Raw genomic sequence first — 120,907 nt, forward strand, 5'->3', positions numbered from 1 at the left:
AGTGCAGAGTGACCTGGCTTCACTTGGTGTTTCCAGTTGGCGCCAAAAAGCAAATAGCAGGAATGAGTGGCGCGCTCTGGTGGATTCGGCTATAATCGCTTAAAGCGGTTCATACGCCAAATATATATATATATATAGATGTCCCGATTTTAACCATTTTCCTGCCATATTGTCCGTAAAATTTAGTGTTTCTGACTTTTTTTTAGTGAGTTAACGCACTTTTAGTAATTTTCAACATAACCTATGTGTGCGAGGTGAACGTGGTTATTATCTGATTTCACCTATTTTAATGATGAGGCACTTAAGCAAAATGACTACAGAAAGTTTGGTTTAAATAGATTTAGTGGTTTGTAAGATATATACTAAAAACCTATTTGAGGGCGGGGCCTTACTCACTCTTAAAAAAATACATTCCCTGGCGTGATCCTCTGTGCCAAATACTACTTTCATATCTTTATTTATTGCTTAGTTATGACGCTTTATATATTTTCGGTTTTCGCCATCTTGTGGGCGTGTCAATGGTTCGCTTTCGCCCATTTTCAATAGCAACCCTGTCAACACATCTTAATTTTTACTCAAGTTATCAGTTGCGGGGACAGACGGACGGACAGACAGACATCCTGATCCAAATCTATAACACTCTCTTATAGTATGTTTACACATAACGAGATTATCTTCATTTACGAGCTAAACTTGATAATCTGTAAATGTAAGACGAAATAGGGAACAGTGATAAAAAATGTGGATAGTGTGGTTTCGAACATATACCGATATAGATATATTGTATATAGATATGTTACAAATAAAGTTTGCTTCCAAAATGTATTGTATTTTTTCAGGTCCGTTTATTTATCAGAAAAGTGTTTTATGCCATTAAAAACGACATTTAGTTCAACAAGTAGTTTAATTCTCTCAACGAGACACTCAATGGATGGGTATCTTCCAAAAACGAGAGTAGAAATCTTTGCATTGAACTGACCAAAACCAATCAATCCTAATTTGTACTGAAACATTAAAGTCAGAGAAACTAACACGCATTCTTATGGCGGATTCAGTAACAAAAGAAGCTAATTAAGACAGGTAGGACTGGACTAGTAATCAGTACCTTAATAAACTACGAGCAAGAAATTGAAGTTCATAGTTGAATGCGGTAGAACTGAAGACTTTAAAATAACTTAGCTGGTGCACATGTCAATAATAGTTTGAGTAGCTATAGTCTTTATTACACTTTTATAAAACATACATATACGGCTACTCAATTTATGCAAATGCTTTACAAAACATATGTAAAAGTCTCCAAGTCGAAAACTGCTGATAAATATGTATATATATGAGGCCATTGTATATGAAAAGAAGTAAATTCGTACTTTTATCTTACCCTCCGTCTTTACCCACGAATTTAATTTTTACCTGTTGGAACCGCTGCGTGGCTCCTTGAAGTTTCTTTTAAACCGCGTTCTGCCATCTCTGACAGCAATATATTCACTTGCGAAATGTAAATGCGTTTCAACGTGAAATGAATGAATGAGCGCCACACCGTTGAATAATGCCAACCTCATTATCCTTACCTTTTAAGCAACGATTTCCATTTAAATTGTATTCGCTTGAGCAAACAAAAGTAAAACAAGCGTTTCTAAAGACGAGCGAAAAAAAAAGAATTGTAAAGAAAATATGAAAGAAATCAAACGAATATGGGAATATGGGAAAACTACGCCATGGCGGACCTTCAAAGGCGAATCGACGACGGACGGACTCATACGTTCGATAATATGTAGTGTACGAGCAGGAGGAGGTGAAACAGGCGCTGTGGAGAGAGGGGAGAATCGAATGTGTGGCGCTGTCCAAGCGCTGCAATTTGGTAACGGTGAACAGCAATTCAAAGTGGGTATGGGCTCACTGTTTGAACACTTTAACGCTAACTTGTACGCTCTTCATACCGATACATAAACACACACACATACTCACTCAGTCGAAGCCATTATATTTCATTTACTCACATTAAGTAAATACGAACATTGCGAAATGAATGAAGCGATTTTACAAGCAAATGAAATGAACTGCACTGGACCGAATCGAAATAAAACAAAATGAAATGAAGAATGAAAAACGAAAATAAAATAATAATAAAGTGGGTTCAAATGAATGCGGCATTGATGCATTGAAATTCGTAAGGACCGCACGGCATGACTGTCTGTGTGTGTGTGCATTGAGCAGGAGAAGTCCTAAAAGATTACGACGCTGTGGAATAGGTAATCGGGTGGCTAGGGGATGGGGGAATGCTGCACGTAAGTACAACATAAAGAGTAAAAACATTAAAATAAAACATGAATACCGAAAAGTTACCAATAACATTTAACTTTCAATTGTAATTTTCGAACGAATTGGCCGCAGGGCAAAGGATTTCAAGCATCTACACACGCACTCACACACACGTAGGAATAAGAATATGTAAAATACATGCAAGTCAGCAAATAGCATACGGTTATTGCACAGAAAAGTGAAAAATTCATTTTCTTTAAGTCAATCTGCAGTGCATATTGCACGGAGGACTACATGCAAGGATTTTCGCAATATTTAAATCATAATGTATGCCCACATGTACACACTTACTTGTGGTATTGTATGTTGGTGCATATCCTTTGAAGAGTGCTAAGTCAGTATGTCATATAGAAGTACAGACAAATGCATTAGTTTTCGTTTTGTGTGGCTCCAGTGATTTTAAAATCATTACATGGGGAACACTGTGTTTCTCGACAATTTATGAGATGTGGCGAACAATCCGATTTTTATTATTTGGGTTCACGAACAAAAAATATTATATCACATTGAGAGATTTAAGTTTGTGGAGACCGCCGCTGTAGGCCTGTCCGTAAATTTTATAAACATGGAAGAATGAAAAATATCTGTTGCTGATTTAATCCTTTTTCTTATTTTTGAAAGGAAATGTCGCAGTGAAATCAAAAATCTCTTGGATGCTGTATACGATGACTATTCATCCTCGCTGACGACATTCAAAACTTGGTTTAAAAAGGCTTGGTTTGTGAAAGGTATACTATTAAGATATTTTGACTGCAGTCTTGGGAACATTGGACAGGTGCTGGTTGCAAACCAACACTTACCGAACTCGTAAGAGGTCCATTGATCCAGCGCTAGAACGCAAGAGAACAACGGAGTCCCGACTCATTTCCCACCTGATGAAATAGGGACTCGTGTATCCCTTCTGACGAGTTCATCCGCTCCGCACTTCGCATCTATTCCGCTGAGTAAAGACTGTCTTATCGGCCGGAAAAGTTATTGCCTCACATTTTTCAGATTCGCAAGGAATGATTATATTTGGACCTATGGGATATGAGATAATCGTTATAACAGCAACAACAATCTTCTGATACATTTGCTATCCGTGCTATTTTCCATTTCATAATACAGGTACAAATTTTCTGGTTATTTCTGAGCTGGTATGTTTGTGGTTCAGTCTAGTTACATTACATGTATTTTATAACCAATGGGGTTGTTACTAGTTACCATTTTAAGTCCACCGACAAAGATTTTACATGAACTCCAATGCAACGACTGCAATAGTTTCAGTTTACTTTTTGTTATATAAACAACTGCGTACACTTACGTATGCACTCACGTTGTACAAAGTCTATCATTAGCAAGTATTTTTCCACACATATGTTATTCAAATGACTTTTTACATTCAAATGAATTTATTTAGACAAATGCTTCGAAGCAAATACCTTCACATACACAGACACACACACGAAGGTTTATTAGTGGCAAATGGAATTAAATACATTTGCAAGATTCGTTGCTTACATATGTATGTCAAATGTAGCAGATTTCATTAAAATTCTCCTTTTTGTACTTTAATTATTTTATATAACGTCTGCTTCGACTATTTAGGTCCTTGGGTGACTTATGAGATTGCCGCTTTCATTTCAATTGTAGCTTTCGCATGTGAGCATGTTTGGGAGTGTGTGTGTGTTTGTGGATAGTTACGAAACAAACAAAAATAAATAAATCTGTTGTGTAATTGATATTGAAATATTTTTCATTTATTGAATAATAATATTTATTAATTTAGTTAGGCTTAGTTGCATCTCCTTAAGTAAAAATATAAGCAAAAGCTTTTTTTTGTTTAATATTTCGAATTTATTAAGAATAATTTATTTTTTATATTTCAAACGTTTTAATTAATATTTAGTACAACAAAAAATATTTTAGTGCATCTAAATTTGGTCATTGACGTTGCCGAAACATACATACATTAATTTCCATTCTCGAAAGCCCAACAATTTTTTTTGTTAAGCATTTTATTTGTGAAATTCCGCAATTAACTGAAATTCACCCAAATTGTTTGTGGCTGTTGATAAATGTTTGCACTAATCAGAACTGGCAGCAATTCATAAATGCTTCGGCGGCGTCAACACCAGGATAAAGGGAAGTAACATTTAAGTACCTATGTGGCCACTTGAAAAAAATATATATTTTTTTACAGTTACACTTTGTATCTTACATACCAATTTGATGTGGCATCGGATCTGAGAACACCGCACAACAATAAACAAGCATATTTCTTTTCCAAAAATCATATTGAAGCCATATAACAATAACAAAAAAATTGTATAACAAATTTTACCCTTTGGCTGTAATTTATTTTTGTTCAGAGAAGAATCCCACACATGCATAGCCCACACCGAACGGTATTGCCCGCAACGTTGTATATGTGTAGTTGTTATTTCATTATTTATAAAAGCATTTTTTCCATAGAAATGTCCTCATAATTGCATTAATTAATATTAAAAAGTAATTTTTTCGCATCATTACAATTTCATTGCACTATTGTATTTGCGGAAAGTTGTATTTGCCGCACAAAGAGTTGTTATTCCAACAAAAAACATGTGCTCAGTGCAACATTCAAAAAAAGTGGGATATTGAAATATGAATTTTAATAAATAATTAAAATAGTTATAACAAACATGGAGGAAGTTTCATATATGCATGGCTTCATGTATGCATTTAACATTAATAATAATATTAATAAATCTAAAAAATAATAACTGCGTTTGAGCCGAGCGAAATGTGCCACAAACATTTGCGTATATGTGCGAGCGAACTATCGACAGTTAATCCCGTGTTCACCACATCTTGCGACCAAACAATATCAGAAACAAAGACGAAAATGGTTGAAGTTAATGTTTGATATTTAAAGAAATTAAAAATTTTTATAAAACCATTCATTAATATTCAAGCATACTTCAGGTAGAAGCAGAATTAGTCCGATGTTCATACTGTATAACTTAAAAAGTGCTTCAATCGGAAATCTCTCAATCAAAGCACTCGATGCCATCCGTGGTCACCAAGTATTTTGAAACAAGTAGCATTATTTGGACGAATTGGTTTGGTAAGATGAGTTTTTATTATCCCGCAACATTTTGTTCGGAATAAATAACTTTTTTGACCTTACCTAGAACTAATGGAAATAGATACGGGGATAAATGCTTCAAAATGCTCTTAATAACGACGAATTAAAGGCAAATAAGATGAATATCAGTAGTCCATCCAAGACGTAAGTAATGGGAAATAGTTCATTACTTCCTAATCTCGAAATATCCAATAACTACTTTCTACAGAGCGAAATTCTGATTACTTCTTTTTATAATCATAAACATAAACTTTAGTAAATGTATCAAAATAAAGTTCTGCGCAACATATAGCAAATGATTGAAAAGTGCGTATTTTCGGTACCTGATTATTGTGAAGTATTGCCAAAAATGGATGAAATTTATTCGAAATATGATTAAGGGATATTCTGTCACATAAAATAGGGGTTACTAGGGGCGATATCTCAAAACAATTGAACGGGAATCTTATTATTGCTATAATGTATTTAAAACAAGTAAGGAAAGGGGGCAGCCGAACATTTTATATTCTCGCAGTTTATCGATGAAATATTATTAAGATAACACAATTTGACCCATATATTCGACATAAAGTCCAATAGAATAACGACAATCATCATAAATGGTACGATTATAACTATTTTGGTACAGGGACACACTATTAGAAGAAAAAAATTGCCTCTGAATTAAATTAAAATATCAGTATTTTTGTAAGGCTTTATTCCGTCATCATCATTGGTTTCTAATGTATACATTATAAAGTGAAGGAATCAGATGAAATCCATATTCCGTCCGTGTTATTAGGATGCCAAGAAAATATTATATACCGAATTTCATTGAAATCGGTCAAGTAGTTTCTGAGATAAGGTTTTTGACCCATGCATTTTATATTAATAACTTTATTTATGGCTCAGTTATGACACTTTATGTGTTTTCGCTATTCGCCATTTCGTGGGCATGGCAATGATACAATTTCGCTCATTTTCAATTCCAACCGTCTCATGGTGCCAAAGATTATGTGTACCAATTTCCAATAAGATATCTCTTACTGAAGTTATTGCTTGCACATACGGACTGACGGACGGACAGACATGGGGATTTCAAATGTACTCGTCACCCTGATCACTTTGGTATATATAACCCTTTATTACAACCGTTACAAACAACCTCTGTTACAAACAACCGTTATGTGAAGAAAACTTTTATACTCTATTAGCAACTTTTGTTGGAGAGTATAAATATTACTAATTCTTAAATATGTATATTCTTCATCCAAAGTAAGTCGAAATGGTTCTCCAACACTTTGATATCATCGAAGCGTCGATTAATATACTTTTATTTCCCTCTCGAAATACTAATTTAAGTGAAATATTTTCTACCACCATTTTTGTCTGGGAAAGCGGCTGGGAGCTAAATTTGGAGGATATGGTGGGTGGGAGTATAGTTTTCAACGTAGTTCCTTAAGGGGTTATATACAGTTAGGCGGCCGAAAAAAAGTGAATTTTCCAGAATTTTTTCTGAGAAAACTTTTTAATTTATTGATCCAAAAATTTATACACATATTATGGTATCTTTTAACTGTATTTTAAGACTTAGTACTAGTAAAAATATTTATTTGAAAAAGAGCTATAGCTGATCTGATGGCGGTTTCTAAAAAAAAAAAATAGATTCTTCACCGAAATTTCGGCCTTAAATTGTTTATAAAAAAAAATATTTATCGGAGAGAAAAAATCTTCGATTAATTACTAAAAAATATATTTAAGAAGGTCAAAGAAGGTTAAAGTGCCATAACTAAGCCATAAATAAAGCTATGGAAATAAAATTTGGCATGAAGGATCGCACTATGAAGGGGCATATGTGGATGTAATTTTTTTGGGGAAGTGGGCGTGACCCCGTCCTCTACTAAGTTTTTTGTACATATCTCGCAAACTACTAAAGCTATATCAAGGAAACTTTCTGGAGTCGTTTTTTTAGGTACTACCTTATACCGTCCAAAAATGGAAAAAATCGGATGATAACTACGCCTACCTCCCATATAAAGTTTATGTTGAAAACTACTAAAAGTGGGTTAACTCACTAACGAAAAACGCTAGAAATACTAAATTCCACATAAGAAATGGCAGATGGAAGCTGCACTCAGATTTTTTTACAAAATGGAAAATGGGCGTGGCATGCCCACTTATAGGTCAAAAACCATATCTCAAGAACTACTCGACCGATTTCAATGAAACTTGGTTTGTAAAAGTTTCCTTACCCTAATGATATGTTGTGAAAATAGGCCAAATCGCTTCACAACCACGCCTACTTCCTATATACCAGAACTTTGAAGACGATCTGACGATAGGTTTTCAAGGCCCCATATATCGAACATGAAGACCTCAGTGCTTCTAACCTATAGCTGATCTGATGGCGGTTTCTAAAAAAAAAAAATAGATTCTTCACCGAAATTTCGGCCTTAAATTGTTTATAAAAAAAAATATTTATCGGAGAGAAAAAATCTTCGATTAATTACTAAAAAATATATTTAAGAAGGTCAAAGAAGGTTAAAGTGCCATAACTAAGCCATAAATAAAGCTATGGAAATAAAATTTGGCATGAAGGATCGCACTATGAAGGGGCATATGTGGATGTAATTTTTTTGGGGAAGTGGGCGTGACCCCGTCCTCTACTAAGTTTTTTGTACATATCTCGCAAACTACTAAAGCTATATCAAGGAAACTTTCTGGAGTCGTTTTTTTAGGTACTACCTTATACCGTCCAAAAATGGAAAAAATCGGATGATAACTACGCCTACCTCCCATATAAAGTTTATGTTGAAAACTACTAAAAGTGGGTTAACTCACTAACGAAAAACGCTAGAAATACTAAATTCCACATAAGAAATGGCAGATGGAAGCTGCACTCAGATTTTTTTACAAAATGGAAAATGGGCGTGGCATGCCCACTTATAGGTCAAAAACCATATCTCAAGAACTACTCGACCGATTTCAATGAAACTTGGTTTGTAAAAGTTTCCTTACCCTAATGATATGTTGTGAAAATAGGCCAAATCGCTTCACAACCACGCCTACTTCCTATATACCAGAACTTTGAAGACGATCTGACGATAGGTTTTCAAGGCCCCATATATCGAACATGAAGACCTCAGTGCTTCTAACCTAATATTAGGGTTTCCAACTTTCAATGGACTTTATACAATATATATGACGAATATGTGCGTCAAATTGTGGATTATATAATATTAATAAAGTTAAATAAATAAATTGCGAGAGTATAAAATGTTCGGTTACACCCAAACTTAGCCCTTCCTTACTTGTTTTTATTTAAAACAGTCGTGAATGTCGATCTTTGAAGATGTCACCGACCCAATCAATTTCGCTTTGCGTACATCCAACACAACTTCACCAATTTTCGAGATGGTTTCAGTGGTTTATTGCCTATTATGAATTTTTCGTTGCTGCTGTAACCCGTATGAAACCATTGCTTTGTATAAAAATTTGTTTTCAATCTAGCATTTCTTTAGAAAATAGTAACGAAATAATCAACCTATCACACATATATGAAAATATAAAGAGAAAAATAAAATAAATAAACTGAAAAAGGAAATAGCAGAAATCAGGCCTTAATACTTTGCAAAATGATACAGAGTCATGGTTTTTACTAATTTAATTATGTTACAATTTGATTGAACTAAAAGAATCGTGGTTAGCAAATACAATATTTAGATACGTGTTTTAAACTGTACACATCTTCATGAAAATATGAAAAATCCAGCAGTAACATGAAAAAATGTAAGCGAGTGCATATAATTTGAATTAATTTTTAATTAAGTTGCACTGAAATCATTTATAATTTAATAATATAAATGTTGAGTTATTATTACTATTTCATTATGTGACGATTTTATTTAAATATGTATATATATAACTGCGGTCTAAATGCTAAAAGTACAATAACTGCAACCCTGTAACACATTAGTGAATGGTTTGATTTATTTATTGTAATGGAAGCCGCTCAAGATGGAACTGAGCTGTTAACAAAAATGCACCATTAATTCGCAGATGTTAAAATTCATTATAGGTAGGTAGGAGTGCTGCCCTGTTATAGTTCGGGCTCAATTAGCACTATCTGTGCCAATTTGATGCACTAGTCGTTGACCTTTTTATTTGCTATCAAGTTTAAGCTTCTCGTTAAAACCATTTTGTGGTTTCGATGAAGCTCTAATATCCATTATGTTTTTTGTAGACATCCATTCAAGGTTTGATGTTTGATGGATTCCCAGTGTTCTGTATCAGATCTGCGATAGGGCTGGGCATTCACAGAGAAAGTGGAAAATTATTTCCTTGATCCCTGTTAGTTCGCAGCTTCGGCATATGTTATTATAGGGCATACCCATTTTCGACGCATGTTCTCCAAATGGCCAATGCCCTGTTATGGTCGCAGTTAGTCTGAAGATACTGTTCCTTGACTTATTTAACTCTCTAGTTCTCTTCATGTCGTATTTTGGCCATATCTGTTTGGTTATTTTGCATTTAGTCGGATTTGGTAAACGGATAGAGAGAGAAATGTCCAGATCATCGGAAAATACTCACGTGCCTACTCCGCAGTCCATTTTAGACCCGTCGCTATAGACTGAGATGGTATCTCCCTCCCTTATTCTTCCCCTTCTCCATACTCGTCTAGAGGGTATCCTCACCTCGAAGTTACTATTGAAATCCAGCTTTGGGAGAATATATGTAGTCTGATTTATTGACTTGTTTTTGAGTTGGTTTAGAATATCACTATGTCCATAGTTCGTCTGATTCCAACCACCTAATTCCTTTATTCTTATTGCAGAGCATGCTGCTTTTTGTGAATATATATGTCTATGGGTAGTTGATGCAGGATCACATTAAGCGCATCAGTCGGACATGACTTGATTGCTCCAGTTACTCCTGCACATGCAGTCCTTTGTATTCCATTTAGTTTTCTGATGTTATATTGTTTCTTTAGCGCTGGCCACCATACCAGCGCTTCATATGTAAGTATTGGTTTAATGACATCCGTATACATCCACATGATTATACGAAGCTTAAGGCCCCAATTCCTGCAAACAATTCTCTTGCAAGTGTAGTAGGCCATATAGGCTTTTTTGTTCTTTTTTCAATGTGCATTTTCCAGTTCAGTTTGGTGTCAATCTCCACCTTTAAGTATTTAGCTGTGGGAGACAATGAGACTGTTTTGGTTCTGCTTGTGAAAAGCATCAGTTCTATTTTATTAGGGTTAACACCTAGTTCATTGTTCGTAGCCCATAGGTTTAGCCTGCGTAGTGCTCTTTCCATAATCTCACTGACTGTTGAAGGAGACATGCCTGATACCAACAACACTATATCGTCTGCATATGCTACTGCTTTCACCCCTCCGCCGTTAAGTTGGAGTAGTATTTCGTTCCGCGATACAACCCATAGAAGCGGGGAGAGGACCCCTCCTTGATTTATTATACAATCTCAGGCTGGAAACAGTCATTATACATAATATATTCTATCAAACGAATGCCTGGACTGATTCCATTCATACTAAACCCTGAAAAATATTGTGGCGAAGAAAACATATTCGTTTTATTGAGTCGTTCACTAAATAATTTCGTTTCGATAACATCTGATCATATTGAATTTTTTTCCAACCAGCTTCACACTTAAAGGCTTAAATCAAACAGATTTATAATTTATATTTTTTTATATTTTTTCAAAAGAAACGAATGAGTTTTCCCAAAGAAAGTATTTACAGAACTTTTAAATTTAACTTTACTGAAATATGTAGTTGTTTTTGAAAACGTCGTTCTCAACTTTATATATTCGAGACAAAAAACTGAAAAGAAAATATAATTGTTTCACAGTTGACTGGTAGTTTCAACCGGCCCAATGAATATTAACTGAACAGCCTCTACTAACGAGGAAAGAATGAAACATGAACCGCCGAATACCAAATAACAGTATGAATATCTCTGCATGAATGCAACAACAAAGTATTTAAATACGATATTATACAGCGATGGGTGCACAATTAAAACAAAAAAGATGGTATGGCTCATTCTGCAATGCCAACTGGACAAGTGAGCATCAATTGCTATGCGCAAAAGTTGAGTCGCATATCTTTTTAAGCACCAATCACAACCAATGACCGTAGAGGGACGAAAGAGTTGAAAAAAAAAATGTTCGCAGCGCACTTATTAAGTGCAGTTTGGCATAAAAGTGTGGTTGCACTCGTTGCAGCAGTGGGTAAGAGCGACATGCAAGCGAACTGGACTCCGCTACCGTTGAATGGTGGATGCGCTGCAGAATATTGCGATTATGCGTCCCAGTTGTAACATTCCGAATTTAAACATATACAATAAAATATAAAATATTATTATTCATATTGGCGATATTCGTGCACCAGCATGAGCTTTGATGAAATCCCAGCAAACCAAAGGATTTGAATGCGTTCCTAACTGACTAACATGGCCTTCGTTTTAAAAATACGATATTTTTTAGAAGTACTATTTCTATTATTAGAGGATGGGATCATGTGTAGAAGTTCACGCAAGTGAGGAAAGTTTTTGATTGTCATTCACTTGGGAGTGGCCAGAAACGATTCTTCTCCACATGGTTCAAGCAGCTCACGGCTTCCGGTTTTAGACCAAGTATCCTCTGGGTAGCCAACAGACATCCGTTTGAAGGCGAGCTAAAGTGAGAAGGCGAAGCCCGCTTATGCGGTTGTGCGTAGGGCTTGGGACCCACCACATAAAAAAATCTCCCCAATGAAAAATCTACGAAAGCCTCGGATGAGACACCCCCCTTTTGATGACGACCCCTGCAAACGTTTTAAGTATAATGATATAAGGGCATGCACCTGGAATGTCCGGACCCTTAATTGGGAAGGTGCCTCTGCCCAGCTGGTTGATGTCCTCATACGACTCAAGGCTGACATCACCGCTATCCAAGAAGTGCGATGGACGGGACAAGGACGGAAGAAGGTGGGTCCTTGTGACATCTACTACAGCGGCCATATAAAGGAGCGCAAATTTGGTGTTGGATTTGTGGTGGGAGAGAGACTCCGTCGCAGAGTCCTGGCATTCACCCCGGTGGATGAACGTCTTGCCACAATCCGCATCAAAGCGAGGTTCTTCAACATATCGCTGATTTGCGCCCACGCCCCAACGGAAGAGAAGGACGATGTGACCAAAGATGCTTTCTATGAGCGCCTAGAACGCACCTATGAGCGCTGCCCCCGCCACGATGTAAAAGTCGTGCTTGGCGATTTTAACGCCAGGGTGGGTAAAGAAGGTGTCTTTGGCACAACAGTCGGAAAATTCAGCCTCCATGACGAAACATTGCCAAACGGTCTGAGGCTGATCGACTTCGCTGGGGCCCGAAATATGGTCGTTTGTAGTACCAGATTCCAGCATAAGAAAATACATCAAGCTACCTGGCTGTCTCCTGATCGAAACACGCGGAACCAAATCGATCACGTTGTGATAGACGGAAGACATGTCTCCTGTGTTTTAGACGTGCGTACGCTCCGAGGACCAAATATAGACTCGGACCATTATCTGGTCGCAGCGAAGATACGCACCCGCCTCTGTGCAGCAAAGAATGCCCGTCAACAAACACAAGGAAGGTTCGACGTCGAAAAGCTGCAATCGCAACCGACAGCCACGAAATACTCTACTCGACTTGCACTCCTGCTCTCTGAGAGCACTCATCAGCATCTCGGTATAAGGGAACTGTGGAACGGCATCTCAAACTCACTGCGTACCGCTGCAGCCGAAACAATTGGTTTTCGGCAACGACAAAAAACAAGCTGGTACGATGAGGAGTGCCGTCTCGCAGCGGAGAGAAAACAGACTGCCTACCTCGCAACGTTGCAAAGGACCACAACACGTGCGGGATGGGATAGATACCGAGAGCTGAAGAGGGAAGCGAGACGCATCTGCAGACAAAAAAAGAAAGAGGCCGAAATGCGTGAGTACGAAGAGCTTGAGAAGCTGGCAGACAGAGGGAATGCTCGAAAATTTTATGAAAAAATGAAGCGACTTAACGAAGGTTTCAAGACCGGAGCATCCTCATGTAGAGACCAAGGTGGTAATCTGGTAACCGATGTCCAGGGCATACTGGGATTATGGAGGGAACACTTCTCCGACCTGCTGAATGGCAGTGAGAGTACAACACCAGGAGATGGCGAACCCGATCCCCCAATCGATGACGATGGAACAGATGTTCCATTACCCGACCATGAAGAAATTCGAATAGCAATTACCCGCTTGAAGAACAACAAAGCAGCGGGGCCGATAGATTGCCGGCAGAACTATTCAAATACGGCGGCGAAGAACTGATAAGGTGCATGCATCAGCTTCTTTGCAGAATATGGTCGGAAGAAAGCATGCCTGACGATTGGAATCTCAGTGTGCTCTGCCCAATCCATAAAAAGGGAGATCCCACAATCTGCGTCAATTACCGTGGGATCAGCCTCCTAAATATCGCATACAAGGTTCTATCGAGCGTACTGTGTGAAAGACTAAAGCCCACCGTCAACGAACTGATTGGACCTTATCAGTGTGGCTTTAGACCTGGAAAATCGACAACTGACCAGATATTCACCATGCGCCAAATCTTGGAGAAGACCCGTGAAAAGAGGATCGACACACACCACCTTTTTGTCGATTTTAAAGCTGCTTTCGACAGCACGAAAAGGAGTTGCCTGTACGCCGCGATGTCTGAATTTGGTATCCCCGCAAAACTAATACGGCTGTGTAAATTGACGTTGAGCAACACCAAAAGCTCCGTCATGATTGGGAAGGACCTCTCCGAGCCGTTCGATACCAAACGAGGTTTCAGACAAGGTGACTCACTATCGTGCCACTTCTTTAACCTGATGCTGGAAAAAATTATAAGAGCTGCAGAGCTAAACCGAGAAGGTACAATCTTCTACAAGAGTGTACAGCTCCTGGCTGTGAGTGTGTACAGCTCCTGGATATTGATATCATCGGAAGCAACAACCGCGCCGTTTATTCTGCTTTTTCCCGCATGGATAAGGAGGCGAAGCGAATGGGTCTGGAGGTGAATGATGACAAGACGAAATATCTCCTGTCATCAAACAAACAGTCGGCGCATTCGCGTCTTGGCTCCCACGTCACTGTTGACAGTCATAACTTCGAGGTCGTAGATAATTTCGTATACCTGGGAACCAGCATCAACAACACGAACAATGTCAGCCTCGAAATCCAGCGCAGAATAACTCTTTCCAACAGGTGCTACTTTGGACTGAGTAGGCAATTGAACAGTAAAGTCCTCTCTCGACGAACCAAAATCAAGCTCTACAAGTCGCTTATCATTCCCGTCCTGCTTTACGGTGCAGAAGCTTGGACGATGTCAACATCAGATGAGACGACACTAGGAGTTTTCGAGAGGAAGATTTTGCGCAAGATTTATGGTCCTAAGAACATTGGCAACGGCGAATACCGCAGACGATGGAACGATGAGCTGTACGAGTTATACGACGACATTGACATAGTTCAGCGAATAAAAAGACAGCGGCTACGCTGGCTAGGTCATGTTGTCCGAATGGACGAAAACACTCCAGCCCTGAAAGTGTTCGATGCAGTACCCGCCGGAGGAAGCCGAGGAAGGGGAAGGCCTCCACTCCGTTGGAGGGACCAGGTGGAGAGCGACCTGGTTACACTTGGGATCTCCAACTGTCGCCGAACTGCAAAGGAGAGAGAGAGGTGGCGCACTATCGTCGATTCGGCTATAACCGGCTAAACGGTTGCAACGCCAATCACATACATACATACTATTTCTAAAGCATGATTAAGTGTATATAGTTCGAGAAGTTACGAACTTTTAAACAAAAAATGCATATACAAGTCGAGTTGAAAATGGAATGTTTAGTGATAAAATAGTAGTAATTCAACTCTAAGTTAGTTGTCTATGCCGATCAATCAGCTGATGAAACACACCAACTTCTTATGAACAGCAAAAACAAAAATGTATAAAAGCTGATCGTGTAGCCGGCAGTGCGAAAGCCAAAAACAGGTTTCTCAATTATAATCTTTATGTGTTAAATTAATTTGGCTGTGCGATAAGGCTGTAAGCAACCCATCCAAAACGGATATAAAGTTAGCCTTAGAGAAGCTGGTGCTAAGTGTTCGTTGGCATATGGATGCTTTGGTCAGTGACATATCGCTCAATATTTACATTGACATTTCCGATTTTTATTAAGTTCTGTAACTATTTTTTTACCTCGGTGCTTGTCACACAAACTGACACACACATAAACAAACCGGTCTGTATAAACCTACATAAATATATACACATAACTAGTAAGGAAAGGCTAAGTTCGGGTGCAACCGAACATTTTATACTCTCGCAATTTATTGAAGAAATTTAACCAATACATATATGCGGAATAAAGCTCACCGTATTTTTGAAAAACCTATAATTAGGTATATGGGAGCTAGGAGAAGATACTTTTGAAAAACCTACAATGAGGCATATGGAAATGTTATGACCCGATTTTAATAATTTTTGGAACAGAGACACACTATTAGAAGAAAACAATTTCCTCTGAATTAAATTGAGATATCTGAGAGATTTACCCATATTTTCGGTTAAAATTTATCCTTAGGCGCTGAGTTCAACATGTTCGATATCTGGGCCTTGAAAAGTTATGGTCCGTTTTCGACAATTTTTTCACAAGTGAAGCCAGAGATGATATGCACTAATTGTGTAAAGTTTTATTCCGTTATCTTTATTGGTTCCTTATGTTTACATTGTAAAGTGAAGGAATATGATGAATTTCAAAATTGAGTTATAAGGAAAGTAGTAGTGGTTGTGAACCGATTTCGCCCATTTTTTGCCCGTGTTATCAGGGTGTCAAGCAACTATTATTTACCGAATTTCATTCGAATCGGTCGAGTAGTTCCTGAGATATGGTTTTTGACCCTTAAGTGGGCGACGCCACGCCCATTTTCCATTTTGTAAAAAAATCTGAGTACAGCTCCCTTCTGCTATTTCTTCTGCAAAATTTAGTGTTTCTGACGTTTTTCGTTAGTTAGTTAACCCACTTTTAGTAATTTTCAACCTAACCTTTGTATGGGAGGTGGGCGTGGTTATTATCCGATTTCAACTATCCGAACCGACTGCAGAAAGTTTGGTTTATATAGCTTTATTAGTTTGCGAGTTAAATACAAATAACCGATTTGTGGGCGGGGCCACGCCCACTTCCCCAAAAAAATTGCATCCAAATATGCCCCCACCTAGTGCGATCCTTTATTCCAAATTTGACTTTTATATCTTCATTTATGGCTTAGTTATGACGCTTTATGTGTTTGTGGTTTTCGCCATTTTGTGGGCGTGGCAATGGTCCGATTCTGCCCATTTTCGAACTTGATTTTCTTATGGTGCCAAGGAATATTTGTGCCAAGTTTCGTCAAGATATCTTAATTTTTACTCAAGTTACAGCTTGCACAGACGGACAGACGGACAGACGGACGGACGGACAGACATCCGGATTTCAAATCTACTCGTCACCCTGATCACTTTGGTATATATGACTCTATATCTAACACTTTTAGTTTTAGGTGTTACAAACAACCGTTATGTGAACAAAACTATAATACTCTCTTTAGCAACTTTTGTTGCGAGAGTATAAAAACGTATAGCGGTTTTTGAAATAGGCTTGCTTTCTGATGACGCCTTATACACACATACACACGATATGAGCGAATGTAAATGCACTTTTTACAATTTTACATATTTTTACTTTTATGTTTTCCATGCATTTTTTCAAGCGTCCGCAAAAAAAATTAATATTGCAAATAAAAACATTTGGAAAACATGAAATTATTTATTATAAATCGCAGGCAATTTGTCATCTCTCATTGCACTGCTGTGATTTATAAAATTTCGTTGGGCATATCTCTTGGAAATTTTGCGCGTTTATATTTTTCGGTTCCTTGTTTACTATATATAATTTGCTGAAGCCCTTTGTGTGCCAGCGATTTACTACATGACTGCCTATTATGGCAACAAGCTTTTCCAAATGCACGTGTGTGTGTGTTTCTTACTCATTCCAATGCCAGTGCGTATAAGTAACATTGAATTTTTCATTGACAGGAGAATTTTTTAAATTTGTAAACTCGACATTGTGACATTCGTGGATATTTGCAGTCAACCGCTTACGGCTTTTTACTAGGTTTTGCATAAAATATTAATATATCAGATTTTTGGTTTTTATATGTTGGTTATGTCAATATTTGAACAAGTTTTTTCTACAATTTACCAATCGGTGAGTGTAATGGAAAAACGAACAAGCAACTGTATTTAAGAATTTATAAAAATTTAATATTGTAAAATAGAGTATCGTCTAGGTATTGTATATACAAATAAATAATATGTAAATTATTAAAAATTCAGAACATTTTATATCCTAGCACTCTACAAGGACCAAGGGCTGGGAAATGTCTTAACTTATTTCCAAACATATCGTAAATGAATTCAGTATTCCTGAATCACAGTGGAAAACATTTATATATTATCACATTGTGGCAAAAGAGGAACGGAATTTTTTTCACAATCACATATAGACTAATTTAAGATCCGGACATACATACTTAATTTTGTTTGGCATTAAATTGCAGTATGCTCTCGAAAATATTTCCTCTTAATTGTATCACATAGAATAATGGGGAATGGGGTCATATGTAGAAGTTCACGCAAGTGAGGAAAGTTTCTGATTGTCATTCACTTGGTAGTGGCCAGGAACGATTCTTCTGCATATGACTCAAGCAGCTCACGACTTCCGGTTTTAGACCAAGTATCCCCTGGGTAGCTAACAGACATCCGTTTGGAGGCGAGCTAAAGTGAGAAGGCGAAGCCCGCTTGTGCGGTTGTGCGTAGGGCTTGGGACCCACCACATAAAAAAATCTCCCCAATGAAAACAAACACCGAGCCTCGGATGAGAAACCCCCCTTTTGATGACGACCCCTGCAAACGTACTAAGGATCATGATTTGAGGGCATGCACCTGGAATGTCCGGACTCTTAATTGGGAAGGTGCCTCTGCCCAGCTGGTTGATGTCTTCATACAACTAAAGACTGACATCACCGCCGTACAAGAAGTGCGATGGACGGGACAAGGACGGAAGAAGGTGGGTCCTTGTGACATCTACTACAGCGGCCATATAAAGGAGCGCAAATTCGGTGTTGGATTTGTGGTGGGAGAGAGACTACGTCGCCGAGTCCTGGCATTCACCCCGGTGGATGAACGTCTTGCCACAATCCGCATCAAAGCGAGGTTCTTCAACATATCGCTGATTTGCGCCCACGCCCCAACGGAAGAGAAGGACGATGTGACCAAAGATGCTTTCTATGAGCGCCTAGAACGCACCTATGAGCGCTGCCCCCGCCACGATGTCAAAATCGTGCTTGGCGATTTTAACGCCAGGGTGGGTAAAGAAGGTGTCTTTGGCACAACTGTCGGAAAATTCAGCCTCCATGACGAAACATCGCCAAACGGCCTGAGGCTGATCGACTTCGCTGGCGCCCGAAATATGGTTGTCTGTAGTACCAGATTCCAGCATAAAAAAATTCATCAAGCAACGTGGCTGTCCCCTGATCGAAACACGCGCAATCAAATCGATCACGTTGTGATAGACGGAAGACATGTCTCCAGTGTTTTAGACGTGCGTACGCTCCCAGGACCAAACATTGACTCGGACCATTATCTAGTAGCAGCAAAGATACGCACTCGCCTCTGTGCAGCAAAGAATGCCCGTCAACAAACACAAGGAAGGTTCGACGTCGAAAAGCTGCAATCACATCCGACAGCCGAACGATTTTCTACTCGACTTGCACTCCTGCTCTCTGAGAGCACTCATCAGCATCTCGATATAAGGGAGCTGTGGAACGGCATCTCAAACTCATTGCATACCGCTGCAGCCGAAACAATTGGTCTCCGGCAACGCCAAAAAACCAGTTGGTACGATGAGAATTGTCGTTCCGCAGTGGAGAGAAAACAGACTGCCTACCTCGCAACGTTGTGATCGACCACAACACGTTCGGGGTGGGATAGATATCGAGAACTGAAGAGGGAAGCGAGACGCATTTGCAGACATAAAAAGAAAGAGGCCGAAATGCGTGAGTATGAAAAGCTTGAAAAGCTGGCCGACATGGGTAATGCTCGATAATTTTATGAAAAGATGAGGCGATTAACAGAAGGTTTCAAGACCGGAGCATTATCATGTAGGGACCGAGAACGTAATCTGGTAACGGATGTCCAGAGCACACTGGGATTATGGAGGGAACACTTCCCCGACCTGCTCAATGGCAGTGAAAGTACAACACCAGGAGATGGCGAACCCGATTCCCCAATCGATGACGATGGAATAGATGATCCATTACCCGACCATGAAGAAATTCGAATAGCAATTACCCGCTTGAAGAACAACAAAGCGGCGGGGGCCGATGGATTACCGGCCGAGCTATTCAAATACGGCGGCGAAGAACTGATAAGGTGCATGCATCAGCTTCTTGACGATTGGAATCTTAGTGTGCTCTGCCCAATCCATAAGAAGGGAGACCCCACAATCTGCGCCAACTACCGTGGTATAAGTCTCCTCAATATCGCATATAAGGTTTTGTCGAGCGTATTGTGTGAAAGACTAAAGCCCACCGTCAACGAACTGATTGGACCTTATCTGTGTGGTTTTAGACCTGGAAAATCGACAACTGGCCAGATATTCACAATGCGCCAAATCTTGGAAAAGACCCGAGAGAGAAGAATCGATACTCACCATCTTTTTATCGATTTTAAAGCTGCCTTCGATAGCACGAAAAGGAGCTGCCTTTATGCCGCGATGTCTGAATTTGGTATCCCTGCAAAACTTATACGGCTATGTAAGCTGACGTTGAGCAACACCAAAAGCTCCGTCAGGATCGGGAAGGACCTCTCCGAGCCGTTCGATACCAAACGAGGCTTCAGACAGGGTGACTCATTATCGTGCGACTTCTTCAATCTTTTGCTGGAAAAAATAATACGAGCTGCAGAACTAAATAGAGAGGGTACAATCTTCTACAGCGAATAAAAAGACAGCGGCTACGCTGGCTAGGTCATGTTGTACGGATGGAAGAAAACACTCCAGCTCTGAAAGTATTCGATGCAGTACCCGCTGAAGGAAGCCGCGGAAGAGGACGACCTCCACTCCGGTGGAAAGACCAAGTGCAAAGTGACCTGGCTTCACTTGGTGTTTCCAGTTGGCGCCAAAAAGCAAAAAGGAGGAATGAGTGGCGCGCTCTGGTGGATTCGGCTATAATCGCTTAAAGCGGTTCCTACGCCAAATATATATATATATATAATGTTAAGTAAATTAACGGCAACCATTATATTTAGTATATGGGGCACGGATCACTCATATAATACAGTACATAGAAACAATGCTAAGATATCTTACACATTGACCCATATAATTTGAATAAAGTCAGCGCGAATAACTAATACTATTATACTTTATCATTACACTATTATACGCTACCCAATACGACACCTAATATCGAAGCTTGAGGTTGTGACTGTAGTCTGATATATGTAGTTCGTCCGAGAATTTTTGTATTGCAAATAGTCTTTGCCATTCATTCCATTTAAATAGGCCACTGGTAAGTTATATTTAGTTTGAATTTCTCCATAATTTTCCCTTAGAACTACTACCTAGAGGTTTTATAAACAAACTAAAACATTATTTAGAAAGAGAATGCATTTATACTCGTACGTTCTCGGAGCAGAAATCAAAGCTTAAACGTATTCTTGAAACTTTTTAATTCGACACGGCAAGAGGTACAATTTGCTACTTATACTTTATAGAATGATTTTTTTTTATTATTTAATTTTCGAAATTTTTTTATTCAAAATTAAAAAAAAATCAGAGTCAAAGCCGTCGCGAAGCTCTACAATGGCGGTAACTGTCAAAACATTTAATTAACATTGATGGCATGATCGATAATAATGATAGTAAAACATTTCACACCATCATCGATAGTTTCAAGAACTATTTATATATTGTCTGACAGCTCAGAAGTCGCAAGATAGTAGTAGGCAATTTATTTTCGAAAGTCGACCCGTATCCAGGATCTGGACAATTCTAGGAGCGAACTTTAAAAATAAACGGCTCAAATGGCTTAGATCGCGCTCCTATGTCGATCAAGCATCCAAACATTTAGAAGAAGAAAAAGTTACGGTACTGAGAGATGCATCAACATTTGCAGATATACTATATATGTCAATGTCATCAAAATCATCCACTTTTAAAGTTTCTTAAAATAATTGAAGAAAAGGTCAAATCAACCAGCGAAGAAGCCTTTATTGGTATATGTTACCACAAATATGTTTATAGTAACAAATAAAATTTACAGAACACCGAAATTCGTGCTTGTGAAAATATGCGGAATAAAAAAGACTCTTTCGTACAGATTCGAGAAAAAGATCAGCATTGAAGCAAAAAAAAGTTTACAAGCTTCTCTGTTTAAACAAAGCAAATTCCTACAGTGTATCTGTAACTTAAAAGAGTCTTTGACTTCAATAATATTCCTTTTTTAATACGCTTTTATTAGCTTCACTTGTATGTATGTTTGTTTGTTTGTAACTTTTTCCAGTGGTAGTTAGCAAACAGATACGCTTAAAAGTATGCAACATATGTATATACTCAAAAACATATTCTTAAAGAAAGCATACTTTTATAGAAAAGCTATGCATTAGGGTGGAGCGAGTTCTATTTATTTTTAATTTTTGCTTCGACATACCTGTAGAGAGTTGCTTTTTTAGGTAAAAATTAAACACAAGAAAAATTAGTAAGCTCATGCTATGTTAACAACGGGAAGGGGTATTACTTTCTTTACACCCAGTTCACTTGTTCGCGTTCATTTATGTGTTACAGCTGAGATCGGGATATTTACTGTAAGCAGTATGATGCTTGTGGCTTAGTTTATAATTGTAATTAGTTCTTCTTACTGGTATTAATCGAATATGTCATATGTTCAATATGTCATATGTTCAAACACGATAAACGACGAACTATCCTGTCTTTTGTTGCCAGAGAAGTTACCTGTTTCTAAATTACCTACATGAAAATTTATCGGTCAATAAAACATTAATTAAAGCCCGATAAAACAACAAATGAGCTGACAGTTCTTGAAATATCTGAAATATTAGGAATTGTAGCTGTTAAAGGGTGTGGTGTTCTCAAAGAGGAAGTAAATTTCTTACTCGACCAAAGATCAATCAGAAAAATGGTGGTAGACGGTGTCGATATAGTTGTAACTGTGCGGAATAAGAAAAATAAGATTGAAAAGAAAAGTTTGTCGCGGAACACAGAGGTACATTATTTTGACAAGCTCTGTAGTTCTTGTTCTTTGGCTGATGACTTTTCAGTTGAAAGCAGCAGCTCATGTGATAGTTTTCTCAGACCATTTAGTCCTATCATTATCCCTTGCCGTCATTATCCCTTGCATGTGATCGTACTGAAGTCTCCAACAAACCCGCTGCCATTATAGCATCTTCTGTCTTAAAAGACGTTGGTATTATTTCATCGAACGATCCAAGTTGTGTCATTGATCGTTCAAAGTTGCGCTGTGAAAGAACTAAGGTCAGATCAACTTTACAAGAAGCGGACTGCAATAAAATACTTATTGGTTTGAATTTTGACGGAAGTAAGGATAGAAGATCATTATATGATTTTTTCGGATCAAAGAAGCAACTAGTATTTTGGCCATGTCACCTGTGAGTCGGAGACACAACAAAAATATTAAAAACACTATATTATTCCATTTGAAATCTAAGTCGGTAAAGCTGACTGAATAAGCTGTTGTTGGGTGCGATGAAAATATAATGAACACAGGTTTCAATATGCCATCACAGTGGTTTATCTGTCGATTGGAAAAACTACAGGACCTAAATGCTTTTCGGGCGCCATCGGATCTCAATTACAAATTTTTCAAATTGCCGATACAACGAATTTACCGTTGTATCTACAATCCAACGAAATGGATGTTTTTGTCACCCAGAAAACCTTCTCATTGCCAGAAAAGGAACTTGCGTATCGAAGAATTGTAGAAGCAAGATCAGAGATGACTTCGAAAGTTTAAAGTACATGAATTAACTTCGATACCAAAGGTTACACTGAGCCACCTCTAACTTTAAATATATCGGGTGAGACCATGAAAGAAATTGCCAAAAACGGTCTTGGTACATGGTACAACCAAGCGTGGAGCGCTGCTTCAAGTTGGTCCAGAAGCATCACGTGTAGTTTGTGGGAAAAATAAACGAGATGATTTTATTAAGTCAAGGCTGCTATCGCGTCAACGAATGCTTTATTTCAAAACAAAAAACAGTTTGATGTGTAAATAGTACTTTAAGTTTTGCAAGAGAATTATTTTCTTAATAAATGTTTAAATTGTCAATTTTTTGAATTTTCGACTGTACTGTAATATAAAAATAACAGCACACCAAGAGAATTAATATGAAATTATTTAAAATACATGGCTATCAGGTAATAAAATTTAGTTTTGTAATTGCAAAGCTAGGCTTATAATAGGAAGAACTTTTGGCTAAAATTCAGATTCATATCATCAAAACAAGGCCTATATTAAACACTTGCAAAAAGCAACTTCAATTGAAAACTTGGTTTGATACGCTTTTCCACCTGTATCTTTAAATGGTTGTAACCTTTTTAGTGGTACTGAAACTTAAAATATTTGAGCGGCATTGTAAGGAAGTGCCTTAAAAGTATGTAACGCCTACCTATAAGTTTCAACCATCAATGGTGTTACTTGAATACATATGTACATATGTTCATATGTTTCAAAACTTCTCTATAAAAGCCAATTAGTAACAGGAAAAAATTAAAAAAAAATTATGTGCTGACAAAAATAATTAACGAAACATATTTGTATTTTTGGTTAAGCGTGGGTGCTTTATATCAACTCACAATTTTTTAGTTTGATGTGGTTTAAAATCTTGTTTTTTAGTTTTTTAAACTATCCACTGCATAATTACAAAAATATCGATAATTTTCCTATACTTTCGAAACTATAGAATGGTAGTAGGTAGGTACTATCGATAGTTTTGCAGCTCTACTAAACAGTATTTTCAATCTCTGCTTGTTTTCCGAAAAAAATTAATTTTGGAATTGGTAGTTTTGTCGACTATATTTATATACAAATTAAAAAGCGAAAAATAAAGCCTCGGATGAGACACCCCCCTTTTGATGACGACCCTTCCAAACGATTTAAGGATAATGATATAAGGGCATGCACGTGGAATGTCCGGACCCTTAATTGGGAAGGTGCCTCTGCCCAGCTGGTTGATGTCCTCATACGACTAAAGGCTGACATCACCGCCATCCAAGAAGTGCGATGGACGGGACAAGGACGGACGAAGGTGGGTCCTTGTGACATCTACTACAGCGGCCATATAAAGGAGCGCAAATTTGGTGTTGGATTTGTGGTGGCAGAGAGACTACGTCGCCGAGTCCTGGCATTCACCGCGATGGATGAACGTCTAGCCACAATCCGGATAAAAGCGAGGTTCTTCAACATATCTCTTATTTGCGCCCACGCCCCAACGGAAGAGAAGCCTGAAACGCACCTATGAGCGCTGCCCCCGCCACGATGTCAAAATCGTGCTTGGCGATTTTAACGCCAGGGTGGGTAAAGAAGGTGTCTTTGGCACAACAGTCGGAAAATTCAGCCTCCATGACGAAACATCGCCAAACGGCCTGAGGCTGATCGACTTCGCTGGCGCCCGAAATATGGTCGTCTGTAGTACCAGATTCCAGCATAAGAAAATACATCAAGCTACTTGGTTGTCTCCTGATCGAAACACGCGTAACCAAATCGATCACGTTGTGATAGACGGAAGACATGTATCCAGTGTTTTAGACGTGCGTACGCTCCGAGGACCAAATATAGACTAGGATCATTATCTGGTTGCAGCGAAGATACGCACCCGCCTCTGTGCAGCAAAGAACGCCCGTCAACAAACACAAGGAAGGTTCGACGTCGAAAAGCTGCAAACACAACAGACAGCCACGAAATACTCTACTCGACTTGCACTCCTGCTCTCTGAGAGCACTCATCAGCATCTCGGTATAAGGTAGTGGTCGGCACGAGAGGAATTGTGAGTGTATAGGTGAGCACGAAATAATGAATACCCAGTGAGAACTCTGTAGCCTAACATTTTAAGAATGTTTTTAATTTTTCATAAAACATGAATTTTTGTGCTCATTTATTCATTTTAGTTATTTTATTATTTAAACAAATATATTAGAACACAAAAGCATTAACTTTTCTGTATTTAAATAGCTTAAAACCATATATATAATACATAACATAAAACGACATTCATAAAAATAGGCATTTTGCGCAGGGCACTTAAGCAAAGTGCCATAGCTATGCGCGATGTTTACTCGTTGCTGGTTCGACAACGACTGAATGATAAAGCGTAAGCGTACGTGTGACTTGACTCGGCACAATTGTGGTATGGAGTGCCGACCACTGGTGTAAGGGAATTGTGGGACGGCATCTCAAACTCACTGCGTACCACTGCATCCGAAACCATTGGCTTTCGGAAAAGTCATAAAACAGCTGGTACGATGAGGAATGCCGTCTCGCAGCGGAGAGAAAACAGACTGCCTACCTCGCAACGTTGCAAACGATCACAACACGTGCGGGATGGGATAGATACCAAGAGCTGAAGAGGGAAGCGAGACGCATCTGCAGACAAAAAAAGAAAGAGGCGAAATGCGTGAATACGAAGAGCTTGAGAAGCTGGCAGACAGAGGGACTGCTCGAAAATTTTATGAAAAAAGAATCGACTTAAACGAAGGTTTCAAGACCGGAGCATCCTCATGTAGAGACCAAGGTGGTAATCTGGTAACCGATGTCCAGGGCATACTGGGATTATGGAGGGAACACTTCTCCGACCTGCGGAATGGCAGTGAAAGTACAACACCAGGAGTTGGCGAACCCGATTCCACAATCGATCACGATGGAATTGATGTTCCATTACCCGACCATGAAGAAATTCGAATAGCAATTACCCGCCTGAAGAACAACAAAGCGGCAGGGGCTGATAGATTACTGGCTGAGCTATTTGTGCTCTGCCCAATCCATAAAAAGGGAGATCCCACAAACTGTGCCAACTACCGTGGGATACATATATTTGGCGTAGGAACCGCTTTAAGCGATTATAGCCGAATCCACCAGAGCGCGCCACTCATTCCTCCTTTTTGCTTTTTGGCGCCAACTGGAAACACCAAGTGAAGCCAGATCACTTTACACTTGGTCTTTCCACCGGAGTGGAGGTCGTCCTCTTCCGCGGCTTCCTCCAGCGGGTACTGCATCGAATACTTTCAGAGCTGGAGTGTTTTCTTCCATCCGTACAACATGACCTAGCCAGCGTAGCCGCTGTCTTTTTATTCGCTGAACTATGTCAATGTCGTCGTATAAATCGTACAGCTCATCGTTCCATCGTCTGCGGTATTCGCCGTTGCCAATGTTTAGAGGACCATAAATCTTGCGCAAAACCTTTCTCTCGAAAACCCCAAGAGTCGTCTCATCGGATGTTGTCATCGTCCACGCTTCAGCGCCATACATCAGGACGGGAATAATGAGCGACTTATAGAGTTTGATTTTGGTTCGTCGAGAGAGGACTTTACTTTTCAATTGCCTACTCAGTGCAAAGTGGCACCTGTTGGCAAGAGTGATTCTGCGTTGGATTTCAAGGCTGACATTGTTGGTGTTGTTAATGCTGGTTCCCAGATAAACGAAATTATCTACAACTTCAAAGTTATGACTGTCAACAGTAACGTGGGAGCCAAGACGCGAGTGCGCTGACTGTTTGTTTGATGACAGGAGATATTTCGTCTTGTCCTCATTTACCACCAGACCCATACGCTTCGCTTCTTTATCTTGTCTGGAAAACGCAGAACAAACGGCGCGGTTGTTGCTTCCGATGATATCAATATCATCGGCATACGCCAGGAGCTGTACACTCTAGTAGAAGATTGTACCCTCTCTATTTAGTTCTGCAGCTCGTATTATTTTTTCCAGCAATAGATTGAAGAAGTCGCACGATAGTGAGTCACCCTGTCTGAAGCCTCGTTTGGTATCGAACGGCTCGGAGAGGTCCTTCCCGATCCTGACGGAGCTTTTGGTGTTGCTCAACGTCAGCTTACATAGCCGTATTAGTTTTCAGGGATACCAAATTCAGACATCGCGGCATAAAGGCAGCTCCTTTTCGTGCTATCGAAGGCAGCTTTAAAATCGATAAAAAGATGGTGAATATCGATTCTTCTCTCTCGGGTCTTTTCCAAGATTTGGCGCATTGTGAATATCTGGCCAGTTGTCGATTTTCCAGGTCTAAAGCCACACTGATAAGGTCCAATCAGTTCGTTGACGGTGGGCTTTAGTCTTTCACACAATACGCTCGACAAAACCTTATATGCGATATTGAGGAGACTTATACCACGGTAGTTGGCGCAGATTGTGGGGTCTCCCTTCTTATGGATATGGCAGAGCACACTAAGATTCCAATCGTCAGGCATGCTTTCTTCCGACCATATTCTACAAAGAAGCTGATGCATGCACATTATCAGTTCTTTGCCGCCGTATTTGAATAGCTCGGCCGGTAATCCATCGGCCCCCGCCGCTTTGTTGTTCTTCAAGCGGGTAATTGCTATTCGAATTTCTTCATGGTCGGGTAATGGAACATCTATTCCATCGTCATCGATTGGAGAATCGGGTTCGCCATCTCCTGGTGTTGTACTTTCACTGCCATTGAGCAGGTCGGAAAAGTGTTCCCTCCATAATCCCAGTGTGCTCTGGACATCCGTTACCAGATTACCTCCTCGGTCCCTACATGATAATGCTCCGGTCTTGAAACCTTCTGTAAATCGCCTCATCTTTTCATAAAATTTTCGAGCATTACCCATGTCGGCCAGCTTTTCACGCTTTTCATACTCACGCATTTCGGCCTCTTTCTTTTTATGTCTGCAAATGCATCTCGCTTCCCTCTTCAGTTCTCGATATCTATCCCACCCCGAACGTGTTGTGGTCGATCGCAACGTTGCGAGGTAGGCAGTCTGTTTTCTCTCCATTGCGGAACGACAATTCTCATCGTACCAACTGGTTTTTTGGCGTTGCCGGAGACCAATTGTTTCGGCTGCAGCGGTATGCAATGAGTTTGAGATGCCGTTCCACAGCTCCCTTATATCGAGATGCTGATGAGTGCTCTCAGAGAGCAGGAGTGCAAGTCGAGTAGAAAATCGTTCGGCTGTCGGTTGTGATTGCAGCTTTTCGACGTCGAACCTTCCTTGTGTTTGTTGACGGGCGTTCTTTGCTGCACAGAGGCGAGTGCGTATCTTTGCTGCTACTAGATAATGGTCCGAGTCAATGTTTGGTCCTCGGAGCGTACGCACGTCTAAAGCACTGGAGACATGTCTTCCGTCTATCACAACGTGATCGATTTGATTGCGCGTGTTTCGATCAGAGGACAGCCACGTTGCTTGATGATTTTTTTTATGCTGGAATCTGGTACTACAGACAACCATATTTCGGGCCTCAGCGAAGTCGATCAGCCTCAGGCCGTTTGGCGATGTTTCGTCATGGAGGCTGAATTTTCCGACTGTTGTGCCAAAGACACCTTCTTTACCCACCCTGGCGTTAAAATCGCCAAGCACGATTTTGACATCGTGGCGGGGGCAGCGCTCATAGGTGCGTTTCAGGCTTCTCTTCCGTTGGGGCGTGGGCGCAAATAAGAGATATGTTGAAGAACCTCGCTTTGATGCGGATTGTGGCAAGACGTTCATCCACCGGGGTGAATGCCAGGACTCGGCGACGTAGTCTCTCTCCCACCACAAATCCAACACCGAATTTGCGCTCCTTTATATGGCCGCTGTAGTAGATGTCACAAGGACCCACCTTCTTCCGTCCTTGTCCCGTCCATCCTCATTTGTATGAGGACATCAACCAGCTGGGCAGAGGCACCTTCCCAATTAAGAGTCCGGACATTTCAGGTGCATGCCCTCAAATCATGATCCTTAGTACGTTTGCAGGGGTCGTCATCAAAAGGGGGGTTTCTCATTCGAGGCTCGGTGGTTGTTTTCATTGGGGAGATTTTTTTTATGTGGTGGGCCCCAAGCCCTACGCACAACCGCAGAAGCGGACTTCGCCTTCTCACTTTAGCTCGCCTCCTAACGGATGTCTGTTAGCTACCCAGAGGATACTTGGTCTAAAACCGGAAGTCGTGAGCTGTTTGAGTCATATGCAAAAGAATCGTTCCTGGCCACTCCCAAGTGAATGGCAATCAGAAACTTTCCTCACTTACGTGAACTTCTACATATGACCCCATCCCCCAGGGGATACCGTGGGATAAGCCTCCTAAATATCGCCTATAAGGTTCTATCGAGCGCACTGTGTGAAAGACTTAAGCCCACCGTCAACAAACTGATTGGACCTTATCAGTGTGGCTTTAGACCTGGAAAGTCCAACATGGACCAGATATTCACCATGCGCCAAATCTTGGAGAAGACCCGTGAAAAGAGGATCGACACACACCACCACTATCATCGGAAGCAATAACCGCGCCGTTGGTTCTGCTTTTTCCCGCATGGATAAGGAGGCGAAGCGAATGGGTCTGGAGGTGAATGAGGACTAGACGAAATATCTCCTGTCATCAAGCAAACAGTCAGCGCACTCGCTTGGCTCCCACGTCACTGTTGACAGTCATAACTTTGAAGTTGTAGATAATTTCGTATACCTGGGAACCAGTATCAACAACACCAACAATGTCAGCCTCGAAATCGAGCGCAGAATCACTCTTGCCAACAGGTGCTACTTTGGGCTGAGTAGGCAATTGAACAGTAAAGTCCTCTCTCGACGAACCAAAATGAAACTCTACAAGTCGCTTATCATTCCCGTCCTGCTTTATGGTGCAGAAGCTTGGACGATGTCAACATCAGATGAGACGACACTAGGAGTTTTCGAAAATATCTGACTTTGGCCTAATTTGCTTCTCCATTACTTGTTCTTTTGTTAAACTGTTCGATGCGGTGTTAACACTGATTGCACTGCTTAAATTTGCGCGAAATGAATTATAGGACCATAACTGTATTCAACCACAGACATACATGCATACGTATAGCACGAAAAAATATATATATATATATATATATTTGGCGTAGGAACCGCTTTAAGCGATTATAGCCGAATCCACCAGAGCGCGCCACTCATTCCTCCTTTTTGCTTTTTGGCGCCAATTGGAAACACCAAGTGAAGCCAGGTCACTTTGCACTTGGTCTTTCCACCGGAGTGGAGGTCGTCCTCTTCCGCGGCTTCCTCCAGCGGGTACTGCATCGAATACTTTCAGAGCTGGAGTGTTGTCTTCCATCCGTACAACATGACCTAGCCAGCGTAGCCGCTGTCTTTTTATTCGCTGAACTATGTCAATGTCGTCGTATAAATCGTACAGCTCATCGTTCCATCGCCTGCGGTATTCGCCGTTGCCAATGTTTAGAAGACCAAAAATCTTGCGCAAAACCTTTCTCTCGAAAACCCCAAGAGTCGTCTCATCGGATGTTGTCATCGTCCACGCTTCAGCGCCATACATCAGGACGGGAATAATGAGCGACTTATAGAGTTTGATTTTGGTTCGTCGAGAGAGGACTTTACTTTTCAATTGCCTACTCAGTCCAAAGTAGCACCTGTTGGCAAGAGTGATTCTGCGTTGGATTTCAAGGCTGACATTGTTGGTGTTGTTAATGCTGGTTCCCAGATAAACGAAATTATCTACAACTTCAAAGTTATGACTGTCAACAGTGACGTGGGAGCCAAGACGCGAGTGCGCCGACTGTTTGTTTGATGACAGGAGATATTTCGTCTTGTCCTCATTCACCACCAGACCCATACGCTTCGCTTCTTTATCTAGTCTGGAAAACGCAGAACAAACGGCGCGGTTGTTGCTTCCGATGATATCAATATCATCGGCATACGCCAGGAGCTGTACACTCTTGTAGAAGATTGTACCCTCTCTATTTAGTTCTGCAGCTCGTATTATTTTTTCCAGCAATAGATTGAAGAAGTCGCACGATAGTGAGTCACCCTGTCTGAAGCCTCGTTTGGTATCGAACGGCTCGGAGAGGTCCTTCCCGATCCTGACGGAGCTTTTGGTGTTGCTCAACGTCAGCTTACATAGCCGTATTAGTTTTGCAGGGATACCAAATTCAGACATCGCGGCATAAAGGCAGCTCCTTTTCGTGCTATCGAAGGCAGCTTTAAAATCGATAAAAAGATGGTGAGTATCGATTCTTCTCTCTCGGGTCTTTTCCAAGATTTGGCGCATGGTGAATATCTGGTCCATTGTGGATTTTCCAGGTCTAAAGCCACACTGATAAGGTCCAATCAGTTCGTTGACGGTGGGCTTTAGTCTTTCACACAATACGCTCGACAAAACCTTATATGCGATATTGAGGAGACTTATACCACGGTAGTTGGCGCAGATTGTGGGGTCTCCCTTCTTATGGATTGGGCAGAGCACACTAAGATTCCAATCGTCAGGCATGCTTTCTTCCGACCATATTCTACAAAGAAGCTGATGCATGCACCTTATATGCACGAAAAAATATACAATAAAGTAATCACAACAAAACGACTGAACAAATGCGAATAGAAAAAGTAGAAGAAATAAGAATGCGATGAATATAGTCAGCAAGCCCCGCAGCGTGCGATGAATGTGGCAGAACGAAGCAGGGTTACAGAGTGAAGGGAATGAGAGCAAAACATGAAATTTTTATTCATAATCAGCACTTGTGCTGCCTGAGGTCAGCTATCATAGCGCCCGCGGCCACCAGAGCGGCGGCGAACTGTGCGCCGAACAATGCCACACTCACACCCAAACACACGGACCCACCAACAACAACTGCCAAACGCTGTCAACATATTTATGCACACATATACATACATACACAACATATAATATATATAAACACATTCGCGCTGGCGTTCGCTGTGGCACTGATGGCTGGCAGTGGCTCCGTGTATTATTTTCAAAAGTTGAAATCCATCATTGGTGCAGCGCCGGCGGTCACATTTGGGATGAAATATTATAATTACGAGCGAAATGCCCGCGGGCGTCACAAGGCGAGGCGAGGCGACAGCGCTGGGGATGGCGATGGCGATGGCCGGCTCTGTGAGAGGAAGGTGCGAGCGGATTTGGCGCAGGCAGCCAAGCAACCAAACGCCGGCGATGGCATAGTTAAAGCGTTGGGGCGCTGGTGCGCCGAGTCGAAATCTGCGGCCACGTCTGAGATTGGGTCCGCTGCGGTTTGCTGTGTGCTGTGCGATAAGATGTGGTGAGGCACGCCGAGTTACGTCAGCGCAGCGTTGAGCTGCTGTGCCGGTTACGTTGGGGTGTGGTGTCACAGCTTAGTTGCTTGTTTGTTTGTTTATGCTGGCGCACAACTAACTCAACTTCCGGGGAGGGGGAGGCTGGTGAGTTGAGTTGGGTATTACCAGTGCCGTGTGCGGCGACGCAGGCGATCTGCTGCATGCAACTGACCGATGATTCCGTAGAAGTTGTGGTAGTATGTTGTTAACATTGCTGCTCTTATGTGGTTGTTTATGTGTGTGTGTGTCTAGCGTTGGTGTTGTGCTGCTGATTGTGGCCGATTTATTGCTGATGGGGATTCTCTATTTTCTATGTAAATTTTTACAAGTGCCAATATTAGTGTGGCTGTATGTATGTTTGAGTGTTTGTGTGTGCATATCCCCTGCTGTTTGTTGATTCTGGCAAATGTGGCAAGCAAATCGACAGTTACTGCTTTGATGCTTATGGCATTTTGTTGTTGTTGTTTTTGTTTTTCACAGCATTGCCGCTTCGTCTTAGATGTAATCATTAGAGTTGGAATGCGAAAATGTTGCCACACTTGCAGCAGTGCAACAATTTGTTGCAGTAGTCTTTGCCTAAACCACCTATGTATGTTTGTATGTGTGTGCTTGTTTGTTTGTGAATGTAAGTTGCTGCTGCAATTATGATGTTGCACCAGGCGAAATTGCTGCGTTGTTGCCGTTAGTGGTGATAATTCAGATTTTGTCATTTTGATAAGCGCTCAACATCGTACCGTTCGAATTAATGTACCGATATTTATACAAACATATTTACCCAACTATGCAACTGGCTTTCTTACATGCAAAATTCTTGCACGATTGTTGACTTCAGAAATAGTCTAAACTAATTTTAAAGAAGTTAAGGTATACAATTGGTAATAAGAATTTATTAGAAAGGACAAAATTAAAATTAAAATTAAAATTAAAATTAAAATTAAAATTAAAATTAAAATTAAAATTAAAATTAAAATTAAAATTAAAATTAAAATTAAAACTAAAATTAAAATTAAAATTAAAATTAAAATTAAAATTAAAATTAAAATTAAAATTAAAATTAAAATTAAAATTAAAATTAAAATTAAAATTAAAATTAAAATTAAAATTAAAATTAAAATTAAAATTAAAATTAAAATTAAAATTAAAATTAAAATTAAAATTAAAATTAAAATTAAAATTAAAATTAAAATTAAAATTAAAATTAAAATTAAAATTAAAATTAAAATTAAAATTAAAATTAAAATTAAAATTAAAATTAAAATTAAAATTAAAATTAAAATTAAAATTAAAATTAAAATTAAAATTAAAATTAAAATTAAAATTAAAATTAAAATTAAAATTAAAATTAAAATTAAAATTAAAATTAAAATTAAAATTAAAATTAAAATTAAAATTAAAATTAAAATTAAAATTAAAATTAAAATTAAAATTAAAATTAAAATTAAAATTAAAATTAAAATTAATTATTGTTGTTCTATTTATGCTTAAAGGCTGATCAAAAGATCGTTCTGAAGACAGCCTGGTTAAAGTACTCGGAACGGAGTCACATTTTTAATCCATATATGGCCAATCAACATTGGCAGCATTCCTTAAACAAATATTTGGAGAATGTATTCTGTCGTTTTCTTTCACCTCTTATAGTTCTAAGTTTCATAACTTCATTAGCTTAACATATAGATATTTATTAATTGTGTTCTCATAAGTATACTACTTGTCAAAATAGTGATGTTCATACATACATACATTTGTATGTCGTTTGCGAAATCTTTTCACCAAAATCTACATTTTAATGAAACAAGTTTCAAAGCAACATTTTTCGCCTACAGTCAGCCCGCAAGACCTTCTGCCCTCATCCCCGTGGCTCACGCATACTTCCCACTTAGTGTTTATATTGTATATAGACTTCTATATAAATATATTTGTATGTGTGTATGTATGGGTTTGTAGCTAAATGTATTTGTATTAAAATTCCATTCAACGCATAACCCGAGGCAATGCAGAACGCCCGGAGCGAGGACTCTTTTCTAACATCCCAAGCGCACGCAAAGGCAAAACACACGCGCACACACACACAACCAAAGGCGTTCCAGCTGCTATATGCAAATGCCGGCGTGAACCTGTTTGAACCAACTAAACGCCGGAAGCGGTTACTGACGCGCCATACGCTACCTCGCCACCACCACCACCAGCAACCGGACCTCTAGCAACAGCGCCGCATTTCCTGTGCTTAGACACGCTCTCTGCTGTGGTGGTCGATGTTCGCTTGCAACCTGTTGGGCGAATCGGTTGCATGGATTGGTTGTGGTGGTTGTTGTTTATTTGTGCGCTTTGTTGTCAGTCGTTGCCTGATTTTCATACCGTTTGCTTTGGATTGTGGTGAGCGTATAAAAGTGGCTCAAATTGTGTGAGAAAGCGAAAAAACATTTTATTAAACATTACTTTTAGTGAACGAGTGTAGTGCTTTAGAGAATTGTGACTTGGCAGAACAGTGTAAGTTGTTAAAATATTTTATTCCATGGAACATTATTAATGGTGGAATAACCCCATGTTGCTGCTGAAATATTAGCAACACGGCTTTGAGTTGTTTCAGAAAAAAAAAACTAAATTTGTGTTTGCAGCCCTAAGCATATTTAATATCCATTAGAATGCGCTGCCGAAGTTTAGATTGAAAAAAAGTGCGTCAAGCTCTCCATATTTGCACATGAAACAAAAGAATGTCAGCTCATACATACAGAAGTAGCAAAAGCGGCAACTTGTTGCACCCTTGTGTGTCAAGCGAAGCAAGTCACGTGCTGTAAAACTATTATCTGGTTCACACATATACAATACATACAAACACACATACGTATAAGTGTACGGAAATGGACGAATGTTTACATTGTTACACCTTTTGCTAAAATCAGTACACAAAGCCTCTTTTGACCCTAACAATGACACTTTATCGAACATAATGTGCTAATTATTAAGATATGTATTTTAATAGTTTTTTTAAACTTTAGGTTATTTTAGATTCATATTATATGTCACAGGTAAAACTTAAGAGATACTTCAATAAAACAAGCAAGATAAGGTTACGCTAAGAGGAACTGAACGCTAAATATTATGACAAAAATTTAGTGTCAAGATGTCTTACTTTATTGGGAAGTGTACTTAATATCCGACATCAGTATGTTCCGAATGTGCCCAATTACGGAACTAGCCTACCTTGTGAGAAGAGCGATATATACATTGAGTTTCTTAAAGTTAACTCTCTAGATATTTGAGAAAGTAAAATTGAAGTTCTCGTTGACTTAAAGAACGAATATCGGGGTACTCGTTCTATTAAGTATAAAGACTTAGGTCATACCATACATTTTCGGTGTCAAATGAATTACTCTATGTGTTTAAGCGAAAATTGGCAACATATTCCCTAATTAGTTCTTATAAATCGCACGAATATCTAATATAAGTCTGAACCAAAGTGTCCATATTGATAAACGCTTTATCATTTTTCAAAGATGTATGTATCGACTGTGTCCAATTTATTAAACCAATTAAATCTTTTCGATGAACGCAGTATTGGAAGTAGAAGGAGCGTAAGATATGTATGTATGTCTGCGGTATTCGTCAATGTTTAGAGGACCATAAATCTTGCTCAAAACCGTCTCGTCCACGTTTCTGCACCATAAAACAGGACAGGACTTGTAGAGTTTGGTTTTGGTTCGTCGAGAGGGGACTTTACTTTTCAATTGCCTATTCAGTCCAAATTTTATGGTATTTATTTTCTCAACAGAATTTGGTACAATTTCTGTTTTACGCAAAGATAACACTCATTATTGACACCAACCACTTTTTGAAGTAATTGGGGCCGTATGTCAGCAATAAACGTTTCCAGAAGGATTAAGTCGGTTCATTATGAAATGACAAATCCAACTGAGTATAAATCAAGAAACAGCAAACAAAAAGACCATCTCCGGAAAAAGCATTGTCTCATTGAATACCTCACGTCTGTTATATGATATAAAGAGAACAGGAAAAATTAGGTTGGATTGCGATTAATTTTTTTCTGAGCTGCCTTTATTCTAGCAGTCTTCAAATATATATCGTATTTGTCGCTTTCGGTCTTTATTAGGCATACATTTGAGTGTAGTAGGTTATTTTTTTACTGAAAAAATGAACAATAAATTTTATTTAGTTTTTATTTAAAAATTGCAATAATGACAAAAAAACCATATGCAGTTTAATAAATAATGTTTTATCGAGCTGCAATAAAATTTTAAATAGAAAGGTCCGCTGGTCTCTCAATACCATCGTCGGCCGATTTGAAAGATGTAGTTTCGAGGAAATGATTACGAGCTAAGCTGACAGACCCGAGCGATTTTACACTTCAGCGAAATTAGATATTTTTTTTATATTAACCAAGATATCTTAATCAAGTCTTTTTCTTCAGTACAAATTGATTCCATAAAATATTACAATCGGAATTTTTTGTTAGATAACATAAGATCCATTTTATAGGTTTAAGGATATATATTAAGTTTCCTTAATCATTTAATTAACATTGAGTTGTCGTCACAGCTGCTTTCAAAATTATAATTATTTCTGGGATATGGCTTTCAATGGACCGAAATTAAATCTGATATTTCACTATAATTCGCTGCTTTAACAATATGTACTTGTTGCAACTAATGTGAAAACAAATCTCAGCGCCTCGAGAACAATTCAGTACAATATTACTTTTGGAGCGAAATATATACAGATACATTTGTATGTATTTGCCACTAGGTGCCACATGATTTGTACATGAACATCTAAAATAGTCACGAATTCATGTTTGTGGTAATGTGCTAATACATATATATTTATATGTATATGTATATATTCGAACAACCACATGCACATGTGTAGACTTATTTATGCTCATGCACAAGTGAACATATTTGCGTGAGTGTATTTATTAAAGTTTGAAATGACAATACAGCCTCGAACGAATTTCAATTCGACAATGAGAAAACGCAGTGTGTGCGTGCATTTAAGCTGAAACAGGTAAATTCTACAAATTAGCTAAAGGCGTTAATTTCAAATCAAATATAAAATCAGCAGAAATAAATACAATGATGACGGCGGCAGCGATGACACAAAAAACCAGCCAAAGCACAATTTACGGCAGAAGCAGCGACAGCGACAGCGGCAGCAGAAGCAGCAGCTGCAGCATTGCCGGCGGCAACGATGGCAACAGCTGGCAAATGGAGCGGAGATGTGGCGGCGGCCGGCAGAAAACACAGACACAGCAATACAGGCAATAATTTTGTGCTAAAGCATTATGTTAAAGTCGCTTTGAATGGCTGCGAGGCGAACCGGTGTTACCAAAGTTAAAATGCCGCCAGCGATTAGGCCAAAGTAACAAAAACTCAGCAAGGCTCGCATCCAGTGAAGTAGTTAAATAAGTGAAAGACAGAGGTGGAGCTGTTAGGTAGCCACAAATAAACAAAATAACGCAAGAGCCATCAATGGAGTCCGAAAGCAGAGGGACAAAGGGGAGGTATCAGCGCATGCAAATTAAAAATTATAATATCCACAGCCCGCATATTACATATGGACACTGATGCGCAAGAAACACGAAATACAGAGGAATGTAAGAGAGATGCCTTTCCAATGTAGAAGAGAAGAACTACCACACGACAGCATCAGCCGCTGTTTGGGTATCATAGAAATTACGTTTTGGAAAGTTATGGAAGTATATATAACCTAATCCAGAAATAATACCACGAACTAATACTCTAATTACTATTAAATTTCGATTACCATAAGCCATTATACGAATTTAAGCTGACTGATAAAGTTAATGAAACTATTTTTACTTGATACACTGCATACATGGTTGACACCAAATATTATGCATAGTATTTGTGTTTTTGGAATCTGGTACTACAGACGACCATATTTCGGGCCCCAGTGAAGTCGATCAGCCTCAGGCCGTTTGGCGATGTTTCGTCATGGAGGCTGAATTTTCCGACTGTTGTGCCAAAGACACCTTCTTTACCCACCCTGGCGTTAAAATCGCCAAGCACGATTTTGACATCGTGGCGGGGGCAGCGCTCATAGGTGCGTTCTAGGCGCTCATAGAAAGCATCATTGGTCACATCGTCCTTCTCTTCCGTTGGGGCGTGGGGGCAAATCAGCGATATGTTGAAGAACCTCGCTTTGATGCGGATTCTGGCTAGACGTTCATCCACCGTAGTGAATGCCAGGACTCGACGAATTTGCGCTCCTTTATATGGCCGCTGAAGTAGATGTCACAAGGACCCACCTTCTTCCGTCCTGTCCCGTCCATCGCACTTCTTGGATGGCGGTGATGTCAGCCTTGAGTCGTATGAGGACATCAACCAGCTGGGCAGAGGCACCTTCCCAATTAAGAGTCCGGACATTCCAGGTGCATGCCCTTATATCATTATCCTTAAAACGTTTGCAGGGGTCGTCATCAAAAGGGGGGTGTCTCATCCGAGGCTTTCGTAGAGTTTTCATTGGGGGGTGTTTTTATGTGGTGGGTCCCAAACCCTACGCACAACCGCATAAGCGGGCTTCGCCTTCTCACTTTAGCTCGCCTTCAAACGGATGTCTGTTGGCTACCCAGAGGATACTTGGTCTAAAACCGGAAGTCGTGAGCTGCTTGAACCATGTGGAGAAGAATCGTTTCTGGCCACTCCCAAGTGAATGACAATCAAACTCTCCTCACTTGCGTGAACTTCTACACATGATCCCATCCTCCCACGGGAGGAGACGGCACGGGCGTGCTCGCAGCGGAGAGAAAACAGACTGCCTACCTCGCAACGTTGCAAACGACCACAACACGTGCGGGATGGGATAGATACCGAGAGCTGAAGAGGGAAGCGAGACGCATCTGCAGACAAAAAAAGAAAGAGGCCGAAATGCGTGAGTACGAAGAGCTTGAGAAGCTGGCAGACAGAGGGAATGCTCGAAAGTTTTATGAAAAAATTAAGCGACTTAACGAAGGTTTCAAGACCGGAGCATCCTCATGTAGAGACCAAGGTGGTAATCTGGTAACCGATGTCCAGGGCATACTGGGATTATGAAGGGAACACTTCTCCGACCTGCTGAATGGCAGTGAGAGTACAACACCAGGAGGTGGCGAGCCCGATCCCCCAATCGATGACGATGGAGCAGATGTTCCATTACCCGACCATGAAGAAATTCGAATAACAATTACCCACTTGAAGAACAACAAAGCAGCGGGGGCCGATAGATTACCGGCAGAACTATTCAAATACGGCGGCGAAGAACTGATAAGGTGCATGCATCAGCTTCTTTGCAGAATATGGTCGGAAGAAAGCATGCCTGACGATTGGAATCTCAGTGTGCTCTGCCCAATCCATAAAAAGGGAGATCCCACAATCTGCGTCAATTACCGTGGGATCAGCCTCCTAAATATCGCATACAAGGTTCTATCGAGCGTACTGTGTGAAAGACTAAAGCCCACCGTCAACAAACTGATTGGACCTTATCAGTGTGGCTTTAGACCTGGAAAATCGACAACTGACCAGATATTCACCATGCGCCAAATTTTGGAGAAGACCCGTGAAAAAAGACACACCACCTTTTTGTCGATTTTAAAGCTGCTTTCGACAGCACGAAAAGGAGCTGCCTTTACGCCGCGATGTCTGAATTTGGTATCCCCGCAAAACTAATACGGCTGTGTAAGTTGACGTTGAGCGACACCAAAAGCTCCGGCATGATTGGGAAGGACCTCTCCGAGCCGTTCGATACCAAACGAGGTTTCAGACAAGGTGACTCACTATCGTGCGACTTCTTTAACCTGATGCTGGAAAAAATTATAAGAGCTGCAGAGCTAAACCGAGAAGGTACAATCTTCTACAAGAGTGTACAGCTCCTGGCGTACGCCGATTATATTGATATCATCGGAAGCAAGGAGGCGAAGCGAATGGGTCTGGAGGTGAATGAGGACAAGACGAAATATCTCCTGTCATCAAGCAAACAGTCGGCGCATTCGCGTCTTGGCTCCCACGTCACTGTTGACAGTCATAACTTCGAGGTCGTAGATAATTTCGTATACCTGAGAACCAGCATCAACAACACGAACAATGTCAGCCTCGAAATCCAGCGCAGAATAACTCTTGCCAACAGGTGCTACTTTGGACTGAGTAGGCAATTGAACAGTAAAGTCCTCTCTCGACGAACCAAAATCAAGCTCTACAAGTCGCTTATCATTCCCGTCCTGCTTTACGGTGCAGAAGCTTGGACGATGTCAACATCAGATGAGACGACACTAGGAGTTTTCGAGAGGAAAATTTTGCGCAAGATTTATGGTCCTAAGAACATTGGCAACGGCGAATACCGCAGACGATGGAACGATGAGCTGTACGAGTTATACGACGACATTGACATAGTTCAGCGAATAAAAAGACAGCGGCTACGCTGGCTAGGTCATGTTGTCCGAATGGACGAAAACACTCCAGCCCTGAAAGTGTTCGATGCAGTACCCGCCGGAGGAAGCCGATGAAGGGGAAGGCCTCCACTCCGTTGGAGGAACCAGGTGGAGAGCGACCTGGTTACACTTGGGATCTCCAACTGGCGCCGAACTGCGAAGGAGAGAGAGAGAGATGGCGCACTATCGTCGATTCGGCTATAACCGGCTAAACGGTTGCAACGCCAATCAGATGCATTTGTGTTAGAGCTACAAAATGGGTGGTGTCACCTGGGTAGAGAACCCTATAGTTTTTAATAAAATCTAGTGTAATGGTTGACCAAACAAGTCTTATGTCGTCGATTAGTTCCTTTTTGTGGACTATCATACCATCTATAATATTTAGGTATAGTAGTAGTATGGCGGCCACTCAAGAAGATATACATTTTGGCTTTGTAATCATGTTTTTACAGACCGGACAAGCTGAATTTGGACATTGTCGTTCTGTAAATCATTTAAGATTGCCAAATATATTTTTTTCAAATTTATTTGCATTCATATTTGGCGTTAAAACTCGCAGGTACCAAAATAATGGTCTGGCCCATCCGAAAATATGATATAAAGGTTAGACGTATTCAAACAATATTTCTTTGATTATTCCTCCATAGATAAAAAGTGATTGTGGTATGCTTCCCCAAGAATCCTTCAATCTATCTAAAATGTCTCTATTATTGCGACGACAAGAATATCGGTCGAGCTTATCATCCAAATATTGCTATAAATTATTAATAGGATTAAAGTCAGAGGTTTGGGCAGGTCATAGTATTAGCTCTTTCGAGTTTTGATCGAAACATTCTTTCTTAACCCGACTTGTATGTTTGGGCTCATTGTACTGCTGGTATATAAAGATACTAAGTCCATTTTTTGTGTTGAGGGCTCCAAATTTTTACTCAGCACCACTCCGTAGGACTCTTCGGTCATTTGCCTTCGATTCATTTGCCAGATTTGATAAACAACTGTAGCTACAGCAACCCCAAACTAAAACATTTCCACCTTCGAACTTAATGGTCCCTTGGATGTACTTAATTTGGAGCCTCTGATGATTATTTTGTCAAACTTTTTGACTGCCTTTCATATTTTTTTAATTCAAATTTGTTCATTACTCAAATTCAAATTTCTTTAAAACATAAACATAACAAGCAAAGAAAAAATATATAGGCACTCTATTTTACTACTGATGATGGGAAGCTACGGTGAAGATTTTCTCGTCACTAAATAGAATTTGTCGGTGATATTTCGATTTTTTTTCGCTGTCAATGCAGCCGTGAACAGGTATTCCCTCTTTTATTCCCTAAGTCCTAAATCTTCGTTGAAAATACGAGATTTGGATTTTTGGAAAATGTGTACCTCCCGCGACAAGGTTATATCTTTTCGCTCGATTCGATGGTTCACGGCTTTGATCGCTTTCTTAGTTAGTTCTGACAGTGCGTAGACAATCGGATATTTCAAGGTCTTATACTTCCCAAGTATCCTCGAATAACTTCACGTGATTTTCGATATCCCCCTCGAATAACTTCACGTAATAATGGGTTTTATCCTAAAGGAAGTGTAATTATAAAGGAAGATGGTATACATATGTTTACCTATTCTCGCCATCACTGCAACACTGGGCTCATCTGATTCTTATTGATTCGGATTTGACAGAGGACATTTATGCTTCACTGAGACGTACAAAGTTTTTGACATTGATTGTTTACAATCTAGGAAACCACAAACATTTTAGATCAAGGCTGCCAATATGCAGTAATGATCGGTTCAAGAGTTCATTTAGGTGAGTCAGCAAAGCTACTCTTTAGATGCTTACTTGTGACTAATATGTCTGAGACCCTACAAAATCTACATAAATTCGAAATATATATATATTATCTAATGAAATAGGTTGAACTCCGGATATAAAGTATATATATATTTTTTATACTCTCGCAACAAAGTTTCTAAGAGAGAATAATAGTTTTGTTCAAATAACGGTTGTTTGTAACACCTAAAACTGAAAGAGTTAGATATAGAGTCATATATACCAAAGTGATCAGGGTGACGAGACGAGTCTGTCCGTTTGTCCGTCTACCCAAGCTGTAACTTGAGTAAAAATTAAGATATCTAGACGAAACTTGGTACAAATATTCCCTGGGACCGTGAGAGAGTTACTTTCGAAGATAGGCGAAATCGGTCCATTGCCACGCCTACAAAAAGGCGAAAGCCGAAAACACATTAAGTGTCATAACTAAGCTATAAATAAAGTTATAAAAGTAAAATTTGATACAAAGGATCGCACTAGGAGTGGCATATTTGGATGTATTTTTTGGGGGAAGGGGCCGGGGCTACACAAACTAAACAAGGGCGTGGCGTCGTCCACTTATGGGTCAAACCCCATATCTCAGGAACTACTCGGCCGATTCCGATTCATCCTAATGGCACGGGCGGGATATGGATGAAATCGGTTCACAACAACGACAACTTTCCAATTTCAATTTTGAACTCCATCTCATTCCTTCCCTTTATAATATATACATAACGAACCAATGAAGATAGTGTAATAAAGCTTTACACAACTACTGTATGTGATCAGTATCAGATCATAACTTATGAAAAAAATGTTGAAATCGGACTATTACTTTTCGATGCCCGGATATCGAATTTGAAGAATTCAGTGCCTTAGGGTAATTTGTCACTGAACATATCGGTAGATTTCTCAGACATCGTAATTGATGATGATTCTCGTTATTCTATTGGACTTTATGCCGAATATATGGGTCCAATTGTGTGATATCTTAATATATATACTATATCAATAAATTGCGAGAGTATAAAATGTTCGATCGCACCCGAACTTAGCCTGTCCTTACTTGTTACTAATTGTATTTAGATTATAACTTAGCTTTTGTAGTAAGAATTTAAGGGAGATGCAGATGGAAGCATGTGTCTAGGATCAAGGTTCCGTGTTATCAAGATGTTCGCTAACATTCGAGTATCTGCCGATTTGGACCGTTTATGAATTTGTCCCGATCACAATTTATTAATAACTACCCCAACATACCGTTACTGTTATTATTACCGTTATAAAGCACAAATTACCGTTTTTAATTCAAGGCAAATTAAATTCGTTCTCCAAAGTTGTACTCATTAATCGTGGTAAAAGTGGTTTTAAAAGCAAGACAGTGAAAGAGGGTGGGCAGTTAGCGGTAGAGCGGGAACCAAAACGGTGATGATTACAACGATTGCGCTTTGCACGCAATGGCAAAGATGTCTGCGCCATTTGACAACCAATCGCTGCAGTGACACAGGGAATGTTGTATATATTTGAGATAATGTGCTTATGGGCACTAACACGAGGATCCACCGATTCAACTGAAGAATTATATGCTCAAGTAGAATGCTGGCCGCGAGACATTTCAGAGTTGACTTAATTTATGTTGTTGTTTTGTTATTGTTTTTTGGACTGCGGCGTTACCAAGTACTGTTGGTGTTGTTAGTGCAGTCATATACTCGTCTATACATACGAACACACCGTTTTGCGCTGAGGTCCTTTTCAAGAAATCACATTACAGCGGTGGAAAGCAAGCGAAGAAACAACAATAATTGTAAATAACGCTAAAGACTAACTGCCATTGTTGACTGCGAGGAACAGGTCCCAATAGCCCCGAGCAATATTCTGTATATTTTTAATTCTCATCCTTTTCGCATGTCGCTAGGTTACTTATAGAGTAGAGGGGCGCGGCGTGCGAGTGGAAGTGTGTGCAACATCAGAAAGTATCAAACTGTCAGTTTTCGAAAAATTAAGCTTCGGGCATTTTCATACATTAAAAATTAATTCACACATACAAATGTGAGGGAAACCACATTACACATGTGTCGGTGAATGCCAGCAGCAGGAGTGGTGAATGCAAAACAAAAGCAACAAAACCAAACACAAGGGGCAACGTTACACTTAGTTTATGAGGTAAATGTGAAATGTCACGCATTGACAGGTTTTTGAGATGTGTTTAAATATTTCTGACCCCAAACAAATTGCAACAATAACAATAACAGGCTATAACAACAACAGCAATAAAAATGCGCCATTGCAGCGCAGCCAAAGCGAAGGTTGTCCGAGTGGTTAATGGCTACGAATGCGTTGCTTGCATGTAGCAACAACGGTAAAGTAGAGGTGTATGACAAAATTACAACAAAAATAACAATAACAATAACAGTAACATAAACATTGCCTGAGTGTCTGGAAAACGTCAAAGCAATACAAAACTGTGTAAACCTTCGTGACTTGAACAAAATATGATTATCAATTCGGCCCGAAGGTGAATTCCTGCATTTCCATACAAAATGCACTCTCAGATATTATTGTAAAATATGGGCGAGCAAGCGCACACACAAACAAATATTCACACTTCTCCTTACACATATTAACATATTTATATACAAAATGCACCGAAATGCGAAATGCGACAAATATTAACCAATGATCGAGCCGCCTAATAACCGAGTAACTGAGTGACTGAGTGAGTGAGTGAATAGGTGATTGAGTGAGAACCAGCAATGAGTGCACTCACATGTTTCTATGTATGTTGGCATACAGGTTTCTCGTAGAAAGAAACAAAAAAAAAACAAAAACAAGAAATTTTTGTAATTATTTCATGGTTGTGTGGTTGGTTAACAGTTTTGTTTTTGGCTCTCCGATTTTAATTGTTTTTGTATTTTGTTTTATATTGCTGCCCATATACTATTGATAACGTTGTTTTCGTTGTTTGAAAATTTTCAAGGCGTGTAAATATTTAAAGTTGATATGCAAAGTGGCCGGCGGACATATTGTGTGGCATTTAAATGACCAAAATATGGCAAAAGGCGAATGTAAAAATAAATGCAAACATAGTTGTATATAGACCTATACATGCATGATTGTTTGTACTCCCTACAGTTGTACACACGCTTTTTTTGTGTAAAGGTAAACGCTGAGGTTTAGTTTTGTTGCAACATATGGAGGAAAAATGCACCAGTGGCATAGTCGAGTGAAAAATTACGATGCAAACTCCTTTCTCATACCAATAATGAATTGATTGGTAATTAATACAGGATTTAAAGAGTCACGTCACATGGTTCCTACCAGTCACATGTCACATGGTTCCTTGAGGGGTTACGTGGGTTTTGTTTGGCCTATTTTGAATATTTTTTTAAAGAAAATTTTAAACTTTTTATTTTCTTAAAGATACACATGTTATCATAAATTAAAGAAGTTTTTATAGAAAAATTTTAAAAGCTCTGCCATTGTGAAGTCATTCACAGTCATTCAGTCAGTCCGTGGTAACAGCATAACTCCTAGCAGATTATCTGAAGTGAAAATAAAATATACATGTTTAGTTAAGAATTTTAACCAGAACTTGAACGATTGAAAAAAGTACAATTTGGATTTTTGACAGGCTTTTACCAAAAATGGCTAAAAGTTTAGTGGCAGTTGAAAACGCTCTGTCTTCAAAGTTCTTGTAAAAGGTATTTCGTCTAAAATTCTTCAAAACTATTCTTCGAATCGACTTGAAATTCTAACATAAATAATATTGTAGAGATTTTGTAGTATATAATAAACTAATACTTAACTGGGAACTAAAGAGGGAAGCGAGACGCATTTGCAGACGTAAAAAGAAAGAGGCCGAAATGCGTGAGTATGAAAAGCTTGAAAAGCTGGCCGACATGGGTAATTCTCGAAAATTTTATGAAAAGATCAGGCGATTTACAGAAGGTTTCAAGACCGGAGCATTATCATGTAGGGACCGAGGAGGTAATCTGATAACGGATGTCCAAAGCATACTGGGATTATGGAGGGAACACTTCTCCGACCTGCTGAATGGCAGTGAAAGTACAACACCAGCAGATGGCGAACCCGATTCCCCTATCGATGACGATGTAATAGATAAGCAACAACCGTGCCGTTTGTTCTGCTTTTTCCAGACTAGATAAAGAAGCGAAGCGTATGGGTCTGGTGGTGAATGAGGACAAGACGAAATATCTCCTGTCATCAAACACACAGTCATCGCACTCGCGTCTTGGCTCCCACGTCACTGTTGACAGTCATAACTTTAAAGTTGTAGATAATTTCGTCTATCTGGGAACTAGCATTAACAGCAATAACAATGTCAGCCTGGAAATCCAACGCAGAATCACTCTTGCCAACAGGTGCTACTATGGACTGAGTAGGCAATTGAAAAGTAGAGTACAAAAACTAAAAACTACAAGTCCCTCGTCATTCCCGTCCTACTTTACGGTGGAGAAGCGTGGACGATGTCAACATCCGATGAGACGGCACTAGGAGTTTTCGAGAGAAAGGTTTTGCGCAGATTCAAGGGGGGACCTGGCTGCGCTTGGTATAACCAATTTGCGCCAAACTGCTAGAAGGAGAGAAGCGTGGCGCGCTGTTTTGGACTCCAACTACTATATAACCGCATAATCGGTGTCTACGCCAGCCAAGAAGAATATGCCGAATATGTGAGTCAAATTGTTTGTTATATTAATAAATTTAAATAAATAAATTGCGAGAATATAAAATGTTCGATGACACCCGAACTTAGCCCTTTTTGGACACGTCATGGGAGATGTGGTGTCAACGGCAGAGTTTTAGGGTTTTTTAAATAAAAATTTAGCAAAATACTGTTTAAACATTTGTCTTTGATACGCTGAATTCCTGAAATGAAATATGAAATATGAAATAAGTTTAATAGAATATCGAAAATCGTCATATATAGTATATGAGGGCTGTTGTAATTCCTAAATCGATTTCACTAATTTTCCCCACCAAGCTACACTATATAGAAGACTATATACTCACTTAATTTTGCTAAGATATCTCACATATTAACCAATACATATATGCGGAATAAAGCCCGTAATTTTTGAAAAACCTATAATTAGGTATTTGGGAGCTAGGAGATGTTAATTTTTGGAACAGAACACTATTAGAAGTAAACCATTTCCTCTGAATAACATTAAATTATCTAAGAGATTTATCCATATTTTCGGTAAAAATTTACCCTTAGACGCTGAGTTCAACATGTTCGATATCTGGTGCTTTGAAAAGTTATAGTCCGTTTTAGACAATTTACCAAATTTCATTTCGAATCGGTCGAGTAGTTCCTGAGATATGGTTTTTGACCCATGAGTAGGCGATGCCACGCCCATGTAAAAATTCTTCTGCCATCTCTTCTGTAAAATTTAGTGTTTCTGACGTTTTTCGTTAGTGAGTTAACCCACTTTTAGTGGGCGTGGATATTATCGCAAGTAAGAGAACCGACTGCAGAAAGTTTGGTTTATATAGCTTTATTCCAAATTTTACTTTTATAACTTAGGTTAATATTCAAAAAGGACTAAATTTAGTTGGAAACTGTGTTATAAAGGCTGTTAAACAGCGCGCTCAGAGAGAACGAGAAATATAATCAATTAAAGAAAGAGCATCGCAGAATCATTTTAGAGAAGTCTAGTAGTGTCAGTAAATTAGTAAGTAATATAATTTTTAATAGTAATACAATTTACAATTTTAAAACAATTAAGAGTAGGAGAAATATTAAATTTATTTCCACTTTATTATATATATTTACATAGAGATATGTGCTCTGAAAATACTTCACCAGCCAGTTTTTATACCATTTTCATAATTTCATGAAAACATAAATTTCTCGTTCTGGGAGAATGCTTCTCTAAAACTTATTGAGCCAACGTCAACAGCAAAAATTTTAAAATATGCCCGACGGACGGTCGGTGGCTTTCGCTATTACTTTTGTGCTGCAATTAAAAAAAGAATATTTTTAATTCTGATTACATCAAAAAGGCCCTACAGCCGAACGAGCGCCTAAAAAATTCCAATAATAATGTTTAGCAAGTTTCGTTTTCCGCATATGCGCATGCAGGCGACAGTTTGTACATGCATACATATGGTATATACGGCATGTGTGTGTTTGTGTATATTTATGGCAACGTCATCATGTCAATATTGTAAGGACCAAAGGCGAATTGCATGCCAAAGTGCATATGATTATGTGTGTGCACAAGCTGACTGACCCACTGCATGCCGGGCCTCGAACGGTGCTGGGACGGCGCAGTCGAACGGTTTGGCGCCGCGGGTGAAAAGTCGACCAAAAAGCCTGTAATTCGTAAAATCAAAATGTCAAAATTTGCGAGCAATGTCAGAGCGTAATAACAATTGCGAAGTTATATATGTATATTAGTAAGTCCACACACACCCATGTATGCATGCTGCACGTGAATACTTTTAGTTGTGTAGTCGCGTGTAAAAGAGGGCGTGCAAATGTATTAGTGAGTTGGCAGAATCGACACTGCAGGCGTTAAATGTACTCTACTCATATCTATATGTATATGTATATAGCGTATTATATGCATTATGTGTAGTTGTTGGTTTGTGCGCAATTAAAATATCCTAGCCGCGAGGCTGACGCATCAACGGCGATAGCACCAACAGCTATAATAATACAATAACAAGAACAATAGCAACAGTCAGAAGTAACAATGACAAAATATAAGCATTTGTGCTCATTTGCATATAAACACACGTACATATGTATACATATATCTACGAATATATTGAAGCTAAAGCTATCTGTCAGTGCACATATGTGGGTAAGTCCAATTTAAATGGCAGGAAAGTTGATTCGAGCGTTGAAATGTGGCTGATAATGCTGAAACAACCACAATAATTAAGAACGCATCATCACGCCATTACTTCCATACATACTACATATGCACAGAACAATAGTGGCTGAGTTGGCATGACAAATTACATATCATGTGTCCACTCATTACCCCACTCAATAAATGAAGCTAAAATAAATTCTTGATCCACCTGTGACCTGTGAAGAAAAAGGTTTGAAAAACCTAGACGTTATATCGTATATGATATCGTTTAACTATATGTATGGCCCCTTTCGCACTCATTACATATGTATGGAGGCTAATTTTGAACCGACTTCAAAGACCGATGGTTTTTTTATTCTTCCACGAGAGTTCTGAACGAAACCGAATTTTTTCCATACACATGATTGTCTACTCGCAGCATTCTTCTAAATTATTTTAGGAACATTTGCTCCCACTATAAAAATAATAGATAAAGGACCGTTTGCAGTTACTATGCCGATTTTTGTGATTTTATCTGTAACAAATGTGATTTCTCCCCAAATTATTCTTAATAAACTTTGTGAATTTATAATCGAAAAGAAAAACATACGATACTTTGACATTTGGAGCTGCGACATGTCCAACTATAAATAAAAAATAATATTTGCAGATGGATAAATTTATACACGTGAGGATATGCATATGTGTGAGTTGGTGCCATGTGAGAAGACAAACTGTATGAATTTGAAAACTGTATTTTTAGCCTCTTACAAATATCACTATTGGAATTTATGAATTTGGTTTGATTGGAAAAATATGTGATGGATTTTGAAATATTTTTATAGTATATTTTCAATGGTCTATATGTATGTTTTAAGATATATATGTATATGTATAAGGTTATATGTAAAAAGGAGGCATTTGACTACACGAGAACATTTTAACTTTTTTCTCAGAAACCAATTAAAATTAAAAATCAATACTAAACCTACTAAACATGTTCAACATATATACATAGATGCATAGTTATACTCGTACAGAATATATATGATCAGCTACGATTCGGTTGTGGGTGTCAGCCAGCAAAGTGTCACCAATCTGTGTTACTCAGATGCCAAATAGTTACTAATAAAAACCAACAACATTTGTAACTCACTCTCAATATCCCTGAGTACAGCTGAAGCAAAAAAACCTTCATTCAAGCCTTTGTAAATTGAATCTCAAAGACCTGTCTAAAATTTCATCTAGTACTTCTCGAGAAATAATGACTATATCCATCTTCTAACCTTTAACGAAACTCATTCCTCCTTCTTGCTATTTGGCGCCAATGGGAAATACCAAGTGAAATCAGGTCGCTTTCCACCTGGTCTTTCCAATGGAGTGGAGGTCTTCCTCTTCTTCCATCAGCAGAGTTTGATTTTGGTTCGTCGAGAGAGGACTTTACTTTTCAATTGCCTATTCAGTCTAAAGTAACACCTGATGGCAAGAGTGATCCCGGGTTGGATTTCAAAGCTGACATTGTTGGTGTTGTTGATGTTGAATATCTAATAAATATTTTAAACAATACAAAGGGAAGGAAATCCGAAATTCAAATATGTTTGAAGGAATATTTTATAAGCTTCAACTTGAGGGCCAAAATTTTCAATGTAAACCATATTTTATCAAAATACAGTGTTAATTCAGCTATTTTATAAATGAAAATTACTTTTAACAAATAGTTTCTAAGTTCTAAAAATAAATTGAATATCGTGCGATTTAAAAAATGTGCTTTGAGACATAATGCGATAAACTAGACTTTTCACCCCAGCACTTCTTCTAAGCACTATGTTTTGTACCATACATACATATATGGTACTTAATAGTACACATAATGTTTAATTCACTGTTCATCATCGTTGACATTTAGCAAAAGGGCCAATAAACTGTAGGCGTTATTCATGGCCTGAAAAGATTCAGATTTTAAATTAAATTATCACACAATTTTTAAAATAATGAAAAATTTGCCTTTGCAAAGATTGGTATGCCTATTTCGAAAAAGCTCCCAGCATGTAACACCAACGGTTTCTTCAAAGACTCCATATAGTGGAAAATAAAACGTCGATTGTACGCAGACATACCAGTCCAATCAGAGCTGTAGAGATTAATACTCAATTTCTCGGATTCCAAAGTTAGTTCATTACCATAGTAACATGGTAGAAACATTTGCAAGGATACAATCAGTGCATATTGGAGCATGGCTAAGCAATGAACCGGATCCTCCCTGAAGTTGGCCTGAGAATAACAAATTAGTATCTCAAGTAATGAATTCTGTTGTATAATGCTATTTAAGTGTTTACATTTGCCAGATTATAGATGATGAAACAAATGATCAGAAAAGTGAGCGTTATCTGTGTTAACATACTCAGCGATATGATGTGCTCACAGCTTATAGCCATTCTGAAATAAAATTTTCGAAAATCATGAATATGATTTTGAGTAAGTGACAAGTATTCGTTGACTTACTCTTTCACACGCTGATGCATTTTAATGTCGTTCATGAGTTCTGCGGTTATAGCGCCATCCGCTCCGGCGTTCGCCAAGCGCTCCAAGCGCATGCTGATTACCCGGAAACAAAGTGTTAAATGCAGTAGTAAATAAGCTTGGAACACGTCATTCGTAACGTTGCTGAAACAAATGAATGGCATCGAGAGACACTGATAGATGTACATTTGCCAATAATATTTATCACGCCAATTTGTGGGCATCCATAGTGCATATGGCTGTTCAGTGGCCCCCATTAATAGAACCCCAAGCAAAGCACACATTGCGGAATTGAATCCTAAACCGAAAGAGGTCATTCCCAATTTGCGGAAAGTTTTTTGTGTTTTTGCCCACATCTGCTTTTCGTCGTCGTTACGTAATACAAATAATTCACTGTTCTCCCATTCATACATCACTTCCGTTATTTGTCGTGTGTAGTACCAGGCATTGAGCACTTTGATGCCAAGCGCCATTACAACGAGCAAGTATTTTAGCACATCGATGGCGTGATCCAAACCGTCACTGTAGATGATCTCTAAGCTCAAGAGCAATATAAAACCGAAAGTAACTATAAAATGCATGAACAGTTGATAATATCGAGAATATCGCTCAAACCGTGAACCTTTCATGCCTCGCCACAAACCCGAAAGTGTGAGTATGCGAACTATAGTGCGAAAATTCACCATAGTATCGATAGCCATTCTTGAGTGTCTAATAAGTCCTGGTGTCTCTTTCAGTAACTGCACTTAATTGAACAGAATTGAGGCATTTTATAGGCGCGTTTAAGTATTCCGGAAGCTTTCTAATATTGGGGGTGTGTAGCAAAAAACAAATTGAATATGATTTAATGACTTAATCGTTTGGGTTATGAAGAGACTTTCAATTAAAATGCGATTACGGAAAGTGCTTCATAATTACAGCCAATCATATTTGTAACAAACCGGTGTCTTATCTTGCACTTATTTACTAGCAAAACGACACACCACACCGCGCCCACAAATTACCGTTAATCGAAAAATTATGAAGGGGTAAAACTGTGGTATAAAATAAGTTAACTTAAACTTGACACACAGGATCACAGTAAGGAGGAGCATATGTGATATAAATTTATTTTAAAACAAGTAAGGAAGGGCTAAGTTCGGTTGTGACCGAACATTTTATACTCTCGCAATTTGTTTATTTAACCCATATATTCGTCATATATCTATACTTCTATACTAATATTATAAAGAGGAAAGGTTTGTCTTTTGTTTGTTTGACTCGAATAGGCTCCGAAACTACTGAAAGGTTTGAAAAATTCTTCCACCGTTGGAAAGCTATACTATCCCTGAGTGACATAGGCTATATTTAGTTAAAAAATAGGGTTCCTTACCAAAACTCCGATAATGTAAAAAAATACAAAAAAAACTTTCTTTAATCGCGAATGCTGCGAAAACGATTGAAGATATAACAAAGTGATGTACTACAATTTTGTAGAACTTATCATTATGATATCTCTAACTATTATAGTTTTGTCACAATAAGCGATTTTATATCAAAAAATTAATTAAAATACCACTACTTGAAAAGCCTCTTTATTTGTACCTTAATGATTTATTATTTAAGATCGCTTCAAAACCTTTATATAACTTTTTGAATTATTAGAATCTGACATTCCATTCAAAAGATATAGCGAGTTAAAAATTTTGAAAAGCCGCTCGGCGGCTAACTATGTGTTGTAGAGTTATAGGCGTCACTCGGCCTCGGGGGTACGGGAGGGGGGTTAAGATCACTCGCGCGGTCGGCTCCCTACTGAATGGTCGTGTGCGGAATTATTAAAAATTGTCGCTTGATAATAATATATCACTACATAGTATAAAATAAAGTCGCATTTTCTGTCCCTATTTGATGCGGTTTTTTCCAATAGATAGAGTGATTCAAGAGGAAGGTTTATATGTATAATACATGCTTCATATACTAAGGCAACATTGCTAATTTTAGAGGTTTCTAACATGATGTCGTAAATTAACGTATTTTTTTGTGCTTATTTAGCAATTTAGAAAAACGCTGCCTAAACCCTACGAGTTAGATCAAATTAATAATGTACTACAGTATTGTATACCATAAAAAGGTCTACAAAAAAGTCCGTGATGATATATGTTTATCTTTTAGGGATAACCCACATTAACCATTTTTATACTCTCGCAACAAATGTTGCTAAAGAGAGTATTATAGTTTTGTTCACATAACGGTTGTTTGTAACATCCAAAACTAAACGAGTTAGATATAGGGTTATATATACCAAAGTGATGGCACCATAGGAAGGTTGTTTACGAAAACGAGCAAAATCGGACCACTGCCACGCCCACAAAATGGCGAAAACCGAAAACACATAAAGTGCCATAACTAAGCCATAAATAAAGCTATGGAAGTAAAATGTGGTATGAAGGATCGCATTATGAAGGGGCATAAATTTTTTTTTTGGGGGGGGGGGGGGCTTTGTAATTTTTTTGGGGAAGTGGGAGTAGCCCCGCCCCCTACTAAGTTTTTTGTACATATCTCGCAAACCAATAGAGCTATATAACCCAACTTTCTGCAGTCGTTTTTTTAGCTACTTCCTAATACAGTACAAAATTGAATGAAATCGGATTATAACCACGCCCACCTCCCATACAAAAGTTAAGTTGAAAATTACTAAAAGTGGGTTAACTCACTAGAGAAAAACGTCAGAAACACAAAATTTCACATAAGAAATGGCAGATGAAAGCTGCACTCAGATTTTTTTACAAAATGGAAAATGGGCGTGGCGTCGCCCACTTATGGGTGAAAAACCATATCTCAGGAACTACTCGACCGATTTCAAGGAAACTTGGTTTATAATAGTTTCCTTCCATCCCAAAGATATGTTGTGAAAATAGGCCAAATCGCTTCACAACCACGCCTACTTCCTATATACCAGAACTTTGAAGACGATCTGAATCGTTTACTTTACAATATATAAAGTAAGCACTAGTGAAGATATCGATGCAGAACTTTGCACAAATACTACGTTTATAGAGTGGTAGCCCCATTCTAAAAATCGCAAAATCGGACCATATGTTTCCAAGGCACCATATATCGAACATGAGGACCTCGGTGCTTCTAATCTAATATTAGAGTTTCCAACTTTCAATGGACTTCATATAATATATATGACGAATATGTGGGGCAAATTGTGTATTACATAATATTAATTAAGTTAAATAAATAAATTGCGAGAGTATAAAATGTTCGGTTATACCTTAGCCCTTTCTTACTTGTTATTGTTTACTTTTTACGTGAAAAAATGGCTTACTTATACCCGAGACACACATGTAGTAACAATACTATTGTTCGTACGAATACAAGATGTGTGTCACCAAATACCAGCACTTTACTATTACTACGTTTATGCTTCTTTTCTACTCGGTTATATTATACACGGGTAAGTTCAACCCACATGCATAAACACTTTTTCACTATGAGTTAAATGACCTACGCGGATAGAATATACACATTTTCTTTACGTATGTAGACGAGTTACCTCGGATGCATAAACGGATTTAGAGTTAAGTTGAAGGTCAAATCAGTTGATTATTGCGCCGGTGTATATGGTTTTGACGTATTGCCAATTTTTCGCTAAAAACCCCTACCCCACTTACTACCCCATTTTTGCGGCAAACGCCTGGTACTGTGTAGTACTACAGTAACCGGTAATTGGTTACTTTTTGGCACCGGTTTTTTTGTGGCACACCTGTGGCACTGTGGGTAGTCGGATGGTGTAGCGAAAACCGGTTATTTGCAAAAACTTCGACGAGTGGGTAGTCGGTTTTCGTAGAAAACCCGGTTTTTTGGGGTCGGTCAGTTTTCGGTTTTGCTCGTGCATTTCTGCCCGAACACTTCTCAACAGATTTATGCCGCACACCCCGTATATATGGAAAATACGGACATATTTATAAAACGTGGCAGCCCTCAATTTAATTCAATTCAGAATTTACCTCGAGTAGAGTATTTTCCGTTTATGCTTATAGACTTTACCCATGTAGAATATAACCGTGTAGACATAAAGCATAAACGTAGTATATGTGAGCAATGTAGTATTTTGCTGGCAACAATATCAGCATTTTTTTTTTTTATGGTATTTCACAGCTGAAAATAGACAAATGACTTATCAAAAATAAATAAAAATAAAGAAAAATAAGAAATTTGTCAGAATTTATTTTTTCAAGGTAATGTACCGCTTTGGTTTGTTACACGATTCGGAGATATAATTTAATAATTTAACGACTTCTGTGTTTTGTGGAGAAAATACGTGTTTTTGAAATATCGAATGTCAATGAAACAAATACTATTATTTGGGCTTACTACAAATCGATGTGTGTCAAATAATTTGTGTCTAAATGGTAAGTATTTAGATGTTTTTCACTGCGGCACATAGGTACCAATAATATGGCAATTTGTTCATAGGCAGATAATCATACATAAGTCTAGAACTGAGTCAACTTTGTTCAGAAATTATAAAGTCATGTCTGCAAGACGTCGTCGTTTGAACATTGGTCGTTCAGTGAATGCAAAAAGAGTACGTTAACAAAGAGATGAAGAATCGACCCGATGATCACAAATTTCTGCAAATATATTTTATTGCAGATCCAGACACACAAGCATCTACGCGGTGTTCAAGTGTTGCACAACCAATTGATAGAGATTTAATTAGATCTCTGCAAGATATGATACATTCTCATAATTACTATATACAGTCTTTCAAAACTGCGATTGAGAGTATTCCAGCAGATACTCCTGACTTCAATGTCGTAATCCATGCAAATAAAGTTCCTGTTGGAGAACACAGAGGACGATATAACGCGCCTTCTACGAGTGAGGTAGCAGTGGTGATAGCTGGACAGCAATTTGACAAAAGAGATATTGTATTGCATAATCGTGATGATAATTTGCAAAAAATTTCAGAGATACACAGATCTTATGACAGCTTACAATATCCTTTGATGCTATGTCGTGGAGAAAATGGTTATGCCATTAATATTTCTCAAGTTGATCCAATCGGTGGTACACCTCTGCGTAAAACAGTGTCATGTATGAACTACTATTGCTACCGTATAATGACAAGACGTAACAATTTCAACACTTTACTTAGATATGGAATGTTAACAAACCAATACTTGGTCGATCAATATGTAAGTAAGGGAAAGAGGAATTGTTTTACTCCAAATTTAATGCGTGCAGGCATTAATGAATGAATCAAAAATACTAGATCGATTTTAATCATGTTTTCATTGAGTAACATAGGCATATATATTTTATGCCCGTGCAAAGTCGGAGCGGGCCGCTATGTTTTCATATACAACGTTCATAGTTTTTCTGTTGTGTATTTAATTTAGTATCAGCATTGCATCCGTGCGAAACTAGGGCGGGTCGCTAGTGTAATATAAAAATGAATTGCTGTTCATTTGTCCCGCAAAAAAACGAGAACGGCCAAACCGATTTGGCTAAATTTAGTCTTGAAATATTCGTGGAAGGCCAGAAAAAGATTAGAAAGTGAGTAAATATGAAAAAATTGCGAGGAAGATAATAATAAGAAAATTTTATTATTTTATTTTTAGTTGACAAGTAAAATTTAAAAAGAGAAAACAAAAAAATAATATTTTGAAGGTTATCATTGTTGCTTTGTTAAAATATTTTTGTTATTGTTCAATTGTATAAGGTTGTGTCGATAGCCCAAAACAATTTGTAACAAATAAGGAAAGGCTAAGTTCGGGTCCAACCGAACATTTTATACTCTCGCAATTTATTGATGTAATTTTATTAAGATAACACACAATTTGGCCTATATATTCGGCATAAAGTCCAATAGAAAATCATCATATATATTATATGAGGGCTGATGTAATTCCAGAACCAATTTCACTCATTTTCACCACCAAGATTCGCCCTTGAAATTACTCCTAAATTGCAAATGAATGAAACACCAGTCGGCAAAATCGCCAACAATAGCGCTATAACGAAGATTTTCCAAATATTCAAGCAGTCGCTGGAGGTACTGCACATTAAAAGGTACTGGACTTTAAAAGATCTTGATTGCCGATTAACGTTTTTGTTGGAGCCAGGATTCTGTTAGCAGGTGATTTACGCCAGACTCTTCCAATTATTCCTGGATCAAGTGTTACTGACGGGCTAATCGCATGCCTAAAATCATTTAATTTGTGGCGATACATAAAGAATCGCCAATTAACAACTAACATATGAGTGTTTTTGCAACAATACCAAATTGCGATTGTAGAAATAGTTGGCAGTTGACACCTCGATGGATTAATAGCATTTCCAACAGATTTGTTTCACTTCATTGACTCGAAAGAGAAGTTTTCCTGCCATGAAACCTCAATATGATAACCATAAATGACTGATTGAATGACCAATATTGGTGGTAAAAAAAAGATATCGATGATCTTAATGCGACAATTTAGAATTTTGGTCCAAGAGAGTTGACACAGCTACAAACCAGGATTACGTAGTCAATTATCCCAAACTATTTAAAATTGCCTGTACTATCACCACTCACTTTGCAATTAAAAGTAGTGTGAGTTATCACACTCAAGTAATCAATATCGTCGCCGAAGCCAAGTTGGACCAACTTAATTAAATGTAAACCTTAGCCATAAAAACGTGTGGCCGGGTCTGCTAGTATGGTATAAAGTCCATTGAGAGTTGGAAATCTAATATTATGTTAGAAGCACCAAAGTCCTCATGTACGATATATACGCCTTGAAAACCTATGGTCCGATTTCGGCGATTATTAGAAAGGGGCTGCCACACTATAAATGCTGTATTTATGCAAAGTTCTATTCCGATATCTTCACTAGGGCTTACTTTATATATTGTAAAGTAAACTAAGCAGATCGACTTCAAAGTTCTGGTATATAGTAGGAAGCAGGCGTGGTTGTGAACCGATTTGGCGTATTTTCACAACATATCATTGAGATGCAAAGAAAATATTACAAACTAAATTGCATTGATATTGGTCGAGTAGTTTAGGAGATATGGTTTTTGACCCATAAGTGGGCGAAGCCACAGGCACTTAAAATTTTGTATACCAATTTGGGTGGAGCCCTTCTGGACCTTCTTTTTAATTAAATTTAATGTTTTTGGTGTTTTTCTTACCGAATTAAAGCATTTTTAGTAGTTTTCAACATAACCTTTGTATGGGAACAAGGCGTGGTTATAATCCCATTTCCTCCATTTTTTTTTACTGTATACGGTAATACCTAAACGAAACGACTCTAGAAAGTTTGGTTCTCCAAAAAAATTACATCCAAATATATCCCTTCATAGTGCGATCCTTTGTACCAAATTTTATTTCCATAACTTTATTTATGGCTTAGTTAAGACACTTTATGTGTTTTCGGTTTTCGCAATTTTGTGGGCGTGGCAGTGGTCCGATATTGCCCATCTTCAAAAGCAACCTTCCTATGGGCCTTTCCCGGGCCGAATCGCGATGGATTTTCGTTATACTTGTTGACTATATCGGTTAATATAGGAGATATGATAATGAAATAGGAATCATTCAGTAATGTTTGGATTTATTTCATTTTTTTAATTTAATGTGATTAAGAAACAATACATAAAGTAATCGGCTTATTCTTGGCCGGAATATACTAATTGAATTGATTTTTATTTCAGTTGACTGTAAAGTGTATTTTTGGTATATTTGGCGCGATCCTAAGGTCGTATACATGTATGCTTAGTTAGACTAATACATATATGTGAATTGCATTAATATTAGGAGATTTATATTAAAGGATAGGCGTAGTTGTGGTCCGATTTCGTCAATCAGATGAACGGGATTCAATTCGCTGAGCAGCGGATCTATGCAAGGTGTAAGAGTAATATACACAACATAACAAACATCAATGAGGCGAGAGCGTATAGAGGTGATGTACATATGTATATACGATCATAATGAATATCCCATTGGCTTTTGAGCCGACTGCTAACTGCAGGCCACTTTGTTGGGTACGATTTGAAAATAATTGCTTGGTTGATGACGTTTGTCTGGATAATAATGCTTGTGTTTGTTTGCGTTACTTCTTTCATACAGCAATACAATCGGTATGATAATGACGTTGGTGCCGGGTGCAGTTGATGACGAAAAAGAATAGAATTAAAGCCCAGCGGCTAACAAATTTTAATATGAACGTGTACTTAGACAAGCGGGCGCTGAGCGATAAGCGGACAGGGCGGCCAGGTAACGGCGGCAACGGGCAACGATAACGCGCGTCAGGGATGATCACAATTTCACAGCTGTACAAAACGACAACACCGCAAGCTATGTATAATAACAACAAGAGCGTTGCAACGGCATTGATAGAAATAACCAGCGCAATGACAAAATAGCAACAACACAAATAGAAGCTGAAACACACAGCTTTGGCAGGCAGCAAAAGCAATAGCTATAACAAAGGCATTGGCAACATTTTTCAGCCGCCGGCGATTCAAAGAAAAACTTGTGATAAATTAACCGCGAGCCATATTTCGAAACAAATATGCTTGCGGCAAATCAGCTGTAATTAGTGTAGCGTCTCAATCGGCTGTAGGGCTGGCGCCGGAATGGGCGGGTCTCGGCAAGGCGTCGCGTGCAGGGTGCGTATGTGGCACGGTGTGAGAGTGTGAGGGCAGCGGAAGAAGCGGGCTTTCATTGAGATAGCAGTACCGCTTTGAGGTAAACGAGAGCATCGATGCTATAGCGCGACTGTAGAGAGTTGCCATTTGCTGACGTCGTCGCCATTAAGCCCGCAAGAGATACGAGCCTGCTACATGCAAATTTGCCACTCTCGCAGCAGTTTGGTGGCAGCAATCTTGACGCCGGGCGACTGAAGGAATGCATGCAGACACACGACATCGAAGCCCGAGGATATGCTAAGGCGGCGAGCTTACAAAACTCGCAAGGAATCCGGTGAGCGGCGGCAGCGAAGCAATGGAAAAGGAAGCAGAGCAAAGCCCAAGGGCGAAATGAGTACAGACGCATATACACAGAAAACTTAGACTGTGTATGCAACAGCGCGTTGAGACACGGGAGGGATGGCGCGCAAAGCATTGATATACGTGGCGTTTATTGTTGTTATTGATGGCGACAGCGACGGCGTCTGTGTGGAGAAATTAATGCCGACGGTTATAATTTCATTCGCATTTAAAACCATCTCAGAGCTCATTTTATAAGTAAAATTGCATGCGCACAAGCACACTCACACACACAGGCGTGAGTTCTCATTGAAAATACTTTCCATATCGATGTGTTTGCATGTGAATGAGTGTGTGTGTGTATATCAGTACGGATGTGTTTGTAATAAGTTAAAGTTAAGCTTGACACATTTAAGCGGTGACATTAATTGTTTCACAGAAACACATATGTGAAATTAAAAGCGCGTTATGGCTGGTGCATCCACTCGAATATTCGAATTTTCAAAACCGGCTTGTTTGAAATGATCTCTGATAGCTCAGTATATAGTGGTAATGAAGAAAGAAATGGTAATTTTGCATCGATCATTTTATAATGCTGACTGAAAATGTTCATTATTTGCCCAAAACTAGTTAATGTGGAGACAATTATTATAGGGAATGTCAATTTGATAAGAATCTCACTGCTTATGTAGCTATCATCATTGTGTAGCATCATTAAAATGTTCTCTTAAAAACCATTAGAAAGATCATGTAAGGGAGGGTTAAATTCGAGTGAACCAAACAAGGTTTGGTTTGAAAGGTTTAAAAACTGGGATATTTTTTTAAACAATGGGCGTGGCATCACACACCTTTGGGTCAAATTTCATATCTCATTACTCGACTGTTTTAAATCAAATTAAGTACGTAGCATTACCTTGATATTCTGATGTTACAGTTTTAAAATGATGATAATTGTAATCGTTCAAATCCAACCTATTATTTTACTTTACAATAAATATATTTATAATTAATATATCGGAACAAATAATGCACAGATAAAGCTTTCAAGGTACTGAACCTTCTATTTTACTGGCGTAGACACGACACTCTTACGCGGTTATAGCCGAGTTAACAATAGCGCGCCATTCGTTCTTCCTTCTCGCCGTTTGGCACCAATTGGTGCAGTCAGGTCCTTCTCCACCAGGTCTTTCCAACGGAGTGGAGGTCTTCACACTTCTTTGATTTCCATAAGCGGGTACTGCATCGAACACTTTCCAAGCTGAAATGCTTTCGCCCATTCGACCAACATGACTTAGCTAGCGCAGCCGCTGCCTTTCAATTCGCTGGGCTATGTCAATGTCTCCATATAGCTCATACCATTCCATCGTATGAGGTATTCGCCGTTGCCAATCTGCAAAGGACCATATATCTTCCGCAAATCATTTCCCTCGGAAACTTCAGCACCGGAGCTTTTGGTGAATGGGTCAAGGCGAAATCATTTGACTTCCATTCACTTGGGAGGGACCAGGAACGATTCTTTTAATATGACTCAAGCAGCTCACGAATTCCGATCTATTCCGATCTTATGCACAAATAAAAAATAAAAACCCTATGAAAATAGAATCAAGATACTGCCCCAGAGACATATTTTGATGATTTCAGTGTGCATGAAAAACCATATTTCAAAAATATTGGTCAATCTGTAAACTGTGTTAGTGAAATAACGTGGGCAACTTTCCCTGATAATAACGTGACATCGTGAGAATAAATGTGAAATTGGTTTGAGAAACAATTTTATGACGACAGGTTGGAAATAGATATTTCTGAAACTGCAGAGCTCGTAAAAAATCAAGAATTTCGGTAAATATGAAACCAATATTGTATAATGCCGAATCATTAGCGACACCCAGTTTCGGGAGCAAGTAGTCTGAGACTTTGCGTGTGTATTAGTCCGCTAACGTTAGTGCATTGGGTAATTACGCCACTGGAAAACTGCTCATTTTATTATAGCATACAGTAAGGCGTATGTAATTGCTAAAATACGCCAACGGCGGAATTTAAATATTATTCACTAAAGCCTACTGTTGCTACTGCCTGACACCCCACCGGTGGCTGATGCAGCTGCGCAACTACACACACACTCCCACATACAAACAGCTCACTGTCACCGCTGTTTGACAATTAAGTGCATAGGAAGAGTTGCAGCTGTTGTAGAAACCAATATGTGGGTTGTTGTTGTTGTTGCGCCATTTGCTATTATTTATCGTTATGAAGATTTTTGTTATTGTAAGTACTTTCGTCGCTGTGTGCAAAAGTGAATTTGCATATGTGTTGGTGCGTCTACACATATCAGTTGTCACATTGTGGCAACGCTGAATTGAAAATAGTATTTTAATCAACTACAACAAAAGCGACAGGAGCGCACAAGTATGTATGTATATAAATAAGGCACAAAAGCATTTGCAACAACAACATTTGTAGTGGTATGCTGGTAGTGCCTCAACAATGGTAGGAAATGCTAGCTGAAATAATAACGAGAATCGTTGGCGGCAAAACGCAGCACAAACACCTATTGAGAGCGAGCATATTGAGATATTTTTGAAGTACATATCTCTTATATGCGCATATGTGTATAAATATAACTGTATATTGTGTGGCACAGCTCCAATTCGTACAACTACAACGTGAAATCAAAAATTGCAACAACACAACTAAAAAAGGCATTACAAGCCAATTTGAAGCACTTGTGCCGGCGGCCAACGGTCGGCAACAACACACACGAACACAAACTCATTTCAAAGCGAATAAAGAAATAATATGCGCGAAATTCGTCAGAAATCGCAATGCAATGAAATGAAACGAATGCCACAAACGCACAACACAAATACACGGACAACATACTTGTATAGAAGAGCATACAAGGAGCACATGGCGTATAAGTGTGGCATCAATGGAAAAGTTTTAGTTGCATGAGAAAAATTGGCGCCACATGTAATCAACAACCCAGTCTGGCAAATGAAAAACAGAGAAATAAGTTGCAATGCATTGTTTTTTATTCATATCAAAAGCGTGGAAATGTTAAAATCACTTACAAACTCTTACGGACGAGTATATACAGATCCTTTGGAAATGCTTGAATTCTATTTTCAGCATTACTGTCCAATAAAGCTGGAAGTGCTTAAAGCCAGAAATGTTCTCCCAAAAAAAATTACCATACATTTTTTTCAATTTCAAGCAAAATTGACTCCAATTCGTGGGGAATCCAGAAATCATATTATTCATTTACTATACTATAGCTTTCTCGAATTGTCTTCGTTTGTTACAAATACCATTTTATGATTCCCCGAAAAATTGGCGGCGACATAATTTGTAAAATTTTTAGTTTCCATACTAAAATTTTAGTAAATTATTATTTTTTATCCAGGCAAACTCGCTTGAAGAGATATTTTCAACCGCAAATTTTTTTAAATTTCTTCAATTGACAACCCTGTGATAATGCATCATATTTTTTACAAATTTTCAAATCGGTGGCAACCTTCTAACTTATCTTACGTGTATGTTTAATAAGGGAAATGATATACATAAATTCCAGTTCGATCAGAAATAACTATGTAATTTATTTTATTCTCTTTAAATATCTAATTAACATCCCTTTAATGTACATAAGTATGTATAAATATTGTTACACTGTACAGGTAGGTAGGTAGGTGGGAGTGCAGCCATATAATTTTTTAATATATCTAGCACTAGATGTGCCATTTTGATACACTATTCGCAGACCTTTTAATTTACTGTTATCCCACTTCATCTTTCCGTTCAAACCACTTTGGGTTTTCGATGAAGCTTTTTATGTCCGATATGCTTTAGGTGGACATCCATTCAAGGCTTGATGCCTGATGGATTCCAAATGTCCTGTGTCGGATCTGCGATAGGGCTGGACATTCACAGAGAAAGTGGAATATTGTTTCCTTATTCCCCTCTAGTTCACAGCCTCGACAAATATTATTATACGGTATGCCCATTGTTATTGTATGTTCTCCAAATGGCCAATGACCCGTTAGAGTAGCTGTCAGTCTGAAAATACTTTTCCTGGACCTAATAGATCTAGTCTTATCATATTTTGGCCATATCTGTTTAGTTATTTTATATTTTGTTGTATTCTTTCATCTGTTCTCTGTTAATTGTTCAAATTGTATGTTGAGCTCTCTTATGATCGTTCCTAGCGGGAATGGGCATGGCTCAGCAACGGATTCGTCTAGAACGGCTCCTGCTTTTGCCAACTCGTTTGCCCTTTCGTTACCGAAGATGTTCCTGTGGCCGGGAACCCAGATCAAGTCTAATTGTACTTTGTCTTCCAGAGTGCTCAATGCCTTCTTGCAGTTATGGACTACGCTGGAGTTAGTCAGTGGCGTCGACAAGGTCAGAAGCGCCGCCTGACTATCTGTATATATTATTGCTTTTGTATCCTTTGGTAGTTAGCCAATAGAGCTTCACAGGCCTTCTCTATGCCCAGTACTTCCGCTTGGAAGATGCTGACCATGTTCGGTAGACGGAAGGAGCGAGAAATGTTAAGATCATCGGAGTATACACCTGTGTCTACTCCGCAGTCCATTTTGGACCCGTCGGTATAGACTGATATTCATGGTCCATAGTTTTAACCTTCCCAAGGCTCTTTCCATAATCTGTCTGACTGTTGAAGGAAACATGCCTGATACCATCAGCACTATGTGGTCCGCGTATGCTACTGGTTTTAGTCCTCCTTCGTTGAGTTGGAATAGTACTTCGATGACCCCTCCTTGAGGTGTCCCCCAGCTTATATAACTCTTTCGTGTTGCAGCGTCGTTTGAAGCTATTATCCTTCTGTTAATAAGCATCGACTGGACGTAAAACCGTAAGTTTATTCATCAATATCCCCATTGTGTGAATTATTTGGTTTCCCTCTTAGTTCGTAAAACGCCACGACAAAGCGACCAACGCAAGAGGAGACACACTGTACAATACTTAGCTGGAGGCTACCTTCAAAACCGAAGATATACTTATTTTACTTATGACTCAACCTCCCGGAAAAAAATCTTTTAGTCCAATATTCAGAAAAAAGTCGATTTTGCCGTAGAGTGTTATAAAGTTCACTGATAAAAAACAAGAGTTTTTATAACCGATTTTGCGACGTTTTTGTGAATTACTGAAAACACTGATGTTTTGACTGAATATATGTCTACCATGATCTTTTTAGGAGATTTTGTTTAATTTTAACGTCTTCACAGACAAATTGTATACACTTATTAATGTTAAAGAAAATAAGAAACAAATAAATTTAGATTATATCTCTTTTTTGATCTTTCAGTAACTATATCCTATGATTAATAATTATTATTTAACAAGTAAGGAAGGGCTAAGTTCGGGTGTAACCGAACATTTTATACTCTCGCAATTTATTTATTTAACTTTAATTATATTATATAATACACAATTTGACCCACATATTCGTCATATATATTGTATAAAGTCCATTGAAAGTTGGAAACCATAATATTAGGCTAGAAGCACCGAGGTCCTCGTGTTCGATATATGGGGCCTTAAAAACCTATGGTCCGATTTTGGCGATTTTTAGAATAGGGCTGCCACACTATTAACATAGTATTTGTGCAGAGTTCTGCATCGTCAGATCGTCTTCAAAGTTCTGGTATATAGGAAGTAGGCGTTGTTGTGATGCGATTTGGTCACAAAATATCATTGGGATGTAAGGAAACTATTACAAACCAAGTTTCATTGAAATCGGTCGAGTAGTTCCTGAGATATGGTTTTTGACCCATAAGTGGGCGATGCCACGCCCATTTTCCATTTTGTAAAAAAATCTGAGTGCAGCTTTCATCTGCCATTTCTTATGTGAAATTTTGTGTTTCTGACGTTTTTCGCTAGTGAGTTAACCCACTTTTAGTAATTTTCAACTTAACTTTTGTATGGGAGGTGGGCGTGGTTATAATCCGATTTCTTTCAATTTTGTACTGTATTAGTAAGTAGCTAAAAAAACGACTGCAGAAAGTTGGGTTATATAGCTCTATTGGTTTCCGAGATATGTACAAAAAACTTAGTAGGGGGCGGGGCCACGCCCACTTCCCCAAAAAAATTACAACCAAATATGCCCCTTCTTAGTGCGATCCTTCATACCAAATTTTATTTCCATAGCTTTATTTATGGCTTAGTTTTGACACTTTATATGTTTTCGGTTTTCGCCATTTTGTGGGCGTGGCAGTGGTCCGATTTTGCTCATTTTCGAAAGCAACCTTCTTATGGTGCCAAGAAATAAGTGTGCCAAGTTTCATCAAGATATCTTAATTTTTACTCAAGTTACGACTTGCACAGACGGACGGACGGACGGACGAACAGACAGACATTCGGATTTGAAATCCACTCTTCACCCTGATCACTTTGGTATATATAACCCTATATCTAACTCGTTTAGTTTTGGGTGTTACAAACAACCGTTATGTGAACAAAACTATAATACTCTCTTTAGCAACATTTGTTGCGAGAGTATAAAAACAGCCTTATTTCGAACTTCGAAACCAAATACAGTTGAATTTTCCTAACTCGAATCACCATAATCCACAAAGAACTTCGAGTTAGAGAAAAAGGAAGGAAATTCGTATGAAATTTGACTTCTATTGGATATTAAAGTTCAACTGTATTTCGATTTTGGAGGCAAACTTCGAAATCGGAAGATGCTATTTCTTGACTTATGTCTCAATCTCCCGGAAAAATCAGTTTGTTCCAATACCCAGAAAGAAGTACAGTGTAACCTCTTCAGAAACTAAGTTCACTATTTTATTTTGTTTAAGAAATCATGAGTTCACAAGCCTGTAAGAGAGAAAGTTAGGCGATTGGTTAGGGTTTTAAATTTGTTTAACCCCTCAAGCTGTTGTTGTATTAACTGGAACAAAGTAATTGAAATCTTGGCTTATTGAATATTAGTAAACAGTATAATTAGATATTGCACACTTTTGAGTTGAAGGAGGGCGGCATGTGTCGGCGGAGACATTCCCAGTAAATTGCCGCCTTTTAGCATACTAAGTGGTACAGCAGTTTGCTAATCTTGTGTGCATTTTAATTACTTACAGAAATGCACTGAAAAAGCCGAACAACTACACCGATTTGAATACACAGATGCGAGACGAACAACTTGCCATGCAGTAATCAATAAAAACGCTAACAACAACATCATACCAGAAGCTATTAGGAAAGCCAAAGCAACGGCAGCAACAGCGGAATAACCGCTTGTAAACGACCACATACGAACAGATAATAGCGGCAATCGACACACATAGCGGCGCACATTCGAACCGGAAATAGATAAGTCAACGAGAAAAAAGTGAACGAACGCAGGGCGTCGTGGAGCGCAGCGGTGTGCCCGAAAGATATTGTGTGGGGGGAAGGAATTAGCGACCGAAAAGAGAAGAGAAAAAACGTCGCCGCCACAAACCAAAACAATCGCATTCGAACAACAACATTGCGCACCGCAACCGCAGTAAACAACAGAAGGAAACATTTGAAAAGCGCGCCACAGCGCCAACAATAACAACAATAGCAACAATACGGCGAGAAGAAAGCCAACAAAGCAAGCGGTGGATTCTGCGCCACATCAAGGTCGTCTAGGAATAAGGTGGTGGTGCAGCTGTGTGTGTGCTTGTGCGCCTAAGCGAGAGCGATAGATGTTGGAGATTGAGAGAGTGTGAGCGGTAAGGAAATAAGTGAAAACAGTTGCGACAACAACAATAACAACAGCAAAGCATAAACAAGTTCTCCGCCAGTTGGTTGGTGTAAGGGCGGGTGCAGCAAGTGGCAAGTCTAAGAGCGCGTGTGCAGCAAACGAACAAGTTGCCGAAGACAAGTTGGCAATCAACCGTTGCAACGAACATCACAAAGCGGCGCCATCGAACCAGCTGCAAGAGCACAGTACACATACATTTACGCTCAGCGGAGTAAGCGGTTTTGCAGAGCAACTGAACTACCACCGCCAACACGCGCCGCAGCAACACCAACAACAGCAATCAGAGCAGCAGCAGCAGCAATAGCGCCGACAATCAACAGTCAGCCGATATCAGCAGTAAGCGTGGTCTCGACGGCGGGTCGCGTGCATTTGTGACTTCAGTTCGAAGCGGACATTCGGCGCGAATGCAAGTCAGGTAAAATTTAGTGCTCTTCGATAAAGTGTGAACGTAAACACAAGTTGTTGACAAAGTCATAAATCGAGTAATCAAAACACAAGTTATTGCGGCGCTGAGCACAAAGCGAGTGATTCTACAGTACTTAGACAGGCTTTGTTTTCGAAGAATTTTTATTCGAAGTTAAATCTTTTGCTTGGCAAAAATAAGTGTGAACTGTGAACTTTTGTGAGATTTTGAAATTTAAACAGTTGCTCTTGAATACGTGAAAGTGCATTTCCTCAATCTGAAGAATATTTTGTGAGTAATATTTCAAAAACAAAAAGGAAAATTATTAAATTTGTTTTTACAATTGGCTGGAACCTATGTTATGATTCTTTATTTTCCAAAATTATAGTGCTGTACATTAATTTTAAAAACGTTTTGAAATACTTGGATTAATAACCGTATCCCATTACTGCACAATAGGCACAGTCATTATTTATAACATTTCCACAGATTAATTAAACCGAAATGTTAGAGACAAAGAAACGGTATTTAGCAATCTTTTCAAAACCAGCGCCCGAGTGACAAAATCAAATGTGAGAATTTTCAAAATTAAATTACAAGTTCAAATATCCATATTTTCTGGATATAATAAAATTGGTTTAGTTATATGTTTGTGTTCTCGTACAAGAGATAGCTCATTGGTATAAACTAACTTTTTTGTAGGAGACAAATAGATTTCGGGGGCTCTGTTAGTATGTACGTCTATTAGTGCAATTAGAAGACATAGCGACACCTTCTTTTAGACTTAATTTCCAAATTTCTCACGGTATTTGAGTGGATAGCTTAAATACTATATGAAAGTCGAGGTACGAAATAGCTCCATTCATCTTGCAAATACCGATATTTTTAAAAGGTACCGGAAGGAAATTCTCTGTTAAAGGAGAACTCGGTTTGTTAAAAAAAATAGTAATTTGCGGGACACCACATAAATTCCACCAGCCATTTTTCCAAAATTAATTGAATTTACTATAGAACCGTTCTTAGATATGTTTGCAAATGGGCACAAACGCGCTTACTCTCCATTTTCTTTCAGCTAATATGATAATACAATGACTGAGTTCTCCATCCATCAGTAAAGATAATGTAATACAAGCTCTCAAATAGAATTTTATGCGGCAACTCTCTACCAAAAATATCCATAACAGGTACTTAACCTCTCTTTTCGCTCACAAAATGCTTGTCCTCCCGATTTACTTTATATTTTACTTATGGATTTGGTTTAAAAAAGAAAATTCCTGGTGCAACGAGTATTCAGATTATTGTTTATTAAAATAACCATTTCCTCTTATTTTCTTTCAAGAAAGAGGAAAATATCGGCATATAGCTTCGCATAATATGTGTGATTCCCAAAAGAAAGAGATCTCGAATCTATTTTTGCGAATTTTGCCAAGTCACTGTATCTTCTAAATATATAAAGTGACACGATTACAATTGTTCCGTATTGTTAATATTAAACAACAATTAGTAATAAGCATCAAATATGAACCAGACTTACTTACTTTCTTTAGAATATTTAATATAATGACGAAATATATTATTTCATCGAAATGAACACAATAAGCAGGCAGACTCAATGAAAAATGCTATTTAGTCCATATATTGTGATTTGGCTTCCTTTGTTCTACGAATTTAATTTAGTTATGCTCTATATGCTATTGAGAGAGCTCGATCTGTAAAAGAAACCAACTTATAACTTTTTCTTTGGTCATGAAACGCCTGTAAATATTTGAGGATTTTGAATACTATCTGCTTCTCAGAAGATCATAGTTTTTGGTTCCAGTATCCATACTATGTACCATACTATGTAACTGAACTACACTGACTCTGGCCAAAACTTAGGTAGAAGTACAGAACAGATCGCCGTTGACCGAAAGCTGCTTTGGTGATCTTACTGCCTATGAGTCATACTAGGCAAACTAAAAAGTTCGAATGGTTTCTATGTGAAGGCGCTAGTAGACATAGATGCTTACAATTCATAAGATAAAGAATTTTGATTACTAGACTTTTCGACATAATAATTATAGATAGATATAATAAGAATATAAGTGGATCAAAAAGTTAATTGGCCCGATTAGTGTTGTCAAAAGAATAATTTATATAGATAATTCATGAATAATAGAGTATATGAAATCTCTGTGCAATATGGGTGCGTCAATTAAAGAAAACGATTGCAAAATATGGTGAATTGAGCTTCGAATTGTTTTCACAATCACCATATTCTCATGCTACCTTTTTCGGTTAGAAGAATTTAGAGGAATTGCTTTTAGAAAGAAAACATCGATATTGAGAACTTTTTTTGAAAGATATATTGTACCAATTGGCATTGAATTATAAAACTGCGGTTTAAGACAAATGTGTTTTTCTTTAAAATATTTCAAACCGTTCATTTCGCCTATTATTTCATCGATATTTTTTTTTTTTTGTTTATTTTACATTGCAACTAGTTCTAAAATATTTATAAGAAAGACTAACAAGCAACTTGAGTATGATATAAAATATTACAAAATTACAAAAATACTCTGAGAGTATTGGCTAGTTTAAAAGATCGCTGGGTTTTATGCGTTTGAGTCGTCTTGGTGATCCATCTCTAGAAGTTAACATGACTACTTCTTCGTTACAATGCATTAGCAACCTGGCTTCATGTGTTGCTGCAATTTTTAATATTTCAGCGTTAACTGAGTTTACGTTTAGATCACTCTCTATGTCAGCACATCTGCAATACCAAGGCGCTTTGACAATAACTCTTAGTATTTTGTTTTGGAATTGTTGGATGACTTTCTTATTATTTGCGTTAGTACATCCCCAGAGTTGTGCACCATAGCTCCATATCGGTCTGAGTACTTGTTTATAGATAAGTAACTTATTTTCGATGGATAACACTGGATAACTCATCGATATGGATCACTAAATATACTCGTATAAATTTTTAGTTACATGAGCGAATTGAGTGTATTTTGAAACTATAAAAAATACATAATATTCCGATTTTGACTATTATTATTCGGTTTGCCTTAAACAAATTAAATTTTAATTTTCCTCCTAGGACTTCTTTCGTGGCATTGGAACAAAGGTCAGCTTTGACAGTGGATTCCTCTTGCCCCAAAAGGTGAGTGGTTACCTTTTAACCATATTATAAATTATATAATTATGTGAGAAGTCCGGTCTTTAGTTAAATATGAAGAATCAATTATCAATCAATCAATTCAATCAATTTATTGAGATGCTAACAATTTTGTTGAAAGTAAAAACTATAATTACTCATACGACACGTTGTTCTCATATATATTATTTATTTGTAGAATTTCCCCTGCATATTAAAGAAAAGCTTAAAAATTAGTTATTCGTCAGACTAAATTTTTCAAAGTAGAATAAGCAAAACATTTATTTAGACCTTATAAATGTTTTGCTTATTATGCTCTTGCAAATTCACTACAAACGAAGTTTAAAAACATTGTTGGAACTAATCTAAAACTCCACAAAATCTGAAGGGAAGAAAATATTCCACATACTGAGTAACTTAAAACTTTAATTCTAAAATATGTTAATTTTGTATGACAATTATTTATTCTGATTCTAAATAATTTTATATTATTTTTTTTTAAATACCTTTCATATTTTTACACTGATTCCAAAACGAATAAACATTATTTTATATGCTTTTAATGTAGTTTATAAATTGCATAGTATTAGACTAAATTAATAAAAAAGACTAGATTATTCGGATAACGACCAAATTTTTGAAATCGTCTATAACTCGAAGACTCTCTAATTCGAAGATTTTTTGTGGATTATGGTCATTCGAGTTAGGGAAGTTCTACTGTATTTCATATAGGAGAAAGGCAACTGTATACTTTTTTCTCGAGCAAACCCGACCATATAAATGAACATCGTATCATAAAAAACTACTTGCGTCAATATGTACATATGTAAAAGCGACCAGTTTGTGTGTGTGGCAAATTGAAAACACCACAAAATGCGAACGTGTAACCGTTGTGGTGAAGTGATTCTCAGACAATTTCCATCGGCGGAAATTGTCTCCATTGCGACGGCGTTGATACATTGACAGGCAAATATCAACAGAATTACAACAATCACATCGCAGCGGTGCATCAATGCAGGCAAACATCTGTATAAGTATGTAATTCATGTTTGTGTCATTACATGAATGAACGGCTGCAACAACAACGACAACATGTAGAAGATGGAGTGACGTTAAGTTTGTTGTTGTGTCAACGCCAGCGTCAGCGGCGACCGTCTGTTTGTGTCTAACAAAGTGGTCATGTTGTTGTTTACAACCTGGTTGACTTCATCCGCTTGGTTAGGGAAACCGCGAAATTCTCACCCAGCACCGAATGTGCGCATGGCTTTTGCCTAACAGCGAAATGGTCGCTGATTTTGACCGAGGCGGCAAAGCGTTGTGGGCATAGTCGTCGGTCGTTTGTGCCTTTGCCTTTAGATATGATTGTATTCACAGTCTTTACAATTGAAATTCTCGTATTGCAGCATTTTGTATTTTGTATCGCTTTCTACATCACCCCTCTCTCTCTCCCCAACTTGTAGCAATGTTGCAAGTCAATATGTTGCAGATGTTGCACATATAGTCAACAACTATTGTTGGTGATGCAGTTGTAGCATATTATCCCAGATTGCGGCAAATAAATGCCAGCACATCGCCTGGAGGCCTGTGAAACACTATACTGTGCATATACTTAACGTGACACACGTTCACTCATAACTGCATATACTCAACACACGCACATATAATCAACCAACCAATAGAAGTCACTGTTCCCATTTCCGATGTTGATAGCCGACGACAAATAAGCGGTTAAATTGATATTCGTTATGTTGTTATTGTTATTATTATAATTGCTGTTAATAAACTCATCATTACACACCAATTGGAACATTCATCAGCCAGGCAGTGTAAACTAAGATTGATTTATTTCCTTTGTCGCTGAATGCGGTATGTTGGAAGAGCCAGATATGGACCGGGGCTTAGAGTTTGAATCTTGTTGTGAAAGTTGCAGATTTAGATTTAGATGTCTGTTGCGAATGGTGAGAATACTAATTGATTGAGCTGAGCTACTGTATGTCAATCAAATTGGTTTATTTCAGAGCTGGAACCCATACAGAACACAAAATTACGGTGATATAGTGTGGTTGATGAACTGACAAAAAGAATATTACCTAATCAAAAGTCTTACTCTTGTAGAAACGGGATATATTCCACAGACCAGAATCGGTTAAACTAAGAGAAATTGGACCCCGATTAATTTATAAAATATATATATATATCTTTATAGTCTACTTGAGTCATAACAAAAAATCTTTGTCTTACTCAATACGAAATATTCAACAACTACAACATTCACATTTACCGTTACATACTGAACACAAACTGTCCCCAACATATCAGAAACAAATTTGTAAAAGGAATAAAATAATAGCTGTAATCGATTGGTCACTTCTCTGCTCGCTAACTTCGGGCGCTGCTCGCCTGTCAAAAACTTTATATGTGAAAGCAACAACAAAGTCATCTAGTTGAATTCGTGCAGGAGAGTATGCGGATACCTCATTAAGAATTCTATCGCCGCTTGCTGAGTGCTGCCAAATTTTTTTTTTACATGTGTAGACCAATCACAATGGTAAAAACGACTCAATGGACAAATTGTATTGAAATATATCTTAATTGATTAAATAAAACGTAAGGCATAGACGCAGCTCGAAACAAAGGGTTAAAATAAGTTTTTTTTTTTTTTTTGCAGATTTAAGTATTTCTCCACCTAAGGAAATGGTGCAGCACCATTGGCATTTTAGCGCAAGCTTGCACCATAAGTGCTGCCTGTCTGTTTGAATTACAGGATAGTGCGTTCTATTGGCTTCTCTATAACGCTTAGCCAATCGATGACAGCTAATTTTGATCTAATTTTGTTGTGATTCGTCGCTAAGCCATATTCACACGAAACAATAACCACAACGACAACACAAACGCCCGAAAACACATCGTATAAAATGACGAGCGGACGTGCGCTATTTACTGGCCAACAGGAACACACTAAGCGGTACTTCGCAACAGCATGTAGCCCTTTGTGGTTATTTTTTTTAAATTGTGTGCCTGTTGTTGTTGTCTGCATTGTTTTTGTTTTTGCAAATACCATATATATGTGTGGGATTTGTGGCTTTCGTGGCAACGCTTCGTCGTGCATTGCCGAAATCCACAGTTCAGCGCAACCAACATATTGCCTTTCGGTGGCAACAATTCAGGCGTTGCAGCGCTCACTCACCGCCGGGCAGGTCCAACAATTCGACGGCTGTTTGTCCATTTATCCGTTTGGTTATCTAGCTGCCCACACACTCAGAAACTACAGAGTCGCAACAGCCGATGCGACGCCTGCGGTTTCAGCGCATTCGTGGACATAAGACAATCGGCAACGGCCTCGGTCGCGGTCGCGGTCTCGGCAACGGCCAGCAAGCCAACCAAAGCTTACCGCAAGCCAATTCGCCAACTCGACGGCCCAGCGATGGAGCCACTAGGCAGCAGACGGCCAGACAAATTGCGCTGGGCACATCTTCAGTTTGTCTCGCTACAGTTGAATCGTTTCGGTCGGCTCTTATTGACCGACGTTGCCTGTGCTGTTGAATATGTTGTATAGCCGGCGGACAAATCGCGAGATTTTCGCACGAAAATCACGCTGATTTAGTTGTCGTTGTTGTTGTTGTTGTCGCTGTTGTTGTTCTGCTTTGTTTTGCCGTCAATAATCTTATGGGTATTATTGTTGTTGTGATTGACACTAAATACACAGCCGCGTCCACCATAACACAGCGACAGGCAGAGCAAGAGCATGATAATAAGCGATAGCCAAAATCGTCGTAGCTGTAACGCAACACTGAAGATGAGTCGCCTTTAGCCGGTGAAATATGGGTAATTATTTCAATGTAATCCCATGCACACATCGCCACATACATAAACGGTCACATGCATGGGAGTAAGTGCAATAAACGCCGGCTTGCGATGTGCATATGTCTTTTACATAAATTCTTGTGCGTTTATCACTGTACGACTGAGCGACTCTGGGACTGTGTGTGCGTTGTTTATACCCCGCAGAGCTTTGGGGAATGCGCGGTTGTTGGGAACCAATAACATTTCCTTTCACATACCGATCAACCTCATTTCATGCATTTCTCACAACCGCCGCTGTACATCTATACATACATATGTTTGTATGTATGCACGAGACTACATTGAGGCTCTAGAGATGACTGCACGCTTTACTGTGTTTTTCTGGTTTTTCTTGTGAATACTCGCATTAATGCAGCATTAACGAATTTAGCGCGAGAATAATATTTTGTATTTATTTGTAAGCATGTACATATATGTATGTATTTACATATATTATTTGTGGGAGGGCAGTTAATGAGGTGGGAACTAGGTTGTGTTTGAGTGTTGAGGAAACTAATAAGTGGTTAAGATGTACCAACTTGCATAATATTATTATATATTTTCTTGTTTAAATTGCTTTCTATATGAAGTATTAATATATGAAAATATAAAGTTATAAAATATTACAAAAAGATGTTTTGCTTGAGAATCCTGCCAGAGAAATAGGTATGTGTATGTCATATTATAAGTATGTTTCTTAATTGCTAATAGCTCTTATATATAAGGAATATTTAACGAAACTCTTAGTTGCAATGATTCTCACAATGAACCAATCATACCAATCAATATAAAAAACAATTATTTCGCCAAAATTAGCAAGGAAACATCTTGGTAATGTGTTTGGCAATTCATTATATCAGCGCTTAAAAAATATTTATCATTTAACAAACTTTATAGCTAGTGCAATCGAATTATTTAATAAATGACATCCTTCTAATGTTTACAAACACTTACATCCCGTATCTTCATTATTATTTTATGATTATCAGATCTTTATTTAAACATTTCAAACTTATTAACCTATAAACCAGTAGAATCAACTGGCTAACCATCCATAGTTAAAAAAACAGATCTATAATCCCCGAAAATTCGAATAATTCGAAAAATACTAAGCTTGTCGGAGAAAATGGCACAGACATAACATCTTCCTTTCATAGTTTGGTATTATGTGAATCTTGATAATGTGGCACTAGATAGGAGTTGTCCGAGAAACGAAATCTTTATAAACGTTATTGTTTTATTTGAAGATAATTGAAAATAATTTATAAAATTATAAATTATATGAACACATTTAACTAGACCGTCGGAAAAAATAAAAATGGGTTCCCTTCTAATTCTATAATTTCTGAAAATATTTCAATAAGCAGCTGTAGTATTTATTTTATATTCGAACGACATGCGAAAGAATTAGCTGTTTCTTCTCCGACATAGCAGAGCATAATATACGGATACGAACGTGAAAACTCTGCTAATTTGCCATGTTTGCGCCTTGCAGAGGCCCTAAAATATACATATGGATGAGAATTCGTATTTAAATGTAACACCCTCACAATAGACCTAGGGTACTTACGCCTTTAGTCGCATTACCCAATAAGCAAAATACAGGCAGAAATGCAACAATTATACCATTCATTAGAGATATAAGGATCTAGCTCAGTTACTCAAAAACTTGAAACCGAAAAATGTATCTGTCGTATAAAATTGGTTTTTCACGTTCGTATTGCTTGTTGGGGGAATATCAAGAAGATAAATTTTAGTGAAAATAATTAATTATTTTAAGATTTTTCAATGGGCACAAAATCGCAAGGTTTTGTTTATTAAGTTTGGCTGCCTCAATCAAAATTAAGATCAGCCACATATCTACATGCACCCGCTTATGATATCAAGTAACAATAATATCTAAATTTCATTCTCACATGCACTAAATATGGCCAGAAGAATACAGAAGGAAAAGAGGGAGGGTCATTCGCACTAGAGTTGTAAGTGTAAGATTAGAGGAAAGACTGGATGAATGTCCGAATGGAGTTGATGTATAGATGTTCTACACTTTGGCTCGTTGATTTCTTGACTGCAAATGTAATTCAACCAAATGTTGCGTTTGATAATCGGAGTGCTCTCCTTATTGCGCCAACACCAACATCTAGTGGCGAAGGCTGGCAACCGGCTCTGCCTACTTGATAGCTCGCAACTTACTTGACATCAGAGCGCTTCAGGCGTTTCTCACAAACAATTGTATACAGCAATTGTATATGAATGTGTTTGTGTGTGTTTATGGGCACGAAATTAAGAGACATAGTCCAATAGAATATATTCGAGACCAAATGGTTAAGAGTCGAGTAGCAAATCGCAGTACAATTGGTTAGACATATGCGCTTACATATACATACATATTGAGCAGCTTGTTGCATTTTCATTGACAAGCAAATATGTTGAGCTGATTACTTGGCTGCCGTTTGTGCTTCTGTGTTATTGGCATCTTGTCTTACGTAACTGATTGAAAAGGTGTTACAGTTGAAGTATCATACGAATATTGTTATTATTATTCAGACTTAATTCTTATAAGTAACTCTTACTCATATATTCAGTGTAAAATAAACACTGAGAGCGTTAATTTTGATTCGAAGAAGGATAACGATATAGACAATTTCACTATCGAAATTCTCTTAAACATAATAATGGAATTCTTGATTTTGGATCATTCATGAAGAATGGAGAATGAATCATGTGGTTGTTGTTGTTATAGCGGTAGAGAACATTCACCAAATAATCGTGCGCAAGCCTGTTGACAGCCGTTGATCGGAGAGTTCCGAATCGGTCTGGTTACAAAGACTAAACTGTCGTGGGAAAGGCTTAGAGAACATACTTTGGCGGTGATGGTTTATATTTTATATTATTATTTTTTATTATTTTATATATTTTATCTTATTTTCTAAAAAGTTGCTACCAACGCATAAAAATCAATTCCAAACAAGTAATCTTGGATAATAGATTGTAACGCAGGTGATCGTTCTATCGTTTCCCCTATAACGAAATTTCGCTTACTTTGCATGCGATCTTTAGCATTGAGTTCCGATTGGATAAAAACAAGACATTTGATGCCCTTTCTTTGCTTTAAGAATTGTTATGATTAGCTTTTCATAGTCAAATCTACAGTCTGAGGGATATAAGCTCCATCTAAGAGCAAAGCTTTAGCACATCTTAAGCCTTGCATAAAAATTAGGATCGAAAACAGAAACAACCAATATTTTGGAATATTTCTAGCATAATATTTTTAAATAAATAAATATTTGCTGAGATTCTTTAAAAAATATTTACGTTGTGTTTCTTCTCCGAAATAAGGGATATTTTACAAAACCAGTGCTGTAGGCAAAAGAAACATCTTCGTAGAAATATCAGCATGTATGAATATCTTCGTACATACAATAGTGACATAAACACAAATCCTTAAATAATCTTAATACCTATGTAATTGAAGAATGGACCCACACTATCAGAAGTATTCATTAGCTTTCGTATGGCCAATGTGGTGGTCAATTTGTCTTGCTACATTTGCAACCGGTTGTGTCATGACGATGATGCTTTGTCCACTTGGCCGCCGGCAATTGCGCTCCACCTACCGCACCAACACCTTTGACCAGCTTTAACAGCCTGTCATATCGGTATCTAAATGCATACAAACATACATACATATGTACATATATACAAGTATTTTATTGCTAATTTTTTATTTAAGTCATATTGTTTTCATTTCAATGTTTTGTTTAAATTTTTGCCTCCACAAGCACACATACACACATTGGCGCTGATATGAGTATTAGAAGAAAAAGAACACACAAAAAGTTGCTTGCCCCACAGCTGTGCTAATGTGCATTTGCCAATCGCAAGGCAGTACACGAGTGTTCGACGTTGTTCGTCGTCAAAATATGGCTGCAGGTAGAATTCTATAAATCTGTATGTGTTCACCTACTATATTTTTGCACACACAATATGCATACATATGTACTCAGCTTTATATACATATGTATGTGTGCGCCTGAGTACTTATATTTACTAAACAAGTTTGCTTTTAAAATGTTTTCGATGCCCGCGGCAATATTTCTGGTAATTACGATTTGATTAACTTTAACTACATAAAACACATGTGCGCGGCGGTGTCGGTACACTAGGGTGGTCAGCCGATCGTTGGAGGGTCGCAGGTTTAGTGTGACCACAGAGGCGGCTTATGCATCGCTCCATTTTGAAGGGAAGGAGTTGTGGAGGGCACAAGATGCGAAAGAAGGGGCAGGCGGGCGGTCGATTGAATGCTTTGTGAAGCACGGCTTACTCTGGCCACAAGCGCATTTGTGTGTTAGTGAGGCGTGTTGCGAAAAATTTTATAAATCACTGTAGCTATGTATACCTTTGTATTATATACATATACATATATATATCGTATATTATATACACGTTAGTGCAGTTGTTTGTCAGCTTTTATGTGTGCTTAAATGCGAGATCGCCAAAGGCGTTCTCATGGATTTTATATTATTTTTATATTTTTATTTCCCTTTATTTCATTACTTTTATAATATTTTTTATTACGTATACTTTTTTTGCTCTATCTGTCGTTTGCTTTGTGCTGTTTGTAGGCGCTTTTGTAGCCAGTAATTTGCTTTGAGAGGTCAGCGTTTTTGTATTGACTTTGCTTTGACATGGATATTTAGTTGCTCAGTTCAGAGTATTTTTAATTTGTTAATTGTGATAAGTTTGTCAAATAGAAAAATTAATTAAGGACTATTGCAACAAATATTGTATGTAGAAAACCACTAGTTGTCGTAAACACTTCTTCAATATATTATATTCTGCAGTCTTTTTATGAAGTTATCTTCAAACTCCACATAGAGGGCTATCTTCCAAATATTTAAACCATTTTTGTGTTCCGAATTTGAAATTTGCTTCAAAATATGTTTCAATTTCGGCGATGTCTTCTTCCTTGCCGTTAAATTTCTCCCCTGGAAGTATATTTCTTAAGGTTTGAGGAACAGAAAAATTCCCTTAGAAATCGACTGGATATGGACGCACTGTGCCTTCTATGCACTTTTTTCTCTATGTTTCCTCTTTCTGTGAATCCGTACTTCAATTGTTCCCGAAACGTTATGCCTGAGAACAAGATAACAGCTGGGGTCTTTGCTCGTGTTTGTGAATTGTAATAGCTTTACACAGTACTGCGTTTAAAGAGTTGCTCTTAGAAAAATGTTTGGCTTAACTAAAGGTTTGCATACAATTGAGGCAATATTGTTTCATCTCTAAGTTATGGAGAACTGTGAAAAGGTCCACTAAATGTTAAAGAACATCAGTCGCTACAAAAGCGCCTACAAACATGGAAATATAGAAACCATAACACTGAAAGCTGACTGTTTACAGATGTCTATCGAATGAACTAGGAAAGAAGTGGTGGGACCAGAATCATCTACTCGTTGTTATTTTTGGCCAAATATGAGCACACAGGGCAACCAGTTTGCCTACAACTTACTCATATCGAAATATATTTATGAACCATTAATACAACACGTTCATTTAATATGTTTAGAGTACCGGCTTTCTCAATCGCTTTATTTTCCCGCTATCCAAAATCATTTAAACTCTTTTGGTTCAAATAGCCGACGACAGTTGTGGTAAAACTCATTTCGATCGTAAATTTTGTGGATTATTCAATACTAATCATGGAAATAAAATTTCAGCACTTATTCCATGATGCTATTAAAGCTTAGTACTTTCTGCGCAATTACGATACTAGTTACCTATCTGTCAAGTCATTCGTTGCGAAAGAGCTGTCAGTGTCAAAAGAACTTACAATTAGAGAAACACTGTATCAACCAACACTTACATTATAACAAGTTCTCGTTGTCTACTATTACCACATCCGTGTTGTCGATATGAAATGAAAATATTTTTCTGTTTTCGACCAATAAACATAGCAGAATAGTGATAGCGTTTTTTCTCTCCGCATTGCAAATTGAAAAATGACGTTGCACATTAAGAAGAAAAAAGAAAACGGCAAGATACTCATTCATCATGCCATATGCAGCTTTGGAGCCAGTTGAAGTTTACATACTCTGCTCACAGACTGACACACAACATGGTTTGAACTGGTGCAATTATGTATATTTGAAGACCATTACGGCGGCTCAAGTCGCTGCTGCTACAGCTACTGCTGAAGATGATGGTGATGAAGGCATCAGTCAAAGGTGGAAATTGTAAAACAACATTTTTCGCCAAACAGTAGCAAACACAGCTGTCCGCACAACGGAAACCAGGAGTCAGCATGAGCAATAGCAATTTATGTGCCCATGGTAGTTTTGTGAATGAACGGATGAAGGCTGTAGCTCTGCAACTCTGTGGCCGTAGCGATAGTCGTAAATAATAACAAAAGCAATGTGTATTGCATGCAACCATGATACACTTGCCCATATGGATGTGTATATTCTAAGCAGAAGACAGCGTAGATCAATCTAACTTCGAGAATGTAGCCGCAAATGAAGCTGCTTGTGGAAGCAAATGAGTGTGTGCAAATCTTCTTCAATTCTATCTCGTGTTAGAAGCTTTCCGTCATGGATCTATTTGATTAAGTGCTGAAGAAGTCCAAACAGTTATAGGGAACAAAGACCAGAAATACTCGTTTTTATGAATTATTTGTTCGAAATCTTCTGAAATGAGAGATCTTCCGAGATTTAATTTAATTTATATTTTTAAGTTTTCGGCATCAAAGATTTTTCCTCCAGGGTTGGGTCGGTTTCTCACAAACATTGTTCATGAGAAAGTTGTCGCCGCAGTGGACCCAGTCAATGCAATGAACTTTACCAGATGCAACTGTTCCAAATGAGACGAAGACCGTCCTATCGAAACTCTATCCTAAACATTTGCCATATCCAAAAATACCTCTTAATCTGTCTGTACAGCGTCCAAGTCTCCTAAATCGATTATGTACCATCGTCAATGAAATTGCATGTAGGTTCATTGAATACAACCATTGCCTAAATAAGTCTATGTAACATTACAACATAAAAAGTTAAAGAAAAAAACTATTCCAACAAATAGTGTAAGCATGGTGGTAGTAATGTCTAGGTACACCACCCACACCAACTTCACGCAACCATACACACCTTACCACATTTGTGTGTTCATCCGCCTTTCGTGTCTATTCTAGTCCATTTTCGCCTAAGGTGCTATCTTTTCTATGCCAGTTAAGTGTTGTTCGCAGTGCCCGCAGCCAATCTTTTGGATGAAAATTTTGAAGAGTTGTCTTCTACGTAAATTTGTGAGCAAACTGTTTGACTATGACTATACATAATATACTCTAAGCATATACAAATATATATATGTACACAACAGCTTGGTTGACAGTTGGTTGATTTTGCCTGGACTTTTGTTAGGCGTTTGCTTAACTCGTAATATGGGGAAATTGTTCGGTTCACAATGTGCGAGTCGTAAACTAAATACATATTAACATAGAGCGACCATACTAGAAGCCAACAGCACGTGGACATATCGCTCCTATGTGCTCCTTCATATTTGTGTGTGTTGATTGTGTGGTAGCACACTTTTCGTGCCGGTCAACCGAAATTAGAACTACAAAAGTTAGCCATTAATTGTTGGTTCCATTTTTTGGAGTTTGTCATTTTTACAGATTTTTTTATCAGCAATCCGTTAGTTATCCTAGTACCATGGACGTGTGTTGTGTGTGATGGTGTCTGTCGTTGTAGGTGTTGAAACTGACTGCTGTTGGTATCTTCTCAAAGTGTTTATGTTTACATCTGTTTCGTTTGATTTTGGTTTTCATTCGTTTTTTGTTGTGCAATTTAAAATTCCAATTGCTTCTATTGGCGATGTTTGAAACAATTTAAAATTTAATAAAATGTTTAATTATATAGAATGATAATACGAAAAGGCCAGATTATGCACTGGAGTACTTTTAATAGTGTTACTGAGATGCCGGCTCAGCTAAAAGTTCCTTAACTCTCAATGATACTAACGGAATTATTACCTTAACCTAAAATTCCTTTAATCACGTGTCGCGGAAATCTTAAAAGTCTTATCTAATCCCCGTACTTCTATAACACTCTACTCTCAAAACACTATGTTTATAGCAGGAAATTGAAAAGTAAGCAAATGTATGTGAGGTGTATATGTTTATCCCCTAAACTTTGCATTTTCTTTGAACACAAAAACCCGATCATCCTTTATGTTCTGTTTTTTCTCTCTCTTCAATAATGATTCGGAGCAGTCACTGCATCACAGACGCACAAACGAAATGTTTGCCAACGGGTATAATTTGTGTAGAAAAACAAAAATACTTGCAACATTGCCACAGGCATATTGAATCCCACACCTTTGCCCCCGGTCTCAGAGTTCTGTATGTTCCCAAATATATGTGTACATAAATATTAAATTGTTTTAACTCTCTAGGGAAAACTTAAGGTGGTTTAGAAAAATACCGGTAAAAATTAGAATATCCAGAAAAAAACTCATTGAGAAGAGCATAAGATATAAAGAAAGATGATTCAAAAATAAAGCTTAGTTACATCGGTGAATTAATATTTGGTCAAAAATAACTTGAAGAAGCTGAAGAAAACCATATAACTATTATATATTTTTCACCAAATTTGACAAATTACTTTTTTTCTAGGCGGCATCTCAGAAAAATATAGTATCCATGGAAAAGCGAGTCGACTGACTAGTTAGACCTGCGGTTCATACCAGCTGCAAAGTAATTGTTACTAGTTACTTTCACTGCTGGGTTGCTGTAAACTTACAAATCCAAATGCATGAGAATATGTGAAAATTTCGCGTGCGCTGTAGTTGACGCTGCGGGTATAAATGTCTGAACTTATGTGTGCATCCCTCGATAATACATACATATTTACAAGTATTGCACGTAACTTGGGGCCATTACAATTTCATTATAGAAAACTTAGGGAAAATTCGAATGCAACCAGCAATGAAGAACTGATACACTAACAAATATTACAACATTACAAAAAAATATAAATGACAAGTTCTACTTCTAAATACCACATATATTTAAGAAATAGAAATGAAAATGTTGTTGGTTATACATATTTAATTCGAGATTATTCGAAAGAAAGATCGAAATTTTTGAGACAGAAATTTAATAGTGCAGTTTGAGATAAAAGCGGTGTTTTCAACAACTCTGTTTCGGGGACAGTTTGAAATTTTGAGATCCCACGATTGTGAATATCATAAGAATTGTAAAAAATAGAGGCGTTTGACCAAAGATTGTCTCCAATTATTGTTATGCCAAAGTCGCATTTCTTGGTCTACACATTTTTGCCAACAACGTTGGCTATTTCACCATTTAAAATACAAAATATGACAAAATCGGTTCTTAAATTCCCCAGCGCTCAAGATTCCACATTCATCCTACACACACACATACATTCAAATGTTTCACGTAATTGTGTAAGTGAGATTTTCTGGGTGGCTAGCTTTCGAGCTAAATTTTCGTGTTTCTTTTATCCCTTTGCGGTTTGTTCCCTACAAGCACTGTTGTGTGCGCTTCATTCGTCTTTTATCATGCCACAAGCGTTATCCTTCAACCAACCAACCCTACCTCCAATTTACCTGTCTGTCGTCAATCTTCATTTGCTTACATTCCTGCAAAAGTTTGGTTGAGAAGTGACTCCCCCGGCAGTCTACAGCAATACCACCAACAAACACACATATTACTTTTTTCACATACGACCACTCTTGGCATGCCACACATTGCCTATAGGAAATATTATATTTTCAAAGGGCTAAACGTTAACTCTTATAAGTCGTTTTCGATTCGCTACTTCTCTGCTCGCTATGCTGGAGCTCTGCAGTTTTGCCAAAGATTTGGTACAACAACAAAAATATCTGAGACTACCTTATATAAATAATATGAATCAGTCGTCTATCATGACAGACTTTTTTTTTGAATATTGATTCGGCTCTCTATAAAATTCGGGGAACTTGAAAGTAGCTTTATAATATTCGAAGAAATCTAATCATGGCAGCTCTCTTCGAGGTCTATACTAATATTTTTTTTGGGCTTATGGTTTATATTTGTTATTTTATCTACACTATCCTGACTATCATCCCAGAAAGTTCAGTTCTTGCTCGTTCGCTATTTTCGTACGCGCTATATGTATTAGTCATTAAGCACACTTCTCAGTTAAGTAATATTTACTACAGGGTGCTTTCGTTGTTGTGCTTGATTCCTTCGTCAGGATCATCACTATTTCGTTGTCTTTTTTCGATTTCCCTTCGTTTATTTTTTTCTTCGAGAATTTACCTCCTGTTTGCCACACACTGCATTCACAATCACAACCAGAGCAATAGTGTTTGCAACAACAAAAACAAACAATTCAATCGCAATCCAATTTCCGTGAACGTTTTGCAACACTAAACGAAATTATTTTCCAAGTTTTACGAATACTTGGAGTTACTTGCACTTTCCGGATTATAAGTGTGTGTGTATTTGTTGGTGCATATGAGCAAAATATGAGGAATATGGTAAGCAACCATATATCTGGATGTATTAGTTTAACTGTTTAAGGTGGAATTTCATTCCAGCGCCATTTTTGATGTACGCAAAGAAAAAAGTGTATTTTGACTGACAATAAATAGAAATAGGTAAGATAGTAATGTTCAGACAAGAATTTGTGCCTGAGCCCATATTTCGCATAGTTTCCCAAGATCTCAAGTGAAGAATATATTATATTTCAGGCAAATGAGAAAAGTATTTCTGGAAAATAAACTTTAAAACCTTTCCCTTTTACGTTTAATATCTAAGATCTAAGGCGAAGGTTATCGGAGGTGTGGTATCTAGTTGTTGGTTGAATCAGAGATGATAAAACAATGAAATTTCTTCAAAAGCATGGAAAAATTTGGTTTCGTGCAAAACATGGCACTGTAGAGCAAGTAAATAGAATTAGGAAAGCATTCGAGCACAGAGAGAACCTTCAGCTATTTTTCTAGTTGTAGCACATGCGTTCGATAAGGTCAGTTAAAGTAGCAGATTTCACCACAGCTCCAGTAAGCCGTAACAAATGCCCCGTCAGAGCATCAAGAGTATTGGAGGAGCACTTAACTTTTGTCGAAGAATGGCTAGCCAACTGGCGTATAAATATTCATGAGCAAAAATTCAAGCATGTTACACTTTCGCTAAGACCAGAAACGTGTCGGACAGTTAAAATATACAATGTACTAGTACCCCAAGAGACTGAGGTAACTTATCTTGGTATTCACCTGGATCGAAGGATCACGTGGCGAAAATATATAGCGAGTAAAATAACTTGCATGCAGTGAAGAGCAGCAAATTTAAATTGGCTTTTAAACAAAAATTCTAAGCTTAGCCTAGACAACAAAGTCCTGTTATACAATGCAATCATAAAACCGATTTGGATGTATGGTATTCGACTGTGGGGTACGACCTGTGCAACCAACATTGATATAATTCAGAGATTCCAATCTAAAATCCTAAAATGTACATTCCATAAATCAAACATGTTTAAAAAGAAGAGATCTACCAGCGTATTAGAGAGCAACGTTCTACCAAAACAGCTCAACTACATTCCCAATTTTGGGAAAAAAAACATATTTTACTTAAATTTAACAATATCTGCTTTTCTATTTTCTACCTATTGAGCGCTTATATTAAATATAATAAAATTTATTTAAAAAATGAAGATAATCTAATTTTTTATGGGAACCTAATGAGAACTTCAAAAAACTTTGATTTAGTGCATTTCGATTTTGGCTCAAAACTAAATCCACCAAAAAAGAAGAAGAAACACACTCAGCTAGTGAAAGTAGCAGAAGGAGGCACATTGCAAAGAAATCAACATTTTGGCATTTGTATTTATAGGTACGTACGTATGTATGTATGTAGGTATGTAAATTCTCCGATGACGTAAAGATAACCGATGAAGCCAACCACACACACTCAATGTGAACAACGGAAAAAATCACAAATTTGGCTTTGAGCAGTGTGAAAGACAACAAAAAAGATATGTGTACCGTACACTGAGGCATTTTTGGGTAATTCTGAAATTGAAAAGTTGCCAAGGAGAATTCAGTTTACTGTAAACTCATATCCACAGTTTCGAATAAGTATGATTGTGATTACCCGGCAGGAAGCTTCGAACTAGTTGTGCGAAATCGAAAGTAGTCAAATTTTCAACAATTCGTGACTATTTGTGATTACTTTTAAAGCACAAGGCGAGTGTTGCTAGGCGCGTCTAATATTTTAAATTTTAGTATACCGAACTATTATATCTGGAAAAGTATAATTATTTGATTGTGGAATATCAAAAGCAGGAAAATATATCTAATTTGAACTAGTGAACTTTCAGAATGCTATATTTATCGAGAAGACAGTGGAAGCCTCGAAAATGAATTACAAATTTCTCTAGAATTTCTCAAAAATTAACAACTCTTGTAAGAAGATGCCATCCAATAAAGAAATGTTGGAATTTATCATTAATGTTGTAACACATCAGCAGATAAAATATTTTATCTGGAAACACGTGCACACGAGTGTTTGGACTGGTCCAAAAGTATTACAATCGACAAACAACTTCGGATGCTGTGCATGCCCTACAGGTGGTTTGTTTATATGTAAACATTGAGTTGTGTTCGAGGAGACTAAAATGCAGCAAACCTAGCAAAATAATGAGATCAAATTCCTTACAAAGTGAGTCAATTTGGAGATTTGCTGATTTATTGGATTTCAGGCAATTGTGATTTAGTGAAAATTTAGTCGAAAATTTAAAAAAAGTGAAGAAGAGTATGTAGACATGAGCTGATTTGAATTTGTATATGTTTAATAGACTGTTCAAAGAAAAGCAAAGAGATTCTTTCAGAATTTACGAACCTTATCTTGCCATGATTGAGGTCACCATCCATTTTGAGATACCGACTCTGCATAAGGTATCCAATATTATAATAGTATTTCTCAAGGAACTGAGCTAAAGAAACCTCTTGAACCTCTTATGCAATGGGTGCTGACATTTCTGCATCGAAGTTCTTCGAACAGCGGGAGGCAACAACCGACAACCCACAGCCATTCACACAAGCTGATCATCATAAAGTACTTGTAATTAAGCAAATTTGGCTAAGCGAATTCGGGTGCATTTAAGTGAAAAGGCGAAAAGAATTGCGTAAAGGCCTTTGTGAGCTTGCCGCATGCAGCAATTTGCGGCAGCCAATTAACGGCTCACATGCATCATGCAGGCGGCAATTTCGGATTGCATGAGCAATCGCTGCAGCAGCAACAGTAAAAACAACAGCAACTCGTTTATGTCGGCTTAAATGCAGTGAATGCAAAATGCAGCCAAGTGTAAATGCAACTGCCACGAACAAGATCGTAATGCTGTGCCACTCACTAATTGTAGTAGTTGTTGTTGTTGCTGCATGCAAGCCTATTTGTTTGTGAGAGGTATTAATATGTTCGTAATTGATTTTCAATACGCTTCACTAGTCAAAAGATGCACAACAGCCGCTGCTGCCACAACTGCTGTTGCGAGCACACCACTCTGCATGTTGCATGCTGTTTGCGTTAATTAACCCGCACAAAGTGATTGCACTACTGCCACATGCGTTATTTGGCATATGCCATTCCGCATGCGAAGTGTAGTTGGCTCCAATACTATTGTTAAGAGTGCTAAATATACCAGTGAGTATGCGGTGGGGTTGCATTGCACCCCACCCTAGTAGTGAATGGCTTTGGCAGCTTCCGGTGTTGAAGGCAAGGAATTACAAGTAAATAGGAGAGCAAACAACTCTTTCTTATATTTTTGTAGCAAAAGCTAGAGGCTTTTAATTGTTGTTGTTACTTACCGTTACAAAACACACAAATCGCATACAAACAAATAAGCAAACTCAATCAATTAGCAGTTTGTGGTTCCTCCACTTGCCATACATGTACCCACATACACAATGACAGCTCGTGCCACTCACAATAATCTGCTGCGTTGAAACCAATTATCGCCGCTTTCTACCTGAGTGCATCGTGCTGCATTCAACTGTGAATTCGTATGAAATTCATACGCCTGTCATTTGTTTTCCCACAATTAAGCTTTGTTTGTGCGCTTTTAACCCTCCCCTGTTCGGGTGTCGGTAGCTCACACATACTTCTCGTTCGCACTCTACTGCAGGCGTGTGGCATAGGCGGCAAGTGTTATTTGTGAACTTTTATTTAATTAATTTCTTTTACCAATGCACCGCCCATTGCTGCAGCGCTCAATAGTATTGGTAATTTATAATGCACAATTAATTAATAAATTCATGAATAATTTCAGCTTCACTGATTTGATGAGTTTTTTATGTTTACAATTTGGCGTGCACTTCTGTGTGAAATTTGAAACCATTGAATTCGACTTTATTCTCGTTATAAAAACATTTTCAATTTTTCCAATATAAACACTAAATATAAATAAAATTAATTAATTTATGCATGCGCAAAGAAATTTCCAATTTTCCAAAATATTAAATTATTGCTTCAATTGAAGTGTAAAATTTCCCACTAACAATTTTTAATCCATGACTGAATTCAATACCCACATACATACACACATACATGCATATTTTTAAACAATGGTAAATTGCACTTTGCATTGCACATATAGGCTCGTACAGGCAGTCATGTCCATTTAAAGTCAGTTCGAAATCAGTTAGAGCTTACTTTAGTATACTTTACTTTAGTTTAAGCTTAGTAAGAGTTAGCGCAAAAGTTAGGCTAGAGCACAAGTAATTTATCACCGACTATCTGTTCCTGTAGACTTCGGGTTCTCTGGTTCTCTCAGCTTTCCTTCAAATTGGCTTTAAGCCACTGAAGACATATTTGAATCCAGGCTCTGTTTAAATATTTGTATATGGAGTACTTGTCTACAAGGGTATTTCCCTTCCATGTCTTTAATTCCTCAGCTTATAAATTATATTAAACTGGCTCGGGACGGTCATAGTCTTCTGTGATCCAAGTCAGCTTCTTAAGTAAAATTCGATACTAGTTAAAGTTGTTCGGATTTTTATATTTTGTGACATTTATTTTTCGGAACCTTTTTCAATACGAAAACCATCCATTACTACTTTTGGGAACACCTGTACTTTCTTCAATTTTTCGGTAAAGTGTATACTTTTACATTTTATGATCTTTAAGGAGATTGGTATGATTTGCTTCGTTACCTCTTGAACCAGCTTTATATAATGTCATTTCGAGTTAAGTTTTTAAATTTCCACGATTTCCTGATCCTACCCAACAACTCGATACTAACTTTCTATCAGATCTTTTTAACCCAATTAAACTGAAATTTCCGTCTTCTGATAGACAATAGAACCACGCATACAAATTTTTCAAAAACCTATAGAAAAAAACTATTAAAACGAATTAAGTCAAAAGTAATACTCAATCTTGCTCTTCTTTGCTTATAAAATTGAAATCTTAAATGAAAATTAAAAACATCTTCTCGCATAACTTTGGTAATTTTTGTCCTATGTGCTCTTTGATATTTTCGAAAATTTTTCTGTAGGGCTTAGATCTGGTGATTGGGAGGCTAACCAATAACTTCAACAACATTGTCCGGTAACCATTCCGAGGATGTGGTTGGGCCACACGAGAATGTGGTCTTGCTGATATACACATTTTAAGGGCATTTTCCTCTCAGCAAAATGTAGCATGATATCTTCAAGTATTTGAACTTATGCGTATATGACCACATTTTTCTTAATTCAAAATAGTGACTCAACGCCAGGCCAGGAAAACACCTATACGCCATTTTGCATCTATCCCTATGAATACCAGTTTTACTGGTATGTCGCGAATTATGAGAAAAATTCTTGGGATTTTAACATTTTGTCATTTTCAATACTAACAAATGTAGTTGAGATATTGCCGACAAAAAGCGTTGGCATCTTTTTCTATAAGTCAACATCAGCACCACTTGCGATGATTCTCTATACAACTTTTTTTAAACTTACCTTGAGAAGACTCTTGCAATTTTAGTTCAGTTGCTATTACTGTAGATCAGTGGTCGGCACTGCATAGCAATTGTGCCGACTCAAGTCACACGTACGCTTTCGCTCTATCGTTCAGTCGTTGTCGAACCAGCAACAAGTAAATATCGCGCATGGCTATGGCACTTTGCATAAGTGCCCTGCGCGAAATGCCTACTTTTATGAATGTCGTTTTATGTTATGTATTATATTAATGGATTTAGGTTGTTTAAAGACAGTATTGTTAAGGCGTTTATGATCTAATATATTTGTTTTAATAGTAAAATAACCAAAATTAATAAACGAGTATGAAAAATCATGTTTTATGTAAAAATTTAAAACATTCTCAAAATGGAAGGTTACAGAGTTCTCGCTGGGTATCTTTCATTTCGTGCTCACCTACACAGTCACAATTCCTCTCGTGCCGACCACTGCTTTAAAACGATCATACGTTGATGTAATTTCTATAGGGTCATCTCTTTTTGTCGTTTTATGTGACTTTCCTTTTCTGGAATGCGGATTTATTGATAACAAGGCATAAAACAAAGTATTGATAACATGTAAATATTTTAACCATATTCCACTGTCTCTTAGCTCTACTTTGCAAGTTTTAAATGATTTCACTTTCCTCTTCTGCAGATTGTCTTTCGTGTCCGGTATTTAAAAAAAAACTAATGAAAATCACCGCTTATTATACAAATATTAAACTGAAATATACAATAATTTACTTACAATATATATTTTGTCAATGAAAACGTTTGTTTTAAGTATTGCTAGCTATTTGTTCTTAAGAACCACGATGTCCCCTAATAACTTCCCCAAAGAATTTAATAGTTTACGTTAAGGGATACAAAAGAATTTGAGTCAATCTGCTTTTTGAAAAGTAACCCTATTATTTTGCCCATATGTGGTCCTATTTTAATTATTAATACAAAATTACATTGAGGGGGCAGTAATTGAATGCCTTTACCCATGGTCACCTCATAACGTTTTAATAGTTGAATGCACAATACCGAACTCGAAATTCTCCATCGCCGAGAAATTGTTTGAAAGCTTACAATTTTTGGGTGCAGTATTGACCATCTATCTTAAGCAACAACACCACATCCGCTTATTCAAATTTGCCGTGCATATATGCACATGTGTAACTGCCATACGCTCAGATATACATATCTACGCTGGAACAGTTGCCATTTATGTAAATAAGCGTGCGCTGCCTGTGTTGACACAGTTAGGTGGGTGAGTGTGTGTGTGCGTTTGCGACTAGCCGTCCTCTTTGGCGGACTTTTGTTGGTAAATTTTACGCGCTCAATTTGCAACTCCGCGACGTGGCAACTTGCCATTTCGCGTTGCGCGTAAATTGACTTTTTGATTGTGGCAATCAGCCGAGCAAGTCCGAGTTGTTGTTTGTTTTTGTTATTGTTGCAGCTAGTGCTGTGTGCAACAAGCAACATATGCTACAATAACAAAAACAAGCACACATACACACTGGTCGGTGCAATCGCACCATATGTGCACTTAAATACGCATACAACAAACACCGGCATGCCGTGCAGCAAGTGTTCGACATGTTGATATTGCTATTGCTATTGCTGCTGCTGTTGTTGTTGTCGCTGGCAGTCAAGTTGCGTTGCGTTGCGTTGTTGCCTTTTTAGTGGTTTTGACACCTTCTGCGTAAGCGCGTGCGGCAAGCAAACTCGCCCAGCGCAAAACAGCATGCCGATGCGTGTGAAAAAGCAACAACACCGCCAACCTGTGTGGCAACACTGGCAGTCAAGGTGCAAAAATGTGTTAATTATCTTTTAATTGCTTAATGAGACTTCAACGATGTCGATGAAGTTGGCGGCAATAAAGCCGGCGCTGCCACTGCCGCCGCGCACCTCCCCGTTGCATTAATTAAGCGCCACGCGTGTATTATTGCATTGTTGTTTACGCACACGCATCAATGGCGGTGCTGATGGTGGTGGGGCGATGTCGTTTGTTTTGTGTTGCCGTCGCAGCTGTTGACAGTGCAAGTGTGAGTTTTAGCGCAACGTACAGCCGTTCTTACAATTGTATCTATGTGTCTGCGTTGTTATTGCACCACGGTTGCGCGTTGTCATTTAACAAACACCTTCGTGCTCTTGTTTATACACCATTGTTGCTAGTCAGCTCGTTATCCACACGAGTCATAACTGTAACGAGGCACAACAACGGTAAAATGTGGAAATTACGCATGACAAGCTGTCAGAGACGCACTGGGAAACTCAAAAGGCAAAGTGCCAGATTGCGCAGGACTCGAAGCAATTGCAGCTGTGAGCAAAAGCTTTGGAGCTGTTCGGTTGCGGAATCAATTAATTAAAATATTCTGCAATTTAATATTATTTTATAGTTCACATTAAATATGTTAATGTTTATCGCTTTTAAACACAAGAAGAAGCCTTCCTGTCATCGCTCAGCACATCTTTGACAGTGAACAGATCTTCTCAAACCTTCCAGGGTGTTGTACTTAGCACAATAGTTTTCTCCAGCAAAAGTTTGTTTGAATAATTATGCCAAATTACAATGAAAATTACGCTATATATTGATCAACATGCTATAAAGCCGAACATGCCCGAATAACGATACTTCAACTTCCTTAACTCGTTTTTTGCACGTTATTCTCCTTGGTAACTATTTATTGCACTGAGGTTGGACGTCGTAGAAACTCTTTAAAACAAACTTAATGGTCGACATCTTTGGTAAAGGCACACTCTTTGAACAAAATACTTTTTGGACTTAAACCAGATTTTGTATAGAGAACTTACAGATGATCTTTATTACCTACAGATTACCTCTACTTCTATACATTAATTAACTAAATAAAAGTCTTCACTTCAGAAGAAAAGTACGAGCCCTGTCATAGATTTGCAAAATCCATAGATTAAGTTGTATATCGCTTGTTGAATTAGTATTCACATCTTCCTCAACTCCGTGTCCAAACATTTTTTTTGTTATTTTAAATCGTCTGCATTTAAGGTGTAGTAGTTAAAGCGAATCAGATCTGATTTTCAGTTTTTGTAGACATGACAGATTCTTAAAGAAAACCCAAATCGAACTCTTGGATTTAATATGAGCTTTATGCCATACTACTACTATACTCAATAACTCTATTTATCGTTAAAATTGGACTTATCCCATCAGGACTCTCGACAACAGGAAAACGCCATCTTCGCTTCGGTATTAAGCAAAGTACTTCTCTTACATAAAACTGTCTCCTAATAGCAGTTTTATCCGCCAATAAAGCGGGAAGATTGGCGAAAATTATTGTCTATAAAGACGGGGCGTTACGTTCGTTTCAGCATTCTTGATAATCATGCTTTTTTGTATTGTTGAGTTGAAAACTCAAAAATATATTTCTTTATTAAAAGCAAGTACTGGTCTCTTAAACCATCTTATAGTAAATTAGCACTTACTTCAAATGGAAAAAATTAGTTAAAAATGTAACATCAGTATGTCAAACTGAAATTATTGAATTAATCAATTTATATTTATTATTTTATTTGCACGGCACTGTATGTAGCTGCTGTATGATTTTATCAATTAATTTCAATGAAAGCTTCACAAATCGAAAAGTCAATATTTATTGCCAAAAAACATTATGAAATTAGCATAAATAAAAACTAGCAACGAATTGTTTTAACGTTATTAAGATGTTAATTTCTTCTCTAGAATTAATTTAATTTGAATTTAATAAGTCAACAAAAGGCATTCTTATTTACAATTGTTTGTGAATAAGGTATATATTGTTGAGTTCATGTGTGTGTGAATATATTATATTTAGTAAAAATCAATAAACCAAACATTCACAATAGATACATATGTATGTATACAAATATTAGTCTATATCAGAGAGCATATATGGACAAGGTTGCAAGTGCTACCAGTCTGATTGAAGAGTATGCCAACTCGAAGACAGTTTTATATCGATACTTACTCAACCAACAAGTATCTGTATAGGTATAACATAGAAATTATTGAAAACCAATCGATTTATTACTTTGATATTTTAATGAATGGATGAAAGCTGTCCAGCTATGAGAGTGTTCGATGCAGTACCCCCAGTGGAAAATAAAATTAATTGTTCTTCAAATTAAAACCATTTTTATCGCTAGAGTGTAAATAAATTTTGAACTGATTGATTTTATTATTAAAATATCAACTTCTTTTGCATAGGTATATTGTAGTTACTCATACGTGAAATTTAATAAATTTGTAAGACAACGACATATTTTTGTTAATAAAGAAGAAGAGATATTTCTATAAAAAGCCAAAGCGGACATTTTGCTTCACAAAATCGAAATATGTTTGTGTGTATATGTGAGCATGTATGGCCGAGTTATACAAAATAGCAATATCAATATCAATGGCCAAAAGCAATGAATCTCCTTACTGTAGAAATTTTTGATTGCAAGTAAAATATCGGTTAGTTGAAAGAAAGTCACCGCAATGCTCCACCACTGTAACAACGTTGGTCATAAGACTCAATGAATGCATGAACTGAGAAGTTTACTTTTATTCACATAACATGCATGTACATATGTGTGTAGAGGTGTGTTCGTATGTGTGTGTTCGTATGTGAATTTGACAAGTAGCTGGAGGCGCGCCCATGTAAGATACATAACTCAACAATGGGAGAGATTTAATGAAATTTTTGGCCAACAAGCAGTACAACCAAAGGCACACAGCAGAGACGCCATGCCAGTAAAAGTACTCAGAGCAGTACAGTTCATATTCTAGTATCAATGAAACCGTAAAAACAATTATACATGTAATATTGCAATTATTTAAACAAACCAGCGCACACACACATACCCGCACAGTCACAGCGCCTACAGTTAGTTGTTGGCATTATTCACAAGAGTGTTGATTAACATGCTCACACATTCCATGAATAATGGTCATGGAAGTCAGGCAGTCTGAATGAAAGAGTGTTCCAACAGTTCTCATTTCTTAATTATGGAAAACATGATGGAGAAAAAATGTTAAAATTATTGTTTATATTAATTAGGATCGACTATAAACTGAAAAAAAAAAATATTTTTTCTTTTTTCATTTTGAATTCAAGTTTTTCTCTTTAAGCATTTAAACGATCTTCTTGATTTAAGCTGAAGAGCTTGAAGATGTATGTATGAAAAATCCTTAAGATTTATATATAATATTTTGAAACAGCAAAATGAATAAATATCGGAAGATACCACAACGATAGTAACGTATTGGTTGGTTGTTTGAAAAGGGAATCAAAGAACGCCGGACCCAAGCGGCCGGAAATAAACTATGATTAACCCCATGTGTGCTCCCAAGAAGTAGCCTAATAGGCGTCAACTAACAATTTGGTCGATTTTATAAAACTTATTTTTTTTTAATACTTAACCCGCACATTTTTTTTTGTGCTTCCCTCCAAACTAATGAACCATGAACAAGGTTAATATCGATACACTTGTGTACAGCCAGTGTACAAATTCTGGTCGAAGTCCCCAATTTGAGCAATGGCTTTTCTGCAGGAGTTCCATATACACTCCTTTATTAAATGAGTTTCTAAGTTACTTTCATTTATGCCATTTATGTATGTTAGATTTGTTCCTGCAGTTCATTACGATTCTTCAAGTTGTAGTCTCAACGGTTTATTGTTATCAGGGAACACCTTTTTCATGGTAGAAATATACTTGGAGGTTTGAAACTGTACTAAAATACGCACAATGACAATGACAGGCATCAATAAAGATATCGGAATAAAAGTCAGTCAAGTCATTCCTATCTAATTTAGTTTATACGATATTAATTTCTTGAAGTCGAGTTTAGAAGATACTTTTGAAAACCAGAATAATACTCTACTTAAACTACGTTTGACCTGTGTTCCCACGGCAGCCGGGTCTACATAACTAAGAACGCGCACGGATTTTAACCAAACACTACAAACATAGCTGCTTCAAAATGATTTGAAAAATGTTTTCTGTCGCTACAACAACAACCAAACAATATAGTTCAATATTTAACGATAAAGATTTGCAGATATCTTGAAATATTTCACACAGCTTTAAATCTTAGAAATATCGAAAGCATATGATGTTCGACTGGACCCAAGAATAGCCCTTTCTCTCTCGTCATGTTTCAGTGTAGTGTAGTGTAAACGCAACATATTTTGAAAAATTTCTACATCTCAAAAATAAATTACACTCTAAAACTGTTGCAGTGCTCCAGTGCTTTATTAGTTGAATGTACATTTTGTTATATATTTGAACTTACAAATATACATATATGTGTACATCTACATATGTATAGTATCTATGTACATATATATCGAGGATTGTACGTAGATTCTTTATTTCATATTTTCTAATAAATTTTTCAAAGTTTGTTTTTGAAAGCCCTGCAGTCTTTTAATATCTACAAGTGCCCATACAAATATATTTGCACAACTTTGTTGCGCTGCTTCTTGCATACAAGCGTACATACATATGTGTATGCATTTTACTGTATAGAAGCAAGTCGCATACATGCAACATGTCCATATGTATGTATTTGCACACATATATATTGCATATCAACTCATAAGTCACCCACATACAATTACATACATACAATATGTATGTGTCTACGTTCTGAAGCATAGTAAGGGCGAATGTAACTTCTATTCCCACTACGGCGACTTCTCTGGCTGTGGGGCATTCATGTACACACACACACATACATGCTCACTACATCCACTTCGTTTGTAGCATGTCCACCGTCACCCCTACGAATCATTCAACCATACTGCCAAGCATACTTCATTGCTCGCGGCCATACTCTTACTAACCCAACAGCCAGTCAGCGAAGTCACCCCACCGCCACCACTAGCACCAGCGCCATCATCACCACTAGCAGCCCGATCGTGTGCGCCGCCTTTGCCGTCACCATTATTGTCATCCGAGTCCTTGCTCAGTGTCGTTATCGCCTTTTAGCTCTAAGCATTGTTTGCCTCCACATATTGCTGCCACTACCTCTACCTCGTCGCCTACTCGCCGTGTGCACACAGTTTCTTGCCGCGTCGCAGCGCGCACAGGCCAAAGTTTTTCATTTGCCATCTCATCAGCGTTGTGATTTAATTCAGTCCAAAAGGCAACATTGCAACAATAACAACAAGCTACAAGCAACCGCATAAACATCTTACCAACCAACACACAAAAAGAGGCAAACATTGAACCACCTCGACCCTGGACTCCGACTCCGACCAACCAAACAACGACGAGCTCTCTTGCTCTTAGTGCTTGGCAAACGGACGCGTTCCTATGTGTTGGCGTGTGTCGCGGCGAAGAAGCGGTAACGCAATGAAACCAAAATCAAACCAAATGAAACGAAACCCATCCAAATGCCCAGCGGCGATGAATTTTTCTTAACTTGGCCCAAAGGAGTTTTTGATTTGTGTGCTTCTTTCGCATTCGTTTTTGTAAACATTGCTGCCACCATTGTTATTGTTGTTGTTGTTATTTTAGTTTTCCAAATATTTTTGTTTTGCTCTGTTTCGTTTCGCATCCGACAATGCTATCGCCGTCGTCGTCGTCGTCGTCAGCGTCGTCATCATCGTCAGCGTCGTCATCATCGTCCACCTCATCGATTTGCCCAGCTTTAGATTGTTCCAACTCGGCCTTCTCGTTCTGCACTATCTTCTTTTTTGTGTTTTTGTTTCCCACATTGCCTGAGGTGCAATTCTCTGGTGTGTCTTCATCTAGTCCATACACGTATGTATGAGTGTGTACACTTTACTTGCTGTTGTTGGTGCTGTTGGTGGCTTATGCTTGGGTGGAGTTGCTGCTGGCGCTGTTGCATTGGGGCAGTGGGAGTTGCAGTATACGTCTATTAGTTCGGTTACTTTGCGAAAAATTAGTAGAGAAGGAAAACTTTCGTAACGTTTTAAGCGAAGCGCTTAGAAGTTTAAGGGGAAATGCAAATACGCTCGTATGTGAAAATATATACATATGTGTGTATGTATGCAGAAAGATCCATATGAGTTCAAAGTTTTGCTCAAATGAGTAGTAAGTATGCGATATGGAAAGATTCCCTACCCTGCATATGGCGAGTGATTTACTGTCTTTCTTTTCGAGTTTTTGAAAGCCGCACAGTGTCGCGAGAGTATTAAATAGTAAAGAAAAGTTGTATATAGGGTTAGTAGAACGATATTAACCGCCTCAACACATTTTGAACTGGCCCAAAGTGCTTTGTCGAGGTCTCTTGGAGTTTGAGGTATCACAAATGATTGGTGACTTTAACTATTCGAGTAAGATACCTTAGATCAGACCTTTAACCTAACCTAACCTAATCTTATGTAATGTTCGAGAAAAGAAAAATGTTTGGATAAGTAATAATAATAAATTCTTAAAATGGACTCTTCTCATAGCTATCCTCAAAAATTTAGCTTGGCGTGTCATTTATAATACTGTTTTTTCTGTTTAATATTTTTTAAATAATATAGGGCCGAATCTCGGGCAAATCTTACCAATTTTCTATATACTATTACTGACAGACAAACACTGCTTTTATAAATAAAATATCCAATACGTCATCTTAACTTATTTTCGATACGTTGGTCTAACGGTGTTTTCTTCTAATATTTTATTAAAAATAAAACTCTTATTGCTCATCCACTGTCAACCCATTGTTCCGCGCCTTCCAGTATATCCGCTACCTCGTTGCGCCTTTGGGCGATAATTTCTCAGTGCAGTTTTTCTGCTTCGGCGACAACGAGACGTCGTCCCTACTTTGCCTCCCCGTTTTAACTTCATTCGCCATTTATGCACTGTTTTATTCTGTCGCCTTGCCTGCACTATGAACTTGATATTTTGATTATTGTGGGAGGACAAACGATATTTCATAAGAACACCAAGCTGCAAGCGCCGTATTGTTAAGTTAGGCGTCGGAAGCAGCGCAACAAATACCCAACTGGGAAATTTGTGCTCCACAATGTTACATGGGTTTCGTCTGGGAAAACACAACATATTTACAACATTTTTTTTATAAAAAAATAATAAATATTTATAAATTAAATATGAAGTTGTGATTAAAAAATTAAAGTCCTTGTAAATTGTATCCCGATGAGATGTCTAAAATTTCAGGGTTTCTCGAGAAATCTTGACAACCGACTTTGAGAACAGTTTCAAGAAAAACGGGTTTAAAGCTTTAAGCCAACATGAAGAAAGTAACTTTTTCTGATTCTATCTCCAAAACTATTAGAGATGTTTTATAATTTAATAAAGTTAAACGATGATGAGGTTAATATAAATTTATAGATATCACTTTTTTCCAAGAAACGGCCAAACATAATCCAAAGTGTTTCGACAATTTTTGTACGACCGTCAGGATTATAGTATACGTAATTATTTCACAATTTTTCTAAAAAAGGTCCAACAAAACGACTTTCATATAATATTATTAGAGGTCCAGTTTAAAAAGTCAGTTAAAAAATATTTACATTTTTTAATTATTACATCCTATTATATTGTAATATGTCGGTCCAGTTTCATCATTCATTTAAATTGCAGTAAAACCCGGATAGCTCGAACGGAAATTTGTATTATTCAAGACCCTGCCTCTGTTGATAGAAAACTATTTATCTTCGATGTTGCATAATTTTAGGCGCGCATACTTTAACTATGTGCAAAAACAAAATCGCATCAGAACTTTCAAAACTTAAACAAGACTTAAATTATTTTCTCACAGGGTAGCTACACACACATTTACTTGCATGTTATTTCAAACAAATCCGCTTGTAGGTACTTTTCATTTGTTTTATCTCTCACTCCCTGGCCACGATGCCTTCATTGAGCCGTTGCTGGCTTTTGTTGATATTAAAGAGAATTGTTGCATGGCTTTGGAAGTCTGTGTATTTCCGAGTTTTGCTTATAGGATTTTACATATGTGTGACATTCTTAGTGTGCTGTGGTTTCAGCTTTAGCTTCAGTTGAGCCGAAGCAAAGCACAAAACCTCTGAGGGCGGTTTAAAATTGAGATAAGGTTTATGCCTGAAAAACTTTTCTACGTATGCTAAGATACAGATGTTTGCACATGCACACCTACACCTACACCGGCCCCGGCACATCGGTGCGTATGCACATGCAATATCTTTTAAATACAAATACAAACACATATACTAGTAAGTAAGCACAAACAAATATGCGGAGGAAAGAAAAGTTTTCTCTTTTTTGTAGCTCGCAGCGTCGCACTGGGGAGGCATGAACGGAAGAGTGCACGGATAAAGGAACATTCCAACTTACGTAGCCACAAGGATTACACACACATCGAGCCACAGGCAGCATTCGGAGAGTTTATGTTATTGGCTGTTGTTCCATATATCTCACTGCTAATTGAACAGGCGCTGCTGCTGCTGCTTGCTGCCGGTCGAAGCAGCAGGTCGAAGTCAAAATTCTCGACATCGATTCTAATTGCTCTAATTGTTTCACTAACGCGTCGGCCTTAAGAGCATGTAGACACAGCTTATCGAGCTTTTTCTAATATGAATGGAACTGAGTAAACTCTGAGCTCATATTTGTATGATTTTCGAAAAACTTCCAGGAGCAGTTTACTCAGAGTTTAGTACGCACATTTGCTCTTGCACACTTTCTTGCATCTACGTGCAACTTCAAGTGAGGGAGTATTTGTGTTGCATGTACTTGTTGTGGTACCCTTCTATGTATGGCACTAATTCCGGCTATAGAGCCCGCAGGAATTTTAAGCTTGCTGCATTTTTCGTCACGATGAAATATTATCATGTGCTCCAGGAGGTACGAAACATAAAGGAAAGATAGATTCATATGGAATAATTCAATGTTAGGGTTTGCTTGGCGCAACGAAATTCAGCTCGCTACTGCCTTGAGCAAAATGGGCCACATCGAAAACAGCGAGCGCAACTTTAGATTCACATTCATATGAACAGCTTGTTGCAACTGCTCCACATTTCGTGCAACCACAAAATTTGTAGCGGTTTACTTAGGCGTCTGTAATTAGGGTGAGAGCATATATAAGAATATTTGGTATCTTGAATAATAACCTTATGCCAGACACAGCCCCAAAAATATCCCCATTTGTACAGAGGAATATTCTTCCGATATTTATGAAGTCTAAATATCCATTTGGTCAAGAACACAATGTACCCTCACCTTCCAAAATAGGAGAAACCACTTGTTGTTGTAGTTGCAGAGAACATTCCCGAAATACTTTTGACAATTTTGGCATGTTGACAGTGCTTTGCCGGATACTTTATACCATTAGAAAAATGTTATCCGAGTTTTTGTTCTATTGCTCTCGCTTAAAAAATGTTGTCTAATATCCATATTTCGCAAATCAGTGAACAGTTTCTTATAATACAAAACTCCACACTCTTTGGCAACACTCGTGCGCCATTTTCGCTTTGGTCACAGCACATACCTTCTTAACTAAACGGCTGCAATCTTTGACTCGAAATAACAACAACAAATATAAATTCAGCTTCAGGCATTTACTTCAGATTTTCTTTTGACTTTGGCAAACTTTTTCAACTGATTTCCCCATTCGAATATTGTGGGTTGCTTTATAGTTTATGAGTTTATTTTTGCTGATATTTAGTTACTCTCCAAATTTCTATGCAAACCAATAACTAAATATTGACAAATAGAAATTCATAAGTCTAAAATTTCTTAATATAATACTACAAATATGTGTCAGTCCACAGTTTCAAAGAGCATTCATTCAGAATAAAAAATTATTAAACAAATACTCGTACAGTGTGCTGTAAGCTTAAAGCCCTCTTCGGGGATATATTCGACATTGACCGGCTCTTGGCAGGACTGTTTCTTTCAAAATATTTTTCTTTATAGTAAAAGCCATCTTAGTCTCTCCGAGCTTCGCAACCCAGAGCCCGCCGACTGAAAACAACACACTTCTCCATAACGGCTACATTTATTATGTACTTACTCGCACTCTTACTTTTAGAACTTGTTGCATGTGGCACACTGTGTTGACTGCCAAAGATTTACATAACTTTTAACGCAGACAAAAAAATCAAAGCTGAAAAGTTAAGCTTTTATGCGCCAACAAAATAAACCGAATGAAATGGAGATCCTCAAACCTTTTATAGCTCAAAGGAATATACGAAGACCTCGTGAGCGCCAGTTACATATGGCGAACGGGGTAAAAAAGGGGCTGCTTGCTGTAACCCACGCACATTGTTGTTGTATTAGTATATTTGCATTCTTGTTATTGTTACACGCCGCTGCTGGTACTGGCGCTGCAGGCACTGCGGCATTTTCTTCAGCAATCTAGCTTAGCGCGCAGAACCTACGCGCGGATGCCGCAAAGCCGGTGTATGTGGGGAAAGCGAAAAGGATTGAGTCTTGAAGTGTGCGCGAGTTAGTGTGTTGGCGCGGTCGTAAACAAAGTGTGAAATATGTCAAATCGCATATGAATAGTGGGCCAATCAGTTTCTGAAGTTTTCGGGCTAAAGTCAGTACAAAACTTATTTTGATTTGCAATATGTAGTTCATTTCGATAAGGTTGAATAAATTGAAATTGAATTTATGCTCACAGCAGTATTTGTTAAATAAACTCACGCCTCAAGCTTAGCAACTAAAATTTTAGTAAAATGTTTATGCTTTCCTTTTTCTTGCAGAAAAAAATGCGATATGGACCGCGAACGCGAAAGAGATACAAAATCGCTCGAACCGCGCGATCTGTCATCGACGGGGCGTATCTTTGCCAGAGGCGACATTAAAATAAGGTAGGCAGTCATCGCATACACATATATTTTCTGATTCAAACTGAATTTACGTTTTGTGCTTTTAGCGCCTCACCCACTGTCTCACCGACGATCTCGAATTCCTCCTCGCCCACGCCCACACCGCCAGCCAGCTCATCGGTACCGCCCATCGGTTTGCCGACCAGCGTGGGCGGTGGAGCATCCAGCGCTCCTGGCAGCACTTCTGCTGCCAGCGCCAGTTCCTATTTGCATGCCAATCACAAGCCCATCACCGGTATACCGTGCGTAGCAGCGGCCTCGCGTTATACGGCGCCCGTACACATCGATGTTGGTGGCACGATTTACACCAGCTCACTGGAAACGCTCACCAAGTATCCGGACTCAAAGTTGGCAAAACTCTTCAACGGTACCATACCGATTGTGTTGGACTCACTGAAACAGCACTATTTCATTGATCGTGATGGTGGCATGTTCCGACACGTACTGAACTTCATGAGAAACTCAAGACTTTTGATTGCCGATGATTTCCCAGATCTCGAATTGTTACTCGAGGAGGCACGCTACTTTGAGGTGGAACGTAAGTAGACACATTTAATGCATTCTTCATTACAATGGCATAAATTGTGGAATGTGAAGTTTATAACAGTAGTGAACGTTGCCATGCTCATCGTACAACTTTTAAATGGGTCCACATTAGACTTTAATTCATTTTAATTAAATTTCGATTATTCATCCATTTTTAACACTAGTATTTTATATCCACCTCTAAGAGTTCCGTTGGTTCAACTTTATAAGTGTTACCTATTTTTTCACGCTATTCTCTTTTCATCTTGTTAATCTTGGTATACTAGTTTAGCGTTACAGAGAATGTAAAGCCTCCTTGACTTTTTGAGAATCTTCCTCATGGCGGAAATAAAATCGGAGGTTTTAGCACTCGGAAGGCGGACGCTCATTAGAAAAATATTTTTTTTATTAGAGATTTTTTTTATTTTTCAATGGATTAAGATTAGTAAAGTCAATTAACTTCAGAAACAGTTATATGATCTTTAATTCGAATTAGTTGGCCAAATCTATTGACGTAGTACAGGTAAAAAATATTGCATAGTATTTTATGAGAATAATTCCAAGGACTAATATTTATCTGGTCATGAGTCAATAAACCAAAATTTAGAGAACTGTATAAAATTGTCTCAATAACTGAATCATTTTTTAAAGGGAACTGTATTTTTTCACAACAACTTTATCAGCATAGGCCACTAATTTATAGTGTTTAAACTATAAGTAGTATAATGGAGATAAGTCACATGCTTATCATAAGTTCGTTCCAATAAACAGTTTGAACTATTTACCACTCAGACGTCTTGGTAACTAAGTCTCATAGAAACCAAGGTGTAATTGATTCTTCTTCATTTATGGTAACATACGATTTGTCTTCAGTTTATGTTATTTTAATGCTTAACAAACCACACTAAAACTAGAGAACCTGGAAAGTCTATTCAGGATTCTTCGAACTCCGACTTACCAACCCGAATACATTTCAAATACATTTAATTACTTTGACAGCTATCCATTTAAGAAATTAAGTATTTACCTGTAAAATCACTTTATATATTTCAGTCATTCATACTTCCAATTAAATCATGATTATTTTCCACTTAATAATAAACTTGTTTCATTTCCTATACATAATTATACGAATTTAAACACATTCCAAAAACTTAATCGTCTCGTATGTATTTTCTTACTTGCAGCGATGATCAAACAATTGGAGAGCATGCGCAAGGATCGCGTACGCAATGGCAATTATCTAGTAGCGCCACCAACACCACCGGCACGGATCAAAAGTAGCCCGCGCACCAACTCTTCCCCCGAATACAATTACGAAGTGGTCGCACTGCATATATCACCCGATTTGGGTGAGCGTATCATGCTCTCCGCCGAGCGCTCACTCCTCGACGAAGTCTTTCCCGAGGCCAATCAGGGCACACAAACCAGCCGCAGCGGCGTGTCGTGGAACCAGGGCGATTGGAGGCAAATCATACGCTTTCCATTGAACGGCTACTGCAAATTGAACTCGGTGCAGGTCTTGACACGCCTACTCAACGCCGGTTTCACCATCGAGGCGAGCACCGGCGGTGGCGTCGAAGGGCAACAGTTCTCCGAATATCTACTGGTGCGCCGCATTCCAATGTGATAGTCCTCTGGATGGCAATTTATTTACGTTAAAGTAATTATTTAAATTTTAAGGAATTTTTAGCGACAAAAATCAAATATTTAAGTAATCCATTAAGCAAGGCAAGCAAGCAAGGTAATTTCAAGCAGAAAGTATGGCATTTAAAGCGAATATGTAGAAAATTTAAATGAGGATTAAATGTGCGACATTTTTAAATGCACATAGAGCATGCGCACGCAGTCGCTAGAGAGTGTGTGTGTGGACGTGGAGTATGCAATATGCCATGCATTTTTAATTAGCTCGTAGTCTAAGGATTTACAATACACATGTATGCGTATACTCAATGTAACTAAATTAATTAATTAGAGTTTTAAGCTCTTAAAGTTAATTGAAAAAATACAAAAAAAAAAAACAAAAAATAATTTATTGTTCCAACTTTTTTAATTTGACAAAATTTAGTTGAAACGAAAAGATGTTATCAAACGCACTGATTTGCTTGGCGAATTGATTTATTGTACAATTTTAGCTTAAAACGTAAAATTATTGAACTATTGTTTACACTAACGCTGCTGGATCTTCCGTTAATTTAATTTTAAGAAAGAGTTTTTAAATCCGATTTTAGCATTTACATGAGGGGTATTGAGGAAGAAGTTAATGAAAAACGGTCGTTGAACCCTTGTACATGCGTGCATGCACTTCTTTGTGTGTATGTGTGGGTATTGCATTTGCATTAAACGTTTTATGAATGTAACTTTTACAGAAAATTAAATACTACAATACAAATATAGCGTATTGGTATAGATAAAATCAACGCTCATATATACTTACATAAATATACATACATACATCACATTAGATATTTTGAAACGTGGTACTCAATAAATTAATTATGTAAAATGAATTACATTAAATGGAAATACTCGTACTTTTGGCTTTTTGATTCAATAGACTACTTTTGACGATCGAAAAGTAAGTGAATTACATTTATTTTCCAAAAAACAACTGAAGGTGGGCTCTGAGTGAATAATTTAAGTCAGTTAATCAGAGTTCGGTCCGATATTCAGAACTCCCTTTTTTCATTATTTCCCATCATATAAGGTGAATTTTTGAAAGCTCCCTACTCGAGGACAAATATTATCCTCTCCTTCAACGTTTGCAAGTACAACAACTTTCTCCTTCTCTCGATATCGTGGAAGTACAACAAGGCCAAGCTTTACCGATCACATTTGAATATAGCGATAAATGCAGCTATCTTTAAAAACATAGGCTTTGGCTATCAATGATTTACCCATCGGATTCAGGAAAGGCTTACTATCGAAGCTATGAGCTTAGGGAAAACAGTTTGTGGAGAGGCTTTTAGTGGGAAACGATGGAAGGGTGAACAAAATTTAAAAATCAAAAATTTCTTCAACTTAGCATCCAAACATAACATTAAATCTATACTAAAAAACTTCTCCATCGCTCATTAATAGTGGAAAAGCGAGGCTTCCAGGGAATATACAAAGCATTATTGGGTTTGAAGATGACATTTCTTTGGTGGTAATAGATAACATGTAGAAGTTAGAATAACAACACATATATTTAATTAGCGATTTTAGGGAAAATTATAAACCGATGTCACATACTTTTATGGTGAAGTATAATTTACATAATTGGATTGTTAATCTATATATATAAAAGAAAGTCGCGTTAGTTCAACTATTTATAACTAAAGAATGGCTGAACCGATTTGGTATAAATTTGGTTTGGATGTAGCTTAGGGCCGGGGGCAGGAAATAGGATACTTTTTAATAAACTGTGGTATAAAAAACGCAAACTTAATGTTGTCTGTGATACAGGCCGGTGGAGTGGGGGCTTCAAAAAAAAAAACGGTGCGTCCTGGTTGACGTGTTTTCAACCCTTGTAGAAATCAAAAACAAGAAGATTCTTCATTAATATCGAGTTGACCATTTAAAAAAAAAAAAAAAAAAAAAAATAACAAAATGGCGTCGACTTGAAAAAAAAAATTTTTGTCCCGATTTTTCGACCTTTTCGATTTTTTAAAAATACTTCAAATCAAAATTTTTGGAAATCCATGACAGACACGATGGAGCATTGTATAAAGAATATATAAAAATTTCAAAGGAATCGGTTCAGTAGAACTTGAGATATCATGTCAACCACCTCAAAAAAAGTAGTTTCGAGTAAAAGTGTTTAAAGTTTAGGAGACCGCTCGTCCGGTTCGGACGCCACGTCACAATATCGGCTATATCTCCGAAAATAAGTCGAATTTTGAAAAATTCTTCCAAGGTCATATTTTTGAAAGTCGATTTTTTTCAAAATCCTAGACCAGAATACCCCCTTCAGTTGTATATATTGAGATGCTGATCGCTTTAATTCACGTAATGGATTTCAAATATGTACGATTGAAGAAAACTACAGTCCAAAAGAAATTGCAAGAACGTATTTAAAGATACAAAATAAAACTATTGTAGTCCTAATCATCCTAAATGTAATCAGTCAACATTTTATATCCATTGACCGAACATTCCTTGCCCTTTAATTGTAGTGAAAGCATAATCTTTAGACCAACTTCTGAAAGACCAATTAGTTTGTAGATGTAATTTAATAGTTTCATATTAATTTCCGACAATAAAATTAAATGTTTGATTCAAGGAAAGTTTAAATATTACATTCTCTATAATTATAATTATAATAGATATGAACTCATAGTAGTGGACTTGACTCATGTATAAAAAATAACAATTCAAATAGAAGATGACCGATTATGCTTTTGGTTGTAGAGTAGTAATATATTTTATACTACACAAATATAATGAATGGTTGAGTGAGCAAGGCTAAGATTAAAGATGAAGATGACCTAAAATACATAATTCAGAATGAGATCATTGGTACACTTCATTCATTCAAATCCATTAATTGCATAATAAAAGTCACTAACTGTAATCCAATTGATTTTTTTAAATCCTTGAATGTGTCCGGCTTACCATCGCACAATTTACGACTAAAGATTGGCTCCTTACTAGTCATGCTTCGAAACTTAAACCAACTAAAACTGGTTAACTGAACGCGTTTAGTGGTACAAAAAATTTATGAACAATGTGATCTATACCATGTTACTCAAAGGAAATTTCGAAGGTGAGGAAGTTTTCTTTCAGCGGATTCCGGTGATACCAACCGATTTGCCGTTTGAGTTTAAACGACTACAATTTCCGATCCGTCTTGCCTTGAAAGTATGTGGCCTGAATTTATAAAATTCATGTTTTTCGTTCGAAGGGACGAAAGTGCCCCAGCTCTGAAAGTTTTCGATGCAGTACCCGCTGGTGGAAGCCGAGGAAGAGATAGACCTCCAATCCGATGGAAGGACCAGGTGGAGAAGGACCTGTCTTCACTTGGTATTACCAATTGGCGCCAAACTGCCTAAAGGAGAGATGCGTGGCGCGCTGCCCTGACTGTTTGCTTGATGACATTAGATATTTCGTCTTGTCCTCGTTCACCACCTGACCCATACGCTTCGCTTCCTTATCCAGTCTGGCAAAAGCAGAACTAACGGCGCGGATGTTGTTTCGAATGATATCGATTTCATTGGCGTAGGCCAGCAGTAGATTCCAATTGTCGGGCATGCTTTCTTCCGACCATATTTCGTAAAGAAGCTGATGCATGCACCTTATCAGACGCCGTATTTCAATAGCTCGGCCGGCAATCCATCGGCCCCCGCCGCTTTGTGGTTCTTTAAGCGGGTAATTGCTATTCAGATTTCTTCTTGGTCGGGCAATGGAACATCTGTTCCATCGTCGTCGATTGGGGAATCGGGTTCGCCATCTCCAGGTGTTGTACTTTCACTGCCATTCAGCAGGCTGGAGAAGTGTTCCCTCCACAAACTCAGTATACTCAAGTCATTAACTACTAGATCACCTCTGGGGGTCCTACAGGACTGTGCTCCGGGTTGAAACCTTCAGTTAGTCGCCGGATCTTTTCGTAGAATTTGTGAGCATAACCCTGTCGGCCAGCTTGTCAAGCTCTTCATACCCACCCATTTCGGCCTCTCTCTTTTTTGTCTGTAAATGCGTCTCGCTTCCCTCTTCAGCTCTTGGTATCTATCCTATCCTGCATGTGTTGCGGTCGATCGCAACATAGCGAGGTAGGCAGTATGTGTCCTCTCCGAGACGACAATCCTCATCATACCAGCGGTTTTTTTTTGACATTTCCGAAAACCAATAGGTTCGGTTACAGCTGTACATAAGGATCGTGATATGTCGCTTTACAGTTCCCTTATACCGAGTTGCAGATGAGTAGGAGTGCAAGTCGAGTAGAAGATCGTTCGACTGTCGGTTGTGATTGCAGCTTCACCGTTGTCGATCCTTCCTTGTGTTTGTTGACGTGTGCGCTTTGCTGCACAGAGGCGGGTTCGTATCTTAGCTACAAGACAGTGGTCCGAGTCAATGTTAAGACCACAGAGTGTACGCACATCAAAAGCACTGGATACATGTCGATCTGGTTACACGTGATTCGATCTGGTTGCACGTCGTCCATCTATCATAACATGATCGTTCTGGTAGCACGTGATTCGATCTGAGGACAGCCAAATAGCTTGATGTATTTTCTTATGCTGGAATCTAGTACTACAGACGACCATATTTCGGGCCCCGGCGAAGTCGATCAGCCTCAGGCTATTTGTCGATGTTACATCATGGAGTTTGAATTGTTGTGCAAATACACCTTCTTTAACCACCTTCCTTTATCCGTTCTAGCTTTTTTTATTAGCTTGTCGGTTTTGCTGTAAGTGTGTTGTAGTGCCACCTTGGCGGATCTCGTCTTGGCGGAATTTAACTGATTTGTATTTATATGCGTTTCTTTATTAACAACCATGTGGAGTCTGAAATCCAGGATGTTGGCTTATACTCTTTGAATCCAATACAATCTTTCGCTGCTTTTAGGAAAGTTTGTTTTAACCCTTATGTAATATATAAGATTTTTTTCGTTATTCTAGTTGACTTTATGCCGAATATGTGGGTCAAACTGTGTCTTATCTTAATAATCAACACATTCCGAGAGTATATTGATGGGGAAATGTTTTATAATTAGATGTCACTACTGTCGGTGTACAAAATCTTCTATCCAATTATATATTAATTCCTTTTGCTTGATAGTGCAGCACTAAGCGGGTGGTAAATAGTACGTGAAACTGCTTATACCATGAAAGACGTTGGTTGCTTAAAACAGCAGGACGGTGGACATGGAAGTCGTAATCCGCGTAGCCGTTGCCTTTTTATTCGCTGAACGATGTCAATGTAATGTATAAATCGTACAGCTCATCGTTCCATCGTCTGCGGTATTCGCCGTTGCCAATGTTCTGAATTAAATCTTGCGCAACCCTCTCGAAAACTCCTAGTGTCGACTAATCTGATGTTGACATCGTCCACGCTTCTGCACCATAAAGCAGGACGGGAATGGTAAGCGACTTGTAAAGTTCGATTTTGGTTCGTCGAGAGAGGACTTTACTTTTCAATTGCTTACTCAGTCCAAAGTAACACCTGTTGGCAAAAGAGATTCTGCGTTGAATTTCGAGGCTAACGTTGTTGGTGTTGTTGATGCTGGAGACTGATGACAGGAGATATTTCCTCATTCACTTTCAGACCCATTCGCTTCGCTACATTATCCAGGCGGGAAAAGCAGAACAAACGCGGTTGTTGCTTCCGATGAATCAAAATCAATATCGACAAAAAGGTGGTGTGTATCGATCCTCTTTGCACGGGTATTTTCCAAGATTTGGCGGATGATGAATATCTGGTCAATTGTGGATTTTCCAGGTTTGTAGCCACACTGAGAAGGTCCAATCAGTTTGTTGAATCTTTCACATAGTACTTAGTATTTCGGAAGATTATCCCACGGTAATTGGCACATATTGTGGGATCTCCCAGATTGGGATTGGGCAGAACACACTGAGATTGCTTTCTTCCGACCATATTCTGCAAAGAAGCTGATGCATGCACCTTATCAGTTCTTCGCCGCTGTATTTGAATAGCTCAGCCGGTAATCTATCGGCTCCGCCTCTTTGTTATTCTTCAAGCGGGTAATTACTATTCGCATTTCTTCATGGTCGGGTAGTGGAACATCTGTTCCATGGTCATCGATTTGGGAATCGGGTTCGCCATCTCCTGGTGTTGTACTTTCAATGCCATTCAGCAGGTCGGAGAAGTGTTCCCTCCATAATCCCAGTATGCCCTGGACATCGGTTACCAGGTTACCAACTTGGTCTCTACATGGTGGTGGAGTCAAATATATTTGGGCGTCGTAGTAAAGAGGCTGCTAACTTTTCTTTTAGCATTGATATTTCTGCCTCATCAGCATCAGAATGATCCAGCTTTTTTTGCAATTAACGGAATTATTACAGAGGCACTTGTAGAGTCATAGGACAAATCCTTAGTTGCCTGATAAAAAGGCTTTAGAATTGAAATTAGATTGCAAATGGTATCCCATTCGTTTGCTGTTAGAAAGTCTACCAAACCTCACTCGGCAATGCATAGGTTAATGGCAGCTTTCTGTTCATATAGACGATTTAACATCATATTTGTGCTGTTCCACCTGTAAACAATGTCCTGGATTAAGGTATGGTATGGCAAACCAATGGTGTACTGAAACTGTTTTAAATATCGATAAGCCTGTTCACTTCTTTTGAAATGGCCCACAATTTCACGACATTTATGATTTAATTCTTTAGTGTTCGCCATTTTTAAATCATCCTAACCACTTAACTTTTCCTAATCTCATCGCAGCTGTCATGTTTGCTGCATTGTCAGATAAAGCAATATGGATTTTCGTTGTAATATTATATTCTTCGAGTATACTGTTTAATCCAGCTATTATATTTTCTGCTGTATGATCTTTATATTATACGCTGGCTTCTAAAATAACTTTTAGCCTACGTGGCTCTTGAACAATATGAGCTGTGAAACTTTGCAAAGAGCACGTCTTTGTAGAATCACTACATATATCTGTCGTGAAGCTTAGCCATTTGGCTGATGCAACAAGCTGAACTACTTTTTCATTGACTTTGTCATTACAGTACACACTGATCATGCTGAACAATTTGCAAATGTTTTTTTTTTTTATATTTACCGTCGTCTGTTGTTTTTTACTGGAATTTCCTAAGCATTTAACAATATCAAATTGTCAACCCTGTTCGAAAACTTTGGCTGATAACATAGACCAAAGGTTTTCTATAGGGTTTAGGTCAGGACTAATTGCAGGCCAAGAGAAAATTTATATTTCGAGGCAGCAAGAAATCAATTGTTTTCTTTGAACGATGGAATGCAGCATTGTCTTGTTTAAAAACGAAATTCTGTCCAATAAATTCCTCTCCGAAATCAATTAGCACTTCATCAATAAGCTTAATGTAGTATTCCGAGTTCATTTTTGTTGTTACAAAGCAAACTGGAGTCCTCCCTCTGTAAGCTATCCCAGCCCAAACAATGAGTGATCTTCCACCAAAACTTCGTCGCTTACATTTCTGCTTTGGTGATGCTTTGGGCCTCCAATATTTTTTGAGACCATCTGCGCCACCTAAATTGAATTCTTTTCGTCAGTAAAAACAACGGTTTTCCATTCGTCATCCCAAAAACGATATTTTTCGGTGAATCGAAGCCTAGCTAATTTGTATTTGTTGGTCAATGATGGTTTGGCGCACTTTTTATCATAAATTCTATCCAATTCGGATCTAAGTATTTGTTGCACTCGTCGTACACCTATTTCCAAGTAACTTTGTTGTTTTATTTGTCTCGCACACATATTTTCTTGCATAATAATACGTTTTATACAACGTTTTTGCCTTTCGTTTACTTTTGTAGGCCTACCAGTTCCCTTATTTTTTCCATAATTGGCCTCTAATTGTAAAAATTTTCTTACAACATCCTTAGACCTATTTAATCGTCTTGAAATTTCCCGGTTTGACAAATCTTTTTCGTGGTATGCCATAATTTTACCTTTCTCTTCTTCTGTCAAAACCTTTCCGTGAGGCATTCTTCACAATTTAGAAAAAAGTTGAAATTATATGAGATTAATTAGCTAATTAAATTACTTATGTAATAATAATTAATAATTCGTATGAAGTCGTACCTGTCACAGCTTGGCTTTATAATTATTTCGTTCAGAGATAACGGTTCTTGTTAAATATTCCCCGCGTACACCGATTAAAAAATTAAATTTTTTGAAATACAAAATTCAAATGTAATGAGGTTTATTTAAAATACAAGATTTGTAGACGCTTACACCAATTTTTCCAACAAAATCATGAAAATAGAGGGTGGCGTTATAAATATTTCACTGGGTGTATATCGGTTAATATGTGAGTTATCTTAACAAAATTAAGTGATATTGGATATAATGTAGCTTGGTGGTGAAAATGAGTGAAATCGATAAGTAAAGTAATATTGAAAAAAAAAACATTCAGAACTGTTGCCGCACCGCTCATTCGCGTACAATATGAGCCTTCGGCCCGAAATGCTTTGCTCACGTTTGCTCACTTTACGAATGTTTAGCTCACGCTCGCTCACTTCACGAAATGTTTATCTCACTTTCGCTCAGTGATTGAAATTGAATAGAAACTTTTGCGTATGAGCTGATTCAAGGAAAAAGTGAGTTTTGAAGTTCCTGGTATGAACATTGTTTTTGTGTGAGTTGGTCGCGATCAGCTTATGAGTCACATGCATTGCACTAAGAATTTGGTACACAACTTATATTTTAGTATGTATTTGTTATCCCGTCGATATGCAGCAAGAAAATATTTTAGAAAAAATGCGTCCAAACGCCTATTCATCCCGTCGATATGGAGCAAGAAAATATTTTGGAAAAAATACGTACAAACGCCTACACATTGGCAGCCCGACATAAGGGAAGGAGCCATGTTTGGAATATATTATCTGATATTATTAAAGAGGATGGCACTATTTTGAATGGATTTATATAATGCCAATCCTGCAACAATATTTTAAAATATTTGCCAAAAAATTCTTCAAATTTAAACCGACATAAGTGCTGCAAATCGCTTAAGAAGACGGCGCTGCTAAAAACTGTGACGCCAGACGAAAAACAAGCTGCTATGGACGCTTGTGTGGCCTGGGTTACTAAAGATTGCCAACCATTCTCAGCAATTAATGGAGTTGGTTTTAGAAAACTTGTAAAATTTTTGTTAAGTATTGGAGCAAAATATGGAGAAAATGCAGATATAGAAGACATGCTCCCTGATGCAACAACGATATCGCGAGCTACTCAAAAGAAAGCTTATGAAAAAAGGCTGAAATTAAATAGGAAATAGCCAACATTGCTAGTAGTGGTAGAGCAACCGTCACATTAGATATGTGGACCGACAACTATGTACATAGGAATTTTTTAGGAGTCACTATGCACTACGAAAAAAATTCACAGTTGTACGATCTAATTTTGGGTTCAAAATCTATGGACTTCCAGCGATCTACAGCTGCAAATATTTATGCAAAATTGAGCACATTGTTATGTGAGTTCGGCATTAACAATATGGAACAAATTAAGTTCGTGACAGACAGAGGTGCTAATATTTTGAAAGCTTTAGAGAATAACACAAGATTAAATTGCAGCAGCCATTTGCTTGCTAACGTTTTGGAACGTTCATTTAATGATTCCTTGGAGGCAACCGAGCTTGTTGAAAAGTGCAAAAAAATTGTTAAGTTTTTTAAAAAAAGCAAATTTACAAAATCTATCACAAATCCGACGCGCTGGAACTCAAACTTCTCAATGTTTAAGTCTATAGTAGACAATTGGTTTGACATCAACGAAATTTTGAAAGAGAAGCAAGAAAGCCAACGATTGATGCTGATAGATATATCAACACTGCAACAAATTGTGGAACTATGCAGCAATTTTGAAGACATAAGTAATTTTCAAGAAACTACAACTTTGCAGTTCACCTTCCTTATGTTTCGTCGTGCCATCTATTAACACAATGTGGCATCTATGCGAGCTTCAAATGGCAGATGTACCTGCTATAGCAGGGTTGAAGGCAAACATCATCAAAAACCTAAATATGGGTTCCAAATATCGGTCTGTGGCATAAGGCAGCTTTTTTTTATCCGCCTGCTTTACACATGCAAATGATGTAAACGACCTTAAACCGCGGCTTCCTCCAGCGAGTACTGCATCGAATACTTTCAGAGCTGGAGTGTTTTCTTCCATCCGTACAACATGACCTAGCCAGCGTAGCCGCTGTCTTTTTATTTGCTGAACTATGTTAATGTCGTCGTATAAATCATACAGCTCATCGTTCCATCGTCTGCGGAATTCGCCGTTGCCAACGTTAAGAGGACCATAAATCTTGCGCAAAACCTTTCTCTCGAAAACCCCAAGAGTTGTCTCATCGGATGTTGTCATCGTCCACGCTTCAGCGCCATACATCAGGACGAGAATAATGAGCGACTTATAGAGTTTGATTTTGGTTCGTCGAGAGAGGACTTTACTTTTCAATTGCCTACTCAGTCCAAAGTAGCACCTGTTGGCAAGAGTGATTCTGCGTTGGATTTCAAGGCTGACATTGTTGGTGTTGTTAATGCTGGTTCTCAGATAAACGAAATTATCTACAACTTCAAAGTTATGACTGTCAACAGTGACGTGGGAGCCAAGACGCGAGTGCGCTGACTGTTTGTTTGATGACAGTAGATATTTCGTCTTGTCCTCATTCACCACCAGACCCATACGCTTCGCTTCTTTATCTAGTCTGGAAAACGCAGAACAAACGGCGCGGTTGTTGCTTCCGATGATATCAATATCATCGGCATACGCCTGGAGCTGTACGCTCTTGTAGAAGATTGTACCCTCTCTATTTAGTTCTGCAGCTCGTATTATTTTTTCCAGCAATAGATTGAAGAAGTCGCACGATAGTGAGTCACCTTGTCTGAAGCCTCGTTTGGTATCGAACGGCTCGGAGAGGTCCTTCCCGATCCTGACGGAGCTTTTGGTGTTGCTCAACGCCAGCTTACACAGCCGTATTAGTTTTGCAGGTATACCAAATTCAGACATCGCGGCATAAAGGCAGCTCCCTTTCGTGCTATCGAAGGCAGCTTTAAAATCGATAAAAAGATGGTGAGTATCGATTCTTCTCTCTCGGGTCTTTTCCAAGATTTGGCGCATTGTGAATATCTGGTCCATTGTAGATTTTCCAGGTCTAAAGCCACACTGATAAGGTCCAATCAGTTCGTTGACGGTGGGCTTAAGTCTTTCACACAGTGCGCTCGATAGAACCTTATAGGCGATATTTAGGAGGCTTATCCCACGGTAGTTGGCACAGTTTGTGGGATCTCCCTTTTTATGGATTGGGCAGAGCACACTGAGATTCCAATCGTCAGGCATGCTTTCTTCCGACCATATTTTGCAAAGAAGCTGGTGCATGCACCTTATCAGCTCTTCGCCGCCGTATTTGAATAGCTCGGCCGGTAATCCATCGGCCCCCGCCACTTTGTTGTTCTTCAAGAGGGTAATTGCTATTCGAATTTCTTCATGGTCGGGTAATGGAACATCTATTCCATCGTCATCGATTGGGGAATCGGGTTCGCCATCTCCTGGTGTTGTACTTTCACTGCCATTGAGCAGGTCGGAGAAGTGTTCCCTCCATAATCCCAGTGTGCTCCGGACATCCGTTACCAGATTACTTCCTCGGTTCCTACACGATAATGCTCCGGTCTTGAAACCTTCTGTAAATCGCCTCATCTTTTCATAAAATTTTCGAGCATTACCCATGTCGGCCAGCTTTTCAAGCTTTTCATACTCACGCATTTCGGCCTCTTTCTTTTTACGTCTGCAAATGCGTCTCGCTTCCCTCTTCAGTTCTCGATATCTATCCCACCCCGAACGTGTTGTGGTCGATCGCAACGTTGCGAGGTAGGCAGTCTGTTTTCTCTCCACTGCGGAACGACAATTCTCATCGTACCAACTGGTTTTTTGGCGTTGCCGGAGACCAATTGTTTCGGCTGCAGCGGTACGCAATGAGTTTGACATGCCGTTCCACAGCTCCCTTATATCGAGATACTGATGAGTGCTCTCAGAGAGCAGGAGTGCAAGTCGAGTAGAAAATCGTTCGGCTGTCGGTTGTGATTGCAGCTTTTCGACGTCGAACCTTCCTTGTGTTTGTTGACGGGCGTTCTTTGCTGCACAGAGGCGAGTGCGTATCTTTGCTGCTACTAGATAATGGTCCGAGTCGATGTTTGGTCCTCGGAGCGTACGCACGTCTAAAACACTGGAGACATGTCTTCCGTCTATCACAATATGATCGATCTGGTTGCGCGTGTTTCGATCAGGGGACAGCCACGTTGCTTGATGAATTTTTTTATGCTGGAATCTGGTACTACAGACAACCATATTTCGGGCCCCAGCGAAGTCGATCAGCCTCAGGCCGTTTGGCGATGTTTCGTCATGGAGGCTGAATTTTCCGACTGTTGTGCCAAAGACACATTCTTTACCCACCCTGGCGTTAAAATCGCCAAGCACGATTTTGACATCGTGGCGGGTTCAGCGCTCATAGGTGCGTTCTAGGCGCTCATAGAAAGCATCTTTGGTCATATCATCCTTCTCTTGCGTTGGGGCGTGGGTGCAAATCAGCGATATGTTGAAGAACCTCGCTTTGATGCGGATTGTGGCAAGACGGCCCTCAAATCATGATCCTTAGTACGTTTGCAGGGGTCGTCATCAAAAAGGGGGTTTCTCATCCGAGGCTCGGTGTTTGTTTTCATTGGGGAGATTTTTTTTATGTGGTGGGTCCCAAGCCCTACGCACAACCGCAGAAGCGGGCTTCGCCTTCTCACTTTAGCTCGCCTCCAAACGGATGTCTGTTAGCTACCCAGGGGATACTTGGTCTAAAACCGGAAGTCGTGAGCTGCTTGAGTCATATGCAAAAGAATCGTTCCTGGCCACTCCCAAGTGAATGGCAATCAGAAACTTTCCTCACTTGCGTGAACTTCTACATATGACCCCATCCCCCATCACTTTTCATTTGAGAGCAGTGGTTCGGATGACTTACTGAATGCAACAAAACTCGCAGTACATAAGCGAAAAGATGCTTTCTTTTTCTTTCTGGAATTATTAAAAAAGTCAACACATACGATAAAAACTCCTACAGAAGAAATCGAAAGCTACTGTAAGAAAATGTGGAAATAACAGACGAATTCAATGTATTGCAATGGTGGAAAAATCATGAAAAATTGTATCCAAAACTTTCCAAATTGACACTAAAACTTCACGCAATTCCGGCTAGTAGTGCATCAGCAGAACGCGAATTTTCTTTGGCTGTGTGTGTTTCATTTCATACTTCGTTTAATATCCTAATATCTCGAAATATCGTGCAGGACGAAGTCTGTTGGGTCCGCTAGTAAAATACATATACAGTCAAACCTGGATAAGTGAGAACTGGATTAGTGAGAAGTGGAGA

The 120,907-nt window shown here is 38.2% G+C and overlaps 2 protein-coding genes across 6 annotated transcripts; one reads left to right on the top strand and one right to left on the bottom strand.

The window, feature by feature from the left end:
* The first annotated feature begins 35,181 nt into the window (after nt 1-35,181).
* On the top strand, nt 35,182-110,311 carry LOC105218033 (BTB/POZ domain-containing protein Tiwaz). 5 transcript variants are annotated; one of them, XM_054233741.1, is made up of 8 exons: nt 56,604-56,853; nt 56,918-57,029; nt 57,098-57,642; nt 68,518-69,582; nt 72,653-72,715; nt 105,201-105,308; nt 105,374-105,864; nt 107,039-110,310. In XM_054233741.1, the coding sequence occupies exons 4-8, from the start codon at nt 69,572-69,574 to the stop codon at nt 107,479-107,481; spliced, it is 1,116 nt and encodes a 371-aa protein (XP_054089716.1). In that variant the 5' UTR covers nt 56,604-56,853; nt 56,918-57,029; nt 57,098-57,642; nt 68,518-69,571; the 3' UTR covers nt 107,482-110,310. The 5 variants fall into 5 exon arrangements, with proteins under 5 accessions (XP_011191668.1, XP_054089716.1, XP_054089719.1 ...); XM_054233743.1 differs by having other exon boundaries at nt 56,605-56,853; nt 68,518-69,861; XM_054233744.1 differs by lacking the exon at nt 72,653-72,715 and having other exon boundaries at nt 68,518-69,861; nt 107,039-110,311.
* Nucleotides 51,460-53,352, bottom strand: LOC105218035 (odorant receptor 94a-like). Its single transcript, XM_029043912.2, has 4 exons — nt 52,436-53,352; nt 52,270-52,369; nt 51,938-52,204; nt 51,460-51,875 (listed from the first exon to the last, which is right to left on the bottom strand). Exons 1-4 carry the CDS (start codon nt 53,152-53,154, stop codon nt 51,813-51,815), a joined length of 1,149 nt encoding a protein of 382 aa, XP_028899745.1. The 5' UTR covers nt 53,155-53,352; the 3' UTR covers nt 51,460-51,812.
* Nucleotides 110,312-120,907: the final 10,596 nt, after the last annotated feature.

This window comes from Zeugodacus cucurbitae, chromosome 6, assembly GCF_028554725.1.
Source record: "Zeugodacus cucurbitae isolate PBARC_wt_2022May chromosome 6, idZeuCucr1.2, whole genome shotgun sequence".
Classification (NCBI taxonomy): domain Eukaryota; kingdom Metazoa; phylum Arthropoda; class Insecta; order Diptera; family Tephritidae; genus Zeugodacus; species Zeugodacus cucurbitae.

Excerpts from the sequence above, each read along its gene's own strand:
- LOC105218035 (XM_029043912.2), bottom strand. The coding sequence starts at position 53,154 with ATGGCTATCGATACTATGGTGAATTTTCGCACTATAGTTCGCATACTC. Across the intron at positions 52,205-52,269 it reads TCATCTATAATCTGGCAAAT|GCCAACTTCAGGGAGGATCC; the intron begins GTAAACACTTAA and ends TGTTATTCTCAG. Across the intron at positions 51,876-51,937 it reads GCATACCAATCTTTGCAAAG|GCCATGAATAACGCCTACAG; the intron begins GCAAATTTTTCA and ends GAATCTTTTCAG.
- LOC105218033 (XM_011193366.3), top strand. Across the intron at positions 72,716-105,200 it reads GATTCCTCTTGCCCCAAAAG|AAAAAAATGCGATATGGACC; the intron begins GTGAGTGGTTAC and ends TTTTTCTTGCAG. Across the intron at positions 105,309-105,373 it reads AGAGGCGACATTAAAATAAG|CGCCTCACCCACTGTCTCAC; the intron begins GTAGGCAGTCAT and ends TTGTGCTTTTAG.